Genomic DNA, 141,200 nt, shown 5'->3' on the forward strand with positions numbered 1-141,200 from the left:
TATCTTGGCTAAGCGGGAAAAACATAGAAGGACATAGACGGAAGTTCGGTTTAACAAGTGTAGCAACGAATGTGGAGAACGAACATTTTTTTCTTAATTCGGAACAAAATTTGTCTTTTGCTTGCATGTTTATGTTTCTTTTTCATTAATCTGACGACCAATTTATTTTCAGAACCATATAATTTTAAAAAAAAAATAAATTATATATGATTTCTTGCTACGAAGGTGTGAAATAAACATTTGTATTCTTACTATGTGGGTCGGATATTTTTATATACCCAACGTAATAATATCCTTTATACTTGATCAAAATTAAGTGTGATATACCTTGACTATTCTATATAAAGGAAGGACTCATTAAATTCATACTGAATATTAATCATCTCGGCCTAATCTTAAATCATACTAGTCCAGAATCTTTTATAAAACAAGAAATTTCTCGTAGATATTGTTTTCTAAGTTTTGCTATGAGGTTGGTCAGAATTTTTCATTAGCACTCCTCTCCCCTTTTCTTTCCCGATTCCCCTCCCTTGCATCCGCCGCGAAGCTCCGTTGGCCTTGCCGACGCGAGTTCCGGCCAACAGCCCTCCACCCCTTTTCCATCAAAACCCAACTCTAATTAACCAACCAACAACGAATCCAATTCTGATTAACCCATATCAGCTATTAATAAAAACCCAAATATGTATATAAACCCTTGCTTTTCATTTTATTAGAGAAAGACATGGTTTTGTTCGATATAAAAATTTTGAATTAACAGAATCTATCCATATAAAACATCACAAATCGTGGATCAAGTGGTGACGAAGGAAAATGGTTATATGCGAAGGCCGCTCAACGATTCAGCACTGGATGGCAACTAATGAAAACGGTGATGTTAATGTATCAAACGGTGGTCTCTAATCATTCGACTCATCTACTTGTTAAGAATTCGACATTCAAAATAGAGGTGTATTCTACCCCAATTCTTAATTATATGTTTATGTGATTATTTGTTTTATTAGTTTATACATTTTCATATGTTTTTAAAAGTGTTGTCGTTACAACTTAGATTTTCTTATTATTTTTATATTTGTGCATGATAATCAATTATTGGAGGTGGTGTTCTATGATTTAGTTTTGGCTTTTGATTTATCCAGAAGATGAGAAAGTTGATGAGTTTTATTCAAACTTTTTTTTGTGTATTATGTGCATGATATGTTGTATTTTAACAAAATTTTTCGAGTCACAAGTCTGTTTGCAATGGTGTTTTTAAGCTTGTAGGGGTTAGAATTTGTATATTGTTATTGTTAGTGACAATGACGAGATTTTGGTGATTCTATGTCGGTGATGATGAGATCGTATTATTATTTAGTGTGATTTTGAATGGAATATTATTGATTAATTTTCTTGCATGATTTTAGGTTTTGTTTTGTAAAACTAGTAAATTTCTTGTAACTTTAATTTTATTGAATTGGTTTTAATGGTAGTAAATGAAAATTTAAATTTTAGTTATATTATATGACTAGTTGACTTACTTAATTGTTGCTTATTTTTGAATTTTATTTTGTTTCTCAAGTTATTGCTTATAAATATATGCTCTAAATGTTTTAATCCTCATTGATTAGAGTTTAATGCAATTTATTATCTGTTGTATAATTACTTGCAATCTTGAATATGGATTTTATTTGTACCATTTATGGGAGACCATGATTGGTGGCGTACTTCTATACGGCAATTTGGTATCATTTTGTTGGCTCGTTTATCATATTTAATCTGTTTCTTAAAATTTTAGATATTATTTTGAAAATTAGAGTTTTATATTTTTAATACTTATGGTAGTAATTATCATCTTAGTATTTATTTAGCTTGTTATATATCTAGTCAAAGGGTCTCCCTTTGGTTAGATATATACTTTTGGTTTTCTTTCTATTTATCATCTTTTTTTGAGTAATTATTTTATTTATCTTTCACACACTATATCATCTTTTGACAAACTATTTTATTTTAATAATTAAATTTATTATTTTCCAGTTATTAATGAATCGTATTATTTTTGTGATGAGGTGGAAGTAGCATGAATTTGGAACTTGGGACGTTCTATTTCGGACATTAAGTTTTATTATCTAAACTTCCGGAGATATTTTCATGTCTTTCGGTTAGATAATAAGTTTTTTGAATGAAAGAAACTCCTCGGAGTATTGGCGTATTTTCGATACGAGCAAGTGCATTTCTGTCAAAAAAAAAAAGTTTTGCTACGAGGCGAAAGTGAAGTGAGGTGATTTTCGTTGTAAGACCCAAGTTCTAAACGTACCAACAGGAGTGGTCTTCGTACCGTGAGAAAAAGGAAAGACTCGAGACCGAACACTCGAGATCCAAGACCTGCAAAAATTTAGAAGTTTAAAGACTACACCTAAAGCAATTTTGAGAAAGTAACAGGAAGTTACGTTCCGAGATAAGTCTTATAGATTTATATTCATAACGAGACAATAATAAAAAGTTACGTTCCGAGATAAGTCTAGTTTATTGATTTACGTTCATAAGTAATTAAACTATTCAAACCCTCTCCTAACTTGATTGAAGAACTAACTCATCCGACAAAAAAAAAAATCGCCCTGGCCGCAGGTATTAGTAGTTCCATATTAAACCCGAGTTTCATATTAAACCCGACTGCAAATTGCAAAGTCGCGTCACATTCTTTATTTATTAGAAGTTAACTAAAAGTGAAAAATAATTTTTAATTTATTTATTTGGATGATTCTTTTTATGTTTATAATTTATTGAGCATAACAATTATTAATATGATAATAGTATATATATTTTAAAATGGTCTTATATATTTGTATAAAATCAATATACTTATATAAAGAAGAAGCGTGGGGCGTGTAGGTGGCGCCTCTCAGATAACTCCGTCCTATTTTTCTAATTTTCTAGAATTTTTGGTTGAAAAATATCAAAATTTGGAATTATCTTTTTTAGTTTTGGGTATATTAGAAGCAAGTTTCAGAATTTGATTTTGTTTCAGATTATTTATGGAATATAGTATATTGAAAATTTTAATCTGATTTTGTTTCAGATTATTTAATTATGGGAAAGAGTAGCACACAAGTCTCTCTACACATATAAATACCCCTATAGATTGTAGGATTTTGGATCATCTAAACACAACCTCCTTTCTCTCAATACCACAACCCCATCTCTCTCTGTTGATAGTTCTCTTGCTCGATTTCATATAAAGGAGAAGCGTGGGGCGTGTAGGTGGCGCCTCTCAGATAGCTCCGTTCTATTTTTCCAATTTTCCAGAATTGTTAGGTGAAAAATATCAAAATTTGGAACTACCTTTTTTAGTTTTGGGTATATTAGAAGCAAGTTTCAGAATCTGATTTTGTTTCAGATTATTTATGGAATATAGTAGATTGAAAATTTTAATCTGATTTTGTTTCAGATTATTTAATTATGGGAAAGAGTAGCACACAAATCTCTCTACACATATAAATACCCCTATAGATTGTAGGATTTTGGATCATCAAAACACAACCTCCTTTCTCTCAATACCACAACCCCATCTCTCTCTGGTGATAGTTCTCTTGCTCGATTTCTAACTCGGTGGTGTCGTTCTTCTGCAACGATAAGTGAAGGCCAGTTATAGACCACTATTTCACGGATTTAAGTTAGATGTTTTTGTGCAGCAGAATCAATCCAAAAGAATTGGAGGAAGGTGACGATGTAAGAACTCAATATACTTACATAAAAGAGAAGCGTGGGGCGTGTAGGTGTGGCGCCTCTAATATAGCTCCGTCTTATTTTTCTAATTTTCTAGAATTTTTGGGTGAAAAATATCAAAATTTGGAACTACCTTTTTTAGTTTTGGGTATATTAGAAGCAAGTTTCAGAATCTGATTTTGTTTCAGATTATTTATGGAATATAGTAGATTGAAAATTTTAATCTGATTTTATTTCAGATTATTTAATTATGGGAAAGAGTAGCACACAAGTCTCTCTACACATATAAATACCCCTATAGATAGTAGGATTTTGGATCTTCTAAACACAACCTCCTTTCTCTCAATACCACAACTCCATCTCTCTCTGGTGATAGTTCTCTTGCTCGATTTCATATAAGGGAAAAGCCTCTCAGATAGCTCCGTCCTATTTTTCTAATTTTCTAGAATTTTTGGGTGAAAAATATCAAAATTTGGAACTACTTAGTTTTGTGTATATTAGAAGCAAGTTTCAGAATCTGATTTTGTTTCAGATTATTTATGGAATATAGTAGATTGAAAATTTTAATCTGATTTTGTTTCAGATTATTTAATTATGGGAAAGAGTAGCACATAAGTCTCTCTACACATATAAATACCCCTATAGATTGTAGGATTTTGGATCATCTAAACACAACCTCCTTTCTCTCAATACCACAACCCCATCTCTCTCTGGTGATAGTTCTCTTGCTCGATTTCTCACTCGGTGGTGCCGTTCTTTAGCAACGATAAGTGAAGGCCAGTTATAGACCTCTATCTCACGGATTTAAGTTAGATGTTTTTGTGCAGCAGAATCAAACCAAAAGAATTGGAGGAAGGTGTCGATGTAAGAACATGATTACTTTTCAAAAAAAAAAAAAACACAAATAAAATTAAGATTCATCGTACTTTAAATTGTTAATTACGTGTATAAATTTATTTTCATTTTTTACCATGAATTATAGTCTTGTTTTGTAATTTTATATATTATTATTGGTATGACATCAAGATTTTAATAATATAAAATTTATTTTATCATACAAATATTAATTTTGAATCATTAATATACTTTTTTAAGATAGCCACAAAAATATTTTATTCTATAAAAATTAATATTAAATCATTAATATAATTTTTACAGGCCGCCGTAACGCGCGGCTTCTCAACTAGTTACATTCTAAAAATAAATATAAATCAGTAAAAAGTTGGGATCTTTAATTTTATTATATTGTGATCTATAAACTGGAAGTTGATCTATGAGTTCTTTATACAAACAATACGAATTTATTCAAATACGAATAAATTGTTTCTGATTTATAAGTCCAAAAATCACTTGAAAATGAACTTGACCAAACAAACGCAATATAAAGGCATAAGCAAGCTACTAATGCACCTCTTCAAGATCTCGCAGGCCATAGCAAACTCAGCTTCGTTTTTACTCCCATTCATTTCTTTAGCCGAGGAAACCATAACTATTAAGGTACTCTCTCCCTCTCCCTCTTTGTCCCTCCCTCCTTCCTGCCTCCCTCACCTCCTCTCCCCCTCTCTTGTATGTGTGCATATATGATACTATATCAATGTCTGTCTGGAATGAGGAATGCTTTTATAGACCTTAGTAAAATAAATGGAGAAAACGAGTTTAAAACGTGAGTTCGTTTTATAAAGTGACGAACTAGTATCCTTTGAAGGCTTAGAATAAATTTATTCGGGCTTTTAGTATGGTTGCGGGTTTTTACCGGAAAATATAGGTGAATATCACTTATGCTGCCTTTTCTTTTTAAAAATAAATACAGCTTGTTTAATCTTTTAAGACACAGATTTTTAAGGGCTGCATTATTAAGATAATTATTTTTAAATAAATAAATAAAAATATATTATAGATATTATAATCATAAAATTTAATAATTTTAACTAATCGATCAAAAACTAAAAATTTCATGCAAAAAAATCAAGTAACTTATATTTCAAAACGAAAAAATATAAATACTTTATTTACTAGTTTTAGGTAAACAGTTTTCATACTTTCATATAACACTAAGTCGTTAATTTTTTCCAAGAAACCGTTAAATAAGTTTTTGATACAAATTTTACTAAAATTAAAGAGATATAGATCTCTGAATTAATCTGTATATTACAAATATTATCAACAATTAATAAGTTTACCCCATCACTTTTTCATCTCTAGTTTTAAATGAATTTTAAACACGTACTAATGCCCCGAGGCATAATCTCCTGAGATTTGCGAGATGTCTTTATTTTTTATTTTATTAAGAAAAGGCAATTTATTTGGATTCCCAATCTCAAGAAGCGAGTGGTCAGAATTTAGTTGTTAATTGGCCAAGTTGCTCGTTGGGAATCACATGTAGTGGCAGAGTAGATTAGAAGATAACCCGGTGATCAAATGAAAATAAAAATGATAAATATAAATGGCAACTATCCGCTACCCTGTGTATGATATTTTTTTTAAATAAAAAAAAGGTCGATATGAGATTTTTTTTTAAAGATCATTTAATTTTAATAATTTTGACTTGTAAACATTCATAATATTAGATTAGATATTAAATTCCCTTCTATCGTTATAATAAATCTGAAATATTCTATAAGTAAAATAATTAAATTAAAGTAGTTCTTACAACTTATCACGTGAATTAGTCAATATATATATATATAAAGGAGGATGCGGGCGTCTCTAGAATCGCTCGATTCAGTCTTCTGATTTTTCTTAAATTTCGGATAGAAAATATAGTTATAATTCAAAAAATCATGTTTAAGAATTCTAAAGAAGATACAATTCTTTTCTTATCGAATTCTAAAGATGATACAATTCTTTTTTTTTATTTAATATTTTTTATTGAATTCTAAAGATGACATAATTCTTTTCTTATTTAGTAATCCTAAAAGAAATAAGATTATGTTTAAAAAATTAGGTTCAAAGATTCCAAAAATTAATACAGTTCTTTTCTTTTTGGATTCTAAAGATAATACAATTTTTTTCTTATTTAGAAATCCTAAGTTGGATTATATTTATTTAAACTAACAATCATATATAAAATACTATTTATATTTAAGATTTGTAGAGTAATACGTACAATTTTTATTTTCAATTTAGTCTCATAATTTTTTTTTTAAATTTCCTATAGAAATAAAGGACTGCAAAGATAATAATCATTAAAAAACACTAATAGCAAAAAAATTAGAACCATAAAAGAGTAATAATTTTCAGGTAATAAATAGAAATCATAAAATAAAAATAATTAACAAAAAAAATAGGATATAAAAAATAGGAAATATGTATTGATTTTATAATAATGTAATGATTTTTTATTAGTGTTGCGTTTGACGGGCACGGGAGGCGGCCCAAACCAATTTTTATTTAAATAATAATAAATTTTCTATTAGTATTATGTTTGACGGGTTTATCTATGTTATAATATTTGTTTTTTAAAACGGTACCACAATTCAAAATAATTTTTATCCAATTATAGTTATAATTTAAAAAATCAACTTGAAGGATTCCAAAAGTTAATATAATTCTTTTTTTTTTTCGGATTCTAGAGGTAATACAATTTTTTTATTATCTAGGAATGCCAAAAGAAATATGATTATATTTATTTAAACTAATAATCATAGATAAAATACAATTTATATTTAAGATTTGTAAGGTAATACGTACAATTTTTATTTCCGATTTAGTCTTATAATTTTCTTAAATTTCGAATAGAAAATAAAAGATTGTAAAGATAATAATCATTAAAAAACTAATACCAAAAATATTAGAACCATAAAAGAATAATAATTTTAAACTAATAAATAGGAGTCAAAAAATAAAAATAATTAACATATAAAATAATACATATAAAATAGGAATCATATATTGATTTTATTATAATGTTGATTAGTATTGTGTTTGACGAGCACGGGAGGCGGCCCAAACTAATTTTTATCTAAATAATAATAAATTTTCTATTAGTATTATGTTTGACAGGAAAGTGGCTAAAATAATTTTTTATCTATGTTATAGTATATATTTTTGTTAAAACGGGACCACAGTTCAAAATACTTTTTGTCCAATTATAATCATTAATTTTATCATAATTAGAATAATTTTTATTAGTATGTGTTTGGCAGTAAGGCGACTCAAACTAATATCTAAATTATAATGTTTTGTTATTGGTATTGTGTTTGATAAGAGAGCGGTTCAAACTAATTTTGATCTAAATTATAGTATTTAATTTTATCATAAAAATAATAATTATGGATTAATATTGTCTTTGACGGGAAGGAGGTTCAAACAAATTTTATTATTAGTACTGTGTTTGACAGGATGGCCACTTAAACAAATTTTTGTACCAATTATAATATTTTTCATTTGTGATATGTTTAACGTAAAGATGACTCAAAATAATTTCTATGTTATTATAATACTTATTCATATCAAAATTTATCACGCCGCCGCGAAGCGCGGCTTTTTTCACTAGTTTAAAATATGAGCCATTAGTATTATTTTAAAATGCTCCCGTAATTTTTATCGAAAAAAATAATAAATACTCCCGTAATACTCCATGCAAGCAACCTTGCACAAGATTTTCAACCCAGCTCTACTTAGATGAAGATTACCCATATTACTTGTGAAAACATTAATGCATTTGAAAGCTGTTAGTTCTCGTAAGATTTTATGTTGAGACTGGGATTCGAAAGAAATAAAAGTTACGTAGAGTTCACAATTTTAACTCTCACGTACATCCTAATTCTAAGATTTTGATATCATAATTTTATTATTTTATTCATTTATTTTCTAGATTCTTTTCACAAAATCGAAAGATAAAATAGGACTTCGCGTGCAATGAAAAAAATTATAATGCGTCACTTCAACGGTTAAGTTCGGGTTCCGTCATCGAATGAAATAGTTAGATGGAGTAATGTTTGAATGGGATTGAGTGCAGAGCTAGCGAAATGTTTGGGAGGGAATGTGCTCGAATTTTAAGAGCTAGATCCTGCAGCACTCGGTTGGTGTTTCCTTCCAATCAGTATTGTTGGGTGCTGGGAGACATAAGAGCAGCGGTAAGCTTTCATATCAGCCCTACAGTTCCACTCATTTGCTCCTTGTTACTCCCCATCTCACTGATTTACGGGGTGTTTGGCCGGGCTTAAAGTCCGGCTTTATGTTTTTAAACGTTAGAAATACTTAGTCGTGTCGTTTGTGTAAAAAAATAAAAAATTAGAATAAGTTGAAAATACTAGTTTTTGTTCTCATTCCCAAACACATTAATCACGTGTTTCTCACTTCTACTTCATTTCTTTATCTTAAGTAAGAGTACTAATTTTAAACTCACCCGAATTGTCCATATGTTTCCTTACAAGCTCTTTTAATATTTCACATGTATTTGAAAATATATATAAAATATAATTTTATAAATGTTTCTTTAAAAAAATTTATTAATATTTTTTCAGAATAAAAGGTTAATATGAAATTTTTAGTCAACTAGAAAAGTAAAAAAAATTATACCATACCAGAATATGAAATCTTCAAATACATCTTAAATTCTTTCGTATAGATGTAAAAACCGGCGTAGTAATTAACTTTAATTTTACATTATTTCTTTTTATTAATAAATTTTAAGAATACTGTAATAATAATAAAAATCACAGACAAGAATAGTTATGAAACTTTTTATTATATACAATATTTTAACTTACTGCAATTTAATTATTACTATATAATGGCCACGCTCTAGTATCACTAACCTTTGAGAATGGCTTCCAAGAAAGAGTTATACCGAACGCATTTGTGTATAGTAGTTCAAATGTATGTTTTGTATCAGCGTTCTGTTTTTTGTTCTGCAATGTATGCAGTTTCTAAATTTTGTGTTACACTGTCTCTAATTATTTTCTTGTGAATAGCAGTCCCCGATTTATAATGAAAATTCTATCAGTGCTTCACGTGCAATTCATAATGTTGGACTGGCTGTTAAATCTCAAATTCTACCTGAACTTGAGGTTAGCTTCTCTTTTTGACCTGCTTCTGGTTATAATTCATCAAATTAATTGGAGTGTTTGATTAAAGTAGGCAATGTGATGCTTTATTGATGAACCTAGGGTTGTTCGGCCATGATTAATGAGTCAGGTTAATGGAAATCATAATTTTCAACTCCAAATGTTTGTGTTTTGATTAGCAATTTTGTTGTATGGAATGAGCAACTCATTAATTCCAAGAGATATCCTTTATCATACCCCACATTTCTATTCCCATCTACCATCCGAGTATGTTTTTTGTCTTGGACTATATTACCCTTCACATTCTTGCCACTACGGTGTGATATTAGTTTTCCGGACTCAAAAATGAGTGAAGAGATATCTTTGAAAACTTGATTTTAGATAGGAGATACAGATATGCATAAAAAGCCAAACTCAGGCTGAAAAAGGCAGGAATTCATGATCATTGTTTTGCCAACAAATACAGAACCCCTGTAAGTCTTACATAATTTTTAATATTTGGATCCAGACTTCTTAAAAGTCCAAAATAACTCTCAATAACTAAAAATATACTACTAAGATTAGGAAGTTGTGGACAATTATACATCACAAATGATAAAACCAGAGAAGAAATACAAAATTAATAGGATTTTATTATATTGAAATAATCGAATATTCTGAATACATGTCTCAATATTTATATAGTAAATCATTATAAGTTAGATGGGTCATGCTCCACATAGAACCATTAGCCAACTATTAGCTTATTTCTAGTTTTAGTTAGGGTTCTGCAGCAGAATTACACATGAAAAAAATGTCTTATTTATGTATTATATTTTGAAATTACTTTTGAACACACAGAACGATGCAAAAAAAAAAACATGCATTTAGATTTAGATCCTGAAAATCTATGTAAAATATAGGATTCTGCAACAGAACCTTGGTGGTTCTATGGTTCTATTTTAAACATTGATTCTCTCTTGAGCGTCGCGCTCAAGAGAGAAAATGTAGAAATTTCTTTTCCATTCTTATGACTAGTAATTATGTTCTACATTTTCTCGGTAAACATAAAGAAAAAAATATTTACATAATTTCTTTGACTCCTTTTGAACTTGTCCTTTTAGCATGTGAATTATAATTTGACACAAGTTTGTTATATATGCATTGAAATATCACATATGTAATACATTTCTTCCTGAAGTATAATATATCACCTTGTTTTTGTATAAGGTGCCACTCAACCCATTTTCACTTGTTGCGGATGAATATGCGATTTTAGCTGATAGTTTACAAAAAATGATAGTTACTGAGGTATGACATTCTAACTAATTACTTAATTTTCTTATCGTATGTAGTATTCTTGTGAACCCGTGAGTTTTAGCTTTTATTTATTAGTGATTAAGTAAATGGTTTTTTTGTCCTCGATTGGTTTAGATTATTAGATTTTACATATTAAATTAATCTGCATTAGTAATAGTATATCACATTTGTAAGAGGTGAATGCCTCATTTTGTCACATCACCACTCGCATAATATAAATTATTGCTCAAATAATGTATTAGTGAAACACCATTTTAATTTTTACTTATGATAAACATATAATCTAGTACATGTATGGAACAATTATGTATTTTGATTATGAAACTTAACCTGCTATATTAAATTGTTACAGCTGCCAAAACTTGCCTCTGATGCTGATCTTTTCTTCAACATGATGATGACAGAAAGGAGGTTCCAACCATCGGTTTGATTAACATTACATAATATAATTTCATTATTTTATATTAGGTGGTGCACATATTCTCCATAACTGTCATGTTTATACTTTGTTTACATGTTGCTTTAAGATGTTTTTGTCTTTAAATTTAGCTTCGTCATGTAAAAGTACCTATATAATCATAATCAAAATACTCCAATCTGTAGACAACACAAACTTTTACGTTCAAATGACAATGATATATTTTGTTATCCATCCAATAATACAAATGGTCATTTAAAGAGATATCTCAGATTAAGAGTTGCCAATATTTTAGAATTGCAACATACGTGCTTCTGTATTTTGCTCAAATCAATAACAACATGAGTCTTATTGGGAAGGTTTAATCATTATAGCAATCAGACATTATGTAGTAATATAGGGTGCTTGCAAACTTATACTCTATTCATCCAGAATATTCGAGTGTCGTATTTTTTCATTCCTAACTATTTATATTTCATAATCAATGTTTATTACTTGATGCTCTTTCGGCTTTATTAATATTATGTCTGCTTAGTATAATTTGAGAGATATTGTTATGAGTTCTTTTTATGAATTTACTTAGAAGCTCATGCCTACTGCTAAGTTTCACCATTTTCTTGTGTTCATTCTGCTCAGTGTATGATGTTACATTTATCCTTCTATTATAGGTTCTATTATTGATGGAAAAAGCTATGAATGTCCCTACATCAACTCAAGATTCAGAGCAGTGCTTAGATTCATCACCTTTAGTGTTCTCTTTTGGACATCAAAGTATACATGCAATCGCAGAGATGTCAAATGTCAGGTTCTACTTTATCATACTGTATTCATCATGCATTCCATATCTATTCTAATATTAGTAGATTTTATTACAAGAAAATTTCCAAACCTAATGCTTTTAAAATCTTATATTATAATGGATAACATGTTCTTGTAGTTGGACGATTATTTTCCTTGTAAACTAACTCTTTTCTCGAATTTGGTCTTCTTTTGATTTGGTCAATATGCACTACACACACACACACACACACACACCCCTCTTGTAACCCTTATACAACTATCTACTATTGGATTTCAGATTTATTATCATGTCCGTCACAATATGCTTGATGATGGTGATACAAGATATCACCCTAGTTCTTTGAAGTTTGTTTTGGATATCAAGGTATGTAACTATTTATAAACCTATCTCTTTGTTATTTGTACCACACATTCTCTTATTTTCATCATTTTTTAATAATCAATAATATTTCTCTTGCAATTGAAGGTTCAATATTATATTGGAAAAACCTCGCTATGGTGATATTACACAATATTGTATTGCTAAATAATGATACTTTTCATATTAATGTGTTATCTCATTGGTAAAATTTACTTGCAAGGGTTGGTTGAATGGACAAAACAACAAGTGAAAGGGACTAAAGTCTATAATATATTCTGATAAAAGGAATCCCCAAAACTAGGAGACACTTACATTATATATGAGATCACTAATATCCGGTTGACAAAGGCACGACTACGTTATCTGTTACAGAAGAAAACAACTCTGATATATTATCATAACACTCTTTTTTAACTCAAAGTACTAAAATTATATTTCCTCAATGATGCACATCCCGTCGTTATTATTTTAGTTAGCACATCTCTCTTTAACGATCTTTTACATCATGATCCCCTTTTTTTAATTACCACGTTATGAATCAAATTTTTGTGCACCTCGGTCATCAATTTATCATAATGCTTATGTATGATATGCTTTTTTCATAAGTAAAGTGTTAAATCCAATTTTAAGATTAGGACTTCCAACTTTCTTATTCTTCTGTTGTCTTCAAACAATTTTTGTTAACTATCTCAAGTCCTTTATCCAGTTTCATATGCCATTATTCTGATGAAAATTGATGATGACATAACATCATGAATTATTAATAAAGTCCTTAAAGCCATTGATAATTTAATCTTCATGGGTCATTATTTGATTAGTGTTGGAATAATTAAGAGATTGTAACTCCCTCCTCTCTCAGTTTGAACCCACTTTCATAGTCCTAAAACTCATAAATGAGCTTTTAGTTTGACAACTAATACTTGATAATTTCCTACTTTAAATATTAATGAGAAAATGATTGATATTTTGTTAGATGTAACGTTTTTCTCTCAAGTCCCTTAATACCTCTTGGAATCTTTGAAACTCTGATATCATTTTTAGGATTTTTCTTGACAAAAAATAGTAAAAGTTATGTTAATACAACAATATTCTGCATATTGATGTTACATAAAATCTTATATATAAGCTAACAATGATGAGTGAAATATAATACATTTAAGAATCTAATTTATTATCCAATACTACGTCTATTGTTACTAACAAACTAAATATTTCATAATTATGAACGATTCACTATAAACTCAAACAACTTTCAAATATTATTATTTAACATAATGCATACCTTCTCAAATTCATTAGAGACTCTATCTTCTTTTAAAATATTTTTTATGGTATCACTTTATTTACGTGGGGGATTGTTGAATTCTTATTTAATTTAAAATTGTATATGAATTATCTTGGTGTTATTGCATGCTATTTAAGATTTTTGACTTGCACATTAATGATAAGATAGTTATTTGTCAATTATGACGAAGATTACAAGATTTATTTGCTATGTAGGGTACATATTTTACATATAATATATGTTTAATATATGTTAGTGTCTTCTATATTGTACCCTTTAAAACTCAAAGTAGGCGGGTGGGAGATATATGGAATATATATGGTAAAAACATTCAATCAACCTTCAAGCACCAAACACGAAGGGGAACCCAACTTAATTTTAAAGTGATTCAGTTTCTCATTGGTGTTTTGGTTTCTTGAATTTGTGTAATGCTTGATAATACACGCATTTGTGTAATATTTGATAATACACGCACGCGCATATATATAATTTAGTGTTTATATTTAGAGTTGGGCTCTGTAGAGACCACGTAATTTGGAGTCTTTGAAGACCCAATCTTTTACCATTAAATTAAAAAAACCAATGAATGGCAGATCAGATAAACACGTGTCCTGCTTTTATATTTAAAAAAGAACAGAGTAGTATATGCATACTAAACCGTATCAGGCGTGGATGTACACAATCCCGGATTGCAAGCCTGTTACTTGATTGTTACAACCAAGTGCCTTCATTAACTTCCCCCCCCCACCACCAAATCAAAATCCAATATTCTTTTGGATAACAACAGCACCGTGAATTGAGTGCGGAACAACACATACTAACAAATTAAACTGAAGAACACAAACACATACCAAACTTTTCTTCTAGAATAGTCATTTCGAAAACAAGAAGAAGAGAACTATCCGAGAAGGTAGTAGCAGATGGACAAATTGGAAAAAGAGAAAAACAATTTCAGTGAACAACAAAACAGGGTGACAGTTCGTGGAAATACACAATGCTAAACTCGGGCTCACTGGGCACATAGTAACAAATTAAACTGAAGAACAAGAGAACAAACACATACCAAACTATTTTCTAGAATAGTCATTTCGAAAACAAGAAGTGAACTGTCCGAGAAGGTAGTAGCAGATGGACAAATTGGAAAACGAGGAAAACAATTTCAGTGAACAACAGAATAGGGTGATCTTATACGGCGTATAAATCTTTTGAGATATAAATGTATAGTACTACAGGTTTTTAGAGTTATAAAAAGAAAAAACACCAACCGTAGGATTAAAGCAGATTGGAGGGTCAGGATGGAGGACTCCAATACTCCAAGAAAATAAGGTCTCCACAGAACTTAGGCCTATGTATTAATTGCATTATGTATTTGAATATTAAAGACAGAATAAGAAGAAACACACATACGCGCGCGTCTACTTATTATGCTATACTGTGTTGTAGCTCTCAGTATTGCTCGGAGATTTCATGCTTTCCAAAATATTTGTGATTCTTGCGTCTACAGAGAACTCCGAGGTATGCATTTGAAGTGAATAGAACAAATTATGTTTCTCTGCATTCATGCTCTATATTGATTAGTATGAATTTCTTTACACTACAATGTTATGAATACATACACTTTGCTACTACATTCAATATTTATCATATTTATTTATATATTTAAAATTAATATTGTGAAAGTTAAAATTCAATATGTTGTTGGGAATCGAACCTTAAAATTTGTATGAATTGTTTTAGTATCAGATATTACATCTTATGGTTCACATTAATTTGATTTCAAAATATTAACATATTCCATTAAAAGGTTAACAAAAAGTACAATACCAAACTACAAATTATGTGGCTTTGTTTAAACTTGTTGTGCTATTTATAAAAAATGCTGATCAAAAAAGTGATTTTGTAGAAATTTGGTATTTTTTATATTTGCATTTATAATATATAAATAATGTTTTTGGGAGGCTTGACAGTGGAATATGAATTTCCGTAAAAACTAAAGTGGCTTTTTGTCAAAAACAAAAGAACTGCTTTTCAAGTCTCTTTATGTAAAAGCAATTTTTTAAGTCAAAACTGATTTTCAAAAAAACTGCTTTTAGATTTATCGAACAGATTTTTAAATGCTCTTTAGCAAAAGATGCTAGTCATGTGCAACAACAATAGCTAACAGCCTATATCTATGTTTATTGTAATTTAATATATAATCATGCATCTGGTAGCAAATCACTCGTAAAAAAGTATAAATTCATGCATCTTATAGCAAATTACTTTATAGTAAATCACTCGTAAAAATTGTTCAGTCTTACGGAGTATATGTTTTGGCTAATGATCCAAAATAATCGATTATTACCAGCATATTTCCAGCGGAAGAAAATCACTCGACGGTAAAAACACTAGGAACTTTGATTTTTCTGCTGAAAGACACCCTGACCACTTGTTTTCATTCAAAATCTAGGGTTAGTCGTGTAGTGGAAAAAACCGCTAATTGTATGCTAAATCATAAGCATGTAAGGTACGTGGACCTTTAATGTCATTAAAAGTCTGTTTGCGAATACTGTTAAAATCTCCTCTACTGTTATAAAAATACTGGTAAAAAAAGGCGTTGTTGTAGAAATTAGATAAGTGTTTGGTAACTTTTTTGATATTTGCATATTTTGAGGTATAATCTAAAAATATAATATTTTTGGTGAGGTTTGATAGTAAAAAAATATATGACGAGTAGCGCTACATGCGCAAAATTGGGTACAAAATTTTACACAAAATGAGATTGACAACTGAGGTGGGATGTTTTCATTTATGCTATATATGTGAATAAAGAGGGTCATTCCTATTAAAACTTAACACATGTCATTTTGTGAAACAATTTGTATCGCATTTTGCGCATGAAACATTTTCAATCTATGACAGCTTTCAGTAAAAGTTGACAAACAACTTTTTTTTCAAAAACATGGGAACATGCTTTTCCTAAAAACAGTTTTTCTAGCTAGAAGATGCTACTGCTATTACTATCTGGCTAATGTTGTGCGCTCCAATTTCTTCTATGATGTTCCTCTGAACCTTGTTAAATCCATGTTGCTGAACAATGACTAATTTAGCACTGTTTTACCCATGCAGAAATTTATTTGGATCCCATCTTAATTGTTTTAATATGACCCTGTCGTCAGTTTGATCCTTGTGATCCATTACCGGAAGCTAGTGAAGAAATTATAACCACTATAGTTGTGTATAAATTTCTGCTGTTGCCTGTGCTATTCCAATTTTAAATCAGACTCATTCATGGAGTTAACCGTGTCCTCCCTTTTCCTAAAAAGAACGGTTCTTTCCCAGATAGAGATATTCATTGTGGAGGAGAGTGACCATTAGTTCAAAGTGGTCAAGCTTGATTCTACAAATCAGTTAGGATATGTTAACATGAAGGTTTTACTTCCCTGATACAGGATGTGCACTGTGGAGTATAATTCATCACTTGTCTAATTGCCAATGGGATCTTGCAGGTTCAGTCAATACTTTCAAGGGTCATAGAACATCTTGTTTTAGGCCAGGCAATGGAAATGACCTCTTCATCTCAACAACTTTGTAGGTAAATTACTGTAATGCTAATCAGCTAATGTTACTTATAACATTCACCATATTGTAGAAAATTCCTGTCTTTGAGCAAGGATCATTCCTGTAAGAACATAAAAGGAAAGTGGTCTTCGTAATATGTCACCCTGCATTATCATTTTACTAACAGATTTTGAATTTAATACTATAATAGTAATAGGGAACACAAGTTGGGATTATTGTTGAAGTTGTCATTCAATATAGAGTCCTCACATTTTAGGAATTAAATTATTCATTATATATTTAGGAAAACTCGTAGGACACTGATGGAGATACTCTAAAATAGAGACAGTTTATAAAGACACTGAGCGTACTTGGACACAAAGTCTTTTTACGCTTAGGTTTAAGTATCATATAGTTGGTAATATTAGCATTTATGAAATAACAAGTCACAAGTGTAGTAATTTTATGTAAATTACAACTTACAAAGTTGCAAGCTATAGTTGTACAAATGTAGCTGCAAACTTACTGTTCTACACATTATAATGGAAGGATTTCATTAAATGTTTCCAAGCACTTTTTCCGAATTAAATTGTTTTATAGCTCAAAGAATTGATTTTAGGTGGTAGTTCTTGTTTGTGGGGGCAACACCACAAGTCCAGAACTAATTATATTTCCTCTCTTACAAATGCAGCATTGCAAACTATTTGGAGATGGTGTATAACAAAAAGGCATCTTTACTGGCAAATAGCTGCAAAGCAATTGCCATTTTATCAGGGAAAGATGAAGAAGTTACAACAATGGCCTTTGACTATGGAAAATATCTGGTCTGCCACATCTCTCGAATACTCTTTTATATCTGAAACAAGCAATATTGAAACTGGAAAAAACATTGACAGCATGTAAATGAATGTCCAACCAAGAGGGTTATCTAGAGGCCAAATCAGGCAGGATCTCATAAGATATGAAAAATTCATGGAAGAAGTGACTTCTCAAACAACTTATGAAATTAAAGTACTTACATCAAGAATTTATTCCATTATACACTTTTATGTCAGATTCTAAACCGCATATATTGTGTAGAACATGCCTAAGTATATGATTAGGCCCCTAACTCGATAGAGAGAATAATTAGTGATACTGGCGTAAAAACATTTATAAGTTTCCTCTATATCAAATTCTCTGGTTCTACTTTTCAAATCATATTTCTCTTCTTTTCATCACCTCCGTCTCTGTATCCTTTTGCTACAATCACCATAACAGTAAGACTCGTGATTGTAAAGTTCATACACGGCTTTGAAAGATACTGGAATTTTCAGTGTTTCTTGCTTCTGAACAGCTCTTAATTTCATGCAGAAGTGACGCCAGGGAGCTAAAACATGAATCTGCTAAACGACCGTTGAAATAATGACAGAGATATTGTTGTAAATAATCTGTTTTATATGCTGTAGAGCGATACCAGTCTTATAGTTAACAATAGCCTGAAGAATGAAACAAAAAATAAATATGCCAAGTGTCTAAGAGACTTCTTTAAGTTGTTCTATCATATTTAGTTGTATATATGTGCCTTTTATGTCGATCACCTCTTTCTCCGAGCGCATCTGCATCTTATCACTACTATTATATTTACATGTATTTAATAAACTCAATTGTTTATGATATCAGGTTTATGCATATCAGCTAATGGATGATATTGCTGATATTACTGGCAGATCTGCTACCTCCGGGAACCTATCATCTAATTTTTCCAGGGTAATACATTTATATAATTAAATTTTCCCAGCAACTGCATTTTGATATTCTCTTAATCCTCTATGCATAGTTATCTGAAATTGATGGGAGTGGTTTGTTTTACAAAATTTTGTGTTCAAATCTTAGGATAGTGATGGATTTAATTGCAGTGTATTAAAATTGAATCTGGTCTTCTATTGTTGCATAACTAATAGTTTAAATTAATTTCAAAAAAAAAGAAAACTAATAGTTTAAATTACTACAGGTCTGACTAGCTTACATATATTTTTGGAAACTTGTTTTTAAAAACAGGACCAATCACCGCATCTGTTTTCTTAAAACTGTTTTTATATTATTAAAAACAGAAAACAGTTTTTTAGTTATGAAGCCAAGAACCACTAAACTTTCACTACCTTTACAGGGAATGCTTGGATCCCCAATGCTATATGCGATAGAAGAATTCCCTCAATTACGCACGTTCGTGGACCGTGGATTCAAGAACCCCTCAGAACTGGATTTGGTGAGTATATATGTCAGTTGTCACTACATGTATAACAAGTACACTCTCGAATTTCCAGTGATTTCTTAAACTCCATGTTATTGGATATGGCCCCTGCTATAACACTTGATTAACATGGAAAAACAATCTACGAGACTCTTTTCCTGGATTAGGATAAAAAGAATAACAACATACTGAACAAGCATAGCCGATGTGAATTAGAGAGTAGAATTTGTGCATCAAATAATTAAGGAATATGAATATACAAATAACTTGTGAGCACACTACTCTCTGTAATATTGAAATATAAGTGCAAAATGCAGGCTCTTGAGTACCTTAAAAAGAGTAGAGGAATGCAGAGAACAAGGGAACTGGCAACCAAGTATGCGGGACTTGCCTTGGAAGCCATTGAGAGTTTGCCCAGGAGCAACAATAAGGATACAGAGGTGTGGAGACGAGCTCTGGTAGATCTTGCTCAAAATATCATCCGAAGCTCACAAGTGTCCAAGGATATTTGTTGGGTATAAAGTTTATAATGTGTGTTCCATGCAGAACAAAGTTGATGTAAAATTAATTAATCTCTAAAACTCTTGCAGAAGTCATTGTAATGTCGATGCAACTTGGTGGATATACTAGTACAGTACACAGTAATTTAAGTAAAAAAGTGGAGTGTTTTGCAGGGATAGAAATGGAAGGGGTGGTGAGCCTCTTAATGAATTGTATGAGTTGGATAGGAGAATTGGTGAAGTAAAATGCTCCCTCTGTTCCTTTGTAATAGATGTTTTTGATCATTTTACATATATCAAGGATGATTTAATTTTGTTATGTAATTACAAAACTAGCCATATGATTTATTCATTAAACACGAATAGAAATGAAACTGAAGGGTTTTTTATGGAAAATTATGCATTAACTCCACCTTGAAACTAGAAAGCTACAAATAAAAATGAATACAAATAAAGGTTCATGTTGCTCTTAGAAACCTTAGCCTAAAAACTCTTACACTCCGTTTGGTTGGGATGAATGAAATTTGCAAGGAATGGAATGAAATTGAGAATGGAATGGTGGGAGAATGGAAACAAGTTTGAATGGAATGATCGATTCAAGGTTCTTGTTTGGTTCATTTTTTTATGGTTGGAATGGAATGAACAATTCCATTCATTTGAGTTGTTTGGTTACTCAAAGGAATGGAATGATAATTAAATTTTTTTTTTAGCAAATATTTCCATGTAAAACTTTAACTTTCAGAATTTATATATTACATACACAAATTAATTAATTTCATATCAATAGCATACTTCCCATTTCATTACACAAATTATTAGCATAAAATCAACTATAATAAATATTACAAATTTACAAATAAAATCCAAACTTTGGCCACTATCAATTCTCCTTCATAACTTACAAATAATATACAAAATTTGGGAAGTGAATATGAGAACACTGGAGAACCGCAACACGTGCAGGCATTATTCCATAATGTAGAGTTAAACAGACATCATCTTCCAGTGGTGGATCTTGGAGCAGGTCTAGTTATCTCTCTATCTGAGCATACACAAAATGGTAAGGGACAGGTTGAGGTTGAGGATATCCAGATAAAGAGCGACTTGATACATATACATAGTTACCTGGATATGATAGAAGATAGTGACTTGAATGGTGATTGCTCTCACAATGACAATACTAATAGCAGCAAGGGATGTGTTTTTTCCATCGAAATAAAGGTACCTGCACAATTTTATTAAGTAGAAGCAGCTTAGATTAGAATATACATCTACATGACTTTTCCTGAGAATATGCGACCATAGAATGAGTAACGACCAGAGATATTGTGGCATAAAACTAACTATAGAGCACAAAACTAGCATAATTCTCTCCCTTCGACAAGAATTTCATAAAACTAACTACATGAAATATATGATTAAGAAACATTATTGGAGTTCTCAAAAATGTAAACCAAGTGGTTTAGATTCCAATCTTAAATAACAAGCCAAACAATTTCTAATGTTAAATTAGTGAGCAACAAAACAAAGTGCACAGAAGAGACACTACTGACTCATAATGAAGTGCATGGACCACAGTAGCGCAGGCCTGGAATCATACTATTTAACTTAATTACTGGCAAGATTCTAACAAGAAAAAGCCAGAATTATAATTTTACGTCATAATTACAAGAGAAATACTGGCAAGTCTTAATTTTACATCATAATTACAAGAGAAACACAACAAGTCCTGTTTTAGAAGTCCTGTTAAGGCCTATGCTCTTAACCAAATATATCTTTTTAATTCTCAAAGATCCTTGCAATTAAACCCTGATCATATGTGACAGTAATGTTACAATTCATTTTAACCGAAAGAGACAGAGTCATAAATAGAATGATTGGTATTGTTATAGAACTACTGCTAACACCTTGATATTTTAGAAGACTTAAAAACATAACATAATAACAGAGTTCTTTCAATGTGTGGTTACTTACTTGAAAGAGCTTTACACTTTGATGAACCAGCTTCTAGGCTCTAGCTAAGCAGCTCTGCTTATTAAAGACAGACGACATATTGAAAGAGTGTTAGAATTTACAAGACAGAGACAGAAGAGATGAAGAAGAAGAACAGTAGTACACATACAATTTGGTAATTGTGTAAAGTAAGACTTGCATTATCAACAAATTGACGAGACGCAACCAACAAGACAAATATACACATGTGTGTTCGTGATCCAGCATCGCTTTCAGACTATAATTTGCAGGCACATCAGCAAAAAAAACAACATACTATGGCTTTTCAGACTGACCAAAAATTACACCAATAAGACTTAAAACAATATTAGCTAGCAATTGATTTACAAACGACGACTCGAAGAGACAATATCGTAATGGAATTAAGACTTAAAACAATATCGTGTTCAGAAAATCAGACCTAATAAACCATAGATCCCCATGTATATACACCAAAGAGACACAAACTTATGTTTCCAAAATAAACTACACCCCAGCCCAAACTTACAGCGTGAAATTGTTTTCGTTTTTGTTTTTAATTGTAAGAACCGACAATATTTCCAAAATAAACTACACCCCAGCCGACAGTCTCAAAGGAAGCAAGCACAGCATACAAATGTACAGCTAGGCATCCATTGGCCAACCTGTTAAAATGGAACAGCTAAGCAGCCAAGGCCAAGCTGTAATGGTGCTTATATTCTTTAACACAACTCCAATTTATTTGACCAACCGCATAGACGGATACACTCTACTTCCCTGTCTCTCTTCTCTGTCACTTTCTTTCACAGCTAACAAAATTCTACATCTCACCTCTCTCCCTCTCTTAGGCCTCAAATTTGGTTCATTCTTGTCTTCATTTTGCTCTGTTCTAGCACTTGCTCTGCAGAATTTTAAGAAACATCAACAAGGGAACTAATAACAATACAAGAATTATGAGCTCCATCTTGCGGAAGGCTGGAACTACTTTCCTGCCTTCATTCTAGCCACCCGAAAATTCTAAAACTTTGACTCCACATCTCCACTTCTTAAACAGGATGAAATCTAACAAACTTTGGTCTGAAAATTCTAAACCTTTGACTCCACATCTCCTCTATTGTAGACTTTTATTCATCGAAACATGTCACAAAACTTGTAACTCAATCAAATTTGTACTCATAAAACCCCAGACACAGCTCAAATCTAAATCTAACATTTCCCCTCACTGCCATGACAAACCAAAATCTCCGATACCTCGTTTCATTGTTTCTTGTACTCTCTTTAACAGCGTCGACTCATTCAACTTCTGTTACTACCTCTACTACAATTCTACAACAATTCAAACAAGCCCCGGAATTCTACAACTCTCCGGATTGCCCCTCCGTCCTAAAATTTTACGATACCCTGATCCATCATCAATTTCTACAAGCAGGTGCTACCACTCCTACTCGTTTACACGACAACACAACACAACTTTTTTAGAGACTTTTTATCGAACACCTAATACACATTACTCGAACACAAACATATGACACGAAATCAAGTGCGAAAACATACTTTCGAAAACGCAACTGCCCGATAAACAGATACATTAACACATAAATCAGCTAGATTAACAAATAATTCATCTAAATCAATCTACAGATTACACAATTTAGCAAGATTAATGAAACAAATTCAAATGGATCAAGTTCGAACCTGTATGCTTAGATTGATTTAGGTTTGAAAATCATTGCAAATGATAAAAGGAATCGTTGAGATGCGTGGTTTGAAGATTCTAGCTGCTTTCCAGATTAAGGATTAGCTGAGTGTAGAGAGGGGGAGAGGCAGAAAAGGAAGAGAGAGATGTGAGGAAGAGAGAGATGCGAGAAAGAGAGGCGAGAGAGAGAGGCGAGAGGCGGAGAGAGAGGCGAGGGAGAGCTGCGTGAGAGAGGTGGAGAGCTGCGTGAATGGAATGGGCTTAACCCGCGCTTTAAGAAATGATTGGAATGAATAAAAGAATCGGTTTTCTTTGGGCGAACCAAACAGAAAATTTTATTTTTGGAATGGAATGGCACATTCCATTCTGGGCTAAACTGATTCCATTCTTTGGGCGAACCAAACAGAAATTTTTATTTTTGGAATGGAATGGACCATTCCATTCTGGGCTAAACTGATTCCATTCATGCCAACCAAACAGAGTGTTAGAACCCTTACACTCCGTTTGGTTGGGATGAATGAAATTTGCTAGGAATGGAATGAAATTGAGAATGGAATGGTGGGAGAATGGAAACAAGTTTGAATGGAATGATCGATTCAAGGTTCTTGTTTGGTTCATTTTTTTATGGTTGGAATGGAATGAACAATTCCATTCATTTGAGTTGTTTGGTTACTCAAAGGAATGGAATGGTAATTAAATTTTTTTTTTAGCAAATATTTCCATGTAAAACTTTAACTTTCAGAATTTATATATTACATACACAAATTAATTAATTTCATATCAATAGCATACTTCCCATTTCATTACACAAATTATTAGTATAAAATCAACTATAATAAATATTACAAATTTACAAATAAAATCCAAACTTTGGCCACTATCAATTCTCCATCATAATTTACAAATAAAATACAAAATTTGGGAAGTGAATATGAGAACACCGGAGAACCGCAACACGTGCAGGCATTATTCCATAATGTAGAGTTAAACAGACATCATCTTCCAGTGGTGGATCTTGGAGCAGGTCTAGTTATCTCTCTATCTGAGCATACACAAAATGGTAAGGGACAGGTTGAGGTTGAGGATATCCAGATAAAGAGTGACTTGATACATATACATAGTTACCTGGATATGATAGAAGATAGTGACTTGAATGGTGATTGCTCTCACAATGACAATACTAATAGCAGCAAGGGATGTGTTTTTTCCATCGAAATAAAGGTACCTGCACAATTTTATTAAGTAGCAGCAGCTTAGATTAGAATATACATCTACGTGACTTTTCCTGAGAATATGCGACCATAGAATGAGTAACAACCAGAGATATTGTGGCATAAAACTAACTATAGAGCACAAAACTAGCATAATTCTCTCCCTTCGACAAGAATTTCATAAAACTAACTACATGAAGTATATGATTAAAAAACATTATTGGAGTTCGCAAAAATGCAAAAATGTAAACCAAGTGGTTTAGATTCCAATCTTAAATAACAAGCCAAACAATTTCTAATGTTAAATTAGTGAGCAACAAAACAAAGTGCACAGAAGAGACACTACTGACTCATAATGAAGTGCATGGACCACAGTAGCGCATGCCTGGAATCATACTATCATACTATTTAACTTAATTACTGGCAAGATTCTAACAAGAAAAAGCCAGAATTATAATTTTACATCATAATTACAAGAGAAATACTGGCAAGTCTTAATTTTACATCATAATTACAACAGAAACACAACAAGTCCTGTTTTAGAAGTCCTGTTAAGGCATATGCTCTTAACCAAACATATCTTTTTAATTCTCAAAGATCCTTGCAATTAAACCCTGATCATATGTGACAGTACCTCAACAACATAAAATCATATGAACTCAGGACACAATTAACCAAGATAAAAAGCCACCCAACAAAGCTATCTCCTGTGCAATTAATCACAATTTTCTTAATCAGTTCCGGTGTCTTACCTCTATTAACAGAACCACCTTCAGCAGCCTTTTCCTCAACAGGCTCAGGTTTCTCTGCCATAAGCACAAACCCGTCAAATTAGATCATGTAATAGAGTAAAATCCGTAAAATATATAAAAATACATTCAAAAACACTGTCAATCACCAAAAAATATATTTAATTATACAAAAAAATGTCAACCTGGTAAGATATGATTGTGAACTTAGCAAAGACAAAGTAAAAAAGGCCAAGTTTGACATGATACTCGGTCACAGTTTTTTACAGCTCACTATAAGACAGTTATTATCCAGTTAACTGCGAGGATTCTGTACCAGAGGGAAACCTTGATGGAACATAATAAGAAACTTCACTAGAGGGTGGAAAAAATAGGGGGGATGCATGAGCTTCTGACCATCACTTCCAGAACGACTTGTCGTTTTCCCAAGCAAATTCTTGAACTAAAAACTAGATGTGGTAATGACAGTCTATCTCTAACAACAATCCAATAATTCCAAAATATGGCTCAACATGGTCTTGACAAAGACTATTAAGGGTCCAGTACACAAGCACCTTCAATTTGCACTAGTTTTAGATCAATACTACATTTAACTACTAAACATAATTACTAGATACCTACTTGTCCACTAGCATAATCAGTACTTGCACACCTACTTGTGGAGCAAAAACAAATTGCTTGTCCTACATCCTAAGCAAAGTAGTTAAATGGAGGGAAGCTAACATAATATTGTTTAGCCAACAAAATAGTTATGTTGGCAAAATGGGGGCTAAAAAAAGGCTTCTATTTAGTTTAATTACTGTGAGCTAATCCGTGCTGCAAGTACAGACATATATTCTCTTGTAGACACAATCACACCAAGGTCAGGGGACTCAAACTCTTCTAGACATATAACATTGAAATTTCTTCGAATAGAATTTCTTTGAGTTAGCGGAAGTCTTGCCATTGGTGCAATTCAATCATATTGTTTTTAGAGTCTTTTTATCAAACACCTAATACACATTATTTAAACACAAACATACAATCAATTATAAACACACAAAGTCGAAAAACAACTGGAATGTATGCCATATACACGCAAATCAGTGATAAACAGATAAAATAACACATAAATCAGCTAGATTAAGAACTAATTCATCTAAAACAATCTACAAATGAAACAATTTAGCAATATTAGTGGAAAATTTTCAAATGGATCAAGTTGGAACCTGTATGCTTATATCGATTGAGGTTGAAAATAGTTGCAAATGGTAAAAGGAATCATTGATATGCATGGATCGAAGCTTGAGATCAGTTGAGCAGGAGAAATGAAACAGCGAGATTGCGAGAGTGTGAATTTAGTGAGGACGTGTTTTTTGTCTTGTGTTTGAGTCAGACAGAATGGAATGGGCTTATCCCACCTTTTTCAGAGAGAATAGATCGTAAAACAAAGCTTCTGAAAGGAATGACACAAAGAATGGTCCATTCCATTCCTTTGGCCCAACCAAACAACAATTATTTTTTTGAGACTGAATGGGCCATTCCATTCTCTCCAAAATCCATTCCATTCATCCCAACCAAACAGAGCCTTATGTTGTGTTTGGTTGGGGTGAATGATTCTGGATGGAATGGAATGGAAAATAAACTATCTTATGGATAATTTTTAAGAAATTTCATTCTTTCCTTCATTCCATTCCTTACATCATAAGCTAGATGTCACACCTTCAATTTGAGATGGAATGCTCCATTCTCTCCTATTTTCAATTTCTTCTCAAATCTCATCATAGCAATTTTGTACTCCCTCAATTTTTTTTTCAAACTCTCTTCCTATCTCTATTAGTTTCAAGTATTTTTATTCATTTCATTCCATTCCATTCCATTCTCCCCAACCAAACACAACATTAGTCTTGGAAACCAGTATTAATTAGGGTGCAGCAGAATTGCACATGCCAAAAATACCGTATTTATGTTTTAAAATTATTTTTAAATACACACAACGATCATGTATTTAGATTTAGATATTGAAAATCAATTTAAACTTCAAGATTCTGCTGCAGGACTTTAGTGGTTCTATAATTCTATTTTAAGAATAATTCCTATGTTAAGCGCGAGAAAACATCTGTTAATAAGGAAGGGAGGGAGTAAGGGTTTTAGAAGAGCATTAATATGAATAGGGTCCACAATTGTGAGAAACAGATGAATGGAAAGGTTGTTGGTAATGCTTGTGGTGTATGTTTGAGTTACGTGTCCGTACTAGTATAACGGCTAAGCTTAATGCAGAAGCCCATCCCTCTTCCAAATACATATACACTGCCACTCTGCTAGTGAGAAACATATTATTTGTTGATATGGAGAACAAACAAATCATTTTCAAGGGATACATTGACCGAGCTCCTCAGATCACAGATATGGAATTGAAAATCACCAATATTAGTACTAGTGAACTGGTGGAAACAATGGAAGATGGTGCAGTGATGGTTAAGAACCTGTATTTGTCTTGTGATCCATACATGCGTGGTCGTATGCGCGATTTCCATGCCTCTTACATTCCTCCTTTCCGGCCAGACTCGGTACCACCATTTCTTGAATTACGGTTACCTTTGTTTGTTCATTGCTACCTGCTCATATTATGCCGTTTAATCAGTTGCTACTTGATCCATTTACTGATTTCACTATAACTATAGGTAATGGAAGGATTTGGCGTGTCGAGAGTTTTGCATTCAAAAAACGAAGTTTTTAAGTGTGGTGATGTTGTTACTGGGATGACTGGTTGGGAAGAATATAGTGTGATTCACAACACTGCGCAGCTGAGAAAGATTGAGCAAGACCCTGATAGCGGAAATGATCCCATCCCTCTCTCGTATTACGTGGGTCTTCTTGGTACGTATCTCCCTCCTCTTATTTAGCTCTGTCCCCGAAGGCCCTTAATTGAGCACCCCTTTGTTGTCCAGGCATGCCAGGTTTTACAGCTTATGCTGGTTTTTACGAGGTTTGTTCGCCCAAAACAGGGGACTCCGTATACGTCTCTGCTGCTTCCGGGGCTGTTGGTCAGCTCGTTGGCCAGCTTGCTAAGCTCCATGGATGCTATGTCGTCGGTAGTGCAGGAACAAGCCACAAAGTAAGTCTACTACTTATAATCATCCACCATTCCACCTTGTGCCCATGACTAGTCAGTCTCAATCATCAAATCTTGTTTTCAACTTAGGTTGATCTTCTGAAAAACAAGCTTGGCTACGACGATGCTTTCAACTACAAAACAGAGCCCGATCTCAATGCAGCTTTAAGAAGGTTCTACGCTCATTTATTCATATATAAAACTTGGTGCTTGACGTGATGATCAAATGTCTGCTTGCTCTCAGACCTTCGGGCACAATTTGAGTATTTTTGTTTGTGTTGAGCAGGTACTTTCCGGGAGGCATAGACATCTACTTTGAGAATGTTGGGGGACCGATGCTTGATGCCGTACTGCTCAACATGGCGATTCACGGTCGGATCGCTGTGTGCGGAATGGTGTCTCAACACGGCATGTCCAGTTGGCAGGGGATTCACAATCTGCAAACTCTCATCGCCAAACGAGTACGAATGCAGGGGTTTCTCCAGAGCGACTACTTACATCTATTCCCACGCTTTCTGGAAGATGTCGCCGCTTACTACATGCAAGGAAAGATTGTTTATATCGAAAACATGAATGAAGGTTTAGAAAGTGCTCCCGCTGCTTTTGTTGCCCTGTTTTCCGGGGGAAACGTAGGCAAGCAGATTGTTTGTGTAGCTACTGAGTGAAAACTAGATACACTTTTTTGTAACGCTTTCAATTATCCGATGAACAATATATACAACCAAGTACAATGTCCCAAGAATGATCTGGACGCCAGGATGCCAAATTTATTAGCCGAAGCTGGTTAAGGAAGGCAAACACAATATATGGTACCAAATGTTCATAGATTAATTTAGAAGGTTAACATCGTGATCTTTTTAATCACGAGTGCACCTAATAACAGATATACTGGAAACATTGACAAGTTCCAATGAGGTTAGGACAGAAGTTGCAGGTCTAGACACTAAAACTTGAATGGATGAGAAACTAATAACTAGAATGGAAGAGAGTATCCCCGGAGATACTTAGAATTAACACCCGACTCCCGCACCAGTGCCACCCGCCCAGTCCTTGCCACCTTGAATATATAAAGTTAGTCAGAAAGCATATTTTAAGAAGATTTGTTGCAGACAACATCTGACTTAATGATGTTGCTAGAACATTATGAATCCTGCCGGGGAATAGGTGCTTATGTAATTTTTGCAATTGATAAGAAATTGAAGAGCTATTACAATCTACCTCACAGATGCCATAAGTTTCCAGTAATTTCTGCAATGCAAGCATCTTTTCAAAGTCTCCAGTGAGCTGTGAAAGAGTACCACAAATGAATTGGCAATTACAAAAGGAGAAGAGAATCAGCGGATATCATGCAAATGCCTTTACGATGAACAGAATCATCAGAAGTCAGATATAAATGCTGAACAGGGTTTGGTGCTGGGATATATAGAATAAAAATGGTTTAAACATGTGATGCTATCTATACAATGTGATGAGTACAACTCTATAGATCAGTAATTGAAGGTTAAAAGTACACATAAATGCATTAGTGCACCTTATGTCCTAGAAATTCACATGCGAGTAAATCAGAAACAATAAAAACATCGAGGCTTCAACTTTCAATATTCCAACGATTATCATAGAAAATTTAAGTCTTGGAAGTACACTAACAGACTACGAAGCAATGAAAGCATAGAAAACACAACACAACAAGATAGTATACTCAGAAAAAGCTAACCTCCCCTCCACATAAAGAAACATGATGATTCATCAAGTAAAATTATATAAATACAAACCGGATCTATCTCAAGAAAATCTAAAAAAGCTTTACAACAGAAAGGTGCACATTCCGGAGATAGTCTTACCTCTAAAGTTATAGTATGGTCAGATACATCTACAGGTTTGGCTCTGAAGATCCTTGCAATATCCAGGACATCCCTCCTAGCATCAGGATCAGCAGCGACTTTAATCAACATAAGCTCGCGCTCTGAAAATGGTGAATGAGTAATATCCTTGACCTGAAGAAAAAAACCAAAAGAAGTTAATTACATTGACTGCAAATAGTGAGGGAGTAATATTCTTAGCGGTATGGAGCTATAGACTAATGCCCAAAATAAATTAAAAAACATTTCAACCGATCCAGCAGTAAGCTACTCTATAAGATTTAGAATTGAGGGCCTACAGTATCCCAATGATAGAGTGCATGATGTAGTTTTAGACCGTTTCAAGTACGTAACAGTAGCATTACTTTCCTGTTCGAAGGGATCCATGTGTAGACTAATTAACTTAATCCTCCTAGCTCTGTAATCATTAGAAATTGAGGGAAAATTTGGAGTGTTCACTTCCACTTATCGCAAGGTATTAACACAGTGTACTTAATAAAATTCAGCAGCCACTATATATGAGACTAGCATTAAAGTACAAGAAAGGTTTAAAGTACAATGTTTTTTCTTGGAATCTTGTCTGCAGAATAAGTAACAATCACCTCGTGAATATCCACCAATTTGCGAAACTGATTAACTAACTTATTGATGGTGTCATCGGTACCAGGAACAACGGTTGTGATGCGAGAAAACCCTTCCATTTCCGCAGGACCCACAGCCAGACTCTTGAAAGAAAAGTTGCAAGTTGTAAAAATCAGCATGTTTTACTTATCAAAGTTTGGAGGAAATTTAAACTGACCTGAATGTTATAACCTCTTCTTGATATAACCCCGCTTACTATGTTGAGTACTCCAGGAGAATCATTAACGAGCATACATAAAGTGTGTGACTGATTCCCGCTTGACTGCAGATGTTTTAGAAGTATCAGCTATAGTACTGAGTATTCCTGAGTCATCTATGTAACAGCCATGATACTAGCAGTTGCGATTATATTGTAAAAGTAATCTGGATTATCATATAATTAATAGAACCAGTGACTAAGCCATCTCACAGCCGCAGAAATTTCATAACATGACTATTTGCAAAATCAGAATATTATTCAGAGTACTTAATAACGAGGACATGTTAATTAGACAACGTAATAATTCACATGCAAACTTATATAAATAATGATGCAGAAACACAGTTAACTTAATTAGCAATCACAAAGAGTATAGCTCCGTGTGCACATATAACTGTGAAATGTGAGGCAGAATGTGTCGCAAATCAGTCACTTTACGTTCGTCAACATATAAATGTCATTTATTTTTAACCAGCGAAATAATATATTTAAACTGGATGTAATGAAAACATGGATTCTTACATCTTCGTCATAGACAACCCCCCAATGAGGATCTAGAACTTTTTGAAATGCGAACTCATTGTTAGGCTCCACAGGATATACATCGCCCTACATTTTAATAATAACAAGTGATGATAAATTTATAATAAGGATGCAACAATCATTAAGAAATGATATTTAGATATCTGAAAAGCAATATGATTATAGCATTAAAATTATTACTGTCACGTTTAAAAATCAATATTTTTGAAATTTTTAATGATTAAATATATGGAGTTTGGTTTCTTGAAGCAAGCAATGTGCAGAAATGACACATGTTTGTGAAAAAAAATCAGAATGAAATTGTAAATCTCTGGGTCAAATTCGAAGTTGCATCCGAATATCAGGTCAAATTCCAACATTCTGCCCAAATTTGGAGTCATGAGCCAAAGAGTAGTCTTGTGAAGTTCAAATTTTTTATGCAATATGTTCTGATATTATTAGGATGGAATAGAAGTTACTAGTAGAGCTATATGCTGATAAAAAAGTATCCTACCTAACAAGGATGAAGAAAGTGAAAATGACCATAACAGTTATACCATGTGAACACCAGTTGGAAAGTTATCAAATTCCGATTAGTAATAACTACTGATCCAGCAAAAGACAAGTGCAATGCAGTTGTAGAGATTTTGGACTATAAGAAGGACCGGGTGCTACACCTCAACTGAGAGTAACCACCCTAAGTACTGAGAAACAATGTCTGTGCATGAAGAGAAATGATGTACAATTAATGCAGTAAATATTATCAGAGGGAGCCTGCTAAACAGATGATATACCGTAGAGGAGGTAGAGGTGTCATGAAGTGACTGATTAACATTTTCCACAGAAGAGAATGCATGTACTTTTTTCTCAAGATCTGGATAAGAAGCCGCAGAATAATTCCAAAAAGGAGCTGTCTCGCCAATCTTTTCTCGTCTCAAAGCAATCTATAAGTTGTACAATCTCAGGAGGCATAAGCATAGCACATCCAATACATTAAAATTAGATAGGACGGCTATAAGATACTACAATTATGAACATAGCTTTAGAAAGCAAAGAAGGATGGGGAATGGAGAAAGGAAACGAAGGTGCCGGACTCTTTCTTGTATACTTAATTGAAGTTAACATTTCAATTTAACACAAGTGACACAAACAATTAGATATGATATTCCTTGAACTTGCCTTCTTTACATATTATTGTTCCAAATTATATCCTCCTTCCGCCCCTCTCTTCCCAGACTAGGAAAAAACAAGACAACTGCAATCTTGCGAAGATACCTAACCCCACTATGTATTGTTATAATTTCAATTCACTGCCATGTTTTAGTAGAAATCTAACATGTTGCATTGTTGTGGCATTTTCAACTCTTCTTTCTCTTCTCGTACGTTACTGCAAGACTTAGTATTATTCAAGTGACAGATCTTCGATTTACACGCATACCGTTATTGGTGTCTTTCTAGGTTGCTTCTAGGTTCTACACTATAAACGAGGGTAAAGATAAATCTGAGTACAGGGTTGGCCTGTATTTCTCACTCTAAGCACATCTTGCAGCTGGTAATATAAAGTTCATGTCACCTTTCCAGTTCTGGCAAGTTCTTTGATACCAAACTTGCTTAAATTTCTTAGAACAGCGGCTATCTTACCAGGATCTCCAGTGACCTGTAACAACCAGAAACAGAGAAATTAGCTTCTAATTGCTTTGACGGCACAATACACGTCAAGGACAACTAATTCGAGGTGCTATACATATTAGCTGAAATGAGTAATGATTAAGTTATAATATCAAGCAAAAGAATATACATAATGAAAACTAGAAGAGCTCGGGGAGAGAATCTTGTTGGCCTTCATTTCCAACATACAGAAATTAAATCAAAATTATGTAAAAAAGGGAACAGGATTATATGCCTGCACGTGTGCTAAAAAGCCCTAGACGATATAGGCTGGTGTATAACTCTTATGATTAAGTCTAAGAAGGCAATAAGAGCTTAATGATAGAATATATGAGTTTACTACCTTGAGAAATAGATCCTATAAACGGGTAACCTATTGCTTAGAGAATTACTCATTTGCTTCCCAGTTAGAAGTACATATATTACTTAATGAGTAACTCATATGACAAATATGACGAATTTCATAATTTTTTAAATATCTACATTTCTTCTACCAGACTTTTAGACTAATGGAGCTGCAATTGTACAGCATATATTCCTTATTAGAAATGGCAATTCTGCTTCTTTAGCATGTACCAGAGTTACAACCGTAACATAAGATATTAGGTAACTACATATATCAGGAATTAGTTAATGAGCAAACATGACCCAATTATCTGCCTCTAGGCTCAAAACAACCGCAATGCTCCCTGAAGCTTAGCTAACCAAAGTAAATAAGGTATTGGACATGATAGTTTAATCATACCTCTACAGTCAATGCCTGATCTGATGTATCAACAATTTTCCCTCTAAAAATATCTACGAGCCACATGATCTGAAGGCAAATACAGAAAATTTGAAATTAGCAGCTGAATGTAAAAAGGAGAAACATGTTATTGGATATAAAAATACATATCAGACTTGATTTTCTACTAGTTGTCTTCATAGCATATAATGGTAATCAGATTCCATATATCACATATGATTATAAGATAGGATATACTATGCTGGAACAATATTAAATGAAAATAGAGTTACTAAAATTGAATAATAATATAGTCTGTGACTAACAGTCTACGCTTCAAAGATCCCTTTGACATTCGATTTTGATTGGAGAGTTTTTATTATCCAGCCACCTGTTCTGGAACTTCCCGTTACAATCAGTTCTCCTATGTTGGTATAAGAGAAATGTAATAGCTCTAAATACGGATATCTTTACAATATCAGCTTCATAGATATAGAGCTTGAGATTCCTTTCTGTGTAATAGACCCGTACTTATTCGGTTCATTGCAAGTAGGTTTCTTATACCCAATATTGTATCTGAATTTGTTCAATTGAATGAGATGGGAAATATCTCTTGGAAGAAAAACATAGTTCTCAAGTTCCTTGGATCTTCATCCAATAGTTTTACAGTAAAATTTTTATCAATCACACTATCCCTGATAATATTACTTGCGTACATATTCTGACACTCCTATAGTCATTCATGAACATAAGGATTATGGAAACCATGGTTACCTCAGGTAGTGTGCTTGGACTTGCGCCAAGTTTGACAAGAATGAGCTCACGTTCTACTTGGGGTTCCTTTGAGAGATCTTCCACCTAAGACGTGAAGTATTTGAGCAAAAAAGTAGTGACAGAATAATGTAACAAGACAGGTAATTAGGCAACAACTAAGCTAAAAAAAAAAGAAAAAAGGACACACAACCTTCAAGACATGCACAAGCTTGTTGAGCTGTTCGACAACTTGTTGCAAGACTTTGTTGGTGCCGGAGACAACAATAGTAAAAAGAGCCTTGTCCTTGTTTAAACCAACCGCAAGAGACTCGATATTGTAACCTCTCCTAGCAAAGACCCCCGCAATTCTATTAATGATACCACTCTCGTCCCCAACAAACACAGAAATGGTGTGCCGCTTTACGCTGTATATATATAATCAAATATAATTCGAGAAATTAGGATGACAAGTATAAAATTCGGCACAAGAGGAATATCAATATACATTATTACACATTACGGAATCGGGTAGTTGTTAAAATGAGAAACTTTCGTCCCCAACAAATACAGAAATGGTGTGGCGTTTCACGCTGTGTATAAATAATTAAATATAATTTGAGAAATTACGATGACAAGTATAAAATTCGGCACACGAGTAATATGAATATATACATTATCACACATTACGGAATTGGGTAGCTGTTAAAATAAGAAAAGATTGACATAAGTTGTGAATTACAAGTAACCCATGAATGAATTGAATTAAACAAGAAGAAAGCTTACCTGGAAGGAGCAAGTGAAACAGAGGAATGAGTGAGAGTTGAAGCAGCAGCAGCAACTCCATTATTTGTTGATTGAAAATGCTTAGAACATTGAGACCCGGACCCGGACCCGGACCCAAACCCGAGTGTTGCAGCACCTCTACTAATTCTTCTAGTGGCTGTGGTGGTGTCTTTCCAACTGCCACCGTCGATCCCCGCCGTCAAACTCCAGTGTGCAGCCGCCATGGACATCTCTCAGCAATGTATGTATAATGTATGTATAGATTATAGTACATAAGTAAGCAGGGGGAGCTCTGGTAGTATTTAAATAAACATAGGATATTTGGGTTTAGGACAGGAGAGTCAGAGAAGAGTGGCTTTTGTGGGTCCTACCAACTACAAGACCCGAGTCTTCTTCTTTAAATATTTTTCACAATACTACTTTCTGCTTTAAATATTAGTAACTATATAGTGTACTCCCTCCGTCTCTTAATACTTTTCCCATTTGTACTTTTCACGTTTGCCAACACACACTTTTAATCATTAATATTTTTAGTTTTGTATTAGTATTAAATATAAAAATTTCAATGTATTAAAGTACTTATAAATACGAATCTAACAAGATCACTCATGACTATATTTGATCATATGAATTATGCGTAAATTAGTAATTTGTCTCATGTCGTGAACAGTTCCAACATCCCAAATGGGAAAAGTAAAAAGAATCGGAGGGAGTACTACTTTAAGTTTCTAACAAACATGACTTAATATTAAAATCAAGGCACATGGAGTACTTAAAAATACATGTAATATTATAAATAGTATTGCGAAATGTAATGATCACAAAATTCTTAATTGAATAACTATATTTAATTATTCGATTATTTGATTCATTTAAATGATTATTCTCATGATTCAAAATATAGTGCTGATTTACAAGGTGACTAGAAAGAAATAAAACGTGTCATTATTAATTGCGAATAGAAGTCAGAAAAAGGTTGACTCAAAGTATGTATTTAAGTAGTTCGAGAAATAATGATATATGTGTGTGTATATATCAAGAAATAAACTAATAATGAGATTATCGATAAAGTTTATTAAAGATGTTATTTAAGGAAATTTATTTTGATTAGATAATACTAGATATTAAAAAGCTACGGGCTTTTTTTAGAAAAATAATAATAGTAGCGTTTTATTGGGACTAAAATAATAAAACGCTACACGATGTACCTTATGTCGGGATTAAAAAAAATAGCTATTTTATGTAGTTTTATGCTGTGATAAAAAAAAAAAATGTTACACGATGTAGCGTTTCTTTGAACGATAGAAACATTATATTATCGAAAATGATATTTGAAATTATTTTTTAATTATTTTGAACATTACGTGTGTACGACTGTTTTGCAACATGTGAGCCCTTTTTTCCTCTGAAGCACCTCTTCTCGCGAGACAGATTCAAAAGAAGAATACAATCACTTAATTTAATAATAATTAAATAAATATGTTGAATCTCACCTAAATTTAAATTTAATAACTATAATAAACATATCAACGGTGTTGGCTCCTATTATCACCATATCTATCATTAATATCTTAAATATAAGGAAATGGTCCCAAATATTATTTACTAACACTACATCGTGTGTAGCATTTCGAAAATTAATCAAAGACACTGTATCATCCAGCGTTCTGTTAGTGTTAAAAAACAAGATTAAAAAAACAATATAGTTTTGCCGGAGTTAAAATAACAAAACGCAACATGATTTATCATTTTCTTCCTAAATTTAAAATGCTAGATTATCAAACGTTAATAACTAATATTTGGGACCAAATTTGTTATTAAATCCAATTCTGTTATTATTCACAAAGAAAGCTTAATTTATTTAAAATTAGAATCTGTATGAAATTTTAGTTTAGATTTTATTCGAGTTTTTATTATTTTTTATATCAAAATATTCTTTTTTAAGCAATGACCTCCATATAATATGTTGTAAGAATAAAAGCAAAGCCACAAATAAATATTAAATATTAATGTTAAAACTCTTGCAACCTGCAAAGAATCCCTGTATCAGCAAAATATGGTTAGGAAGTTGAAAGACTACTTTTCCTCCAGCAACAAGACTTTGGTATTACTATCAGCATACTATGATTACAAACTAGGAAGAACCTGACATTTGAGTGTTCATGTGTTAGTATCATTGACAGAAAATTATTGGAAATGTATACTAACCCATCTTGACATATTACAGGTTAAACTAGATCGACTCTGTACATACAAAACTATATTACAACTTTTATCTTGCAGCCCTCTAGAATCCAGTATACAACCAGTTATTCCGTGAAATACACGAGACTTGCTGTTGGCTGCAGTATTGCTCAGGCCTGAGGCTTCCACAAGACTTCGCGGGAAGATGCAAGACATTTTCACATTTAGTTTTGATGACAAAATTTTCCAAGTACTCCATCAGATAGCAGTATATAATCTCTGTGACCAGATGTGATCCCCTTCCTGGTAAAACTCGCAGCCGCGAATATATGTCCTCTGTATGGTAATAGTGGAAAGTCCTTGGAGCATCACAGATACTAGACTTTGTTGCAGCCAACATGATAATGAGAGGAACACGGTTAAAACAATTCAGGGAATGACCACATTATGAACCTTGCAAAACTATCAGTTTCCAGGAATTCTATATGAGCAGCTCTTCCAATAAAGGTATTCAAGTTCCTCCCTTGCAACGAAATATCGAAGTTAACATCACATCGCATGAATACTCGCTGCTCCGAGGATGGGGCTCGAATCTGATCCAAACAATTATTAAGCATCTCTAGAAATACTTTTCCCTTTTTTGAATAGTCTCCAGAAGATGCCTGACACATTTCCATTCTAGCAGAGTGATATGGAACGTAACCATCCTATGAACATGTAACCACATCAATGACAACAGAACTTGTAGATAAAGATGCTTAAAATAAAGAGACATGTCACAAGTAGATTTAAATCAGTACTATGACCACAGAGCGTTCCAATGGCTTGATCGTTTTCAGAAATATATTAGTTTTACTATAGGATATACTTTTCCTATTGTTCATGCGTTATATATAGTTAATGACCCACGAAAAGCCATGCGCTTATAATCGTAAATACTCCACACCAAAAACATCTGTTTATCGGCGTGTTACCTAATGAATCTAGGTGCATGTATATGTATAGATCCAAGTTTCTCTTGCAAATATGTTCTTTTTATACTCCTGGATAAAGCTCGAAATTAAATATTGGACAAATTTTAATAGAAATACTTGAGTTGAAATGCATTGGAGTAAGCATCTACAAGAACATAATTTATGACATCCAAATGAGAATAAACTATGTTTTACTCTCCAAACATCACACTCAAAACACTAATTTACTGTTATATTTTAATTTTAACTACTGCCTTGGTTAGTCTGGCGTAGACGATTACGGTGTGAAAACACAATCGACACATTCGAAGGACTTGGTACAACATAGCATTTAGGCGTGTGTTTCTTACCACAACAGCTTGAGCAGTTAAATCATGACAGATATATATATATATATATATATAGAGAGAGAGAGAGAGAGAGGAATATATATCGGAATCCTACACGACTGAGTCAATTATGCTGCAAGAATAAATAAATGTACATACAGTGGCACGTTAGGAAATACCTGTGGTGATGACATCAGTATTATGTTCTTGAAATTATCCAAGGTCTTTTGCTGAGAAACAAAAAAGGTGTATTAAAATATATAGAAAGGATATTTCCACTAGTATATCAATTTGCAGTGGTCGAATCTAATACAACAGTAACCTTTGATAGTTTGTAAAAGAAGGTATTACGCAGATCCACATCATCACTAAATGTGAGCTGATGAATGACCTGAGTTCCTTTCAGTTTCTTCAGAAGCCAAAGCCCAGAATTAAACAAAGAGTTCGAACTATATAGATAACCTAGATGCGGACCAGATATAGAAACATATGTGTACAAGTATCTTAAATATGGCTCCATGATATCTTCTGCAAAATCGAAGCACAATATAAGCACTGGGTCACATTTGAAATAATGCTGAAGCTATAAAAACATACCTGCCAGAGCGGTTCTTAAAATGACATTTCCAATAGAATGCCCAACAAAGCTGAGCTTTATACTATTTAACACTCCAGATCGAGAGGCTTTATCCATTTTCTTTTTCACAAATGAAACTACTTCTTGAGCCAGTCTTCGTCCCATTTCTCTAAAGTCTCCTGATGTTTTCTCTTCATTTGCTTCTGACATAAGAAACTCTATTTTTGGATCCATTAAAAGCCACTGATTTCGGACAAGCCTTAGGTCCAGATGATGTCCCTACTTAAGAGTCATTATATTATTCTTCAGCCATTAGATATCATAACCATGGTGCATATAGAAAATGCAAAGTATAGACCTGAATAAAATCGTGATAACTAAACACAACACTAATGCAGAACCACCGTGGTAATCCATTATTCACTTCATATTTTGCTTATATCTACCAACCAGGGATCTGTTCCTGTAGGCCATAGGTGACCAATATCACATTATATAAGAGACAACTTCCCTCGGTCTATATAAATCATAAACCGTTGAAGATCTTTATAGCCCTTTTGAAAGCTTTCGGATGGAACTTGAGTGAACAATTACTTTCAATATTGATCATATTTAATCATGTAAGTAGTTGTAATAGTTACCAACAATAAGTGTTTACTTTAAATATGTTTTTCATTAAAAACTTAACAAGCGCAGTTCATATACAAATATATGAATTCCTCAATTTATGTACGCACAAACATTTAAAATAATTTTGAATAGTTGCACAGATACGAAAGATATATTTAATCAGGATTTGATCAAGCAAATGCGGCGGCTAAAACTACAGTAATTAGTTTCAACTTTCAAGAATGTGGGATACTTAAGAATATATTTTAATCAATAAATATAGCATAATCAAAAACAATATTTGTAGGAATCCTTCGGATGTCATTCATATTGAAGAATCATCATCCACACAACTAAGGAGACAAGATATCTCTAGAATAATTGCTACAAAATATTCGATTTGGTATTCAAAGGTTTGAGAGTTCACTTCAAGAGATAGTATGCATCAGCAGTGACAATCTTCAGGCATCTTACAGAAGCCATCCATATATATGATTGAAGAACTTAGTATCTTTTATACAATTAATTGTTGGGTTAAACCTAATATGATATGGGCCTTGGAGGATTTAAAAAAGTATGGTCTGAAACAATTCTGTGTATCAAGATTCTTATTTGGATGGCACGCCTTGCTCACACAGTGGAATAATTAGGGAGCAGAAATGGCAAGACTTGTATAACAAGTATGGTACTTGGTAGTTAAGTTTGGGATGACTATAGATAGATAGTCATAATATGTTTGAAAGGTATGCTTAAGCATCCTTGATTGGTTGATTGTATTATTCATAATAATAGCTTTGATTAATAATAAGTGTGGATGTCGTTTTCAAGTTATATAATTTTGTTCATGCTTGAATTAGTTGGTTATTATCGCGTATATTATTCCTAACATCTATAGCATATATTGTTTGAATCAAACAGCTCATTTCTTCTTCAGTACAAATTATAGTGCTCGACCAAATTTATCAGGTAAAATTTCACAAAGCCACAATCTTTGGGGCCTAGCAAGAAAGTAGCAGATCCTAATTTTTAAAGAGGAAGGAGACATGCATAACTTTAAGATGAAACTAAGCATCAAGCTGTGTTATATTCAAATAGATGTGTCTTAACTTTCATATGAAACTAAGCATCACTGCAGAGATCCAATCAGTAAAGAAGAAATCAACAGATCAAATATGCAACTATCTATTAGAAATATGGTGTTGGAGAGAGGATCAAACCTGAAAACCATGGACAAAGATAGCAATCTTCAAATTGCGGCTACTCTTGTGGGCTGTACCAGATAACTTCTTAACAGACTTGGAACCAGTTTCAGACTGCATGCCAAATGTATGCTTCTGATCAAGGTAGCTGAAGTACGAATCTCCACTCGCAGTACGCCTTGGTGCATTTGCAACTCGTTCTACAATTATAATTGGAACTCTTGATGGATCTCCAAATATATGCATGTCTTGAATGGACCGGTTATTGATCTGTAATAGCAATTAATTTATTTGGCATATTATAATATTATAATATAATAGAATGTTGATAACGAGTTAGATAGTATCTCCCTCATCCCGCTTAACGGAGGTCAAGGGTTCGAATCTTGTTAAAGACAAGATGGGTGTGTGAGTGTCTTTAATCATCCAAAAAAAATAAAAATTCAAAATAACGAGACCTGTAATGGCATAAGCTTACCCTCATCTGAGCAATACTACGCCGATGAAGCTCTGCACGGGTAGCTGCAGCCTGGGCTGGCTGCATATTTAGAGGGAATTGTTTAAAATTATGAGATCAAGAAAAACATGCTGCACACTTAAACAGGCAGACTATAAACATGCTATTGACTACATACTGAGAATAGTGCACCATAGTCAAATATCTAGAGAGTAAGCAATTACATCTTCATTTAGCTTTCGTAGAGCAAGCGCTTTCCTTCGAAGAGCTTGTTGTGAAGCGCCATCAATGTCACTGCTTATATACTGGTTAGGCATCTCTACTTTAGAGTATACCATCCATATTGACCATTCAGCTTTTCTATCACTAGCCCATGTGTCACGGAGAATTTCCAGAATTTTTATTTTGTTAGCCCTGTAATGTACAAGGATATTTAGTTAAAGTATTGGTGAAGGAGATCAAAATTATATGAAATGGGCTTGCTGACCCTGAGGTCACACTCAGGCAATTACCTAACGTTAAACGATAATAGGAAGAAATTGTAGGGCTATTTTTGTGAATACAGGGGATTGGGTTTGATTAGTACAAAACGGCCATTCATATTTTGTACTGAAATGCTTATACCCTCACGCTACCTACCTGAGGTCAACCTCAGGCCCATTTTTCTCAAATTATAAAGATTATAATGATATACTCCCGGTGGCTTAATGGATGAGTGCCTTGAAAATTATGAATAATATAAATTAATAGCGTCTATGGGATAGAGGAATTCAACCCACTAAATTGGAAATCTGTGAAAATAGGTTGAAACACCTCATTCCTATCATAGCTCACAAAGTCTGTTGGAGACAACAGGATGTATGTTGAATTGTTAATATTCATGTGATGTTAGTAGTTAGAGCTGTAAGTCTTCCCGAGGAAGATATGCAGTAATTTTGTCAGTGCAAGTCAGGAACAAGGTCCTAAGAATGTGTTTCTGTATACTTTTGGTATTTTTAAGTATTTGAGGGGAATAAACAGTAAGATAAGAAGAGAAACAGCAAGAACGAGCAGATATATAGAGAGATTCTGAGAGAATCAGAGAGAAACAGAGTTTAGAGAGAGAGAGTGGGTTTAGGAACCCTAGAGAGAGAAAGACAGAATTAGTTATAGGACAGAAAGATAACTGATGGAAATTATTCCATTTCATATATTTAACATAATGAGAAATACAACCGCTAGATCTTTTTATATAGTATCACAGAATAGTAGCTGCTTCTAGTAAAGGACACAAATGCCCATGCCCTGTAAAACTTACTACTACTGCTTATTAACAACTACACTACTATTAGTAAGTATTACTACTGGGGTAGACCGTTCCTGAGAGTGTAGCTTTCTCTTTCTTTGATACTAACGAGATTGAAGCCTTTGCCGTCATGTTTTCCTATATATAGTTTTTCTAAGCATTCTGGAAATTCTATTTGAATTACTCTCTAAATCTCAATATACATTATAGGTGAACCTCTAAATGCATTAGTCAGAAAGAAAGATTTTGTAATATCAATGAAGTAAAAGGAAAGGAGACAAGCATACGGAGGAAGAAAAAGTAATGAAAGATATGTGTGAACACTGAACAGGAGATCTTCCAGCGTAGTTCGTGTGGTTGCAAGGATTCCTGCTACAATAAACATTCGACATTTGGTTGAAGTTGACTTGACCCAACTCTAAACCCTAGGTCAATATGTAATTGTATTACTGCTTGCTGCAGACATACTAAGAATATGGAATCTTGATAACTACTCTTGCATAAACCCACAGATTACAAGATTATAGACCTTTCGTACTTAAAACTCAAAACGACATTCAAGCAATACTATGTATTCAGATTATTTCTAACATTGTAAATTATTGGTTGACAAAATTTTTTATATAATACAGAATTAAGCTTAGCCCCCTTTTAATTTTTAAAATTTTGTTGCTTTAGCTCTAGGTGCTTGTGTAATTATCATCTATTCAGTATTTTTGTCTAGCTTGATGCTTGCCTACATTATTAGAAAATTCACACAATACTGGTAGAATTAAGCCAATACTTAAACAACAAAACTTTACAAAATCATTTCGGAAAGTCAACCACTGAAACATGCATACACTATCAAAAACAAACCTGTGGAATTGTAGAAACACGTTCCATAGATACAACAACTGGTCCCCGAGAGAATGGAAAGCAGCGAATAGTTCATCCCTGGATAATGACTGAATAAAGTCACTCCGGAAATCAATATTGCCATTGTCTTTCTGTTAGTGGAAAAAGATAAGCACGGTGTAAAAAAACAGTACTAGACATCTTTAAAACTTAACAAGAAAATATCATTTCTCAGGCCTCAGACTTGGTCAGACCTCAACAAGGTTTAGTGATATACTTGACGCTAGTTTGCGGACTTCAGCATCTGAAGTTCCCAAGCCCACCTTTGGAGGCAAATTTTTCTCATTAAATTTGGATGTCAGGTTGGTAAAATTAATTGTTTTACTTATTCCCTTGCTGAGTTTATGCAGATCTTCGAGAAACAGATCACGAGCACCAAATAAAGCTTTAACAAGCACAACCTACATTTATTAACCATTGTCAGTATACTAATTTTATACACGCGCGCGCACAGATGGATGAAAGAACTAGTCCTACGTTAATGGACAAAACTAAATATACACAGGACCACTTGATGCAGGAAAAGATTCGAAAACAAGGAATCCATGAAACAAAACAATGTAGGGGAAGGTGTTGGCTACAGAAATTATAACCCTATGACCAGGAGTGAGTAGATAAACTGAACCCAAACATTAAACAAACATGACCATTGAAACAAACCGGGTGTAACCAAACTGATGAAATAAACAAACCAGATAGCCGAAATAAACAGTTTGGTTTTAGTTTGAAGTAAAAACCACACCGAAATTCACCAAACTGCTATATATAATTTAAATATATATTATCCTAATTTCATATATATTCTTGGTTAGAACAAATATTATCTATATTATCAATTTTAAATTAGGACAGAAAAGAATCTGCATTGTAGGTACCTTTTTAATATTTTTTTTAATCTGTTTAGCTTTATTGTACTAGTACACTGGCACGGATAAAAGATGATACAATTTTAAACTCCCAGTTCACTCTATAGGTATTTCATACAAGTCCGTGTTAGCATTGAGATTTGAATATATGTCACAATCTAACTTATGGAAAAAGGGTACTTCTGCATGATTTTCCAGGCACCTTTTTAAAATTTAAAAGTGTAAAAGAATTATAAATTTATAAAATAATAATCATATAATCAGGAATAATATTAGAAAATAGTATAAGAACCGAAATTGATAATTCGTTTTAAATAGTTCGACAACAGTTAACACTAATTTACCGAACTAAAACTAACGGGTTAGTTACGGTTAATATTGGGAACCGAACCATGCACACCCCTCTATGGGTCTTAATTGGTGCATGAGACGATTTGAAAAAATGATACAGGATAAGGGAAAAGGGGTGTACTCACATATCCCGCTCCTCTGAGCAGGGTGTGAGGAGGGCTAGGCTGTTTCAAGAAACTAACCCCTGACATGTTGGAGATGAGAGTTGAACACCTAAACCACAGGGCCCATGCGACAATTGTATGAATTTGAAACACTGATATATGTGATCAAAGATAACATTAAAATATGAACTTGAGTGGGTTGACCGAAAAAATCCAATACCCATGGGTTTCCCAAAGGGATAAAAATGTGAAAGGGATAGTAACTGTAAATTGTAACCCAAGGAGACTCAACAGTGCAATATTATTCAAATAATTAAGTCTATGATATCATAATATGTGGGGATTAAACTTTACATGGGGGATAAAACCCTGATAAAGTAACCTAAAGGACCAAGGCCCAAAACAGTTGGGCTTATTATAAATTTATAACTAACTTACTTATTTAATGAAATCTTAGCCCCGCATGTAAAACATATAGACAAATACTTTAGTTCTTCTTTACACAAAATACATTTGAACTAATTAATAAGATGCTAAAGTACTCCCTCATGTTCGCTTCCATTCCTCATCATTGAACAAAAAATAGTAGAAGTGAATCGCTTAAATATTGATATCAAATTATCATAACAAAAGCCATGACATACTTAAGATATTAAAAAAGACTAATTTACTAAAACATCCCAAGTCGATATAACATAAAATCCCTTGCAACACCTAAAACATACCAATTTAAGATTGTGGAAGCTTTGCGACATCAAATATTTTTTATAGATTGTTTCTTTTGATCTTCTCTTTTGTTCATCACCCTACTCTAATTTTAATGAAACTCGACCTCAAATACTGTACTGCTTGAAGACCAGAACCATATTTTAGTGCCCCTGCCCCGAGGCGCAATGCAACATAAAGTCATACAATGGCATGGAGCCATGGACAACTTGTAAACTTAGGAAGTCATAGTCAACAACTGCGAGTAATGACCATGTAACCAATCGAAGTAGCAATTAATTTCCACACGACAGTAAGTTATATGGTTTCACATGATAACCGACACAACTTGAAAGTACATAGACTAAAAAACATCTATAACATGTAAACCATACGGTGAGATAGAGGTACTAACAAAGGAACTACAGGAAAATACTCTAGATTCCACAACGAATATCTAAAGCTCGTGGAATGGTAAAAGTGGAACATATTACAATTCAAATTTCCAAATTTATTAAGACTGTATTATCAGATACATGTCTGTCACCTGAAGGCTCAGAACATTCTTACACATGCAAAAGACCTTTTTCGCTACACTAATACACTTGTAACCGGCATTTTAATAATCACTATGCATATCTAGGCTGGGTAAGCTACCTTTAGCTAAAGGTAAATTACTTAATCAGAGATTTATGAGATGTACATCAATATTATTATATAATTAGAGATATAAAAAAAAATGGCCTATGTACATCATCATAGTATTTTAAGAACTTGAGGCTAGCTAGGGTTTTAAGATTTAAAACTTCACAAAAGCTTGTGCTTTGAATATCAATTATATACAAATTCCGTCTGTAATAAGATCAAATAGATATAAGATTTAGAGCAGAAACCCGTTATTAAGTTTAATCATAATTGGCAACCAAAGAATTTAGGTATATCACTAGAAAGCAAAGAAATACAAAGGACTACAGTGAGCAGAAGTTGAGGTCAAGTAGCATGAAGATAGGTAGATACATACTTGCTTTAATCTATCATAATTGCCACCTGCACCACCATTATCAGCCCAAAAAACACTGCAAATGATTAATTTGTTGGAGATTAGTACTAAAAAGGAATCCTTTCCTTTAAACTCATGGATATCACAGCTCTTAGAGGTTAGAGCATTATAAGTACATTTCTCCTCCCCAAAAAGAACCATGCACCATAAAGATGTGGAAGGAGTTACTAGTTTTGCACAAACCAAAATATGACAATAAAATTCAAAATTTAGCTAAGAATAGGTCTGTCTTAATATCACAAGGAACATAATAGGTCTGTCTTAATATCACAAGGAACATAATAGGTGACAAACCTTGGTGGCTTTGTAGAGGAGTTATGAACACCACCCTTCAATAAGGTAATGTGCAGACTTATGTCAACAAGCACAGAATGGAAGGAATCAAAATGAACAGGGCAATACGAATGCAGTCCCAGAAGAGCTTTAGGTGGGATACGAAATTCATGAACTGCAGCAGGTACATCCAGAGAAGCCTGCAAAGTAGAACTGCAAATGGTGCATTACAATGAAAGCAATCATATAAATATTGTAACAGGACATATAGGTCGAACAGCAGCTACATCCTTAGACCTGTTAAACAGCAAATGCAAATATTATGCAAAGGATGCCTATATATATTAAACTAACCGGTTTCCCAGAACAGCTGCGTACATCAGCTCAAATTTCAGTATGACCGCAGTTGTGGATACACCCTGATTACGAATCTGCCATCAGTTGTCAAAATACGATCATATAATGTGAGAGAGATTCAGGCATGTCATTCTTTTGAAAGCTGGTCATGCAAAGACTTATGAAACATTACTATCTGAAAGATGAAATTTAGACATACAAGCATCTTACTTAAAGTACAGTTGGGCAATATACTGGAAATTTTAAACAACAGTTTTTTGTGTGAATTAATCTTAGCACATCTATCTCTATCACCCCTTGTTCATAATCTAATATTTATGAACGCTTAACTCTAAAACTGCAGCTATCTTCTGCAGAAATATTCAAAGAACTAGCAGTATATCCATAAGAACTCAGACTAGTCTGATATGTTTTAACACTTATTGATCCGCAAATCTGAGCAAATTGGTAATAGGCTTTTCAGATTTATTGAGGAGTCTTAATTTATAGTAGTTTGGTCCACAAAATCAGTAAACAGACAAATCCCATATATCATTAAGGTCTAGTGATCTGATATCTCACGAAAAGATCTAAGGGGTTGGGGATATATTGAAGGGACTTTAGGAGAATATTGTATCACACAGTCCTTGTACAGTAACATTATTCCACGTATGTTATTTATTTAGCAATGACATGAATATTGTGACAGGAGAATATGAAGTACATCTCAAGATGAAAGAACTTAAACATTAAGTTCTGCAGTTCTATAGGCATGATTTGTTTGGGGGCTTCCATGACTGGCTGCAGATATATATTGCTGCAGAAAATCAGTATGCATTCCTTATTTATAACGTAAATATAAAATGACGGCTTTTGATTAATGAAACATTAAATCACACATGAAGACCAAGAGTGGAAATTATAGTGCTAACTACTCCGAGCTGGAGTTGTAAAAATCTTTTTCTTAGCCAATAACCAAGTGTGCATAACCCATAGACATTCACTTTCAAAAATCGCAAGAGAAATTGGGTGAAAGATACCTTAGAGATATCATGGGGTAAGTTAAAAGAGACCATGAGTGAAAGAAGAACGTCCTGCCTGGCATATCTAATTCGAAAAGGCTGAGATGAAAAACTGTGATCTGTATCATCTATCTTCCATACTCCATATACATCATCAGATCCCAAGTCCGGAGCTGCAAGGTAGAATAATCTATTTAGTATACATGAATTTTTATCTTGTGGAAAGAAAATTACTATTCTATTAACAAAAACAAGCTATGGGATAAAAGCAAAGAGAGCATAACAGCAAACTCGCCCATCCTTCCAAAAATAAAAAACCTTGTAATATTAATTAAATACAATACCAATCAGTCATATAATATTTTTGAAACTCGAGCATAACAAACAACCAGCGCTTTTATTGCATAGCATCCGCTAAGAATTCCCAACCAGAAAGAGTTTTAGATATGCGTCTATATGTAGAAGAGCAAAATCCAAATTGTCAACAGAACTGTTCCACCCCTTTCCAATGAAGGTTCACTTGAAAAAGATAGGAGTGTAAAAACGAAACTTGAAAAGTAAACATGTATATTTAACGACGGCCCTAGATGTAACTCCACCATCATTTTCTTCAACTTCTCTAACAACTGCCTCTTTTCCTCATCCATCTTCATACCGCACCCCCCGCACCCCCCAAAATAAAAAATGAAAATAAAAAATATATGCCATTTGTCTCGCCCATCATCTGGTGCTGCATTAGGACCCCCTTCGATATCACTGTTGGAGTTTTCTGTTTTGCTTTGTAACGGCATCTTTCAGGCTCGTGTTCTGGCTATTGTATATCCCTTTTGTACCTTAGACCAAGTCCTGCACCCTCCTGCTCCAAGGGGATTTATATTACGATGTTGGCCCCATCCTAATTTCAGAGTACCATAGGAGAGGGGACCCCAATCTAGTCTTACTTGGTAACTTGTTCCTGGGTGGCTGATTGTACGTGTTCTTTTATTTGTGTTCTTACGGTAAGGTCACTCACAGGAGTATTAAATACAACAAGAAATTACTAAGGTTCGAACCGCAGAGCTTTTAACTAAGGTTAAGGAATATCCACTATGCTAAGTCTTGTTGATCGATTTCTATTCTTTGTGAATGGAAATTTTTTTGGCTAAGAATGGTCAGGAAAGGTAATTGCTGGACTTTAGAATGTTAAGCGCACTGCAGCCTTTCTGTATCGTAGGCCTTAGTCCATTAAATTCATTGACCCTAAATGATGAGACTTATTAACTGTGTCTGGAAGCTTGAGGTGGGTAGAGTTGCATTACTTGAGCAACTAATTCTAAGGATACAGTAATAGTGATGCTTGTTGAGCAAGAGTGATTCACCCGATTACACTGAAGTGTTTACTGAACCTGAAATTAGGAAGGGGATGTGTGGTCTCTCCACAAAGGGGTGATCCTTAAGGACACTTCTAAACCACTTGATTGTGGGCAATATTCTACAGAAATGACTGGTACATGTTTGCTCCAGTACTGTACTTACACCATTCTTATAGTAGCAGCGGGACTTGCCCTTGGAGCATGTGCTCAACAGCCACCTTGAAACTTGTAACCATTTGACTAAACTTTACTTATACTATATTACTGCCACCCGTATATATTATATTTTTAATATTTTCCACCACTACTATTAATATATTATTACTCCCTCCGTCCCACCCATTTCTTTACACTTTCCTTTTTGGGATGTCCCACCCAATTCTTTACATTTCAAAACTTACCAAAAATAGTCAATGGGTCCCACCACTTCTCCACTTTTCTTTCCTTTTCACACTACTTTTACTCCACTATCTTCTTTTTATACATTAAAAATCAATGGGTCCCACCACTTTACCCACTTTTTTTCCTCTTTTCCATTACTTTATAGATATTTCTTAACCTCCGTGCCCAACCCATTCGATAAGAAATGGGCGGGACGGAGGGAGTACTAGTTTCTACTACTATAGCCACGACCAATATCTGGGTTGAAGGAAAACAAATTAACTAATATGATGAACTTGCTGTTTATGCACTAGCTTATATAAGTAACTGATACAAGGGATGCAATATAGATAAAATCTGTGAAGCTGAAATTTAAATCATGCACACCCTTATAACAAAACTGACATTCTTACGCATTCAGAAATTATGGTATTGGACTGATAAACCGAATGCAATAAAGTAGAGATTACATTAAAACTTAAATACCTTCATACTGAACAACCCTTGATGGAAATCCTACAGAAGAGGAGTTGCCATCCTCCCATCTCATAGTAATCTTTAGCTGATACCATCTAAAACACAACCATTTTAACACGAATAAGGAACTATCACAATGAAATGAATATTCAAGGACGGTAGTCAATTTAAGAATGCTCAAATCTGTTTTAGTGGTGCAAGATGTATAGCCAAATATGACATTGTGGTCATAGCTTCATCGATGTTTGAGGGGTATGTTGTGGTAATCGGACTCGTGAGTACAATAAAGGATAATGCCAGCCTAAAAATGTTAACTTTATGCCGTTGTCATCAAGTTTTAAGCAATAATATCTGAGTGAGCAGTAATATACTTTCTGGGATGCTTATCAGTAAATTAATCAGTAAACAAATCATCATTTACCAAGTTAAAAGCTTTGATCTTTACACTTAATAATAATAATAAAAATGTTTAATTTCTTAAGCGAAACAAAATCTATAAACAGCAACAAGTAGTATAGTGAAACAACAACATATAAGAAAGAAAAAAAAGATGGAATAAGAAGATACCCTTGTTGAAAGAGATCAAGATTATGAAATCTATGAATGTAAATGGCGATCTCGTGCACGGCTTCAAACATTAGCCTTGAAAACCTTAATGGGTTTTGATGAATTCTTGTTGTTGTTGGGGTTTTGAGGTTGAGATTTGATTCTTGTTGTTACATATACAGAACATATGATGTATCGACACGAACTGGAAATTCAACATCGGACTAATTTGGAAACATGTGTATGTAATGTGTGTGTCACTCACTATTTCACTCTCTAAAATTGTTTATTGCAATCTCATTACAAAAACAATCAGCTGGGTTGGGTTGGGTTAATTTGTCTCGTTAACCCCGCGTAGGTTTCGGCCCTGGAGACTCACATTTGACTCGCTTTATTATCATTTCTGCCCAACTACATTAAATGTATGTTATAAATATGCTTAACATGATGTGAGATGTGACCTATATGGGATGGTAATTTCGGGTTTCGGGTCGGGTTCGGGTCGGGTCAAAAAATTTACTTAATCCGAACCCGAACCCGACCCGAAATTTTAATGGGTCTGAATACTCAACCCGAACCCGACCCGCACTATCCGTGAGTAACCCGAACCCGACCCGAAAATTAATATTTATTAATAAAAATATTATTTAAATAATAAATAAATAATATTTTAATCCATATATATTAATATTTATTAAATTAAATAATTTTATATTAAATTTAACTAATAAATTTTATAAAATAATATAAATATATATAATATTTATATTATATATTAATTTTTGAGTAATTTCGGGTCAATTTCGGGTAACCCGAATTCAACCCGAAAATAACCCGTTTTTTCTGGGTTGATTTTGGGTCAACCCGAATTCGACCCGAACCCGAAAAACTCCAACCTGAATTCGTATTTTGCGGGTCGAATTCGTGTCGGGTTGTCGGATCAGGTCCAATATTGCCACCCCTATACCTATATATATTTTATTAGGAAAAATAAATTCAAACATCTTGAAATATCGTCACATTTTTTTCGAAATCCTTGAACTATAAATGAAATTGGATAATTGATTGAACTTTCAAATTTTTTTTATCACAGTCCTTCCGTTAAATTTTAATAAACGCCCGTTAATTTTTGCTGATGTGACAAGTTAAAAAATAAATCAAAAATGTTTCTGTAACCAGCTTACCCAGACGACACATGTGAAATAGTAAATAGGGTTTCTCAGTAAACTAGGGTTCTTGATATAAGATTGGGGCTTTTATAATTGCGGTGTCAGATTGTTTAATTAGATCGGAAGTTGTTGTTAAATGGGTCAGGGAAAATATTGGAATTTGGAGGCTTTAATTAAGCCAAGGGGCTGCTCGAGTGCCGCCAAACGATGCTCGTGGCCGACCACTTACGGTGGCAATCGGAGAGGATTAAGAGCGGCTGGAGCGAATTGGTTTGTAGATAGGTTGTCGACTTGTCGTATTTTGGGTATGATAGTATGTATATGTATGTAGTCGGGTGAGTACGAAGGGAGGTGGCGTCGTTACCGCCACCGGTTGTGTCACGAAGGCAGACGACGAGGGAGGGACGAGAATAATAGGGGTTGGAGAGTGCTTGCATACATGAGCCTCTTATTTGAGTGTTGTGGGTGTTTTATGACAGACAGGGCAGAGAGAGAGAGAGAGAGAGAGAGAGAGAGAGAGAGAGAGAGAGAGAGAGAGAGAGAGAGAGAGAGAGAGAGAGAGAGAGAGAGAGAGAGAGAGAGAGAGAGAGAGAGAGAGAGAGAGAGAGAGAGAGAGAGAGAGAGAGAGAGAGAGAGAGAGAGAGAGAGAGAGAGAGAGAGAGAGAGAGAGAGAGAGAGAGAGAGAGAGAGAGAGAGAGAGAGAGAGAGAGAGAGAGAGAGAGAGAGAGAGAGAGAGAGAGAGAGAGAGAGAGAGAGAGAGAGAGAGAGAGAGAGAGAGAGAGAGAGAGAGAGAGAGAGAGAGAGAGAGAGAGAGAGGAGACTGGCAGAGCAGGTGGACAGCGGTGAAGAACCGCCCGAATTTTTCCACATCAGCAACATATAACGGACGTTAACAAAAATTTAACGGAAGGACTATGATAGGAAAAATTCAAAACTTCAAGTGCTTATCCATTTTTATTTATAGTTGAGGGACCTATAAAAAAAAGCGTCAATAGTTCAGGAACGTTGGAATTAATTTTTCCATTTTATTAATATGTTTCTTGTTACATTACCTATTTATCTGTCGAAACTCCCTCTGTTTTTTAATATATGATGTTTGACTTTTTGACACACACTTTTAAGTGCTTTGACCAGGTAGTTAAAAGTATTATTTCTGAAATTTTCTTTTTCTGAATAAAAATATATAATCAAAAATTTATTTCACAAAAAAAAATCAATTGAAAATAATAATTTTTACTATTCGATCAACCCACCTAAAGGTACGTGCCCAAGTCAAAAGCGTCATTTAAAAAAACAAAGGGAGTAGGTTACGTGGATAAAATCGGACTCATGCCCAATTACTTTTTTCATTACTTTTTGGCACCACATGTTCAATCAATTCATTTAACTACTCTACAATCACTCGACAGTGTCGAAAAAGCTTTTTGGTCTTGAATCTAGCACATGATAGTTTCGACACTCGACAGTGTGATGGGAATGGTATTTCGGGACTTGAACTATTTTGATAATATATCCTGATTCTATGTACATTAATGACATGTTATAATTCCTTTCAGCAACGTGTTTTTCGTCGTCACATCATCTACAAGATGTGAAAAATATCAATCCTGGTGTATCACAAGACTTATCGGTGTAATTTCAATTTCTGATTATGAATAATCAGAATAACGACACTAGAATCCACAAGCACTTAATACTGAATCAGTAGACAACCTCTGATCCCTGAAACAACTTGTACTTTATTCTTCACTGAGGCATGAACTGAATAATGAACTTCTATCAGTGATTCTGTGATTGCTTTAGTTTACCTAGATCGTCTAATTTGTATGTGCTCATTTGTCAATCTATCGATTTATGTATCATACTTAGTTATTGTTTCATGTCTTGTTATCATATTGAGTTATCATTATTACAATCTACGTTATATTATGATGTACAATAAAACTTAAACTATTATGAAAAATAACAACACAACCAAGATCCTGATTATCGTAGATGATTGTATTTTTTTTAGTGAAAATTCTGTAGCTCGCTTTGCAATGACAGAGGATGTTACGTTAAATAAAAATATACTTCAAACATGTTTCTGACTGCTAGTATGTCAAATCAAGATCATGAACTTGCTAGGATTTCCGTGTCAGATTCAAGGCGCATAATCATGATTTCAGAATATACGCTGAACACTACTCTACAATCATGAGGTAAGATTCACGTGCTAGATTCAAGACCGTATAATCAGGATTTCAAACAGACGTTGGACACTGCTCCACAACTCTTGATGGAGAATTTCGAGGATGCTCTTGATTAGGTTAAAATTTATAACTTTTAATGCAATTCTATACACTAAGGATGTCTTAGAACAACTATGGAAGACGTTTTACATCAGGCACTTAAATAATATAACATTTTGAACTCGATCTTTCATGTCTTCGCTCCTAAGATTAGAGAATTCTCATGTCTTCTTATCATCTTGTTTTTTAGAATAAAATCTATGAGCAAATAATATATATCGGTCATAAGAAACTGGAATCAAGAAGAATTTACCACAAAGAAGATGTTCAAACTATTTGCTTCAAAAATCAACTCCAAGATCACCCAATGTTGCTATCAAAGCAACTGGGAAGATTGTGCAATAATAATAATGAGCAGATAAGATTGTTATTTAATTGTATTGTGGTGTATTCCAAGTTCGGTATTGACTGCATTGAATTAGCTTGGTTCGTGTATAGTATTTTTTCAAAATCAAACTGTCCAAACAACGATTTAACGGCCATGAATCAATTTATTATAAAAATCGTGCCCAACAAACAGGTGTCAAAGACTGGGATTTAAGTTTTAACATATGATAGTGATTTGTGATGTACAAATAAGTTATTTGGATACTTGAAAACGGTGATGAAAAATGGGTAGACGGTGTGATCTGTTTTAATTTAATCTATTTTTTTTAACAAAATAACATTTTTAGACTTGAGGTGGATATATGATAAATGGAATGGTAAGCATTACTCATCTTAAAGTGTCCAAAAGAGCTTTTTTTTCTCGTAATGCGAGCTTTTTGTTTTTTGTTTCACCCTAGACTTACTTTTTGAACTCTTCCCATGTGAGCCATTTGTATGTCGATTAGACGAGGTTGGGAGGTTGCGTGAGCTAATCCGGCAGCGCTTTTGTGAGTTGTTTCGTGGGGAACCGCCACAAACCAAAAGGATACTACCAGACTATACTCGCAAAAGAAGGCGCGTGCAGGAGGCGCTCGAGAATCTTTCCATGAACACTTACGGCACAAACAGAGATCCCGAAGCCTACCGGGAGATGCTCGATCAGATCTCTAATGAGGATTCTGATAGGCTCATATACTGTAATCTGTTCTATTGGCTGAGCAAAAGAAAGCCCGTCTTTTAGCTTTTGCCTGTGAAGATTTGAAATCTGCTCTGTGGCAAGTTACTGGCAGTAGATTTTTCAATATAGTAGCAACAGATCGGTTATAAGAAAATATGATTGAGGATTTTATTTTGTGTTTTTAAAATTTTTATTTTGTATGTAATATATTAATATAATATTATATAATATAAAATATAAAATATAGTTAAGTATGGACCGGATCGGATCGTTAACAAATCGAATTCGAACATATCCAATTATTCATTCTTTATCGGACCACATTATTATTAGTCTATTAGATTTTTTTAATAAAGAACTCTATCTATTTATTTAAATATGGATCTGATCCATATACATGCCTACTGGATATCTGATCGGATATTGTTTGTATACTTAAATCGAAAAGCGAAATTAGCGTTGGGCAAAAAGCGTTGAGCACGCCGGCAATCAGCAATTCAGCATGGCTGTTAATTCTATTAATTGATAAGAGTAGTATTTTCCATCTATATCTATACATGATCCAAAACACAGTAGACTTGGAGTTAATATTTTTAAAAAAAAAGGGAAAAAGAGAGGAAACAAAAGAGCCAAGTACTAAAATGGTTGTAACAGTTGTGAGCAGAAGTCCCAGTACATTGATTTGTTCTAGGTTTCGTGGTCTTCACTTGCCAAGATCAATGTCCGCTTCTTGTTCGTCGTCTGTTAATTTCAATAACAAGAGCACTAAACTAAATGAGAAGAAGAAGAAGAAGCTTCCCATATTATTGTTCGATGTAATGGACACTATTGTTCGCGACCCCTTTTACCATCATGTCCCTTCCTTTTTCAGGTTCAGCTTCTTCCACTCCTCTGTTCATCATCATCATCATCATCATCTTTTATTACAATTATTAATATTCATATTATTAATGATATGTTGTTGTCCAGGATGTCTTTTGAGGAACTCATAAACACAAAACATCCAACTGCCTGGATTCAGTTTGAGAAGGGTCTAATTGATGAGGTCTTTTATACTTTCATGCTAATTCACGCAACTCGATTCTTCTCATATGTTGTTGTTGTTGTTGTTGTTGTTGTATATCTGTTGCTTTTCTGCTAAACAATAAACCTGTTTGCTTATTTTCTAACACACTATCATTTCTGCTTGCGTTTCTCCCTTGGTCTTGTTTATTATTTATGGGGTTTTTTCCCTTTCTTTTCAGATGGAACTTGCTAGAAATTTTTTTAGAGATGGCAGGCCTTTTGATCTTCAAGGTAAGGAAAAATGTTGTGAAAGCGTTATATTTATGATTAAGAAAATGGAAGAATATGTTGTTATAGCTTACCGATTTTGTTGCCAGGATACTTGTACTTTCGACTAGAATTTAATTCGGTCCATGTTAGATCATGAATATAATAATTTCAAACTAATTTAATTCACTACTTGGTTTGCTATTACATTATCATTAAAGAAGGTCACACATTGGTAATCTCAACTTTGTTGGTGTTTTGATTTACCAACGCAAACAATTTATATTTTCAAGCACAAAACAATCAGAAAGTTACAAGGCATGATTCACATGAATGATACACGCCATTTGGTCAAATTGAACTACGTTGAACCAATGAGGATACTATTCTAGGAAAATCCATGCAATATAGGGATTTCACCTGGAAAAAATTACACAGTCAATGCATTAAAAAAAAAAAGCTAAGAGGGAAAGAAAAGCTCGCACTTACAAAAGGTGGCGACATGTTGATAGGCTCAAACTTTGACGGGCCATAGACCCAAAACATGAAAACAACATAAATTGAAACATATATGATATGAGTACTTGAATTTTTAATCTGCCTTTTTTTTGTTACTGTTAATTGACACATGAAAAACTCTGCCATATTTTATCTTCATCTGACCTAGGTATTGCTAAAGCGATTAGCCGATCAGTCTTCTGACTAACTCAATCTATTCTGATCCTAATAAGTAAAATAGTCTGCTGTGTCTTGTATTAATAATGTTTTTATGTCAGACTTAGTAATTGACATAAGTAAACATTTAGGAACGAATACTCTAATGTTCTGGATATATGTATATTGATAAGCTGAATTGCTGAAATCTAGCATATATAGTGAGCTCTAGGTCTCTGTTCAATTGGTTACTCTAGTCAGTAGGCCTTTTATTGCTTGAGGTTCACTTTACAACATAATATCATTTAGCAAAAAGAAAGACATAATATCACTCAAAATACTCCTAAATGTGTTTCATTAGCTATGTAATGAGGGTTTTATGTGCACTATAAGAAAATAAGTCTGGGAAACACAAAGACGAAACCTAGCACATCACATTGAATTTTTTTGATCCGCTTCTCTGTAGCTACTAGAAGATAAATAAGTAAGTTTGACCCTCAGAGTGATAAGCAACAATGTTCTTAAGATATTAACTGCATGTCAGTGTCTATGTACTGCATGTCAGTGTCTATGTAATGCCTAATTAAGTGTATATGTCGTAGGAAGATAGACTCAGTATACTGGTTCTAATAAAATTAGTGTCGCAGTGACATCTCTCTCCCTGTTTTAATTGTTGGACCTCATTTTAAATAGCCCCTGTTCTGACATCATAGTTTGTAGGATAAGATTCATGATTATTTTTTAAAATGTTTATTTAACTTCATGGCATCTGCAATGACCTAAAGGGAATTTCCGCTGTGAGGTGTTTCTTCAGCTGGTTATGACTTCTACTTGTTCTTTCCGTCAATTGTTTCTTCAATATATCAATTAAAAACAGTATAAAGTGGGATCTTCAGGGGTCAAGTCATTTTGGATTTGGCCACCTTGTTTTTTGAAGTTCACTATGTGTGTTTATCATGCATAGTCTTTTATCCATGCTCGTATATTTTGATTTCCATGAGCAGAAACCAAACATTTCTGCTTATTGTTATGTATAGTTTATCCACTGCTACTTTGTACTTTATGGTAAACTTTTCTCTAATAAATCAAGAGTAAATGACAAAGTGGTGGCTGTAGTTTTCCAAATTTTACAAGATGGTGGCTGGACTTTAAAAATTACATAATGGTGGCCGGAGTTTACTTCCGCATTTTAATAAGGTGGCGGCCGTGAACCTCCGTTAGTTTTCCTCCGTTAACTCCGAAAAATAAAAGAGTAAACGACAAAGTGGTGGCTGCAGTTTTCTAAATTTTACAAAATGTTGGCTGGATTTCCACCATTTTGTCGTTTATTCTTTTATTTTTTGGAGTTAACGGAGCAAAATTAACAAAATTTCACGGCCGCCACCTTATTAAAAGGCGGAAGTAAACTTCGGCCACCATTATGTAATTTTTAAAGTCCAGCCACCATCTTGTAAAGTTTGGAAAACTATAACCACCACTTTGTCGTTCACTCATAAATCAATACAGAAAGTTAAAAGTTGGATCTTCAATGGATAAGTCATCTTATATGTAGGGACTTTCTTTCTTTGGTTACTTTAAGTGCAGTACCTGTGTGCATCATGCATGGTCTTCTACCGATGCTTGTACAGTTCGACTTCTTTGACTGTGAGCCGTTGCCTTTATTTGGTACACTTTGTAGTGGGCCATTGAAGGTTCTTGAAGATAGATATATAAAATAATACAGGATTAGTCTGAATTATTGATCTCTCTAGGAGGCTAACTTTTGTAATATGCATGCAACATTTCCCTTAGGCCTTAGCTGGTTTCCAAATCTTAGATATGAGAATCAATTAGATGTTTTCCACATGCTTTATATAGTGATGTGTCATTTCCCACCCCCTGTCATTTTGCTAAATCGTTTTGCCTCCTAAGACGTTGTCGCTATCCACCTGTTGTCATCATTGGAACTATTATCCTTGCAGGACTCAAAGATTGTATGCAAAAAGGGTATTCATACTTGGATGGCATCGAAGACTTACTAGGTTCCCTAAAGCAAAATGGCTACGAAATGCATGCTGCTACTAATTATCCAATCTGGTATGGTCTATCACTGTTAATCTCTTTCATTCATTTAAAATTCACCTTAATTCTAATTTTTTATATATTATGTTAAGGTACAAATTGATTGAGGACAAGTTGAAATTATCCGCGTACTTATCATGGACATTTTGTTCATGTTCAACTGGTATAGTTTTCAGTTTCAAATTTTATTTTTCTGGTTGCAATTTTTGTTTACACTTTATTCTTCTGTATGTAGGCATATATATAGATGAATGTAGGTGTCTGCAGGTGGTTATGCTAATGTGGATTTAGGGATGACAGTTTTACCCGACCCGATGGATACCCGATCCATTCCGACCCGATTGGGTCTACCCGAACCCGATTTTTTTGGATTTGGATCCGGATCTGGATCTTATTTTTGGACCCGAAAAAGTTTGGATCTGGATCTGGATCTCAGGTATTCCGAACCGAGACCCGACCCGAAACCCGATTTAAACCGGATCCAAACCCGAAACCCGATAAAAACCCGATACAAAGTATTATATATATATATATATATATATACATATATGTTAAATGTAAAGTATATATATTGAAATATTATGAATTATTAAGTATGAATATTAACATTTTACTTAATTTTATATTGCAATATAGAATTTATATTTATAACATCAATATTTTATTTTTCTCAATTATTGTGCATTAAAAAAATCTAAATACAATAAAAATAATAAAATATAAATGATAAGTTGAATGATTGTATACAATTGAGTTAACATGTTTCACGTGTTTATTGTAATAAATGAAGCCTGTAATTCCCTTTTTTATATTTCTAAAGTTAAAAAAAATAATCCATAATCACATTTTTTATAGATATATAATTTTAAATTTGTATTTAATTTTATTTTTTTAAATACCCGAATTGGACCCGAACCCGAACCGAAACCCGAAAAAACCCGACGGATCGGATCTGGATCTTCATTTTTTGGACCCGGACCCGACCCCGACCCGACCCGAAATATAATGGATCGGGTATGGATCTCAAGAAACCCGACCCGATCCGACCCGTTGCCATCCCTATGTGGATTCGATTAGTCATTGAATATATATCTCAACTTATCCCTATATTCTACGTAGAGAGATCCTTCTGTTCAAATATTTGCTCCACTAAACCTAGTTGTCTTAAGATTCGTATAAAATGGTATAATATCCTGATTTTGAAATATTAGATAAATTTTTCCTTCATCAAGCCGCTTCTCTTCAACTATCAACTCATTTCGTATGATTATCCGCAAAAAGTTAACTTTACTTGATGTTAATATGGATGGAGTTATTCTTTATAGGGTGTTGGTCCAGAACAATCGATTATTAGTAACATGTCCAGCGGGAAAAAAGCGCTGGGCGAGAAAAAGACCTAAAATGAGTTAGTTTTCTGCTGGATGACACTGTTGCACCCTGTATATTCATCAAAAACTTAAGGTTAAGCCATCTAGCAGAAGGAACCCGCTTATAGTATTCCCTGACATACGATTGTCAGGGACCCGGATCCTTCTTTATAATATTTCCTAGTTTCATAGTGTTATATAATATTTTTGTAAAGCATTATTTGGGTATTCCAATACACAATGGTTTCTATTCACTTGGATTTGAACTCTGTATTGGAAGAGCAATAAAGGAAAACGATACTTGTACTGTATCATAAGTAGTGTTTAATATATATCTTATAATCACAGATGTCAAAAGAGACAATTAGCTGCTCTTATTATGCATCCATATGCGGCATGCCGAGCTTGTGTCAGTGCTTGAAATGACCCTCTATGTGTGAATTCATTTTGGTAGTTTATTCATCATATCGGACAAGTAATTGGATTTAATGATAGAGCTTCACACATACCATGTCTCACATGGTTGAGTTCAGCATATGCAAGGTTTTAAAGTTCTTACAAACAAGTTGCTTCATGCCATCTTAATCTTAACAAGAATTATCAATCTTAGATCACAAGGATGCATATTAATATTCAAGTAGCTTCTTCATATTTGTTGGTGCAATTGTATGAGTGCTGTTTGGCAAAAATCATTGCAGGAAAAAGAAAACCAGATGTTGAATTTTATCTAGAAATTTTAAGTCACCTTGATATTGATGGAGAAAGCTGCATCTTCATCGATGACAGGTATTGTTATTTCAACCATTACAAGCTACCCATAGCTGCTATATCTGCTATATGTAACGGGGTAATCCCCTTCCACCACTTATTTCTTATGGTGGACTGTCGAATTTACACTGGTTTCTAGCTTCTTTCTCTATTCCCCTTTCCTCTCCTGAAATTTTATTTTCCTGTGAACTTTTATATGGTTGTATGCCCAAATAGCAGAGATGTGTACACTATTATGGTGTTTCTGTTATAGAATGAAAAATGTTTAAATCAAATGTATCTGGAATAAACTAGTGTATGTTTCAAAATCATTACCAGCAAACCACAAACGTATCCTTGTCGAATAGCTATGGGTAATGTGATTATTTTGAGAATCTAGATCGGTAATTCTCTGTTTCTCTTACTTCCATTGTCGAATGCATGCAAAAGTAGATCTATGTTTTTGATTCTTTAATCTACTTCGTTCCCTCAAGTAATGACCAATATTGCTATAGTGGGGCCTGACACCTGACTTGTGCACATGCAGAGAGAGAATTTATCATAATTGTTTAAAGTGTATATTCTTCAATCAGTCTCCTAAACTTTCATATTTTCAATTTTACACTGAGATGTTCTTATTATTATATGCTGACAGATATTATGGTGAACTCTGACAGGATTCAAAACGTTGATGCTGCAACAAAGGCTGGCTTAGTTGGTCTGCACTTTAAAAATGCAAATCTATTGCGTCAGGATCTTTCTATTCTAGGCATCTCAGTAAATGAAAATTCCAAGCAGAAAGACCTTGGGGAGCTTCGACAATAACACTTCCTTGATTTCTGTAATCTTCTATCACAATTTTATCATGTTTTAATATATGATTTTCGTTATAAGATGACGCTATCAGTAAATTTGAGTTGTATTTGTAACCACCCAAAAACCGAGTCGTAGTATCTCGCACATGATTCTTTTTTTTTTGGGGGGGGTTGGGTTGCCAGGGATCATCATACATGTGTTCAGGACTGTCCTTTTACTGCTAATGGAGTTTTAGATGCTTGCATGAAAGTTACAATTAACTTGATAATTGGCAAATATATAGGCAAAAGTAGTAAATGCAATTCTATTGTAATGGGTGGGTGAACTTCACATTTAAGGTATTACTAAAACTTGTTTCTCATTCTAGGTATGATATGCGCAACACTAAATTTCTCGCGTGGTCTGATTGGTAAAGCTTAATATTGGGGAGTATACTATAGTAAGTCGTGTCTTGTTTTTTGAATATGTTTGGATTCTTGGTTTATATGAAGCACAAGCAAGTGAGTTTCAGTTTTCATAAATTTCTGTACATCAGGAGTTTAGGTATTAAGTTTTTTCTGGTTTTTGTAAGACTAGGATCATCAATATCTGTAAAGTCTTTATATATACTAGAGATAATTATCAAATTTATGGAATCTTGAGTTTTTACTCATAGAGTATATCCAATTCCTCGTGAGAGAGTATATATCACTGTGCAGAGCTGAAAGCCGTTTCTTCTATTGTGTCAGTGTCAGCCTTCTTTTGTACCCCAGCTGCTCCCTTGTGGTGCATCAAAATACCATCTTGAGGGCGAGAAGAGTAAATTATAGTTGTCACTTAATTAACTTATATGATGTTAATCTTTTATGTACTGATCACAGGTGTATTAGTGCAATCTGACTGACAGACTGTGATCCCAAGGTGATTTTGAAGGTTGGGATTGTGGTACCGTTGAACGCACGAGTGAGCTTCCAGTACAGATATCTAAAGTTGGTTCATGTTTATCATCATTACACAAAGATGCTCTATTAGTCTATACATTTATTACAATAATTCTTCCACCATTGAAGTAAAGAAAATGAATTGTTGGGTCAGGTGTTTTAATCTGTAATATTCCAGAAAAGAAAAATCTACTGTTATAATATCAAGTCCCAAATGTTTATATAATAAAATTATTATTTCTTTCATTAGATTGCTACCAGGCTTTTCAATCATTTTTGGATCCGTGCTAAGTGAATTATTGATCGTATTAGAAATGTTCAATCAGAAAAATTCAATCAATAAGATGCATGCGGATATGTGTTTTTTTTCATCTGGTTCAGTTATATTGACAAAAACAAGATGTATACACTCACGAAATGCGGAGAATATGTATATTACTTTTGCAGAGAAAGAAAGCCTCATAGTTTGTTATATACAATGAGTAACTAACCAAATTTCTGTTACACTATCATTGTGGTGTAAAGCCGTCAATGATCAAATTCAACTATATTCATAAAAGACTAACAACCCTTTATCCTTCACCACACACTTTCAAATTGGGCCAGAGAAAAAACAGCTCCAAGCTTGGACAAGAGATAATAGGACTGTTGATGAGGCTGGCAGCTGCGCCAGACTTAAGTTTGTACTCCCTCCATCCCCCTGAGTTGTATACATTGGGGGAAGAGATAGGACTGTTGATGAGGCTGGCAGCTGCGCCAGACTTAAGTTTGTACTCCCTCCATCCCCCTGAGTTGTATACATTGGGGGACGGGGACGCGGCACGGACTTTAATGCTCCTATAAAATGTAGTTGTGTCATTTATTTTTAAAATTTTCTTTTTTTGAATTAAAGTTTGGATGTTATATTTTTATTTAGAAAAAGAAAATCTCAAAAATAAGTTACAGAACTATGTTTTATACGAGCATTGAAATGCGTGTCGAGCAGTTGAAAAGAAATGTATACAATTAAATGGGACAGAGGGAGTATGTAATATCTAGTTCCCCCTCTTTTTTCATTTTTTAAACCAACTAGAGTCAATTTTAATGTTTTTTCATTTTCTAAACGAACTAGAGTCGATCCTAATTGATCTTAAGATTTGTTACAGAATGAATGCATTTATTTTCTAAATGATTCATATAATCATGTTCTGCCACAAAACGGATGCGTTTATTTTTTAAATGATTCTTATTGTCAAGTATGCTCATTCCAAATTTCATTCCAATCAAATAATTCGCGGTTGCCAATATATCTCTGATTAATATTTCGTCGTCAACCAATTTTTTCTGATTCACATTTTTGTTAATTCCGTTTTTAACATCTTTGCGTAGTTAGATAGTAAAGTTAAAATTAGTAAATTTTAATTTTTTATAACCCAAATTTTAGTTGAAAAGCACTATTTGAAAATAATAGTCTTTATGTCAAAAAGAAGAAGAAAATAATAATCTTAATTATGTAGTCAAAACAACCAATAATGTGCAGATAAAATCAAAATTGACATGTAAAAAAAGAAGAGAAAAGCATATTTTTTGATAAATTTTACTTTTAAAAAATTAGTATTTGTTAATAAATATGATATTTATCTATACTATAATCTATACTATAATAAGTCAAAATGGGTATAATTTGTATTCTAAAATTTTAGTTATAATTTTTGGTTTGGTAATCTCCCTCTGCACCTACAAGTCTACAACTCGTACATTGTTAAATAGTTTTAAATACTAAAAACACTCATAATAATACATTATCATATAATATTTCATAAAAGGAACTATAACAGGCCTAACATGAGTATAGTTTATAGTCCAAAATTTAGTTATAATTTTTGGTTTGGTACTCTCCTTCTGCACCTACACGTCTACAACTCTTACATTGTTAAATAGTTTCAAATACTAAAAACACTCATGATAATACATTATCATATAATATTTCATAAAAAGAAATTATAATAATGTCAAAAATATAATTTTGAATATCTTTTTTGAACAAGAACTTTCATATAACTCATTTTAACTGTATCACGTTCTATTTTAATACAAACACTAATCATTATGTAATCTTTTTTCACACATATGAAGATATACGAAATATGAAAATAATAAATTACGAACTATATAACCGTCTGTGCTTCGCACGGTTTAAAGGCTAGTATTTTTAATAGTTCAATATGTACATTCAAATTGCGGTAAAGTAAGGAAGCACTCTCCTCATTCCAACCTCGGACCGGGCAAGCATCCTTCTACCATGTTTTCATCCATACAGCTGGATATATACAAGGATATTGCTCTTTTGCAGGCTAGACATTCACCCTTGGTACTAGTAAAACAATTTTTGGTCCAGCGCTGCTGGGTGCTGACCGTCACATCAGGAACATTATTTAGAGAGGTTACAAGGATAAAGTATCGTTTAACTACCTGACCTCCAGAGGTTGCGTTTCAACAACCTAAGAACCGAGATCACGTTTATGTGTAGATCGAGAACGGTAACCAAAACACTGTTTCACTGAGAATTTGCTGGACTTTTTACGCAAAAGAATAGGCGGTTGAGCGACCAACTTATTAGCAGGATAATGTTTATGAAAAGCATTAACTGCCCCAGTGACTCCATCTTCCTTCTCCATATCCTTGGCTAGTTCAAGTGCACGATTTTTAACCTATGTACAGATTATAAGAATTATTTTTCAGAAGTGTTAGGACTCCTGGAGGCTATAAAATATTACAAATTACAAGGCTTTGAAATTTCACAATTAAGGACCTTCATCATAAGAACTTGGAATATTTGTTAATCCAGTGTACTTTGAGGAGTGGACAAGGACACTCATTAATTTGGTGTGCAGGAAAATCTTATGTTCCTCTTGTTTTTAGGTACTAAATTCAACTTGCTAAATTGAATTAAAATTTGCCAAACAATGACTCCCTAATCTCAAGTCATCATGGACTTTTCAACACTAAATATCCTAGTTAGCAACAAGTCTTTAGTTTAGCAGAAGAACATTTTTCCTAATACATCACAAATCTACACAAACGAAGAAGAATAGAAGAGGATGATTTCGTTTTGTTTCCTTCTCTATTTTTTGTATTGCAATAAAATTTCTATAAATTAATAATGTTGGGACTCCAAATTTATATTAATTTAGGAAGGTACTAATTAGTCAATAATTAATAACTATTATTAATTTAAGGAGTGAATCTTAAGTAGCTACATTGAGATTAATAATTCGAAGTTATTTGAAGGGCTTTTTTTATTCATAACCAAGTTTTCAATCTTATTTTCAAAAATACTATCTTCTCCAATCTTATTTTCAAAAATACTACCTTCTCTAAAATATTTTCCAAAAATACGGTGGTTGGATATGCAACCCATATATGCAACTGCAATTCCTGATTTCAAGTTCCAGTTTTCAAATGTCATTTTCGACCTCATCTTTGAAAGATTTTAGAGAAGGTAGTATTTTTAAAAATAAGATTGGAGAAGGTAGTATTTTTGAAAATAAGATTGAAAAAACAGTATACAAGGTAATTTCCTTTATTTGAATTGTTTTTATATTATTTAAATTGTTTGGCATGGTCCAAGTTCTATGGAGTCCACAAAATATTGGAGTATTTGGAGTCCAAAATTGGATAAAATATAATCTAGTCATTTTCATTTTAATTTTTTTGTTCTACAATATTTGTAAAGATCTGACAACCTGTAGATTATTATCTACAAATAATCATTGTAATTAAAATGTAAAACAATTATTTAAATAAATCGTAGGACATTATCTTCTACAATATAAATTATAATCAAAACAATGATCTTAATGATTGTTAAAGTTGAAAGTGTTAATGATTAATTGATAATTATGTTTAAGACTACTTATAAATGATGAATTATATATAAATTTGGATAATCAAATTTATTATTTATGATTAAACAAAAAAATTATGATTGGTACTCCAATACTCCGGCTTAAATGTGAACTCCATAAAACCTAACTCTATTAGTTATTGGATAAACAAAGTTAGTTGCACATTAGAATGAATAAGTTAGTAGTGATAAATATTTAGAAATCCTATCTTTTATCTTTTAGGATGTTTATCCTTATGTGTTGGCCTATAAGATACTAGTTAATGTATTCAAAGTATATATGAGATAATAAACATCATTCTCCTTAGCATAACATTGTCTTCTTTTCTTTCTATAAAAAAACAACAAATGGCATCAAAGCTGAGTTCGATTGAATCGTAAGAACCGGGCGTTACCAATAACCTGCTCATGAGTAAACAAACAAAAAGAGAAGGTGCCATCAAATATTTTGATGCTGAAGATTCTGACAGTGATGATAAAGCTTTTCGGGGGAGGACACTAAGAGGTTCAAGAGGAGGAAAGGGAAAACATACGTTCACATATGAAAGGAAAAATATAAGCACATGACGGATGTGTGAAGAAATCATGGCACATGTGGTCATGGAAATAATAGAATGGAATTGTTTGTGAGAAGTGCACCATATGGATAAATGAGCTATTTAAAAGAAAAGAACCCTAAACGTTGTAAGTTGATGAGAAGTGCATCAACATCTGAAATTGGTCAGAAGTGCACTTAGAAAAAGTTTGTGGAGAGAAGTCCACCAAGCAAATGATGATGGGAGTTACATCATCTTTGGTCAAATATTTAGTACTTTAAATTAAGGAGCGTTGAGATTATTAATTCAAAGTCTTTTGAATATGGATTATAATTAGTTGTAGATTAGAATAAATAAGTTAGTAGTAATAAGAATTTAGAAATCTTATCTTTTAGGGATGTTTAACAAGTTAATGTATTCAAAATATACATGAGATCATAAAAATCATTCTCCTTGGCATAACATTCTCCTATTTTCTCTCAATAAAAATCAATAGATTACAAAAGTATTTATGTATTAAATTTTAAGCATGAAATTCGTTGAATTAGTACAATTCTTGTACTATGTACACTAATAAAAATTATTGCGAATACTATACAATTAATAACTATTGTTCATTATTTGTCATTGTTAAATGCACTAAATCTTATATAAATTTATAATCTTAGAGTTACAAAATTTTATCAATTTGAAGAGGTATCAACTAATCATTAAACTAATAATTACCCTATTCGTTCTTGAATATCTGCCTCTTAACTTTTCGGCACACACTTAGCTTTGACCACATAGTAAAAATCGATATTTTCTAAATTCTTTTTATGACTAAAAATATTAAATCAATATTTTTTAAAAAAAATTAAAATTAATTTTTTTAGCTATGTGGTCAATGCACATTGAAATGTGTGCCAAAAAGTCAAAAGTCATATATAGAATAGAGGGAGTATAAGTTTAAAGAGTGAATCTTAGTTGATAAAAAATATATTTATGTATTCAATTTTAAGCATTTAAATTCATTGAATTAGTACCATTCATATACTATAATTAATAATAAACTTCATTGCACATACTCTTGGTACAATTTATAATAATTGTTTGTTAATTATTTACAATTGATTACTATTGTACATTGTATTTTAATCTAAGTATTCAATGGTGTGTGAAATTTACACTATAGAAGCCAGGAGCATGAAAAAACTCTCTAAAACCTGCTGTTGACATTGGTATTGCAACAAAATTGATGTCATTGAAAGCAGGGCCGAAGTGTTTCATGTTCAGAGTGGCATAAATTTAATAAACTGTGGTCACTGTTTTTGATTAAAATAAAAGATGATACAATGGCTTTGGAGTTACTTAAGCGTAAGTAATATGGCAATTTAAGCATGAATAATTCTTTATGTAGTGATATAGTTCATAAACGATAAACAAAACAGTTGAGGTATTGGATGCTATGATTGCTATCAAAAAGATTAGGAATAAGATCTAACAAAATCCAAGTTTGAAGAAAAATATAACAACTCAATAATAATGTATTTCTAAACTATCTTAAATTGATATGTAAGTGTAAAGGATTGCTAATTTATATTTTAAAGGAATAAATCCAATAAAAGATTATAATCTTCTTAGTTTATTGACTTGTTAAACTTTACATTGGTCCAAGTTGGGACCGTACCTTTGAGAGATTAATACCATAACTTAAAGAGGTTAATAATTTATAAAACACTGCTAGACTACATGATTATTAATGAATATGGTAAATGGTACTACTGCATATTTTAAGTAAGGCGTCTAAGACTAATGTATACTTCAATTACCTGATAGTAACCTCTAAATCAGTAAGTACATGCATAAATAGAGTATCAGTGAAGAAAGAATTCAAGATTTTTAAAGTTCATAAATACCTCGGGCTCAAGCATAAATTTAATGGCAGCTACCAACTTCTCAAGTGAAAATTCATCAACTGGAATTGGTGCTGGCCCTACTCCCCTTTCATGGACCCGCTCTCCCCAAAAGGGCTGGTCTCCGAAAAAGGGTACTACAGTTGTTGGACACTAATTCACATTGAAGTTGAGCATAATCAATTATATAAAATATATATGGTATTGGTAGCTGAATAAGAAAACAACAATAGTTACCGCAGCCTTGAGGCCAGCAGCAGTCGTTCCAGCACCTCCATGATGTACCTTGTATGAGAAAGCCATTAATTTCAAAATTTTAAAATCCAGGTAACAACATTTCAATTACCTTACTACAAACTCAAAATACTAACTTCAAATTGTTCCTACTTAATATGTGTAGTTCATTTTCTCGCTAAATTCTCCAGGAAAATTTTGAATATTTTTTATTCCCACATTAGAAATTTCTAGTTCTACAACCAATTACTTGTGTGCCTCTACTCCTATATTATTCTATAATTATGTTACATATGGCCAGGTAATGTTCTATCAATTAACAGGAGCAGTTGTATTAGCCTGCTTTCTCAGCGTTTTGGTATTTGACCAGGATTTATATGTTTCTATCACAAAGGAACTTTTCGTTAACTGTTTTCTAACTACAAAATTTTAATTATCATGTATAGTATACCCATAGAAGAGCTCCAGTTTATCAACTAAATCTTTTGTTTCATCACTACAGATTCTTTCGTGCATTTTTATCATGATGTGAGACTGAATACGTAGTTCCTTCAAATCCCTCTAGTGTACTACTGTTAAAATAAAAACGTAAACAAGGAATACTATTTCAGCACCCATTGCAGTGAACTTGAGTTAAAATGAACCTTACCACAGCAGCACATTTCAAGAATAACCAATCATGAGGGCAGTTATCCAATAGATACACAAAGTCCATTGGTTCAACCACTGTGAGACGAAATAACGACATCAAGTTCTTTGTAAGCTAACATTTGCAGAGTAACAATGTTTGATACGCCATAAACTACATAAGCAAAACTTACAGTTTCCAAGGCCACCCCAGCCTTTATTAATAATACCCCTTTGTCCCGTCATTTTCAGGGCTTGAACAATTATTTCAGTCATTCCTTCTGGGTCTTGAATAGGCTGATCAACAATATTTATGAATATAAGAAACTTGAAAACCAATTGAATACACATAAAATAAATGACATAAATATTTGTTATGACATAAATCTGCATATAATTTAAGTTATACATTTTTTCATTTGTTGAATCGTGCAAGATAAACATGCATGTACAAAGAGGGAAGGACAAAGAGGTAGAGAAAGAGGGAGAGATGAATCAGCTATTTGAATCATAAACATTTAGTATGTTGTGCTATAAAACCAGATTTGATGTCAGAAACTGTCATTAAGTTCAGATATAACATCTACAACAAGGACCTTTGTCTTCTAAAAATAATTACAAGTTCGTCATAGTTACACAAATTATATCCGTGCCTGAATTCAGTCATAAGCACCCACCTTAATGGACTTGAGGGACTAAATTTAAGTCCGTCAATAGAGTTTCCTAAGAATCATCTATAGAGATGCAGACAGTGAGTGATGAGAAAAAGTCAGAGATCCTTTAAAACTAAAAAATATGAAAGGCACATATATGTGTCTTCTCCTTTTGAAGGCTCCGTCTATATTTCAGTTTTGCCGATCCCTTTCTCTGCTCTCTACACTATTGACCCCCACATTATTTTTATGTTTTCCCATCTGAGAATAACTACAAATAGCTTAGCCTAAAGTAAAAATCCATTTACCGCAGATCGAACAAAGTTGAGAAAATTAAAACTTACAAGGCTACCAAATCCAATGTAGATAGGCATGCTCCCAGCTTCAAGCCATTTCACGAGTGAATCTTGAGGTATATAAGTAGATGCAAGGTCTAGGAAGCAAAAACCTACCACATCAATCTTAGGCCCCCAATCTGCGGATCACTACATATCAATCACATAAGAATCATATATATACACAAATGGTTTAGCAAAAACAGTAGCTGCCCACTGCTGGATAGTGATACAAAAACTGTAATGATTTGACTAACTATAGACATGAGCCACAGAAAAGTCTAGCCTTGTACATATGGTGTAAATGTTAGGTAAAAATTAGTGAAACTATACTTCTATTCATCGTGCATCGAAACTACTAGCACATTAGTTGTTCCTTGTATGTCATACATGTATACTATTTCATCCTTTCATTGGTCTAGGAGCAAGGATCATAGGGGATTATTGTATAGAACATGATTGGACACATTTCACACATCAACATATTTTTTTCCTTCTGTTCTTTTCAAAGTGAAGTATAAAGTTTTCTGCAAACCAATCCAGAATATATATAACCAGCAATAGGTGCTTGAATAAGATTATTAATTTTAGTAGATGATAGATACATTACGTACCCTGGAGAGGGAGAGTTGAAACCCACGTCACAATCACATTTCACATACCAGCTAGGATCACTATACTGTAAAGATGTTGAATTATTAACATTTTGCTTTCAGCATACAAAAGAAGAATAACCTGATGCCAATATATAATTACCTATATTATTCATATCATTTACGTTTTTGTCAATACAAATATAATCTCCATCAGATTGGTACATGTTGCAGATATCTTGGTAGTAAAGATAGACATGTCAGTTATGCTTTTTAAAAGAATTCTATGCACAAATTACGGGTACATGGAATTTCTTGATTATTATACTGGTCAGTCATTCCTAGCACACAACCTATCAATCAGAAAGTAATGGATCCAAGTAGTTCAAGTTCTGACCCCTAGGCTTAGGAACAAGATGAGGACTCCAAATATATCCATGAGGAACACCTTGAGGATCATTGTAACCACCTAAATAAGACACAGGCCTTAGCTTCAACTTTTTCTTTCTAAAATCATTTATCATATCGCGCATCCCCAATTCAATTAGTGAATCAACAACTTGATATGATATCTGCAATAGTAATCAAAGTTAATCAGTCTTTAGTATGCCACCATAACTAAGTTCGATACAAAGCCAAACTCACTAGATAATAAACTATACGAGCTATAGCTTACACGATATCCAACTGGTTGTCTAACACGAGAAAGTGGATGCGGAAATTCACTTGTAGGGCTGCACATATATTAAAACATTAGAAACAACAGAATAATGGTCATAATTTACTCATAGTAAATTGGTTTTCATGAAAGTTATAACTTTCACCAAAGAGAACATAAAATGTCTCCCCTCAAGAAATTAAATGTACCAGAGGCCATAAAAATAAGTACAGTACCAGAATTATTTCAGTATAGTATATAGGTGAAAATCTTATGCGTGTTATCATTTGAACTACACAATAAGCAGTGATACTAGATAATATACACATGTGGTTGCCATGGGGTACTCAAGTTGATGTTTGGTAGTTATATTTAAAAAATTACCCTAGCCAACATATGCATGGCCCTGCCCGATCAAAAATAGAGGTTGTATATCGGTTTTTAAGGTACCAAATGGTTACTCCCTGAACTGATTTAATGTTTACACAACATTGTAATTCTCAGCTTTTAAAACCTGATAGCTGAATAGACGCTGAAAGGGTCAGATGTATAGGCAGTGCGCTTTAACTTAACATGAGCACTTATATTACCAAGAAACATGTTGGTGGTGTCAACCCAAGTAACACATCGATCGATAGACAACTCTTTTGTATATAAGCAGCCAAGCCAATAAACTCTATTAGTACAAGGCCTTCTGGGATGTTTCCAAAACCAAATTCATGTGGACTCTACTGGAAGCAACATGGCCCAGAGTAGACTCTACTCAAAAAGGACAATGTCATACTATTGTAGAATTATGACATGTCCAACAAGTAGTATAAAGAGTCAAAAGGTCCATAGTTGGACCTTGGGAATAATTGCAACAGTCAAAAGGTTTGGGAATTGGACCTTTCAATAATTGGCTATAGTTGTATGATGTGGAGGCCCTTCACAATCAACACACAATTAGGGATTTGTTGGGGTGATTTGTGATGGGAAGTCCTCCGACGGTGGTGTTCATGGCCGCCAGTGAAATTGTTGGCTGCCAGTGAAGATTGTTGGGTGATGTCATTCCAAGTACCACATCGAGGAGATAAAAGACAATTCTCTTGTATATATAATAAGCAGCCAATAAGCCAATAAACTTCAACAGTATAAGGCCTTTTGGATGTGTCAAAAAACAAGAAGGTGCGGGCTTGCCCAAAAGTTGACAATATTATACTATTGTTGGTTATGGCTTCCTTGCGTCCCAACAAAAATTAGTATTGTTTTTGATTTAGTAGTGAGGTTGATACAAAAGGCTTTATGGTCCACTTGTGTGTGCGGTCTTGTGGATCCTTTAGGGGTCAACTCAAGTCCCACATTAAAAAAAAACATTTCACAATCTTTCTTATCATTAATTCCATTAGAATGAGATTTTCACGGAGAAGTGCAAAACAAATTCATGATAACTTGCTAGTTGGCCTTAAGCACGGATTAGTATATATATTTCAGTATTAAGGCCACTTGTTTGGCCGCAAGCCATAACTTCTAATAATATGATACTGTCCACTTTAGATCAAACGATTTGTTTTTGGCACATCCTGAAGGCCATAGTAATGATGTTTATTGGTCTACTCAATGTGGTGCTTCAGTTGACACTATCTAACAATCCTCCTTTCAAAGCAAGAACAAGAAATTATAATGCCTTGTCTTGTACGATAAATTTGTTCACATCTTGTATTGCTACCGCATAAACTGAAGAGCCTCCTACATCGTACAACTATCACATGTAATCCCCAAAATTTAGCTTCCGAAATTTTGGCAATTTGGCTCTAATATCACTTCTTGAGATGCAAGCAAGCCATAACTCCACATCAGTCTACAATTTATACGCTTTGGGCCGAGCCCACACGAATACTTTTGCGTACATCCCAAAAGCTTCATAACTTTTCTTTATTTAATTATGAACGACAATAACTTTTTTTATCTAGAAGAAGAATATCTAATATAATGTTTCCTCAACCACAAATGTAGGAATAAGCTAGAGTCAGTTGAATTAATTGTTTCCTCATAATTATTGCAATATAGAATTTCAAACTTGTTAATGGTTGGGAAGTTGCCTTGTTACATATAAACTACAATATCTACTCAACTACTTACGCCTTTTGAAAATAATATTAGCTATTAGTTTTTTTGAGAATTTGTTTGCCCTTAATTTCACCACTTTTTAAATAGTAAGTTAAAGCACGGCAAATGACATGTCCAAATTGCTCATAAAAGAAAAACCTTAGTAAGAAACCATTATTACAAGCCTCAACTCTTGAAAATGCTTAAACTTCTAAAATTTTCTTTATTAGATTATTTACTAATAAATTAATTTATAAACTAATACCTAGAAGAAAGAAACCATTATTACAAGCCTCAACTCTCTTAAGAGATTGTAAAAAGAGTACAAGAGAACTTACGTCCATGGCATTGTGAAATATATATGGATTGGTACCCTGAGTGCTTCTGCGACATGTACATGTCCTGAAATGTTAATTTCCCGATAAGTATTGCGTTGCAAATATGCATGTATAAGAACTACAAGAAAAATTCAAATGTACAAACACAGATCAATTACTTTCAAGACAAGAAACATCTAAAGTCTCATACACAAGGCCGCACATTGCATAATTAGTAGGAGCTGCAAGCATATACATGCATGACCTTCTTAAACTCATACGATTTATTATACATTACAATAAGGTATATCTATGCTGCTCCCTTAAAGGGATTGATGTTTCATAGAACCACTATTTTCCCGGTGTGGACAGTTATATCTTATATGACTTATATGCTCCATCTAGAATATTAAACATATTTCAGAAAATCATTAAACTAGTTAGTTTTGAAAACTCGAAAAAAACTGGTTGTTTTTGAAAAATGGTTGAACATACTGGTTATAAATGAAAGGGAGCCTTATACTGAGGGATACTTTATGGCTTGGGTTAATGTACTTGAGTAATTTTGGATCATACGGAGCATAACAAATTTAGAACTCAGACCACTTAAATGATGTTTTAAGTTGATAACAAAGCTTAGAACGTGCGTCAATCACACCAATGCATTGTGTTCTAATAACAAAGCATCTGCCGACATTGCACAATGGAACCAAACATATGCAGGCACTATCAACAAAAGACCAATAATGTTATTATTAATAGCCACGATTCAGATCAGAAGATCAAGTACTACATTCATTAGTTAATTAGGCAGTCAACTTATTGACAACTTGGGCATGGGTTGCATATTATGCATCTAAGAGGAGATCATATGCATGATTTTATATGGTAGAAATTATCCTCATTAGCTAATCATCAGTTCACGTTCATGTCAAACAGGACTAAGGTAATCTTCTCTCTACGTAAGAGGCATCAGCCTCACCCTCTTCTTTTGTTATGCAGAAGATATATAACCATATACATAAGTTCGCTCGATAAATATCTCTCTCCGTTCCTACATATCTAGAATAGAGAAAAAATAAATTAAACATTTGACTATGCATATCTCTTTTGCTTCATTTGCATATTTCATTTAATTATCAACATTTAAGTCGGGCTCTAATGCAACCACTTAAACTTGAATATTTCTTCTATTGATTAAATCCCTCTATCCTATCCTCTGGAGAATGGTAAAAGCCTGCACTAAGTGTTCCTCAATTAAAAAAAAAATTATAATAAAGAACTAACACCATCATAAATATCACTCCCATACTTTATGCTTCAATACATCAACTAATATTGAACTGAACAGTAAGATAATTAAATGTTTATTTTTGTTCTTGATCGACATAAAAAATACATGACAAAATGATTATTTTTTATTAACGTTCAGAATTGCTTTAGAGTGGAATTTTTTTTTGGGGTGCTATAATAGCATTGCTTTAGAGTTGAATTTTTCTTCAGTTCTATAATACAGAGACAGGAAAATTAATTTGCTAATCCTTTAACTATAGCTATAGGCCGTTGTTGGTCTAGTTCCTTGCACTAAAGAAGAAAAATTTTAACACTAAAACTTATAAATTTTTTGATTCACGTCCCTTCAGCCACTAACGTCCATTACTCTTCGCCGACATGGGAAAAACAAAGAAGAATGTAATTTGTATCTGCGTGGCAACTTATGAGACACATGAAACACACAACATCCTCACATCTATCTCTCTTGTTTCCCTATTTCACTGGAAATCATACATATATACATACCAGTACATACCCTATCACACATCTCAACCCTAATTTACTTAATAATTAGGATGTTAGGAGACCTCAAGAGAATGCTGGCCACATACCTGCGACATTAGGTGCCATGTAATTATACATTACATTTCTCTTCTTTTTCCAAGTTTCCAACTGAGCAAAGACTAACGGATGTTAGTCAAAATAGACAGAGGGACGCGAATACGAAATTTTAAAGTAAGAGTTTTGAAAAGATTTCTTTTTTAGTGCAAGAACCTAGACCAAAAATGGCCTATAGTTGCAGGACAAATGAATTAATTTTCCCTGCATTTGCATCCCTATTAGAACCACCATGGACATGCTCTTAAAGTGGCAAAATGGCAGCTACTGATGAGTCGTACATATAAAAGGCCTGCCCCATACCTTGTTGAGATTCAAATGCCATGTAAAGGTCCCACTTAAAATAATGGAACCAGATAGAAGTATTTGGCCAGCCTAGTGTACTTCGACAGTTAACTTGTGAGGAACATTTAAGTTTCTTATAAAAAGGAATTTTTTAAGCTAGATGATTTTATAACAAAACTTTTGGGATGCACCTTTGATAAAATAACTCATAGAACACTTTTGATAGCACTGTAGGTTTTTCCTAAAGCACAATATCGTAGTATCTCAAACTCTAAGCAGAATTGACTGAATTGACTTCTGAAACAGCATTTCAGAATTGAAACTTGTTAAAGTAGCCTAATCAACATAAATTATGACATAGTAAGAAATCACCAGATATATTAGCACAAACAACATACACACGTGACCAAGAGAAGATAATATCACCCTAAGGAGAAGCTCAATCAAATAAAAATATGATGAGCTAAGATTAATATCTGGCCCAAACATTGCTATGTTTGCAATCTTCCCCTTTTTTTATGTATGTCTCTTTGATAACAATCAATATCCTAGTCACATTGCAACCCTTATGTTCTTTGCAATTATAAACACTCAACAAATGAGTCTGTAGTTTTAGTAGAGAGAAAAGCCATGCTCCATTACCCGGTCTATTCAGTTTGCCTCGGGTAACCGTGGCGGAAACTTGAAACTCAACATGGGTATGGGTATGGACACTCGGCACTCATTTTAGGTTTAAAAGAAAAGGATGCAGAACTTTCAAAATATAGCCGAATACGACAGTAGGACAGGACATATATCCTTGTTCGACAATTTCTGCCGAGTACTTGTAACAAACAAATTAAGTGTAGGGAATAAATATATGAATAGATAAGCAAATGATAAAGCTAATAGATTAATTTACCGTAAGCAGGAGGGTTGGCAATTATAGCATCCACATTGAATGGAACTTGAGACTCTGGATCAGGCTCTGTGCATGCAGGAAGTAAAGAGAATATTATAGCCTTTATTTGATTGCGCTGGATATTTACTTCTGAAGGTCCTGAAGGTAAGAACCCTTTATTTTTCACCATATCTGCATGAAATCATAAAATAAAATTCAAAATGCAACACAAACAATTATGGCTGATTCTTTAAAGCTCAGATAATAACTTGGATCAGGAGTTCATTGTTCAAATAAAAAATATGCACAGTCTCTAGCTATTTTACAAATTATCATCCCTTTTGTTTACAAGTTAATTTATATATATAACTGACCTTTAATGCTAAGCAGATTTTTGATTTATTATAACTAACTGTTATGGCCAAAATTGGCATGGCGTCAACAGACCCACATTTGAATATGGATCACCAAGGTGGGCTAATCTAGTTCATTTGATGAAGACTACAAGCGCCAAGGCCTCACAACAATATTAAGCTAAGTGCATTGGGCTCATAATTATGCTAGGCCACTCCATAGTTAAGGCTTTAGCTCCAACAATGATGATCTAGACCCTCCCGGAGGAGGGGTCGCTACAGGAAAGGAAGTGACCCCGGGGTCACTAGTCATGGGGCCGCTCCCCTTGGGCTTGTTTTCCAGCAGGGCTCATGACCTCGTTTCTCCACTTCAAGATGGTCCCACTGAGGGTTCACCAACTTTATACGCTAAGTCCCTTGTAAGCTTTCTCCGGGACTATTCCCTCTATTTTTCCCTCAAGAGGATGAACAAGGCATGAAGGCACATGGTCAGTCCGACTTAGACTGCATGAGTATAAATCTTGAGATCTCTACCTCCGTTCTCTACATCCTTTTGTTGGGTCGGTATTTTATATTTTATTTTTCTACTTTAGTTGCAACTCAGGCTCATTTCATTTCCAGCTGACCAATTCAGATACAATTGTATACAATTCTTCATATACCTGTCCATTTGGATAAACCAAGTATATCACTCACTCAAATTAAATTACTTCAATTATTTTGTCGATTTTCTTTTTCTAAATATGTTTTTAATGCTATATTATTATTTTAAAATGAATGTTTTTTCAGTAATTTTGTTTTTTCCGCTACTGCAATTACACTAGCTTATATCCCTTGTTTGCAAGGCTATTTGTAACCATTTATCATTTTTTTAGTCATCAAAATATATAGATGGGGCTAAGTTAAAGTTTTGGGGAAAATAGCATTAAAATTCTCACAAAGAAGAATATAAAACGCGATCTCTATATTTCAAAAACCAAAATCTACTATTACAAGATAGCTTGTCGTTATACAACAAAAAAATATAGAATGCTCTTTTAACTGAACCATGATAATAGATATCCTTCCCTATATTACCTACAGATTTTAAATATTACATATATTCTAGAAGTTTTTACGTACTAGGCCTCCAAAGTCTATAGTATTGCGCCCATATTGTTGTTTCTCAACTATCACTCACCCATCACCCATCATGTTGACATTTTTTTGCATTTTCCATTATACTTACCCTCTTCCTGCGTTTGGTCTTTTGGGTGAATTTTTTATAACATGTCTCGTGGCAGTTAAAACACTTTTGTCATGGTAGTGTAAACACTTTTGATCCTTATCATACAATTTTTTTTGTTCTATTGTATAAATTGTGTTAAAAGGTAAAAATTGACTTTCATCACTAACACTAACAAAACCAGCTCGATATTCAATTACCAAACTTTCTTCTATTTCAATTTTACAAAACCAACTTCATTTGATTTTTACAAAACCTACCTCAATTTTGTTTAGAACATAAAAAGAATAAGGAATGTATTGTATAAAGGGACGTATTTTATTTACAAAACCTACTTCTATTTGATATAGAACATTGATAAATAATTTTTTATTCTATAATTAAATATTATACATAAATATCTTTTATTATCATGTAATTTCAACCATTTATCAAATAATAAGATCTAACAGTTCAAATTTGTTCTACAATACTATACTAAACAACCAACCAAATAACCAAATTATCCTCCTTACACTTGTTATATACAAGGATATAATGGCCCTGTTTGGGGATTAGCGGTTAGCTGTTAACGGATTGAATTAGATGTTTTGAGTAGCTGATTGAATTAGATGTTTTGACTAGCAGATTGGATTAGCTGTTTCTCGTAAAACTGTTTGGTCAATAGCTGATTGATTAGCTTTTTCTGACACAAATCAAAACTTCTAATCCAAAAAACTCCTCAAAGTAGCTTTTTCAAAATTAGCTTTTTGGACCCAAACCTCTATTTCAATCCGCTAACTCCCAAACACTAAAATTAGCGGATTCTAATGGTCGAACCTCTAAACCACCTCAAATATTTGCCCAAACCTCTAACTTCCAAACAGGGCCAATATTAAAAAGTTAGTCCCTTCCTATAAAAAGTCTATAGGTCCATCATTGGTGGTGGTTAACAATGGTGGGATTGATCAAAAAACAATGTACCTTCCTTAGCTAGCTAGGTATGAGTCGGTCCCTATACAATGTGTGTGTACTTACCCCAATTTATATGGGATCTAGTCATACAAGTTCTTGAGGAACAATAAACCTAAGTGAGTTATGATTTTTGCCCTAAAAGAACATTAGGCTAGTAATTACCTCAATAAACCCTAGAAAACATAGGTATATAGCTATTTTCTCAAAATGACGTCATCTGTGGCTAAGTTTACCCCCGAGGGAGCCCCATCCCCTAGTAGGACCTCTGGTCTCTAGAATGGAATGCCGCCATTCATCTCCATAACTTTTATCCCTCAACTCTCTGAGTACGTTCACCTGCCTGGATAATAAAGTAAGAGAGTGAATTATTAATCCTAATCAATTTCCAGGAACCTCTCAGCAAGCAACTCTAAAAAGAGGTCTTCAAGTTATCTCGTGTCCTAATTATGAGGTTTGCCTAAGCAACCCAAGTGAGACACTGGCCATATACTTGGCTAATTATGTAAATGTGATGATATATGTTCACTTCAATGTTGATGTAGTCTCCATGTTATACAAGATATAGTAGGATGTGGACCTGGCCCAACATTTCCATTCATTCAACGATGGAAATCCAAACAACATTCTCTGCCCAAGTTGATCCACATGAGGGTGCATGCATGCCGTCAAACCTAGTGTTCATCACCCTTCAAATAGGCCCAATTCAAAAACCCCATTGCAGTATGCCAAATATAGCTTTGTAGATTTTTGCGCATAAAAATTATGCCAAATATAGCTTTGTAGATTTTTGCGCATAAAAATTTGGATCTCATCTGGAATTTCTCCTGTATGCAAGTCTATCATATGATGGAAAGATTTTGCACTATAAATTTCTACTTTTCTATGTGTAATTTTTTGTTTTTTTTGGTAATGAGTATTTTATCGGATGTCCATGTTGTTGGTACGTAATGTCGTTCATCATTGATTAAACTGTAAGCATATGAAAAGTGAAATAAAGCATGCTACAAATATAAAGCTCGAGGAGGGTATATAGAAAACATATATGCCACTCACATCCGGCAAGGACTTTTGGATCTCCTCCAAGAGGGAAAAATTCCAACCCAGACGATAAAACAAAATCTTTAAAATTAGCATGAGTAGCTAGTCTCACCCGATGACCATAATCCTGCAAACATAAGGTCCATCGTATTTAGTTTTCAAATGTATGCTTGTGTAGCATCTAATTACGCATGAAACTATATATCAAAATAAGGCACAAACATGTCTCCACTTAGCTCCCAATGTGAACCTAGCTAGTGATATGAACATGTTTTAATGCTACGATTTTAGATAATGATCAAAGTGTGAGTTCTTCATGTAGCAAGTATAGATACCACGTATAGGACATGTATGCAAATATAGTTTTAAACAATACTTCATAATGCTCTTAAATTTCTAAAATATAGTAAACAAGACACACATTATATATACAGGGATATTTTTGCTCAAGCGTGCCTATTTTAGCACACACTTATAAGACATTCTATAGAATTGCTTTCATACTTGGCACAATTCCTTTACTCAAACGACATACATGATTAATAGAAACTTTGATTAACAGTTTCTCTTGAAGGGTTCATGTTCTCGGACCTCTACTAGATCTTTTCTAATTACCAAGACATTTGTGTATACCAGTAGTTCTATTCATCTATATTACAGATTTCCTGGACATGATATTGAAAATAATATAACTGATAGTATAAAGCCTGTAAATATCTTGGTAAGGTTATATAGGTGCACAAAAAAAATAAAATAAATCAATTAAATAAATTAACATTTATAGTAGATAAATATTCTCATTACATTTAGTTCTCTAAATTACAGAATCAGTAATAATATTCATACCTGTTCTGGAATTATAATAGCCCAAAATTATATCGCTTAAATGTACACATCTTAATTATAAAAATAAAATAGGAGAGAAATTTCTAAAAGAAACCCGATTTCTACAAGATTGTAGTTTATTTCTCTTTTTAAAGTAAGGGGAAGTTTAATCCTCCAAGCCTGTCCTTTTTCATTTTAAAAAAAAATATTTTCTAATATCTAACATGAAACAAGATAAAATTGAGAACATTCATATATCATATATAGGTCGACATATATCGGCATTCACCTGCAAGCGTTTTCCAATGGCAACAAAAGGCTGGACATCTCCCCTTGTCCCAACTATAAGAACCACTATTTGCAACGGAGGTATATCTTGGTTCTCTGATGCATCAACACTAACTTCATTAGTTGCTTCACTGCGAACAACTCCAGTAACAAAAGCAAGGGTCTGGGATTTGATATTTTCATCTTGAACTTTAAGTTCAACTGTTCCATCATCTTGTACTTCGGCAAATTCTCTCAACCATTTAATCTGGTAGAAAGTTGTAATATTATAATTAATATAGAAGGTTGTAACTTTATATTGATATTTTAGTAAAAAGAACAAGACAGAGGGAAGCTCTAAAATTTAAAAAGGGTGGGACAAAGTAATCAATGTCCATAGCAAAAAACATAAAAAAATTATGACCAAACAGTACTTCAATATATAAAGAAATTTATGTCAATTGTTAAACCCTTGTTGACACTTTGTTGGACATGTATTTGAGGAAAATTTTAAGAATTGCCAGGATAAACCTCTGGGATTTTAGAATGCTAACGAGACAACCTCAGTTATTTTAAATGAAGTACATGAGCAATATGATTAATTGAATGAGTCTATGATAAAACAATCTAGAGCTTGTAATGTAACTGTTGTAATGTCAAAGGAATGCAGGATCTTTTATGATCAGAAATTGATGGAATGAAGTCTTCTTATTCTATCAATAGGTAGAAAGTTCATGGTAGTAGAACTTCGTGTTTCCCACCAGAAACATATGAATATAGAGAGTTTTGAGTGGCTGCGTCTGAGAAGAATGATATATTTCTTTCTTAAGAGAGTTTAAGGTTGGCAGTTTAAACATCACTATGTTCCACATTGCTGAGAAATAGGGAGTAAGGGGGAAAAAAGAACACTAATGTTTGTATCGGTTATTCTTAGGCATTTTGGCTGGCACTATGGGGTTTTAATTTTTTGTCTGGGCTCCTGTCTAAGGAAGAACAAGAGTACTTTAGCGGCTCTTAGAAAGAAGTCCTCAAAATTGCTGGATCTACTAATCCTACCAGCCTGATTTGAATCTCTGATATAGTCTGGTTGGTTTGTGTTTCGCTGTTGGTTGGGTCGGGTTTCAGAAGTCTTGAAACCTGTAGTTTTCATTTGGTTTGGTGCGTATTGCTTAAAACCCAACTGAACTGACCCATAATTGTAACTTAAAACAGAGAGCTAAAGCCTTTAAGCACACCAAAGTCCACAAATGACAATCATCTCTCACTCACCCAATCAGCATAAGTAACTACATTTAAGCCCCATTATTAAAAGATTTTAAAAAACAATCTGTAAGTGCCTAAAATTAATAAACAGAACTATATAATATAACTACAAGCCCTGCAACAAACCTTCTCTTTATCTTTCTCCGCTTGAATAATATGACTACTGTCTGACCCAGGTGTTTGCAACACTGAATCCTCCGAAGACATGATGTTTTGTTGGATAAAGTTATTGTCAGAAAACCCTGGGTAGAGAAAAATATATATAAGTAAATATGGATATATATCTGTCACAATCTGGATAAATGTATATCGACTTATGTACAGTGGAGTCTAACAAAATTACATAATACTATCGAGAAAACCAGTACTATTGAGCCTATAACATCAACAAAGGCTTGGGTATTGGAATAAAATCAATGACATCCATTCTCACCTTTAGCATAAATTCCATAACTGAGAACATTAATAAGTTGGCTTTAACAGAAATTGCAGAATGCCTTGAAATTAAAACAATGCAATTGTTATAACTATTCTAATAATATTAATTTTGATTAAGTAGATTATTTTATAATATTTCAATTATCTTAAATGTTTATCGTTCTAATGTTAATTTATGATTTATACTTTCTTGATTATAAGTAATAGCTATTTTTTTTCGTATTCATAAGTAAAGGAACATTGATCTTCTCTATTGAAATGATAAATATTTTTACTAGTATCAAACCTTGATCTTTATTGAAATGCCTAATACCACGGACCACACTCTATCACATTAATTAGTTATATAATTCTGAATAGTCGGGAACTGCAGCATGCTAACATTTTAATATGGGTAATGCTACGTATCCCAAAATATTTTTCAGAATTTTTTTACCAAATGATGTGGTAGACAAATGTGGAATATTGTGACTGGGGATTCATTATTATTGGAGTGAATGCAGTCAATCACATATCATTTGGGAATTTTTGGATAATTTTTTGGGTACCTAGCATTTTCCTATATTGATGATGTAAATTGTAGATATTCAGAAACAAACATGCATGTTAAGAGATATCGAAATCATATAATTATACGAATCGAGTAAAAATTACAGATAGATATAACAGTGCCAAAAGTACCTGATGATGAAGAAGGAGAAGAAGATGAAGGAGCGGCAGTTTCCATATAAATTGACGAGACTTCGGACTTTTCACTATCATCGTCATGATCATGAATTCTCTGGTGTTGCTCGGACGCCATTTTCCTCTGAAAATTTAATGTGTAAATTTTCATCTATGCGCTTCTTCAGATTTGCGTGACACAAATCATGAAAACAAAGTCCAAGGTAAGACACGTTTTGCGAAGAGATAGGCATGGTAAAAGAAGACTATGGACACGTTGCATTTCAACGTGCAAAACCCCTCATTCCCTTTTCTTTTGATTCAAAAATATTACTACCCATTGAAACAACTCTATAAACTCTAGTGGTATGAAAAAAGCTATTTTGTGAGTCTGACTCCAGAGTTCCGGTTGACGTTTCTCAGCCTTCCAGATTTTCATCTCCACTGTTGTTGCCTTCGCTCTCCCATCTTCTGTTCAATTTATCAGTTTTCGAATAGGATCTAAATCCAATTTTTTGAGGTCAAATCGAATAGTATTTTGAGTGCATATATTTTTGGGATGTAAATGTGTTATGTTTTAATATTCTTATGTTTCTTGATACGTGTTTTAATTATAATTCTAAGAAAAATTTATATGATATTTTGGAGCATCCATAAGACTCGTATCGATTTGGACAAATATTGCGGAGCTCATCTTTCACAACAAAAAATTATTCATATTTTGGGATATTTGTTGCTCCAAAATCAGTTAATATTACTTATAGTTCTGAATATTGAGCGTGGATAGTTCTTATGTGAAAGTAATTTGTTATGCTACTAATTTCATGCTTGATGTTGGTTGGATTGTCCGGAATGTTATCATAATCACTTTCCAACTTTGTTTTTTCTTTGTTCTCTTTCTTTGTTTTTCTTTCTCAACTAGTCACTCTCTCTTCCTCCACTGGTCCTTTCAAGGCGCGGAGAGGGAAATGATCTGTTTTTGGGTTGATGGATTATTGTCCGGAGATGGAGATGCAAGTGTATGTATTACGTATAAGATATAATAATGTTTCCAATTCCAAATCTCCAAATGTTGTTGACATGTTAGAAATTCAAACTCCATGTCCACATATATTTATCTTCTTTTTTCTTTTCAAATGATACTGCTCGTCGATATGCTCCGTTATGACTCGGTCGAGTCCGCTCAGTCCGAGCTTCTTGTGCTCCTCAATCTCACCGTCAAAGATGAAACGTATGCGTCTTTCATTCGTTTATTTTCCAGTTGAACGAATTTCTTTTTGTTTGGTTAAATTATGATTAATTGCTGTTGATTATAGTGAATTGTTTGATTTTAATTAAATTTTTTGTTTGATTTGTGCCTGCTGAGTAATCGATTCATAATATGAGGTTATGATTTTGCAGTCGTGTGCGAGATAGATAGCGTAGCAGTTAATTGTGCCTTAATTGAAGGCGTTATTTGTGCCTCATAATTGAGAGCGTTATTTGAGTCTCATAATTGAGGGCGTAAACCGTGCCTCATAATTGAGGATGTTAATTGTGCCTTATTTAAAGGGCATTAATGTGTCTTAATGAAGGGCGTTAATATTTTATTAATTGTGCCTTAATTAAGAGTTTAATTGTCTCAATTATGAGTTATCATAATTGTGTAAATATTTTGATCAGCACATGCATATACACGTGATATAATTAATAATTAATTATTGGATAAATTTTTATTTTTATAATTTATGTAATTTAATATATATCGTCTTATATTTTTCTTGTTTCTTTTGTTTTATTTTCAGGATTCTTGGAAGAAGACCGGTTTTTCTTTTCGGACATTAAAGTTTTATTGTCTAAATTTCTCCGGTCATCTTGCATGTCCGACGGTTAGATAATAAGCTTTCTTGAATGAAAGAATTATCACAGTGAATTGCCGATTCATATTTGTGAGATTTATTCTCATTTTCAAAAAAAAAAAACAATCATTGATTTAGCTCGTTCTTTATTTCACAATCACATCGTAATTAATATCACATCGTAATTGATAGTTCGAGAATTCGTACGGCTTGATTTCAATACTTATTCTATTGAACATTTTATCTTAATAAAATCATCTCGTTATCAAAAACAAAAATAATATTGCTACCTCTTAAAAGAAAATACTCTCATATCCCCTACGTTGTTTACACGATTATAAATTTAACTATGTTAAGTGGTGATGATTAATTAATATTATATATTTTCAATAATTCATGAATTTCAACTTTATTTATAATACAATTTTTTTTTATTCGTTTCTTAGACCAGACCAAACCAAATTATTTCGATTCAGCCCATAATAAAATTTCAATCCAGTTCAATTTGAAATAAAATTTTATTTCGGTCTATTCAATCAGTCTATTCGGTTTGGTCAGATCCAATGCTTACCCCAAGTGACGTCCGTCTTCGACCCTGCTCCACTTCCAAACACAACACAAGAGTTTCGAGAGCACCAATCCAATATAAAATTACATTGATGTTACATATTACACAATATATATTCTTAACGCTAATGCCTAGTGTTATGATCATCAGATATTGTTTCTTCAGAAGATGCATCGCTGTCGATAACAATCAGGTCATCTTTCTGTCCGTTGGCATGACACTGGTCAGTTCCACTTGACGCAGATACTCCATTTCGACTACCTAATGTGCCAATAGTACAAGCTTCTGTTAAGTTACCAACTGCAGAATAAGCGGGATAAGTTTGATTGACAAACTGCATTCCTGGCGGATGTATGGATGGAGGAACATTAACTGCTTCTCTGAGCCAATGAGGTAAATTACCCTTCGTAGTCAAACCACTTGTCGCGCCATCAGCTGAAGAAATTTCAGTACCTGAAATTGACGTGCTTCCATATTTTCCTCTGCAGTACTTATCATAGTGTTTGGTGTGAAGTGTATTCATGCTTGTATATGGCCCACGGATCTGTTCAATCCCGTTGATTTGACAATTGTTGACTGGGACATTATTGTCTAGATGACAGGCATTTGAATCTCCTAGTGAAAATTGGACTTCATCAGCCAGACCCTCCATCGGGAATCCAGCTCTGGAGTGGAAGTAGTTCCTCTTGTGGATGTCAGTTGGTCTAAAATGCTTCCCATGAAATGGTGATATGCCACTAAAATGTTTGGATTGCTCCTCATCCCAACGCTGAGCCAGCTCCTGAGGCGACCTCCACAACAAAAAGTGCAGCCTGGGATCCATTAGCATCGTATTCCAATTTCCTCTTCCATGTCTTCTAACACCAATCCAAAGAAAGTCCAGTTCTTCTTCTGACCAGGTGGTTGGCCTCTGGAAATTATCAAAGAAACAGCTTCTCTTTCCGTTTACTGCTCCTGCTCTTGTTACGACGTTATCAAGCATCAGTTCATGTCTGACAAGAGATGATCTCTGAACTGAAGAAAGCTGAGAATGTGCTTCTTGAACAAATTCGCTAGTTCTTCCAACAAAGTTACACGCATTGGGGGCATAAACACATCTGGGTTCTGGAAGAAGGGATAAACCAAGAAAATCTGCAGATCGTGCAGCAAATCTGGGCTGGCTCCTACCTTGTTCCAATGAAAATAGTCTGCTTTCTTCAGAAGCCCTGTAAGCTATTGCTTCGTGCTGTGTATTTGACAAGGAAATACTATATTACTTTTATCAGAAAGAAACTTTATACACATCTAGGGAAGTAAACAAGTTATGTTTTGCTGGATCACAAAGATCATGATGCAATGCGAAATTACCTACCTGCTGATAATTGTTCTCTGATGCAGCTCCCATGTACTCTGAAATGAACTCTCCACTGCCATCTTTAACCAATGTGGAACTACCTTTAACATCAGCATGGTGCACAAATGACAATTCTCCTACTTTAGGATTTAGAAGATCCAAAAGCTGGCCCCGGGGAGCCAACTGTTGCAGGATAGGAGCATTACTGCTAGTGGAATCTTTAGAATCACGATGAGCTTCTGAAATTGTAGGAATTCGATTTTCATTGGAGCGCAAATCCAATGATACGTTGCAATTCAATACTCCACATGAACCTGCCATAACCTGACACCAAAATAAGCGAAGTGTACTGCAAATAACGTAGCATTCTACTTTCACTCTAAATTGAAGATATTTAGATTTATTTAAGTTTAAAGCAAGAATAGATGGAATGCCAATGTAAACAATATTGATGGAATGCCAATGTAAACAATCAGTACCAGGAGGAATGGCAGCTAGCTCTGTATATCCGGGGGAGCCTTCAGATCGCGTGCGATCAAAAATTTTGCCCTCCACATTATCACTTGAAACGAATTGAGACTTGTTATTAACAAAATCATTCTTGATAGATGACGTCTGTTGCTCAGTTTCAGCCGCAGCTGCACAAAACAGATCTTCATTGCCAATATTTGACGAGATTCTGGCACAAGTAGCAGAAGGATCTGCTTGGTCAGTGGCAAGAGGTGTGATGTCTTTACTTATGTCCTTCTCCATGCAAGGTGTTTCTTCCACGTGATTAGCACTACTATTTATATATACAAAAGTTCATAAATACTATAGAAATTCATAATAGCTTACGAGGGTATTATGTAAATACATCATAAACATACGTCAGAATTCCAGCAATAGAATCAGCCTGGGCATATGGTGAACAAATATCTTGTCTGGCGACCTGTGAAAATCAAAGTTACTAGCTGAAGTAATTAATGCTTGAGCAGAGGTTACTTGAGTGTATATATATAGAAGAATGTGACATAGGTATGGTCTCTCATGCAATATGAACTGTGCGGAAAAGGATAAACTGATTTATCTCCTCATTCATAGGACAAAATATTGGCTTGGTTCACCAATTGAACAAAGCGAAAATGAATGCATGTAAAATAACTTACCTTAAGATGTGGTCAAGTTGATAATATTTCCTAACTCCCAATCCCAGAATGCAAAGTTTCCAGTATATAAAATATTTATACTAGCAGCTTTATTGCAATCAGTGCTACCAATATCCTTAGTACCAAGTCAAATCAGTTATGATATTCTTTCATTGTAACAAAGAACAGATACGGCCTTACTGGTATAGTTTTCTGATGCAACAACTTCAAAATTCCAAATTAGGTCATCAATTAGTTTATAAGTGATCATATAACTATATAAGTGTTTGATGCACTGGCTACAAATATTAGATATAGGATTACATATATTATGGTTTATTAAGATTAATAAAACTAATAATAAATAAGTAGAATAACAGATAACAGTACCCAAAAATATAGAGATTTCTGATGCAAAGGAATTAACCTCAAGGCTTACTTCTGGCTGATTCAGATCTCTTAAGGGGTCAACCAAGCAGTCTTCACCAGTTACTGCTTCACATATAGAGGTTTTATATTGTGAAGAACTTACACCCTTGTCTAGTGATGCACCCTTATCCTCCTCAAGCAGTGACTTCTTTTCTTCATCTATCACATTCGCAATCTTTTCTATTTTGGACCTTCGCCTGAAAATAAAAAGCGGAGAAAACCTTGTTCTTTTGAGTATGTTGCCACAGATGTTGGCTGTTATACCTTTAGCAAGTAGAGCTCTTTCTTTCACATCAAGTTCATTGAGTTCAGATCCATCCACACACTTGGAGGCACAATTTTTTTCATTTAAAGATTTTATGCTCAGAATATCAGAGTTCTTTCCAATATATGTATTCATTGATTGAGAAGCTGAACTTTCATGGTTAAGTCCATCAGCACATGACCGAACAGAGTTCATGCACAATTCCATCATACTTGGATGATCGTTGGATGATAATTCTGTTGAAATGTTCTTCTCAGAGATCCTTTCACAAGAAATTCCCAACTTATCATGACTTGAGGATGTGTCTCTGAAAGCAGATTCTTCAACATGTTTCTTTAGATTTCTTGTGCTTGATTTACAAACTTCAAGTGACTCTGGTGTATCTTGTGCCTCAATGACAGTGCTCAGCCAGTTCCGAGTTTTCAGGTGCTTCAATGAAGACAATAATGTAAAAGGGTTTACTAAATTGCCAGACTTGATTTACTTTAACAATGTGTCCAACAGAAACTAGTTGAGTTGTAAGAATTATAATTATGATCTATTCAATAGAAAAGGGGAAATAGATCACGAAATTCAAATATGTGATAAGTTCACATGGTGGTAAGTTGGAAGGATTACCAGGGCAACAAACCCACTGTTGACCAATGCAACTAAAAACCTTGGAGATTGCAGCAGTAGAACATTTGAAATATCTAATAATCTAAATGGTAACACAAGTTTTTAGAGTAAGGAAAAAACATTACTTTCAATTATGCTTTATTGGTATTAGGTTATTTAAATCAGAAGTCTTGCTTTAAAAAATCTGTCCAAGTGGGCCTCGGCATTATGCAAGATAGTGCATCGATGATGGTGAAGTACCAGGTACATCCCTTTTTGGCACAATTTAAAGTTAAAATGCTCAAATTAGCACAGTTCAGAAGAAAAATGCCCTTTTGGCTTTTTAGCAGTTGGAAACGCATTTAATAATTGCATGTTGTATGGCTGTGCTGTTTTGGCATCTTAACCCAAAATGTGCCCAAAAGGGGAATTTCTCTTCAACCATGCTAAAATAAGGATGTAGATTTCGTGCAAAATCATATTAAGAAGTCAAGATTGTGCAAAAAAATTCTATAAGAAATGTGGATACTGTATGCCAATACTTCAATCAAAATCAATTATGTAATGCATTTGACAAGTTTCGGGCACAGGTAGACTGGTAACTGAGCAAGGTAGCCTAGATTACGGTTGACAAGTATGTATAGGCCATCAACACATAAAGATTGCAGACGACAGAAAGGACAAGCTAAACAAAGGGGTCAGAAACTAAAGCATGTTTATGCTTGTAGATTCAAGAGGAACCAGAAGGCAATTAGGCATAGTTATCCAAATTTAAAATTTGTAGTACTGAGGTATCTAAATTCTAAACTATTAAGGAGTCATCCACATTTAACAGTACAAATGGCCAGACAACTATCATTAGTACTCGAAAGTGTCTATATCGTACCAAGAAAACAACCTGTCGATCTTTAAAAGAATATATATAATACAGCATTGACGAATTCCTGGTCTTCCTCCATATGCAGTTCAATTCGTTGATTCACCAACACGTTTGTGCAAATAAAGTTTGAGAAAGGCATGTTATGTTCCAAACAAATTATAACAATTTTAAACCAAGAATTTGATATTACATCTAGCAGAACAGAAAGTCGATGTGTATATGTTTCGATCAAATAGTATCTTACCTCTGAATCATTACTCTGATCTTGAAGCTCACACACTCGATTTTCATATGACTCTATGGAAATTTGATCACTGGAGTATGACCTAGGGCATCCATCTTCACGGACAGGGCTGGTCCTTACTGATGATCTCTTTCGTTTATACGTCAAAACTACTTTACCGCCAATCATTAGGAAGTTTGAAACTAGTTCCTGAGCTTGCAATCGCTCTACAACTGACGCTACAGCCACAGAAAGCAGCACCACTTAATCCATATAGATTAATCTCAAATCCACAGAATACAAGACAAAGTGCCGTCGAATACACAGCAAGCGAACATCAAACAAGAAACTTTCTAAAATATCGCCGGACAATCCTAATGCATAAATATCAGATATAAGTATAGTCCATACGAGATTGAAGTGATAGAGGCTTATTTAGCTTTTCACCTTCTGAGCTACAAATTTAATGAGATTTTAATAATAAATTACATGCCAGTTTATATCAACATTCTAATTTGTCAATTTCAATTCATAAATCTTAATTGAAAATTTGGTGAATTTATCAACAGCATAACACATGAGAGCACTTATAAAGTTATAATTGAACAATTAGGAGTGTAAGCACATGAGTTAGATAAGTGAAGTGAAACTAGGGTTAAAATAAGATACAAGCATACATGTATGAAAAGTAATGAGCAAATAGCGGAAAGTTTTATTAAGTGAAGAAGAAATTTGAGTTACCTGGAAAATGAAGAGCAGGTTGTTTGAGAGAGTGAAACAAAGAGGGAGAGAAGAAGACAAGGAAGATAGATAGAGATAATTATTACAGCGAGAGTAACAAGACTAATATGAGTCTGACAAGAACGTGTATCACCATTTATTACTGCTTTTATCTCTCTCCCAGTGTGGGCCCCACCGCTTTTACTTTGCTATTCTTTCTGCTTTTTCTTTCATCCACTTCTCAGTGCTGTCTATTATACACGCAACCATATACTATGGGGCCGTTTGGGTGAGATTAAAATAAGTGCTTCTTGCTTAAAATAAATAAGTGGAGTAGAAGTTAGAAGTAAGATAAGACTTATAAGTGATTAAAGTGTTTGGGAAATAAGTAGAAGCCCTGAAACAAAAACTAGCATTCCTAGCTTTTTATAAGTGATTCTTGACTTATTACACAAACGGTACGAATAAGTGCTCCTAACTTATAATCCAGAAGCTGGACTTATAAGTGCCAGCCAAACACCCACTATACTCGTAGCTTTTTTTCTGTTAAACCATGCCTCGTACATAATTGTGGGTGTTTGGCGGGAAGTCCCCCCACTTTTGCCACACCTCTTTGCTACCCGCGTAACAAACTACAAAGAGGGCTTAAATGATATAGAATGAATATCCGACCGTCCGATCTGAACCCGATTCAAACTCGAAACCCGAAAGAAAACCCGATCCAATTCCGTATTCTTTGTTCTCTATATATGTATATATAGAGTATACTAATGTACTTTTTTTAATTTTAAATCGGTTTGGCTAGTGTGTGCCCATGGGCACATGCTAAGCACTAACATTAATAAAAATGGAGGGTTTTGATTGGTGTGGTTGTTGTAACTGCAGGGGGGTCCACCATTATTAAAGAAGGTAAGCCAATAGAAACCTTCCAATTTCATAAATTTTGGTGCTTAATGTGTGCCCATGGGCACACCATAGAAAAACCGATTTTAAATATACTAAATATTTGTTTATAATATATATATATATATATATATATATAGGGTCCTACTCTGGTACAAACCATCTTAGCGTACAAACTACAAACTAAAATTAAAAAAGTCTCTAAATTAAATCGAAATATAGCACATATGGTATGGAAATTGATCGTTGCGATATGAACAAAAATACATTGAAATCGGATTTCAAAAAAAGTTCACCGATTAACGGGAAAATTCAAATTAAAAACGGAGGGGATTCTGCGGATCATGTGTGACAAGGTGTATATTAACTGGCGTGTGGTTGCCCCTGCGGGGCCATTGAATTAGATTCATCCAAGGGCTTATATTGAGTTTGTAGTTTGTACACTAACTTTAGTTTGTATTTGAGCACTTATATATATATAGGCTCTTGCTCAAATGAGAACCCCAACTAATGTGAGATCTGAGATTTAATCTCAGCCACAAATTTTTATCCCCCAAATTAAATCACAACCACACATTTGAACTTTTATTTTATAATTCATATCTTTATTTAACTCCCACCACCCAACACCAACCAACACCACAACCCACCACCATCACTTACAGCCACCTTCCCCGCCACTGTTGCTCTCTCTCTCTCTCTCCCTCCACCCCCCCTCCCACTACATCGCGAGCTCCGTTGCAACAGCGAAAGCGCCACCGCCGCCTCGGCTCAATCGCCACCGCCGGCAACCACACGCACATCATCACTTAGTCCCTTGCATTTCCCCCTCCCTTGGCTTCACCATATCCTTCATCTAGAGAGAGAAACTCTATATCTTCGTAGCTGTTTTCGGAGCTTGGCAGATCGATCCGCTGTAATTCCTCGATTTTTCGTGTTTTATTTTGTTCGGTTTTGTTGATTTGGATTAAAAATTTCGACCGTGTTTGTGTGATTAGTTTGATGATTGCATTGTGTGATTTTAATTATTTGTGGTTGGATGTGGTGATTTTCATTTTATGGGGTTGTTTTTGATTTCCTGGTGGTGATTTTATTTTGTAGTTGGTGATTTTCGGATTTAGGAGGTTGTGGTGGTGGTTTGTAGATGGTGGTGATTTGATGATTTTAATTTTCTGGTGTTGTTTTTTGGTTTTCTGGCGGTGATTTTAAGATTTCCGGTGGTGATTTTTAGTTTTACAGTGGTGATTTTATGTTTGCCGGTGGTGATTTTCTGGTGGTCGCCGGAGTTGGTGGTGGTCATTGAAGTTGATGGTGGTGGTTGGTGGTGAATGGTGATAGGTTGTTGAATTAGAAGATGGTTAAATAATAAAATATAAAATGAATGGTGAGAGATGAATATAATGTACTTAAATGAGTGGCTGAGATTAGATCTCATATCTCACCATAAGAATGGTTCTCATTTGAGCAAGACCCTATATATATATATATATATATATATAGTGTGAATGTGTAGAATCTTATAATGTTTTTTTGGTTTAGCTAATGAATTAGTTTAAAATTTCATACTCTATATAGTGAAGATTTGTGTTTGGAAATTATTAAATGCGGTTCGAGATTAAATTAATGTAATATTTTATAATTAGTGTAATTTAATTTTAAATATAATGAAATTCAAATGCGAAAAAATCAAAAATAAAAATTTTAAAGTACTACTTACATTTTGGAATTCGGGTTTGAATAAACCCGAACCCGATCCGAAACCCTTGGATTTGATATATCAAGCCCGAATGGATTTTAGTAGAGCATGAGAGTTTAAATAATTAAATAGGCTGACGGTTAAGGTTTAGGGCATAAACCCTAATTAATTCGAGACTTTAGGGTCGTGAGGCCCTAAAGCCGAGGAACAAGTTTAATAAAGTAAATTAACAGTCGTTAACATTTAGGGTTTATATTTGGGTTTTAAAATGACTAATTTATACTTGAAATTAAATTGGCTAACGGTTAGGGTTTAGGATTGAGGGTTTAAGGCCCTAAATCCTAATTAATTTGAGGCTTTAGGGCAGGCCCTAAGACGAGGAACCAGTTTAATAAAGTAAATTGACATTCGTTAACATTTAGAGATTATATACGGGTTTTTACAATAATTAATTTATACTTGAAATTAAATTGGCTGACGGTTAGGGATTAGGATAGGCCTAAAACCCTCGAAGCTAAACCCTAATTAATCCGAGGCTTTAGAGCCGTGAGGCCCTAAAACCGAGGAACTAGTTTAACAAAGTAATTTTATAGTCATTAACATTTACGTTTTATATTTGTATTTTACAGTGATTAATTTTCAAGTATACGTGAAATCTTTTACTATATTTTATTTGATTAAATGTTTTTGTAAAATACATTTAAATTAATTTAAAATTCAGTTTATATAAATATTTATTAACTGTAAACACCATTTTAACAAACGTTTTGCATGTAAAACATTTAATAGAGTTGCGTTTTAGTTGTAAAACGAAAATTAAACTGTGGTTTAAGATTTAAACGAAAGCCGAAACAACGTTATTAATTGATATTAGTAGAGTAAACCGCTAAGTGAAGCAGCGTTTAAGTTAAAATTAAATAAAAAAGAGTAATACACTAGTAGAGATAGCGTTTTACTTGATATTAAAAGAGTTAAAATGCTAAGCGAAGTAGCGTTTTGGTTGAAATTAAGTAAAAAAGAGTAAATCGCTAGTAGAGGTGGCGTTTTAATTGAGATTAAAACTAGTTGAGAAGTCGCGCGTTGCGGCGGCCTACAAAAATTATATTAATGGATCAAAATTAGTATTTGTAAGATAAAATAAATGTGTGACAGTCTATAAAAATTATATTAATGATTCAAAATTAACATTTGTAGAATAAAATAAATTTTATATCATAAACATCTCGATACAATACCAATATTAATATATAAAATTACAAAATCGGACTATAATTCATGAGTGAAAAAATAAAAATAAATTTCTACATATAATTAACGATTTAAATCATGACGAATCTTAATTTCAATTGTGTTTTTTTAAAAGTAATCATGTTTTTCACTAACATTGTTATTAATTTTCTAACACTACTTCTTAGACATATACACCATTCCCTACATGTAAAAAGCATACGGCTATTTAACAGAACTGATTGATGATATCTAGCCATATACATTGATTGACCAATAAAACATTAAGCCTGCAAGAACGTAAGTGCGTAAAAGTAAAAAAGATATTGATATGCAACTCTGAAACCATCCCTGGTTTTAATAGGGATAAACATTATGTTCTAGTTATACGAACATTAATCATGTCGAGACGTATGAAATCCGATCCATGCAGGTGTATATTAGTGACTCCTTCCCCCAATTTCTTTAGATTGGTTGTCTGCAAAAACAACAATTTAAATTCATGAGATAATAGTCTACTCCCACATCCGACAAACTCTTAGTCTTGTCAATCAATCATCTCTATCGCCATTCAAAATATCTATCATAGTGTAACTCATTATTGTATTAGATGGAGAAGATAAAGAGGCAAAAAAATTGTTTATAAAGCGTATTCGCCCCCTCACTGTATGTGTAGAACGATAGCTTCCCAAGATAAAACGGGTTACGATATTGTTGCATAAGAACGGCACCACCAGTGAGTAGGGTTGTGATATTGAGAAAGAAGGTTGTGTTTTGTTTAGATGATCCAAAATCTTACGATCTATAGGGGTATTTATAGGTGCAGAGAGACTTGTGTGCTACTCTTTACCATAACTAAATAATTTGAAACAGAATCAAATTAAAAAACCTGCAAGTTACTATATTCGATATATAATCTGAAACATAATCAAATTAATTTGCAAGACCGCAAGCTACTATATTCCATAGATAATCTGAAACAAAATCAGATTAATTTATGCCAAGATATATACCATATCAATTAATCTGAAACCAAAATAAGTAGTTTTTATTTTTGATATTTTTCATCCAAAAATTCCAGAAAATAAGAAAAATAGAATGGAGCTGTCTGAGAGGCACCTCGCTTCTTCTTTATATAAGTATATTGATTGATCGATGATTGTTAGTTAAAACGTTAAGCGAAGTAGCGTTTTGGTTGAAATTAAATAAAAAAAATATTTACGCTAAATGTTATTGCGTCTAGCGTTTTGGCTGGAAATTTTGTATAACAGTGTGTATCGCCCACTGCCCAGTAGCAACACTCCTTTAACCCACTATGCCCAGCATAAAAAATAGCCCTAACCCTAAATCAGCAAAACAAAATCGTTAACAATTCAATAGTAAACGATTCGATAGATACAATCATGGGTTCGGGTTCAAAAGCTGGAAATACAATGCTTGGATGGATATATTTTGACAGTAATATAATCCGATCCCAATTCGAAGGTTTCGTTTATGATAAACCTGTTTCGAAGCATGTTAGGCTAGATTCGACTATGAATTATGTAATTTTGTGTGCTTTATTGTATTTGAAGTTGAAAATTGATTGTAGTGGGTTCGGATTGAAGTTATTTTATAGGTGTAAAAATCCCGATGATTTGAAATTCGAGATTTTACCGATTAAAGATGATGATGATATTGAGTTGATGTTTGGGGTTGTGGTATCAAAGGGGATGCCATATTTTGTTGAAATTTATGTGGAAAAATTGTCGAATGATGGGAATTTGTTGCGTAGTTCGAGTTTGGGGGAAGGATTAGTAGACGTGATTCGGGTGGTAGTCGATTTAGGCATGATTACGAGGTGGTTGATAGTTTGATGTCGGTCGATACATCCATTTGTATGACCTCATTTGATGATGTCGAGGTTGCAAATAACGAGGTACCTTTGGAGTTGAAGGAGGGGAGGTTATTTGGAATGAAAGAGGAGTTGATACATGTGGTGAAGCAATACCACATTCGGAATCATTTAGAGACTGTAGTGACCCGATCAGATCCGATGAATTGGTATGTAGTGTGCAAGTATAGAAATGATGGTTGCATTTGAAAGTTAAAAGCCAGGAAGAGAAGTTCACATGGGAAATTTCAGATCATGGAGAGTGTGAGACCACATAGTTGTTTGAGCACTATCGTCATACGAGACCATCCTAACTTGACATCTTCAGATATTGTTGGGTTGATTAAATCTCAAATTGTTGCGGATCCGACAATCACGAACCCCGATTTCTTTAAAAATCAGGACGCCGAATTTGTGAAAATAAAATTCATAGTCTCTGTGGAACGAATCTTTACATATTAAAACGGCAATCGTGCACTTGCGATAATTAATAAAATATTTTTGCACATCATCGACCCTCTTAAATTTTGTATTTAATTTTACATAATTACATAATGTCGTGAAACGGTAAAAACTTACATAATCTGAATATTAAATTTTTGTTTTCTATGTTATCAGCTTGGTATGCACCATTCTAATCAAGGTGGACTTAAATCATTTATGTTGTAAAATGATAAAGAATGACATAATATGAATATTAAAAAATATGTGTTTATTCCAATTGATTGCCGTTACAAAATATTATATAGGATGTCCCTTACTTTCAGACTTAGATCCACCACTGTTGATATACATAGCTTATATATATGTGTGGGTGGGTGGGTGGGTGCGCGCACTTATTATTGATCAACATCCTTTTTATATTTTTTTCTCAGTTTGTAGGTCAAGGTCAAGGTGAAGCAGCTTTAAGGCAAGGTTATTGTTCTTCATTTTGTGTTATTGGATGCTGATGAACCTCGGAGGTCTATGAATACTACACAGTTGAAAGATGTATACGTTGAGCTTGTGTGATTGTCCTTTCATGCACCACCTCATCCTCTTGATATTGTTTTTGTTGTAGTTAGCAACTATCCTCATCCATTACATAAAAGTATCTTCCAAAATATATTTCTTTCCTTGTCGTGGCCTGCTATCCCTTTCTCAGATTCAAACACCAGGAAAAATCTTGCAGAATGTTTTGTCTCCTCCGACTATAGAGGAGCTTATTTGCCTCACTCGATTGCGATTAGCGAGAGGGGTGTGGTTCTCCAAAACAATGCCCTCCCACTTTTTCGAGGATATGGAGCTGAGGGTTATCCTTTTTCTGATCAAAAGATAACACACTTTGCATCCCAAGATGATGAAATCAGAAAACATCCATCCCTGAAACTGTTGTTGGTCTCCCCTCAATGAGACTATGTCATCAACAACAAAGAGGAAAAGGTATTTACATTTCTTATAGCATCATACAATCGGATCATGACAACCTTTTACATATATAGCTAATTTACGGCCTTTTTCATATGTATATATGGTGCAGCAATATGTTATCTCTTTCAGTTGATATAAAACATTATCAATGATGTATGTTAGCTGTTCTACTTCTAATGTCTACATGTTTTCGTAGGTAAATGTTTCCGATCTCGAAGATAAGGTTGTAGACTTATTTCTTTATGAAGAGGGATGGACCAATGAACTGATATAGAGTCTCGAGAAGGCATACGAACAATGTGTGCTGGATAAAAATAACTTTGAGGTCATGCTCATCTACATTTCTGACACGTATAACACTCGCGGCCATACAAATGAAGATTCGTTCTATAAATCATTCTAGACAATGTCATGGATAACCCTCTCATCTAAAGACACAAACTGTAAGAAGGTAATACGTGTCTTTAGATACCCTTTTGAGTTGGGAGGACTTCAGCCGGATCCTTCGCTTGTAATAATCGGACATCATGTTGAAATCTTTGAGCTATTTGGTGGTGCTAGAGTATTGATGAAATTTGGCATTGATGCATACCCCTTAACCCGCAATGAAGCTTACAAGTTATAGTTTGAAAAAGTAAGGAACCTAAAGTTTGAGGCTTTATTTGGTCCCCCAGCAGTCTTTGTTCACGCTTCTGGGTCCGATGTGAGTTTTTCTAATGTTGTGGTACATGTTTTCATTATTGAATAGTTTATGTTAATAAATTTAGAACTAGAAAACAGAAAAAATAAAACAAGTAGATAGACAACTAGGTACATATTTTCTTTATTGTAATTTGAAGTCTAACAGTTAAACAACTGTATGTATGTTGCGATGGTTTGTTGTACATACATGTTATTATATTGTTACAAACTTTTTTTTAATACTCTGCTTGTCTAGTCGGCTCTTGGGGAGGTTCTATTCTCCAGCATTGTAGGCAAAACAATCTTAGTTTTTTCTGAGTATCATTTTGACATGAATTATAAGGAGTTCAAGATGAAGCTCCAAGAATGATACCTGGAAAGCAAGGGTACGATTAATGAGTTTGAGGTAATCCACTTGAGAGCAATGGGTTCTATGATGTGGTTGACGCTGCGTGATGATGTGGAGAATGTTGTTGACAATGCTGAAGAAACATTCCATGATATTTTTCGTGATAGTGGTTGTTATTCAGACAATTCAAACAATAAGTTAGATTGTAGAATGGGGGTTGAATACAATCTACAAAAATTTCAATATCTTTTTGCACAGCAGATCATATTCAAAATACAAGAGAATATAAAAGCTAAAACAGAAATTTAAAGAACAAGGATCTTAAAAATTTCAGGTGGATTGTTTGATCCACCTGAGAGATTTTTATATCAAGAACCTTCCAAGTAATAATACTTGGCTGCTTACAAAAGAATGAAGAGCAGAAGCTTACAATTTCTTGCTACCTTTTTCTAATGCTTTGCTCTTCAGTTCTTGGTGTTTGATACTTTGAAATGTGAAATTACAAAGTGAATATATACTACTACAAACAAAACTAGTCTGTAAAAGTATTTTCATACACACTTTCTAGCTAGTACAAATATAGAATTTCTTGGACTTGATACTGCATTTGGCAGCTTGAAATTCTTGTTGCTTTTCCAGAAATGGTAGGCTTCGAGGTTCTCAATATTTGACTAAACTCCTTTTGGTTTAGCTTCCAAAGCTGGTGCATCATCTGTCACATCAACCCATGTGGACTTTGTCTTTTCCCTGACTTGCAGTTGTCAATTGCTGATAATCAATTGCTAATATCATCAATTGATGATACACTGAAATAACAGTTGGATAGTCTTCTTTGAGTTATGGAATAATGATGATGTTGATGTAGCGGTTGATAATCTTATTTCCAAATAGCCATTGATACTTTAAATTACCGATCGATCTTCACTTCACTTGAATATATTACATGACTTCTCATATTTATAATTATGTCACCCTATCTAAACATCCATTGATAGATCAACTGCTAATCTAAAAGTACACATTATTTTACATCAACTGCTAAAATGCTCCAGCTTTGTTACAATACCTCATCAGCCGTTGATGGGTCAATCTGATCAATTGATACTGTCTTAGCATGCTACCAATTGATCAGCTACATGCAATTTTATTCTAAGTAAGAATAAAATACCTTGTATCATCAAGCATCACATATTCCTAACAATCTCCCCCTATTTATATCTGTAGGAATTTCAGATATAAATTTGAGGTGCTTGATGATTACAAAACACATAATAAGGAAAACAGATATCTTTGCATTGAAAGAAAATTTAAATTGCTGAAAGATAAGAGTTTTACAAGGATTGGATTTTTGCTCCTCTAGACTGAGCAGATATTCATTGTTTCATTTTCTTCTGTTTGGACAATTTCTTGTTGATCTCCCTCTCTAGATCTTCAATGAACTTGGCCTCTTCTGTGATCTTAGAGTTGAGTTTGTTCTGCATTGCCCTCAAGATGTCTATATCAGCATTTCTAGCATGATCTTTTAATCTGAAAAATCTTTTAATGCCTTGATCATCTCTAAAAGTCATCAGTCTTGAGGGATGATTGTGAATGCAGCTACCAGTATTAGGAAGGGACAATCTTAAGGGGAGATCAGAAGGTTCATTCCATTTCTTCCTTATATCTTCAATTCTTTTGAGAATTTCACTTCTGATTCCCTGTGAGTATGAAGTTTTGTTGTCCAGCTTCATGTATACTGTCTTCAAATCATTGTAATCCTAATCCAAGATCCTTTCTAGTGGCCACACAATTTTTGTTTGAGGTGAGTAGTGGAACTCCAACCTTTCTGGAAGCTTCTTTGTCCTTGTTAAGGCCTTCACACTTTGCAATTCATTCAGATACAGATTGATTGGAGGCTGTTCACTGATATGAAATGCATAAGCAAAAGAAGATTTAGGAACCTTGACAATTTCTGGCACAGGAGGGATCACCACTTCTCTTGAGGGAGACTTAACTTGAATAGGTCCAACTGGATCATGCCTTTTAGGATTTCCTCCTTTCTTTTTGATGTTACTAGGCATGCGTTTGACTTTACCTCCAGTTTGGTTTTTCTTTGGCCTTAGAGAGTCTGCCAGCTCATCCTCTTTAGTTACAAAGATTTTTGGAAAATTCATGGATGAGATGTCAAACTCTAAAGGTTCTTCTTTTAGCTCTTCTGGATTTATGAGAGGTTCTGATTGAGCAGTAGAAGCAGGAGGTGGATCTTGTCTTGGAGACTTAACTTTTTCTTCTTCATGTACCACAGTCAAGTTTGGTACATTTTTATTCACACCAACCCTGACCTTCTTTTTAGCCTTCTTTTCCATATTTTTCTTGGCTTCATCCAGAATTTGTTGCTGAATAGCAATGTTAGACTCATCAGCCAAATCACCAGCTTCTTCTCCAAGTTCTTGCAGCAACTCTGCAGCAAATCTTTCAATGTCTGCATCTTTATTTGCAGAGTGCCCTTGAGTTCTTTCCTGTTCTTCTTTGGCCTTAGCATACAAGGGGTGTCCAGGAGGCACACATATAACTTGATTGTTCCTTGTAATGTAGGCAAATTCAGATCTCCACACAGAGTCTTGATCTAATTTTCCAACAACTAGCTTTGGCTTAACAGGCTTCCCTTCTGCAAGATCTTTGGCTTCTTGCTCAGCCATCTCCTTTTCAGCATTCTCTCTCTCTTTCTTTTCTTCCTCAGTCTCATCCCACTTCTTGCCAAATTTTCCCATGTGAATGGCAAGACCAAATAGCTTAGACTTATCTGATTTTGGCATTGGGAAATCTGTAGCTAGCTTGTTCTTACCATGTGGCTTTGTTGGGGATGGAGGATCAATCAGGCAAGGCTTGAACTCATTCACAGAAGATGCCTCACCTTGACATTTTATGCTCTTGACTGTGACAGTCTTAGTTTTCTTTGGTGACTTCTTCTTCCTTTCAACTGGAGGGGCTTTGGATTTTGACACAGGGGCAAGTTGCTCCCCCTTAGATAGTGGCTCCCCCTCAGATGTAGGCAATTGTTCTTTGGAGGGTAGAGGCAGATTTTCAGAGATGGTGGTTGATGGTGGTGTAGCAGAAACATCAGAGACAGGAACAGTGAGAGAGGTAGAAGTAGAAGTAACAGCTCTTGAAGACTTCTCCCCCTTTTTGGAATCAACAAGCACATCACTGGGAATTGGGATGTTCTGAGCTTGGAGGAGAGTAAGAAGTAACTTCTGTTGAGTGTTTTGATTGATAAGAACTTGATTGAGTTGACACTCAACATCTGATACTCTTTTGTCCAGAGCATCAATAGAGGCAGCAAGTGGAGAGTCTTGATGCAACTTGGATCTTATGTTGGCCATTGTGTCATAAGACATTCTAGCATCCAGATTTTTCTCATTATCTTTCTTAACATCAGAGACTGCAGTATGAAGATCTCCAATTTCTTGTCTAAGTTGAGTAAGATGAGATTTTTGAAGTCTCAAGTTATCCTTCACAAACATAGAGAGAGTTTTCTTCATTGGATCTTCATCTTCAGCCCACTCCATTGCTCTCTTATATTGCCTTAGAATTTCCATTTTAGTGTCACCAAAATTGAAGTTTTGGCTGAACACCCAATCTGGCATTTCTGAAGGCCCAGCTACTTCTTCATCTTCATCATCATCTTCATCAGCCAGGGAGTCATCATATTTAGAATCACCCTGTGTAGAGAGCATGCCTTTAGGAACAGCAGCATGTGCAATTTTTGCTCTCTCCAGTGCTTCAGATGTGTGAAGCAACCCCAAAGTTTCTTCTGCTAGGACATTGGATTGGCCAGCCATAATTTGATAGGCTGACACTGGATGGGTGAATGTAGAGGCATCCAAGGGGTCCACAGCAGAATCCATCCTTGTTTCTTCTGTACCTGCATTTCTCTCATAATCTCTATATTCTTGCATCAGGGTCTCACCCTGGCTCACCACACACTCACCTTCACCATCTAAGGTGGTACCCACAATCTCTCCTTTTGCCTGGGAGGAAGAAGTTCCCAGCCTCTCACTCTCAGCCTCTCCTTTTGCCTGTCTGCAAGACAGCCTCTCCACTAACTCACTTTCTCTCAGACCTAAAAGTGCAGTAACAATGATAAGTTCTTCACTGACAGCTCTTGTGACAGCAAGATGATCTAATTGAGTTGCATCTGCCAGTGGGACTTCTTCTATCAATGGCTGAGGAATAGCCATTGATGCTACATTGTCATTCATCAACGGCTGATTGCTGTCAAGCACAGCCGTTGACAGAACTGCACTTACCGATTGGTGAGAAATACCGATCGATGATGTGAAAGAATTAGCAATTGACGCATTAGCAGTTGATGCATCAATAGTGACAACTAGTGAATCTGTGAAGAGTGATGGATTTGGTAATTCCACAACTTCACTAGTAGTCACAGAAGAAATTGATTGATGACCCAACAAATCCTGTGAAGGATGATCACCAATTTCAGAGATTGACTTCTCCAAGAACAGAGTTGGAGAATTTGGGTGGGGGATGTTGTATAGTAGATCAACATCCTCCATATGGAAATCTGAGATTGGAGAGAGTGTTTCAACAGGAGGGGACTGTGACTCCACATTTATTGGAGCCACATCAATCTGAATTTGAGAAGTGGTCTGTATTGTCACAAAATCTGTGATTTTGGACTGTACAGTGGAGTGTGTGTCAAGTGCCCTTTTCTTGTTTCTCCTAGAGAAGGTTTTGGGAGGTGTTTGGTCAGTGTCCCTTCCCCTTTTGTTCTGTGCTCTTGGAGGAGAGCTCTTTTCAATAGTGGCACCTTGTTGAGAAGATGTCACTAGTAATGTGTTTGATTCCATGTTAATCACCACATCTTTTTGGGAAGATGTGGGATGGCTTGGCTGGACATCACTCACCTCTCCTTCCTTATTCTGGGGGCTTCTTTGATGATCACAGCCCTAACAGTCTCACCATCAATATTGTAGCTAGTACCATTGATAGAAACAGATTAAGTTTTGGAGGTTGAGTCATACCTTCCAGACGTCCACATTTGCTCAACAATCTCACAGAAGATAGTTGGAGCATGAAGCATGGCATATGAAAACTTACACTCCTTGATGAAATCCATCATGGTATTAAAAGCAGCAGAATGTTTCCCATCTTTGTCCACGTAGGCTACATGATTGTTCTGCTCATAGACGAACCCAGTTTGACTTGTGACTTTGACAATAGGCGCCATGAGAATGCTTAAGAAAAGATTAGGGCTTGTAGGAGTTGAGAGAGAAGGAGAGTTAAGAGTTTGCAAATGCAGGTGAAAAGAGAAATGAAATTAAAGGCAAACTATTTATACTCTCAGTAAAAGTAAATAAAGTAACCGTTCAAAAAGTAGCCAAGCGTCACCGATCGATATATACATATACGTATGTATATACCGATCGATAATTAAATTGGGAACAGACGATTACTATTTTAACATATCAATGGCTAAATAAAAGAGCCATCGATATGTCAAAATTGTATTTACTTATCCAGTGATATGTGACACACTATCAATGGCTAAAATAGCGATCGATAGTGGATAAATGGAGAAAGATAGTTCAATATCCTATTTGTCACTTATCACAGGCTGCATAAAATAGGTAAAATATTAACTAGAGAAATTTAACATACCAAGTTCACTTACTAATCTTGAGAATGTAGATTCATCAAGTGGCTTGGTGAAAATATCTGCTAGCTGCTTTTCACTGGGAACAAAATGAAGTTCAATAGTTCCATTCATTACATGTTCCCTAATGAAGTGATACCTTATGTCAATGTGCTTTGTTCTTGAGTGCTGCACTGGATTTTCTGTTATGGCAATGGCACTTGTGTTGTCACAGAAAATAGGAATCTTGGAAATAGTCAATCCATAATCAACCAATTGATTTTTCATCCACAGAATCTGTGCACAACAACTGCCAGCTGCAATATATTCAGCTTCTGCAGTTGATGTAGAAACTGAGTTTTGCTTTTTGCTAAACCAAGAGACTAGTTTATTTCCTAGAAATTGACAAGTGCTAGTGGTGCTTTTTCTGTCAATTCTACACCCTGCATAATCAGCATCTGAAAAACCAATTAAATCAAAGCCAGAATCTCTAGGGTACCAAATGACAAGATTTGGAGTACCCTTGAGATATCTGAAAATCCTTTTAATTGCTATTAAATGAGATTCCCTAGGATCAGCTTGGAATCTAGCACAAAGACATGTGGCAAACATTATATCAGGTCTACTGGCTGTTAAATATAAAAGAGAACCAACCATGCCTCTATAACTTGAAATGTCCACTTTCTTTTCCTTAGTATTCAATTCAAGTTTAGTGGCAGTGGCCATGGGAGTTTTAGCAGTTGAGCAATTTATAAGATCAAACTTTTTCAATAAGTCATAGACATATTTAGTTTGACTTATAAATATGCCATCACTCACTTGTTTGACTTGCAAACCAAGAAAATAAGTCAATTCTCCCATCATGCTCATTTCATATTTACTTTGCATTAGCTTGGCAAACTTTTTACAAAGTTTCTCATCTGTAGAACCAAATATAATGTCATCCACATAATTCTGAACAAGTATACTAGAACCATTAAGATTTCTGTAAAATAATGTCTTATCAACAGTACCTCTTGTGAAGTGATTCTCAAGAAGAAACTGTGATAAGGTGTCATACCAGGCTCTAGGTGCTTGCTTCAGTCCATAGAGAGCTTTCAGGAGAAGATATACAAATTCTGGAAAATTTGGATCTTCAAAACCAGGTGGCTGACTTACATAAACTTCCTCTTCAAGCTCACCATTTAGAAAAGCACTCTTGACATCCATTTGATAGACTTTGAAATTAGCATGAGCAGCATAAGCAAGAAAGATTCTTATGGCTTCAAGTCTGGCTACAGGAGCAAATGTCTCATCATAATCTATTCCTTCTTCTTGACAGTATCCCTTAGCAACCAGTCTTGCTTTGTTCCTTGTCACCACACCATTTTCATCCATCTTATTTCTGAATACCCATCTTGTACCAACAATTTCTCTATCTTTGGGTTTGGGTACCAGCTTCCACACTTTGTTCCTTTCAAACTGATTCAGCTCCTCTTGCATAGCTAAAATCCAGTCAGGATCAAGAAGGGTTTCTTCAACCTTTTTAGGTTCTTCCTGAGAGAGGAAGCTGCTGTAGAGACATTCATCCACGGTAGCTCTTCTTGTTTTGACACCAGCAGCAGCATCTCCAATAATAAGCTCAAAGGGATGATCTCTTGTCCATTTCCTTTGTGGAGGAAGATTTGATCTGGATGAACTGGCTTCATTTGTAAAGTCAGTTTCATTTTGAGAGGCTCCCCCTAAGTGTATGGACCTGGAATTACCAGCCATTGATGAACTAGTATTGGATAAATCATTAGCCATTGATGTAGATTGAGTTACATCAACTGCTGTTCTGGTATTGGGTAAATTATTACCAGTTGATTGAGGAACTACACCAGAATTTACCCTTTCAACACAGTCATCATCATCACTTTCCAGTTCAATTATTCCTTCAGATTCATTTTCAAATTGAAGAACATCATGAAATCCTTCATCATCTAAGCCTTGTATTTTCTTGTCATCAAACATCACATGGATGGATTCCATAACAATGTTTAATCTTAAATTATAAACTCTATAGGCTTTTCCAGCAGCATATCCAACAAATATTCCTTCATCTGCCTTTGCTTCAAATTTACCAAGATTTTCACCTTGATTTCTTAACACAAAACACTTGCATCCAAAGACATGCAGAAAGTTTAATGTTGGCTTCTTCCCTTTGAACAATTGATAGGGAGTCAATCCTTGTGCTTGATTGATCAAAGAGATATTTTGAGTATAACATGCTCTGTTAACAGCTTCAGCCCAAAAGTAAGTAGGCAACTTTGATTCTTCAAGCATTGTTCTAGCAGCTTCAATAAGACTTCTGTTCTTTCTTTTAACTACACCATTTTGTTGAGGAGTTCTTGCAGTAGAGAACTCATGGTGAATTCCTTTATCTTCACAGAAACTCTTCATTACAGAGTTTTTGAACTCAGTCCCATTATCACTTCTGATCCTTGAAACTTTTCTTCCTGGATCAATGTTGTCAACTATCTTGATATGATTGATGATGATTTCACTTGCTTCATCCTTGGAGTGAAGAAAATAAGTCCAAGTAAATCTTGTAAAATCATCCACAATCACCAGACAGTACTTCTTCTTTGAAATGGACATTATGTTGACTGGTCCAAACAAGTCCATATGTAGAAGCTGTAGAGGTCTATCAATTGATGATTTTAGTTTGCTTTTGAAAGAGGACTTTCTTTGCTTTCCAATTTGGCAAGCATCACACAGACCATCCTTGGAAAATTCCAATTTTGGCAGTCCTCTAACAAGATCTTTTCTCACAAGATCATTCATAGCTTTGAAGTTTAAATGAGATAATTTCTTATGCCACAGCCAACTCTCATCCAAACTTGCTTTGCTGAATAAGCAAGTAAGAGAATCTGCACTTGTTGAGTTGAAATCAGCTATGTAGACATTGCCTTTTCTATTTCCAGTTAAAACCACTTTGTTATCTTTCTTATCAGAGATAACACAGGCTTCTGTTGAGAACCAAACTTGATGTCCTCTGTCACATAGTTGACTGATGCTAAGCAGATTGTGCTTAAGCCCTTTCACTAGTGCAACATTGTCAATGATGACATTCCCTTTTGAAATTATGCCATATCCCAAGGTGAATCCTTTGCTGTCATCTCCAAAGGTTATACTTGGGCCAGCTCTCTCCTCAAAATTGCTGAGCAGGGTAGAATCTCCAGTCATGTGTCTTGAGCAGCCACTATCAAGATACCACAGATTCTTTCTACCTCCCTGCACAGATTCAAGACAATTTAAGTTGATTTTGGTACCCAAGCAGTCTTGGGTCCAGTTTTGTTAGACACAACCTTAGGTTTAGAAGAGTTATTCTCTTTGGATTTAGAAGGTTTAGAAACAACTTCATCCTCAGAGTTAATCTTCTTAACTTTAGACATCACAGCAGAGTTAGAGGAACCATGTTAGGCCAAATAAACTCACTATATAAGATAATATAGTGAACACAATCAAAGACAAAACACCAGTGTGAGAGAATAATTCAACTAAACTCTTATTCACAAATCACAGTAGCTTACAAATAATCTCTTAGTGATTTATATCTTATCACTAAGAGCTGCTAGGTTACACGAATGATATTCAATTGATAACTCATCTAGAGTAAACCCTAAGCTGTGTTTATATACACAGTTACATGATATCTACTGATTGATTTATAATTATCTGCTTCCTAAAATAATCTAATCAGTAGCTATCCTTCTGCTGTCCTGATCTGCACAATCTCTCCTGATCTTTATCTTCCTTACTTAGTCAGATATGCTCCTGAAAATCAGCCGCCTGCAAACTCTGATCATCGTTTAAACTCTGATCCAGCTGTCAGACGTTAAACTCTGATTTCCAGCTAAACTCTGATATTTGCTTCTGCACACTAAACAAGTTAGATACCTGTGACATCATCAAATATGTAATAATCTCCCCCAACTTGTGCATTAGACAGAATGAACAAGTTCTATATATTTACTGATGATGTCAAAAACAATCAAGGACAAATGCATGAAGTAACTAATCTGCATAAATTAACACTTACAGAGTAGGCAGAACTAATTACAACTTACAGATCATAGCAGAACTAATTATTCAATCAGTTTATATCCATAGCTCTCCTTAACAAACTTAGTAATCAGATCTTCTTCAATTTGTTTCAGAGTTTGTATCATTTGAGCTTTGACAGTCTTTAATTCTTCATCTTCATCTCCTGTCTGGTATATAGCTGATCTCAAGGCATTAGCCTTGCTTCTCTTCATGGCTTCTCCAAGCTGAATGACTCTAGGCCTGTCTGCTTCATTGTTATAACCCAAGATTCTGGTGTTTGCAATAGTCTCCATTACAGAGCTATTCTTTTCCATGCTAATTTCAGTACCATCATCTTGAGCTATTTGTGGAATGTATTCCTCATCAGACTTTATTCCATAAAATCTTCTCTTTTCACTGATAGTCCTCTTCATCAGATCAGACCATCTCTGAGTAGCTTCATTCTTGATCTCCAACATGTAGTGAAAATGTTCCAGCTCTCTCAGAGATTTCAGCAAAAGATCAGCTTCTGAGATTCTGTAAACTCTGCCAGACTCCAGAAATATAGCAATTTTCTCCTTGTCTCCTGTGCCATCATGAGTATCCATAAGGATCTGCACTGACTCAACCTTGTCTAGATCCTTCTGTGTGACAACATCTCCCAACTTTTCAGTCAGAGGATAAGGATCTCTGAAAGTAGTTGCTGAGCCTGTTTGGATTTTCTCTTTCCTGTGACCTAGACCAGTTGTATCATAGGCTTCCTTTCCTCTGGTTCCATGAGTTCTTACTCTGGTTAGCATTGAGCTTTCCTTGTACAGACTTGTACCAAGGCTTCCATAGAGACTCCTTTTCTTCTGATCTTGGATCTTCTCAGAGTTTATTTTCAGCCAGGAGGCTTTAGCATTGTCAATCTTTTCTTTTGTCACTGAAGCTTTAACTTGAGCATTGTCAGAGGTTAAAGTCATGTCAGAGATTGATCTGTCATCACCCTTTCTTCTTCTGATTAAACCAGCTTCATTTTCTTCTACTTGATCAGATACATCAGTAATTATATTTGCATTTCTGCTCAGCTTTAACATCCTCTGAGAAGGATTCTCTGATGCTATCTTAATCACTGATCTCTTTATCACAGGAGGAACTGAAGGAACTCCATCAACAGGTTTCTTCCCTTTGTCTACTGCATCAGACTCAGATTTAGTTTGAGACCTGGTTCTTGGTCTGTTGATGTCAGTGTAGTTCACCTCACTGATTACTATTCCCTTTTGCTTTGGAATCTTCTGTTTTTGTGAGGGATCAGTAATCTGTTTTTGCTCATCAGACTTTGTCTTGCTGATCTTCTTCTTCTCAGCAGCCAGTCTTTCTTCCTCAAGTCTGATAGCTTCTATATCAACTCCTGGATTCTCCTTTTCAAATATTTTCCTTGCCATGGCTTCATCAATTGCTTGCAAGGAAGGAGATTTGTAGAAAAGAGTGGTTTCTCTGCCTCTAAACTTCAGAGTTTGACAGAACTTCTGAGACTCAGGGTCTCCAGCTTTAATCAGCTTATCAGTTCCAGAAATTTGAACTTCTTTCTGTTTTTCAACCTCAGAATTTACAAGAGCTATTTCTTTGGATATGACATCTGAATCTCTGACTGCTTTACTTATGCTCTGAGCTTGAGACATAACAGTCAGTTCCATAGACTTGTTCTTCTGTTTTGATTCTCTGGGTCTCTCAGAGTTTGCATCCTTATTGCTCCTGATCTGTACCAACTGCTTAATGGATTTGTCTTCATTTACATCTTCCTTAGCAGCTTCCTTCTTTTCCTCTTCATCATCATCATCTGACTTTTTGTTTATTAATAACTGGTCATTTTTGCATTTGTCTTTAAGCACTTTCTCCCCCCTTTTGACATTATCAGAGGTAAGAGCTTGAACCAGCTGAGCTACAGAGGAGCTCAAATCAGTCAGAGTATGCTGCATAGACATTTGAGTGGCCTCAATGGAAGTGAGTCTGTCCTCAATAGAAGGAGGTGTAGCTCTGCACATCCTTTGATAATAAGTTAAATTGCAGACTTTTCTTCTGCCAGGCACAGAGAATGGAAGCGGAGAGCTTGGAGCTGTGGGAGCTCTGAGAGGAGAAGATTCTCTGACAGGTGATAGTACTTTAATTGGAGAATCAGCCCTTTCAGTTGTAATGTCTCTGACTGGCTCAGAGAGTGCAAGGTGAAGACCAGGTGTCTGGATGGGAGTGGATGTGACTTCTGTTGCACCATCATCATCAATATCATCAGCAAAGAGGCTCAGAGTTTGAGATTCCAGAGCTTCAGTAGCTGCATCAGAGTTTGCAGTTTTAGGAATCTCCTGAGCAGGAGCTGCAATAATAACTTCAGGTTGAAGCAGAGAATCCTGAATCATTTTCAAGACCATCTCTATCTGTGAATCTTCTGATTTATTGGGGACATCAGGAGCTATTTCTGACACAAAAGTATCAGCTGCAATTGTCATTGTTGGTTGATCATTGTTCTCAGAGAATGATTCTGACATTTGTGTGTCAGCTGCCAGAGTGTCAAGTGGAATTGCAGTGATAGGTTCAATCATAACAGGCTCTGCACCAGAGGGTTGGTCAGAGAATGGGATCAAAACCTGTGTTGGATTCTCTGACTGAAGTGGCTCAACAGTCAGATCAGTGATTGTGGTTGGCTTGATTTTCTTTCTCTGTTTCTTTGCTGGTGGAGGAGGTGGAGGTACTTCATCAGAGTCAGAGTCTGATATTTTCTGCAGAAATCTTCTTTTGTGGGAGGAGGGGAGGGTTTGGTTGGGGATTTAGTGGACCTGAGAATCCTCTTGGGTGAAGATTTTTCAACTGGCCCTTGTTGGGAAGAGCCAGAGGGTAGTGGTTGAGTAGATTTTACAACTGGCCCCTTTTGGAAAGGACCAGAGGTTGGGACTTGATCTGGATCAACAGTAGAAGGTGAAGGCTGTGGTATATTCTCATCAGAGAATAGAGCTGAATACTTATCAGGTAAAGCTACTCTTAATTTATCCTGTACAGTCACAGGAATGGCAAATACAGGCACATGTGGTTTTTTGCTATCCTTCTTAATAAGATCAGTAAAAGCACGTTTGGTGATCTTAAAGGGTAATTCATTACCAGTTTCAGGAATGGGCACATCAGGAAAGCAATAAGAGAATATAAGCTGACAGAATCTAGCATAATAGACTATATTCATATTCTCTTGTCTCCTATCACCAATGAATCTCAAGATAGATGTAGCAATATCAAATTTGAGATTATGAATCAGAGAGTACCCAATCTGTTGACTGAAGATGGGGATGGCATCAAAGTTGCTACATTTGTTGCCGAAAGCCCTGGTGATGCAATCATAAAAGAAGCTCCACTCCTTGCAGAGATGTGGACGCTTAAGTTCTCCCATCTTGTCAGTACTTGCTGTGTACCCAAGAAAAATCATCATGTCCCTCAGAGTTTGAGTAGGGACTGAGGAATCAAACTTCTTCTCTTCAGGAAGATGAAGAGCCTTCCTGATAGTCGCTAGTGAAACAACATACTCTTGACCCTCATAATCGCAGGTCAGAGATGGAGAACCTTTTTCCCCTCCGTCATCGTAATTTGCTGTCCTCCAGAAAGTGAGAACCTGAGAAGGAGAGATGGACTCCGGCTGAGTCAGAGCATACATTAGCTCACTGTGAGCCAGGAAGTCCTGAATAAGATGAAACTCTTTGGGAGCTTCATTGTTATCAAGTATGGCTGAGTAGTTGTTGGTGACGAACTTTGCTCCATTGAACTCGAAAGCAGTTGTCGACATGATTTCTGAAAAGAAAATGAGAGTTCGAGGTTATGCAGGTCAGTTGTTTGACAAAAGGTTTGAGAGAAAATGAGAAGAGGGTTTGAGAGAGAGAGTAAAAATCGTGTGTGAAAAGTGAAGAGTTAAAAATTCAAAATCGATATATATATGAGTGTATACACGACAATCTGATTTCTGCGTTAGTGGGGCACGTGGCAGGTTCTGAACGGTAAAAAAACTTGGTAGTGGAGAAGTAATAATGAGTGGCGTGTGAATCTGAACAACTGTGCACCATATACCAATAAAACACAATAATTTACCGTGTTTTTCTCCACTCAGGAATACAAATGGTTTTTCTACCGTTTGATAATAAAAACTAATATTATCTGACCAGAATATTTATTTTAACTCGGACTTCGATCAGAAGTTGACCATTGACCAGAGTTTAAATAAATGACTTATAATATGACAAATCAACGAGTGATCATAGAATCTTGTAATGATGAGAGATAAATATTCAAGGTCTAAATGACACTTGCTCCTCAGAGTTTGTAAATATTTATTCTCTAAGTCAAAAATTACTCGAAGTCAAAAAAAATGTTAATCACAGAAGTGGAGTGAGGTGTGTGTTAACATGAATTCTCTAATGTCACAGAGATTGTCAAATTTCTTAAATAATATTAGAAGGAATCAGATAATCAGAAAATGTTTTGAACACCTCATAAGCCGAGTTTCTCATAAGATGAATCAGAGTATATCATTTCTTCTCTTTTGAATCGTACTTGACTTTTGGAAGGAAACTCCTCATGGTAAGTGAGTCATAACCTTTGTCAGACTTTTGTTTTCTCAGAGTATTTCTCCAGTAATCAGAGAATGTGAAAAGTCCCCAAAAATTTTTTTTAATTTTTGATGCATGTGCTTAATACCAGCAGTGCACTTGGATCTTTCCTTTCACAATTTTTCTAAGATCTCAAAGGAGTACCTGAGATTGATTTCTTTTGGTCTCTTTTTCTGAGAAGAGATATCTTGAGGATCCATAACTGAAACTAATTAACTCTTAGCTCATAAGGGAAATAAAACAGGTTCTTTACTGAGTACATGTCTAATATTTAAGAAGTAAGACAGTCTAAGTAACAAATTAAACCATGTGTTGTGTGTCAAAAGTTTCCACAGCTGTAATATCACAAAAATCAGACTTTAGAGATGTTTATGACTTAATTCAGGTATTTGCAACATATTCTTCATAGGAGTATCTTTCATCATGAAAAATTCAAGTCATCAGAGTTTGTCGGGTCAGAGTTTAAATATCAGAGTTTATCAAATCAGAGTATAATCATCAGAGTTTAGATCAGAGAATAACAGATGCAGTTGTAGATCAGATTTATAACAACAAATACTAACAGATATAGTATCATGCAATGTATCAGAGTTTAGAGAGGACCAGAAATCATCCCTAATTCGTTTACAAGCCTTGTAAATGTTGCTTCAGCCAGAGGTTTGGTGAAGATATCTGCCAACTGCTGATCTGTTGGAACAAAGTGAAGCTCTACTGTTCCTTCCATCACATGTTCTCTGATAAAATGATACCTTATGCTGATATGCTTGGTCATGGAATGCTGTACTGGATTTCCTGTCATAGCAATAGCACTTTGGTTATCACAATAAATAGGAATTTGAGTCAGAGTTAACCCATAATCCAGTAGTTGATTCTTCATCCATAAGATCTGAGCACAGCAGCTTCCTGCAGCAATATACTCTGCTTCTGCAGTGGATGTGGAGATAGATTTTTGTTTCTTACTGAACCAAGAAACTAATCTTCCTCCTAGAAATTGACAGCTCCCACTTGTACTTTTTCTGTCTATTTTGCATCCTGCAAAATCTGCATCAGAGTAACCAATCAGTGTAAAGTCTGATTCTTTGGGATACCAGAGTCCCATCTCAACTGTTCCTTTGAGATATTTGAAAATCCTTTTGACTGCTACAAGGTGTGGTTCTCTTGGATCTGCTTGAAATCTTGCACAGAGACAGGTTGCAAACATGATATCAGGTCTACTAGCAGTCAGATATAAAAGTGAGCCTATCATACCTCTGTAGTTAGTAATTTCTACTGGTGAACCAGTATCTTTATCTAACTTAGTGGCAGTTGCCATTGGAGTGGTAGCAGCTGAGCTATCCTGCATGCCAAATTTCTTTAGCAGGTTCCTGGTATATTTAGACTGATTAATAAAAATACCCTCATCAGTCTGTTTGACTTGAAGTCCCAAAAAATAGCTCATTTCTCCCATCATGCTCATCTGATATTTGGACTGCATAAGCTTTGAGAATCTCTCACAGAGTTTAGAATTAGTTGACCCAAAAATGATATCATCTACATAGACTTGAACTAATAGCAGATCATTACCATGGTTGAGATAAAATAGAGTTTTATCAATTGTACCTCTGTTGAAACCGCTGTCCAAAAGAAATTGAGCCAGAGTTTCATACCATGCTCTTGGTGCTTGCTTTAGTCCATACAGTGCTTTATCCAATCTGTAGACATGATCTGGAAATTTTGTGTCCACAAATCCTGGAGGTTGTTCAACATATACCTCTTCCTCCAGCTCCCCATTGAGAAAAGCACTCTTTACATCCATCTGAAACACTTTGAATTTCTTATGTGCTGCATAAGCCAAGAAAATTCTGATTGCTTCCAATCTGGCAACTGGGGCAAAGGTCTCATCATAGTCAATTCCTTCTTGTTGAGAATATCCCTTAGCTACCAGTCTGGCTTTATTTCTTGTAATTACACCATCACTGTCTGTTTTGTTCCTAAAAACCCACTTAGTACCAACAATTGATCTGTTCTTTGGTCTTGGTACAAGTGTCCAGACTTTATTTCTCTCAAATTCATTTAACTCCTCCTGCATTGCTGTTACCCAGTCTGCATCCTTTAAAGCTTCTTCCACTTTCTTTGGTTCTGTCTGAGATAAAAATGAATGGAATAAACACTCATTTGCTGTTGCAGTTCTGGTTTGTACTCCAGCATCTGGATCCCCAATAATCAGATCTGGTGTATGAGACTTTGTCCATTTTCTTTCATGTGGCAGTTGATTCCTGGAACTAGATCCTCCCCCATAATCCATGCCAGTATCATTTCGGTTCTCTGATGCCTCTCCCCCATTATTCATGCTATCTCCATGAGCATTCTGAGTTTCTGATGCTCCCCCTGAAGATGTGTTCTCCTGATTCTCTGATGCAGAGTGATCAGAGTTTGAGGAGTCAGAATCAGAGTTTGTGTTTTCTGCCGAGTTTGCAACATTTTCATCCAGATTTTCATCTTGAAAGTGCTCCCCCTCAACATGTGCTTGAGGTTGGTGAGTAGAAGTGACATGCTCTGATATTGTCTCAGAGTCAGAGTTTATGGAATCAGAGAATGCATCTTCATCTTCAAATCTCAGTTGCTCATGATCTTCAAAATCTTCCATTCCAGTAATTTTCTTATCATCAAAGGACACATGAATGGATTCCATGATTACCCTTGTTCTCAGATTGTAAACTCTGAAGGCTTTTGTTGATAAAGGATAACCAACAAAAATTCCTTCATCAGCTTTTAAATCAAATTTGGTTAGCTGTTCAGGATGATTTTTCAGAACAAAACATTTACATCCAAAAATATGGAAGTATTTGAGATTTGGTTTTCTGCCTTTAACCATTTCAAATGGAGTTTTCCCATGTTTGTTAATCAGAGTTGCATTCTGTGTGAAGCAGGCAGACTGCACAGCCTCAGCCCAGAAGTAGGTTGGTAACTTTGCTTCCTCCAACATGGTTCTAGCAGCTTCAATCAGAGTTCTGTTCTTCCTTTCTACAACACCATTTTGTTGAGGTGTTCCAGGTGCTGAAAATTCCTGTTTAATGCCATTTTCTTTACAGAACTCCTCCATTTTAAAATTCTTGAACTCAGTGCCATTATCACTTCTGATGATCTTTACTGCATCTTTAGAGATTTTATTCAGCTGTCTGACATGCTCAATCAATAAAGATGGTGTCTCATCCTTGCTGTATAGAAAATATACCCATGTATATCTGGTAAATTCATCAACAATGACCAGAGTATATCTCTTCTTTGCAATGGACATTATGTTTACTGGTCCAAAAAGATCAACATGAAGCAGATGATATGGCTCAAGAATTGAGGACTCAGTTTTACTTTTAAATGAAGACTTCCTCTGTTTTGCTTTCTGACAGGAATCACAGAGTCCATCTGGAGTGAAAACTGATTTTGGAAGTCCTTTCACAAGATTTTTCTTCACAAGCTCATTTATATTATTGAAGTTCAGGTGAGATAATTTCTTGTGCCAGTTCCAGCTTTCTTCAATACTGGCTCTGCCAAGTAGACAGATTGCAGAGCTTTCAGAGTTTAAAGATAGCTTGGCTTCATAGATGTTCCCATGTCTATATCCTTTTAGAACAACTTTTCCAGTGGTTTTACTGATAACCTCACAGTGTTCCTCTAGGAAATCAACATGATATCCTCTGTCACAGATTTGACTTATGCTCAGCAGATTGTGCTTAAGTCCTGAGACCAGAGCTACAGATTGTATGATGACATTTCCAAGATTGATATTGCCATATCCCAAGGTTTTCCCTATGTTGCCATCTCCATAAGAAACATTTGGGCCAGCCTTCTCCACAAAGTCTGATAGCAGGGCTTTATTTCCTGTCATATGTCCTGAGCATCCACTGTCCAGAACTAGGATGTTCTTCCTGTTGCCCTGCAATCACATACACAACTAATGATTAGTTTTAAGGACCCAGACTTGCTTGGATCCTTTGTTCTTGTTGAGTTTGTTAACACTAGCAGCGGAAGATTTATCAGAGTTTAAATCAGAGTTTGTGCTAACAGACTTTTTAACGGATGCTGAACTAGGAGAATCAATCTTTTTCTTCAAAGAAGGTTTTAATTCAGAATAATCATAATATAAACTATGGTATTCCTTACAAGTGTAAATGGAATGCCATAAACTACCACAATGAAAACAAGGATTCTCTGGTCTAAATCTAGTATTCCTAGTCTTAACTTCTGATTTTGGAGACATAGCATTTATGTCCTTATTTTTCCTGCAAAAAGAAGCAAGATGATTAGGATTACCACAATTATGACAAGTTTTCCTAGGAGCATTTGGAATAGGCATATAACTGTTGCTTTTGTTTATTCCAACCTTTCCATTCCTATTTTTCCTAGGTTCCTTAATCCTGTTTTCTTTCTTAACCTCCTTGAGCTTATGCTTAAGTTGTTTCTGAGTCATCAAACCAATGTTAACCTGTTTAGGTATATCAGTCTTTGATTCTACAACAAATCTTACTGGAACTACCCTAGGTTTTTCAATTTTAATGGTTTCCTGTTTATATGACTCAGCTTCATTTTTATCAGAGTAACCTAACCCTTTCTTCCAGTTCCCACTTTCTAAGATATTCTGAGTAGTCTTCCCTGAGTTAGTCCAAGTTCTGATTATCTCTCTTTCCTTAGCAAGTTCTGATTCAAGAGAAGCATTTTTCTTTAAGAGTTCATTTTTAACAAAGATAGAATCATCTCTTTCCTTCTGAACTTCTAGCATCTGAACTAGTTCCTTTTCAAGATAATCATTTCTTTTCTTAACATCCAAGATCTCAGATTTTAGTCTGTCATTTTCTAAGGTCTGATCTCTATAACTAACATGCAGAGTTTTAAGAAACAATCTTAACTCAGTTATATCCTCAGTATCAAAAGCAAGAGTGGAATGAGGTACCTTAGTTTCAACAGTCTCAGTGCTGTTGTCCATGTTTGCCATCAAGGCATAGTTGACTTCTTCCTCTGATTCTGATGAGTCTGCCCAACTCCCCTTCTTTGTGATAAAGGCCTGTTCCTTTTCTTTCTTAGCTTTCTTGCACTCAGTTGCAAAATGTCCTTTCTCTCCACAATTGAAGCAGGTGTATTTAGACTTATCAGATTTTCCAGATTTTTCTTCTTTGCCTTCATTCCTTTTGAAGACCTTCTTATCAGAGTTTCTGTCTTTCCTTGAGAACTTCTTCCCTTTGTTGAAGTTCTTGTAAGCCATCTTCTTGAAGCTTTTCACCATCAGTGCTGCCAGCTGCATCATCTCAGTATCACTGTCATCAGAGTCTGACAGTATATCAGAGTTTGAGTCATCATCAGAGTTTGATGACTCAGTATCAGACTTTTTGACATGAGCTTTTCCTTTGCTTTTCACAACTGTTTGTTCTTGAACTTTTAGAGCAACTGGTTTGGGTTTGCCACCATGTCGTCTGCTTCTTTGCTCCATTTCAAGTTCATGAGTTTTCAACCTTCCAAAGATGTCATCCAGAGACATCTCTTCAAGGTCATGGTTGTCTCTTATAGTGGTTACCTTCAAATCCCACTTTTCAGGAAGAGCAAGTAAAAATTTGAGATTTGAATCTTCTAAATCATACTCTTTATCCACTAGAGACAGATCATTCAGCAGCTTGACAAATCTGTCATAAAGATCAGTCAGTGATTCACCAGACTTTGCATCAAAGTGTTCATACTCTTGAGTAAGTATGGTTCTTCTGTTTTTCTTGATGGCTTTGGTTCCCTGACATCTGACTTCCAAAGCATCCCATATTTCTTTTGCAGTTTTACAGCCAATCACTCTATTTGACATAGCATTATCAAGAGCACTGTGCAACAAGTGCTTCACTTTTGCATCTTTACTGATTGATAAGATGTCCTCAGGAGTATAGTCTTTCTTCTCTTTGGGAATCATCTTCTGAGGTTCATCTCCAACTGCAACAGAGAGCTTTGTTGGCATGTGTGGACCATCATAAATCCTGTCCAGGTATTCTGGATCTGTAGACTCCAAAAACATAGTCATTCTGACCTTCCAGATAGGATACTCAGATGCCTTAAGGATCGGAACCCTAAGTGACTCATATCTACAGGTTTGTGATTTCTCAGACATGATTGTGTGATTAAGATCTCACTGTAGGTATGTTAACAGAGCTCGCTCTGATACCACTTGTTAGGCCAAATAAACTCACTATATAAGATAATATAGTGAACACAATCAAAGACAAAACACCAGTGTGAGAGAATAATTCAACTAAACTCTTATTCACAAATCACAGTAGCTTACAAATAATCTCTTAGTGATTTATATCTTATCACTAAGAGCTGCTAGGTTACACGAATGATATTCAATTGATAACTCATCTAGAGTAAACCCTAAGCTGTGTTTATATACACAGTTACATGATATCTACTGATTGATTTATAATTATCTGCTTCCTAAAATAATCTAATCAGTAGCTATCCTTCTGCTGTCCTGATCTGCACAATCTCTCCTGATCTTTATCTTCCTTACTTAGTCAGATATGCTCCTGAAAATCAGCCGCCTGCAAACTCTGATCATCGTTTAAACTCTGATCATCGTTTAAACTCTGATCCAGCTGTCAGACGTTAAACTCTGATTTCCAGCTAAACTCTGATATTTGCTTCTGCACACTAAACAAGTTAGATACCTGTGACATCATCAAATATGTAACAAACCAACATTGGTAGAGTTCACAGAAAATTGATTTGTATAAGCATGATTCATGCTATCATGATAATTGGGCATGGCAGACATGTTAAAAGCATTAAAGAATGGATTAGGCATGAAAGGCATATTAGCATATTGAATGGGGGTAGGAGGAAACATAGGCATGTATGACATGTGAGAGTTCATCATAGAATTAGACATGCAATGATCAGATAGAGCATTTTTGCAATTAACAAGAAGATGATTAACACTACCATATTTGGAACAGGTTTTTCTGACAGCATGTTTGTCAGGAGTGTAATCATTCTTTTTGTTGATCCCAACTTTGCCATTCCTAGAACTCTTCTTCTTCCCTTTTCCAGCTTCCATTCTTTCTTCACCATGACCAATTCCTTCTTTTTCAATCTTCTTGGAACTACCAGATTCCTTCACAAAGTTCTTATTGATGGGCCCATATTTTTTATCCAACTTTTTGAGTTTGTTTTCATCAACTGCTGTTTGATTCTTTGATGGATAGCTTTCATCCATTGATTGAGAATCTATCAATGGATGATCACTATCCACTAAGAGATCAGATTCACCTAACACTTTTTGGTTCTTTCTCCAGGCACTTTTACAAGTTTCCTCAAGAACTTGTGTGGAGCACATGTTCTCAAGAACATTCCTAGAATCCTTCCATTTAGCAATAATCTCTTGTTCCCTTTCCAATTGCTTTTTGAGAATCTCTTCTCTTTTTAGAACAGCCAACAACTCATCCTTGGCAAGCTCAGAAGCCTTTTTGAATTTATCCATTTGGATTAATTCAGTTTCAAGCTTTCCGTTTTTTTCAGCAAGCAAATCATTAGTCCCTTTAATTCTAACATTTTCTTTTCTTAGAGATTCAAGAGAGACTCTAAGGTTATAGATTTCATTGGACATGTCATCAATGATTTGTTTACATTCAGATTTAGTGAGATCAGCTGTGTTGGTTGTTTTTACCTGTCCATTGCTGGTGATGGAAGAATCAGCATCATCTCCAATTGCCATCAAGGCAAGATTGACATGCTCCTCAATGTCAGAATCACCTTCATCAGCAGCCCAGTCACCATCCTCAGTTATGAATGCCTTTTCCTTGCTTTGCTTGAGTAGGTCAAAATATTTTCTTCTGTAATCTACATTCTCTGAGGAGGATCCTTTCTTTTCAGCAGAAGGTCTTCTACACTCATTAGAGAAATGTCCAGGTAAACCACAGTTGAAGCATTTGAATTTTGATCTATCAACCATACCAGATGGTTTAGATTGATTTCCTCTGTTGAATGGTCTAGAGCTGACAGCATTTCTTTTGAATTTGAGTTTGGAGAATTTTCTGGCAAGAAATGCTAGATGTTCATCAAGATCATCTAGCTCATCTTGAGCTGAGGGTTCTTCATCTTCCTCAATGACTTTTCCTTTCTTCTTTCCATCATCCTTCTTTCCTTCACAAGCAGAGCTGCTTGAGGTCTTTCCAGCAATCACAGACTTTAATGCCTTCTCCTCTTCCTCTTCCGTTTCTGCCACAAGAGCCACAGTTTTCTCCCTCTTGGAGTTCTTTTCCAGTTCTTCATCTTGCTGTATTTCAAGCTCATATGTTTTAAGAATACCATATAATTTGTCAAGAGAGTATTCATTAAAATTCTGAGCCTGTCTTAGAGCAACAGTCATGGGTTTCCAATCTCTAGGTAAAGCTCTCAAGAATTTGAGATTTGAATCCTTGACCATGTAGATTCTGCCATACAACTTTAATCCATTTAACAGTTTTTGAAATCTGTTAAACAAATCATTTAGAGATTCACCAGATTTAGAGTGAAAGCTCTCATACTGTTGAACAAACAGCTGCATTTTGTTTTCCCTAACTTGATCAGTGCCTTCACATAAGGTTTGAATGGTATCCCATACTTCCTTTGCAGTTGGACAGTTGATAACACTATCAAACATGTCATCATCAATACCATTGAACAGAATGTTCATAGCCTTGTTATCCTTGTGCACTTCTTTCTCATCTTCCTCAGTGAACTCAGAAGGATTTTTAGGCACTTCAACATCTTCAGCTTCACTTCCATCAAGTCTCAGGGCAGTGTTGATTTTAACTGGAACATGTGGTCCTTTCTCTATACAGTTGATGTAGCTAGGATCCAAGGAGAGAAGATGCATCCTCATTTTCACTTTCCAATGAAAGTAGTGTTCTTTGACCAGCATTGGAATCTTGACTCCTTCATCTCTTCTTCCCATTGTTGATTGTCTTTAGGATCTGAAAACTTCTTGTATGTTAGAAGCCCAGCTCTGATACCAATTGTTATTCAGACAATTCAAACAATAAGTTAGATTGTAGAAGGGGGGGGGTTGAATACAATCTACAAAAATTTCAATATCTTTTTGCACAGCAGATCATATTCAAAATACAAGAGAATATAAAAGCTAAAACAGAAATTTAAAGAACGAGGATCTTAAAAATTTCAGGTGGATTGTTTGATCCACCTGAGAGATTTTTATATCAAGAACCTTCCAAGTAAAAATACTTGGCTGCTTACAAAAGAATGAAGAGCAGAAGCTTACAATTTCTTACTACCTTTTTCTAATGCTTTGCTCTTCAGTTCTTGGTGTTTGATACTTTGAAATGTGAAATTACAAAGTGAATATATACTACTACAAACAAAACTAGTATGTAAAAGTATTTTCCTACACACTTTCTAGCTAGTACAAATATAGAATTTCTTGGACTTGATACTGCATTTGGCAGCTTGAAATTCTTGTTGCTTTGCCAGAAATGGTAGGCTTCGAGGTTCTCAATATTTGACTAAACTCCTTTTGGTTTAGCTTCCAAAGCTGGTGCAGCATCTATCACATCAACCCATGTGGACTTTGTCTTTTCCCTGACTTGCAGCTGTCAATTGCTGATAATCAATTGCTAATATCATCAATTGATGATACACTGAAATAGCAGTTGATAGTCTTCTTTGAGTTATGGGATAATGATGATGTTGATGTAGCGGTTGATAATCTTCTTTCCAAATAGCCATTGATACTTTAAATTACCGATCGATCTTCACTTCACTTGAATAGATTACATGACTTCTCATATTTACAATTATGTCACCCTATCTAAACATCCATTGATAGATCAACTACTAATCAAAAAGTACACATTATTTTACATCAACTGCTAAAATGCTCCAGCTTTGTTACAATACCTCATCAGCCGTTGATGGGTCAATCTGATCAATTGATACTGTCTTAGCATGCTACCAATTGATCAGCTACATGCAATTTTATTCTAAGTAAGAATAAAATACCTTGTATCATCAAGCATCACATATTCCTAACAGTGGTTATGGGATTCTCGTCGTTGATTGTGCTCAAAAGGTTGTGAGGCAAGAAAAAATCCCAGAGGATTTAAATTGAAGGGTTCCAATTTTCTTTTTTCTGCTACCCCTATCTACGAGGAGGTGGTCAATGACCTGAAATATCTGTTCCACTTGGACTTTTAGGAAAGAAACTCCTTCATGTACATAATAATGTGGCAATTGATGTGGTGTGTTTTAATTGAAGTTGTTGATGTAAATACAAGGGGCCCATTCCAATTAAAACATACCACATGTCATTATGTACTCCCTCCGTCCCAAAATAGTTGTCACATTTGGTTTTGTGCCGGTCAAATTGACTAAAGTTTGACTGAGATTTATTAATATTTTATCAATTGACAAAATAAAAAAAATATGCCACTGGAAATAATTTTTAATCTAGTTTAAGATGTAATTTTCAGTTTTTTAAGATAATGAGTGATTGACTTATAATTTTTGGTCAAAACTTAGTCAATTTGACCAAAAAAATAGAAATGTGACAACTATTTTGGGACGGAGGAGTGCACCAAGCATTTTTCTAAAAATATGTATAAAGTCGTGGAAAAGAGAAAAAAAATAGGTGAAGTGGTGGGACCCATTGATGTTTAATATATAAAACAGAGATAGTGGAGTAAAAGTAGTGTGAAAAAAAAAAGAAAAAATGGGAAAGTGGCGGGACCTATTAACTATTTTAGTAAAGTTTTGTAATGTAAAAAAATGAGTGGAACGTCCAAAAAAGGAAACCGTAAAGAATCCGGTGGGAAGGAGGGAGTACGTGGTAATGTAAAATCCAAAACATTACTATCATCTTTTATCAGTATATGCTAAAATATTCTTAAATGGGAGAAGTCGCTCTATTCCAAGAACATAACACCAGGATTGCTGTGTTGTAGATGGGCAGGTCATTTCAGAATAGACACCAGTCGCAGTTCCATAAGCTTGATTTTCGGAAACAGACCGATTGAGGTGACACTGGGTGGTGTGACAAATTTAAAGTTAGACCTGAATAGGGAAGGAAAGAGAAGGATGCATGTTGCAAACCAGGAAGATAACTTTTTCAGGTTGAGCATTGCAATAATGTCAACACGATAATAGACAAATTCATTTATCCTCTCAAATAAAAAGGATATACACCAAAAAGAAACATGAAAGCAAATGGAAGACATTTCTTCATCGCTATGGGGCATACATGTTCAAGTTGTAGTGACCAATTCAGCAGCAGAGAAGCTAGCAGTTGACGGTTGCAACAGCCTGATTTGAAGGGGCCTGCAAATACGAATATCTTTCATATAACAAAAGACAAGCCTGAAAAACGACGCAAACTTATAAGAAATTTGATTATCAAAAAAATGAAAAAAAGTAAGAATTTTTCTTGAAATTAGAACTTTGTCTAGTTTTTTTTTCTCTCTTCTCTCTAGCCGCCTCTCTCTTATCTTATCATCCTGACAGGGCTTCCATCGGTTTACCGGTGGAAAGCCCCAAATCTTTTCATTTAATTGCTTGTTCTTGCTTGTTTAATTGATTTTCTTATCTCCCTTTTTTGGGAAAGTTTTCTTAGATCTGTATTACCGAAACTTTCGATTTTCATTCTTATTCGCTTCCAGAGAGCTTTCTGGATTTGTGAGTGGATCGATTATCTTCTAGTGTAGGGTCGTGGTATAGATTTAATTGTTTTAGTTTGTAGTTGGATTTTCTCTCGTTTTGTTTTGATTTCTCTCCTTGGTGAGAGTGTGTGATTTTTTTCTTCTTCTTTTGTGAGAGTTGGTTTGGATTTATTAATAAAAGCCTTCCGCGAATTGCATTTGTGATTGATAGCTCAAACATAGTTATTGGAAATGATGGTGAACACAGAACAAGGATATATACATATACCATCGTCAATTTGAACATCGTTTATTTGTCTCATCTTGGGTATGAAGACAGACATGTTAATCTATTCTATGTTTGTTTGACTCGATCATTCTTGTAGATGCCGTATGGCTATATTTATTGAATTATCTCCTTCTCGAACTTTGCTTAAAATGAGATATGCCACCACACATTATTTCACCTGGTGCATGATCTCATTCACATATTATTTTACATGATTTATTTTTCATATATATCTTGTAAAAATCATAACAAATTGCAAAAATAGATTTTAATATAATTCTCTTTCCGCAAAATCTTATAAAGAAATTACTGAGAAAAATAAGAATAATTTTGAAATCGCATTTTCTGAAAATGAAAAATATTTTCAAGGAAACTTTTTAGTAAAGCAAGGAATTCTTTCTAAAATCAGAAAAACAAAATTTGATTAAAAAAAAGAAAATATATTTAACATCCCTATGTTTAATTTTTTAAATAAAAGAAACTCTACCTTTTATTTTGTCAAAACCAAAGAGATGCATGAAGACATAAAAGATACAAAAGGTTCTGTCTTCTTACCTCTTATCACTAGAGACGAGATTAATGAGAACCTACAAAAAATTGACTCTAAAACTAGATCAACGACTAAAATGGTTTCATCTAGGATTTATAAATTTTTTGTTGAAATCTGAGTTCAAAGAAGGTATAGATTTCCTATTAAGATGGCCTTCATAGACAACAGAATCAATGATCGAAGAGACTGTATTTTAGGTGTTTTTAGAGGAAACCTAGCTTACCAAAAATTTATGTTCTATCATAAATTTCCTTTTAGTATAGACACTAAATATTTAGATCAAGTATCATCTTTTGTGCATCAGTTCGAAAGAGAAAATTTGATGAATCATGGAGACAAGGTCTTTAGCATAACATATCTTATAGCCAATTTTCTAAAAATCTCCAATTTAACCGATTAATCCCCTGCAAGGTTGGCCACCGATTCGATTTTTAAAATCTGATTAATCCTTATATATATTTCTTAATCGAAGTATATATGATAAATTACTAAAATTAAAATGCTATATTACTTTAAATATGAATAATTATAGAGTTTATGAATATAGTAAATATATTAGTTTATGAATATGGTAAATATAAATAATATTTTAATATTAAAAATAAATCTGCTTTTCACTCCGATTAATCCCCAATTTCCGATTAATCCCTGAATCGGTAACTCAACCGATTAGGTCCGATATTAGGTCCGATTTCCGATGTATATAACACTGCTTATAGTTTATGCATTAACCAATAGTCATCATAGCATTGACTATAGGAAAAAAAAACATAGAATTAGAGGATGTTTTCTCAAAAATAGGATCAATAGAAGAGAAACAATTCTCTGAAATTAGTCCTTTAGATAATTCGTGAGCTATTGACATTGCTAAGAATAAGCCATTTTTGGGACAACCACCTAGAATGAGTTTCAGAAGAAACAATCTAGAAATTGGAGAAACGTCTGATAGCAACCTGCTAAATAGTGTCTCTAGAAAAGTTAATAATCTATGTCAAAGATTAGAACTTTTATAATGACTACACCTTTTATGATGCAGCCATACATTTATAAGAAAGGAAAAATCCTTAATATCAAGAAATTGAATGAAGGATTTGATAGTCAGCAAAGAAAGTATATCTTTAGCGGATATACTGGAAATCAGAGTCTTACAACCCTCATTTTTTCTACTAGTAATCTTAAGCATATTACAGGTAATGTTATAAATTATTAAGTTATTTTGGACTCAGTAAAGATCCTAGTGAAAAATTGCTTAAAACATTAAGTGTTTATGACAAGTTTTCCACCCTCTTTTAGAGAGAGAGCACACGAAATTAGAAGATCTCAAAATAGAAGATGACCCCGTCCAGCGGTTGAAAAGCGCTCGGCAGACCTCATCCAGCCATAACGCTAAAAAGTGCTGGACGTAGGTTATAATCCTAACCAGAAAATTGGCTGCCAGCTATGGGGTCCTGACATATATGTCAAGGACTTGGACCCGATAGATATTTTGAGACGACGATGACTCCCGTTTTTCCAGTAACGTATGTGCTATCATCATCAAACTGATTAACACAAAACAAAATTCACTGACTGATGACTGCCACTTCATCCTCATCAAATTAATCAACAATTCAACATTTTAAATTCAATGACAAAGTTGGTGTAACTTGAATTATGTTCTCAAATTATTTTTCAAAACAACGTCGTAGATAGATAACTGATTTTAATTGGACAATTTATATATATACGGGAAGTCTCATTATTATTAATAAGAGTGGACCAATCACACATCGTCAACTAAATTTAGAAAAAAGTATTAAGAAACAAAACTTATCTAGCATTTTCCAAATTTTAAATTTATTGACAAAGTGCACATATAAGCCATCGTAGTCTAATAATTTAACAGCACAAAATTATAAATTCAGAGTTCTATGATAATTTCTGTTTACAGGGATGTTCTCCCTTGTACTGCCCATATCCATATCCATATCCATGTACATGTACACAAAGAAACACAGAAGGAATACCGTATTAGTGACCTTCATTAGATGACCAACAAGAACCCCAAATTATTTTGGATCGGTCCTTTACAAGAAAATGCCCAGAACTCGGCCACTACTCTATAACCATAGGTAAATGTTCCCCACTATATTTAAAACTGAAACACCAAAATAGTCTAAATCATCGACATCACTACAAGGGAGATGGAGTGAGCAGGGGTTCTTTGCTAGACCCGCTGCTTCGAGCCCTTTCTTTCCAGATATTCTCTACTTCCTCAAAGCTCAAACCCTTTGTTTCAGGAACATAGACCATCACAAACACAAATGCGACCACTGCAATTCCAGCAAGTATAAGAAAAGTTGGCCCAGTTCCAACAGCATCAGCAGTGGACAAAAAGCTTTGTGCAACTATCAAGTTTGATATCCAATTTACTGTAGCTGACATTCCTCCGCAAATTCCTCTGTAAGATTGGGAGTATATCTCAGTGTTCACTGTCCACGGCACAGGTCCCATTCCAGGTGCAAAGAAAGCAATGTAAAGGGCTAAACCGAAAACTGCAACCCACCCATAGTCTCCGTTGGGTGATTGCATAATAAAAGCCACAGACAAGAGAATTAGGGACACAATTACACCAGACAGGCTACTTAATGCTAGTTTCCGACGGCCATAATTGTCAATTAGGTATATACCTAGTACTGTACCGATGGCATTCATCAGTGCAACTATAAGAGAGAGTAGAAGTGCCAAACGATTAGAACTGAAACCAGCCATCTGAACGATTGTTGGGCTGTAATACATAACTGTGTTGATCCCGATAAATTGCTGAAATGCCTGCACGTTTATGTTTGCTCTACACTCAATTTACTGAATAAAAATAGAAGCAACGACACAGAAGACTTGTAAAATTAAGCATATAATGTTTTAAGGGAACACTAACCACTCTATGAGGATAAGAAAGCATTGATGGTATACTTTGTGGTGTAGAATAACCATATTAGAGGCAGCATTGAGGATCAGAGAAAAGAAGTTATAAAACTGACGCTTTAAGGTATAGTTATATAGTTACATTATTACAATACCAACATAATGTTCAAATTGAAGAATTCGGCAGGACTTCTTTACCAACTAAGCAATATTTGTCTGCTGGAAAAGTTGCAGGTGATATAATTAGGATTAACAGGAGTACTTGTTTTCTCTTAATACAACGATGCATCTAAAGAGGAAGCACCTCGGCCCACACCTGTGACTGATGATGTTTAATTTTTTATCATATACTTTAATTACAAAAATGAAAGCAACCGACTAATACATGTAGCAATCAGGATTCGCAAACAGCATGCATGAAACACAGATAATTATTATAGATGATCCGCTACTTGGGCTATTCAAAGAGTTGAAATTTCAAAATCATTTCTATGTTGACACACTAAGTACGTTAACCACAATACAAACTATTTAATCTGGATCAGACAAACAGATATTACATACTACTTGCTACAAAAATCAAAACGAAAAAAATAAAGAAGCTGAAGTAAAGGTATTAAAACCTTGACATTGCATCCCCTGACATTGATGGTAGAAGGCACTTCAGTTTAAGCAAACCAGTATGAACAGTACTCAATACAGAGAAACCGCTCATAAAAATAGAAGTTTAGAAACGGTTTCTGTCTTCGATATAATGAGGGAATCAAAAACATGCACCCTTGTGTTATATTAAAATAAAACACTTAAACAATTTGGTAACTGGAAATTATGCTACTACCTGAAGTCCAGCTCCTGCTAGAAACGCAAGTCTAACTTCTTTTATCCTGAAAACGTCCCAGTAGCTAACAGCATTCTTTCTTAACAGTTCTTCTTCTTCCAGTGCAGAATCAAGATAGCCAATTTCCTCCTCTAGTCGAAAGGGGTCGTAAATTTTAGAAAGCACAACTATTGCTTCACTTTTGTCTTTCTGTACATTAATGGAATATGATGTTAAGAATCAGAAGTCATCCAGAACCTACTCTAGCAAAAAATAATGGTGTTACTACCTTTATGTAAAGCCACCGTGGGGATTCTGGTAAGAATAGCATGAGTACAAACTGAATGACAGCTGGCACAGCAGCAACCCCAAGCATCCATCGCCATGTGCCACGAACCTGATCAGGAATTACACCGAAACAATTATGACAGGAACTTGAAAATTGTAAAGATATGGTAATTGACTATACTTGATTTTGTGAGTTGTAACTTCGTATCACGGTAGTTGAAATATCTTTAAGTTACTACAATCAATGAAACAAACATTGCCAGAGGAACACACTGAAATAAGACAAATGAGCTGTGTTCAATAATACTATAGCCTATAGGCAATTATTAATCAAAAGACAAACATGGAATTTAAAGATAAAAACGAAGTTGATCGACAATATATTTTTGACACCGGTATAATTAACCGGACTACATTATCAATAGATGCATATTTTTCAACCAAGATCAGAATATGCAAGCATGCATCTCAAAGGGGGCCTAGAGTTTTTAAGTGAAAGCAAGTGCAACTAGCACTACCCGTTAGGTGGCCTATCTCAAAGAGCCCCATCTCGACCTGTGGGCAATTTAGCTGCCTTTAACACGCTAAAAACGGGCCCCTGAAGCCAGACACTAAGCTACATTTTCGATAAATATCAAACGGACAAGCCCATGGGTGCCAGAGATACTACAAAAACTAATCTTTATCTAAAAGATGAGAACAAGCCAAATTATATGCAAACACACTGATTATGTAATAGATCCCCAAATGGTTCTAAAGAAAATATTACTAATTTTCTAAAGAAAAAGCCTAAATTCATATGAAGTATGACTAAGCACCTACTGTACTATCAACAACAAATGAGGATTGAGGGACATATCCAGAAAAACGATAAAAAGGAAAGAACACCGCTTAAATGGATGGAGAACTTAAAAATAATTTTCTAAGCCAAGCGCATCAGGTTTGAACCTTAATGCCGCCCATATTTATACTGAAGCCTCCACCTGACGAAATTTACTAGTACCAACTCATAAATCCCTACTATGTAAAAATAAGATACACAAAGTTGAACTCTATGACATTCATTGACAACTAATAAACAACTTTATGATACATACGTACTCGAATCAAAAGCATTACAGTAATCTTACAAGCCACCAATATCATAATTAAACGCAGACTTGTTCATGCAAAACATGAGATAAATCTAACCTTTGTAAATGCAAGATTGACTAGGTATGACAGAAATTGTCCACCAGTTATCATAAGCACATTAGTGCTCACAAGACCACCCCTAATTTCAGATGGCGATGCTTCTGCTATATACATTGGAGCAGTGACAGACGCGGTACCTACACCGAGACCAACCAAGAATCGTCCAAATATAAGAACATATGGGTCTGGCGCAGCGGCCATTCCAAAGGATCCTAATATAAATACCACATCCGCAATAAGCGTGGCCCTTTTACGCCCATAGGCATCATTTATCCACCCACCCACAGCAGCCCCAATTATGGCCCCAACCAAAGCCATGCTGACAATAGTTTCCTAGCGCCCAAAAACTTGCACATAAGATTGAAAAGAAACAAACAAAAAGTCTAAAAATAAAGCAAAATAAAAACAGTATATTAACGAGTAAACATCAAATTTGAAGTCCAATCGATGAACAGAAAAAGTAAAAAGCTTAAATTAATTGCACCTGTAGGAAACTACTTTGATTGACTGCTGGAAAGTCATCGCGGATATAAAGAAGAGCACCGGAAATAACTCCTGTAAACAACAATACATGTGATATAACTTATAAGTAACTTGATTGGGGAGAAAAAAGTAAGATGCGATGAGATGTGGTAAAAAGCATGAGCAGTGAGCACACCAGTGTCGTAGCCAAAAAGCAGACCCCCAAAGCCAGCGACCAAAGCCAAGGCCAAAACAAATGAATTGCTAAAATATGTTATTTTTCTGCCATTTGCCCCGACGCCACTGCCCCCAGCCCCACTCTCCGTCGTCATTTCACCGCTTTCTTACTGTGTTGTTTTTATTAGGAGCCAAGCCGCACCAGGGGAATGGAAATCAGCGGCCGATAATTAGGGGATTAATAATCACTCGTTTCACGCATATATATATACGTGTACGACATGTACAAGCAAAACGAAGTTTCCAGAATACGAGTATTTGGGCCTGTCTTTTGTATATTCACTGTTTCTCTTTTATCCCCTCTCCTTACCGGATGCGGTTAATTATCAAGTTGGTTATTGAAATGTACTTAATGAATCTAAATTAATTAATGAACTCAAAACGGTATCAAGATGGTCAATAAAATCATTATAAATATCAAACAAGTATTTTGAAATATGAGTTCAAGTAATAAAAATATTATTTTTAAAATTTTACACATTATTTTTAAATATTATCACAACCAACTATAAAGTTATGACTTCTAGTATTTAAAATAGTATATTTATATTTTATCAAGTTTATTTATTATTTATATTTTATTATATAGTTATTTTCTTTGTTTTAATTAAAAATAAATAATAAATAAACTTGATAAAATCTAAATATATTATCATAAATATTAGAAATCATAACCTTTTACTTGGTTTTGGTAACATTCAAAAACAATGTGTAAAACTTTATAAATAATATTTGTACTGCTTGAATTCATATTTCAAGGTACTTGTTTGATATTTATGGTCACTTCAGTGACCATCTTGATACCGTTTTGAGTTCAGTGACCAACTTGATATATTATGCCCACTTTAGTGACCAACTAGATAATTAACCCCAAAATTAAATGTACTAGTACTCCCTCCGTTCTTAAATATCTGTTTTTCTAAAAATTAGCACACAGATCAATATCACGATGAGTAGTGCTACGTACTCTAAATTCTGTTCTCAAATTACGTGATAACTATATTACTAATTTTAATTGGGTGGTTAATGTGTATACAAGGGATTCCATTATAATTAGGTTGTGTTCACTTTGCGAGAATGGAATCGGAAAGGAAAGGAATTATCATTCTATTCCCTTGTTCGCTTGTCCAATTATTTAGCGGAGTAAAATGAAACTGGCAAACTTTCTTCTTAAGATTCATTTATTGATATCAATTTTAATACATCAACCATTAAACTTTTTCCTCCAAGCAAATAGGGAGTAGTTAACTCAGCTTAAAATAAGGGTCAGTCTCCCAAACCCTCTTTTTCTCTCTGCCCCTCCTCTTTCTTTTTCTTTTGCTTAGCAGCCGTCGGGGCTTGCACCGGATCTCTACCGGTGGTAAGCCCCAAACCTTTTATTTCCTTTGTGTTTTCTTGCTTCTTTCAATAAAATTTATTTTAAAGTTTTAATTTTCCTAAAAATCTTCCTTGTTATGTAAGATTAGTCTGTTTTTTTCCTTAAGTTTTGGCATTAGCTTGTTTTTTCGAATCTAAGGAATTAAAGTCTTTTTCGATTTGGCCTTCTTTTTCTTAGATCTCAATTCCACGGAGCTACGGATTTGTCATTCTTCCCGGTGATTTTGTTCTCGAAAGTGGACCGAGTTATCTTGTTTTTGTGGGTTTGTTCCCCAAATCTTACGATTGCCTTGGTTTAGCTAGATTTTATTTACGCATTTGCAAATATAAGGTTGCTAGTTTGTCACGTGTGGTTTTGGTTTTTTTGTTGTCTCACCATTTGCGTGAGTTTTGTTATTTTCTCACCGTTTGTGTGAGTATGGTGCTTGATTTAGTAATAAAAGTTGCTGGGGGATTGCATTCTCAGTTGATAGCTCAAACTAGTTATGGCGGGAGCGAAAATGGCGAAGCATGTGTATATATCATCTTCAACAGACCATGTGATTTTATCTCCAAGAAGAATGGATTAGTCAGTGATTGTTTCCGTGTTTTGTTTGTTCGACACGACTGTTTATGTAAATGTTGTATGGTTTTTAATTATTGAATTAACTCATAAAAAAAGTTCTTTTATAGGATACTCATCAATTTTTAATTTAATTGTATGTAATAAATTAATGGACTTTTTTCATAAACATCCAAACTTAAAAAGAATTTTTGCAAAAATATTATCACTTTTTAAAACTAATTACAAAATACTATATTTCAAAAAATATTTGCAAAAATACAGAGGTTACATCTGCAACTAGTAGCAACCATATATACAACCATGAATGCAACTTTGAAAAAATCTGTTGAAACTCACATTTAATTGCATAATAAGTTGCAAGTGGTTGAAAATGGCAAAAATGAGTACCTTTACGGGACCAATACTTATACCACAAAAGGAACCATGAAATCGACTAAAAAAACCAATTAAAAGCAGTTACAAAGAGTTACATGTGTATTCTTAAGGCACAATTGGCGAATGAGCTGCATAATGCGGGTAGTTATAGTGGTTTTTTGAATTGTGGTAACGTTTGCGTAAGGGTGGAGTGAGGCTCTGTGCTTAAGGACGATGCGATCGAGCTCGGGGACGTATAATTGGTTAGCGGAGGAGTGAGTGGGGACGGAGAAGGTAAAGCCATTGCCAGCGAGAATTGATTAGCGAAAGAAAGGGTGAGGGTTTCAATATGGGACTGGACGGAGGAGAGAGGGAGGTCGAAGACTTCGCGGCAGGTGGAGGAGAGAGTGATGGGATTGGCGGCGGAGGAGGCGGTAGCTAGAGTTTTGAGGGAAGAGAGGATGGTTTAGTTAGGTTTTAGGTTCTTTTTGAAGGGAAGGTTTTCGGAATCGGAATCGGAATCGGGGTCGACTTGCCGGCGCTTTTCTTTCCGTTTGCCATTTTGTGTGTGTGAGAGAGAAATGGAAGTATAAAAGCAGGCAATCAGCAACGTAGTCTTGGAAAAGAACAAAACAGAAACCGTATATTTGTAAAATGTTTGAGGAAAACGTATTTTCGAGAACAATCTTTAAAAACACGTATATGGAGTAAATTCCCTAAATTAATTGATTTTCAGTCATATTTAATTTAATCATTGTAAAATCTGATTATCATTAATAATATATATTCATTAATAATATATATTATCATTAATAATATATCTACAATTCTCAATCTTGTATAATGCCGTATTGTCCTCGTGTGGGGGCTCGAGGTGATCACAATTCTTATTGAAGGCTTTATGATCTGCCGGTTTTTGCTCGTGTGGGGGATTGAGGTGATCACGATTCTTATTGAAGGCCCTCCGAGGTATCTAGATCATGTATTCTGGTGGGTAAGCCTCATCGGGGGATTGAGATGATCGTATGTCCTGATTATTTATGGGGAGACCTTGCCATGCACTCTGGTGGGTTATCATCATCGAGGGTAAGGACTCGTACGTCCACCCTAAAGATGGTCACGGCTATATTAGACGTCTCCTTACATTATACGAAAAGTAGTGGTTAGTGTTACCTCCGATAGTTAGGGGTAATGCTGAATACGTGATGTACTTGGATTAAGAGTCAGGTATTGTGCCTCAGGGCTAATCCTTAGTCGGGTGGACTCTCCTTCCGAGCATATCGGAACTGTCTGAGTAGAAGACTCCTAAGATTCCGAGAATACTAGTCTATACGTCACCACATTGGCTATGGACTCATCTAGAGGAGGCCTACCTCTAGTCGAATTAGGCATCCTGATCTCCTCGAACTACGCATGGCTTGATCACTATAAATAAAGGGTATGTAGGCGTATTAAAGGAATATCGAGAGTTGAGAGCAACCAGAAATCTCTTTGATCTTAGCTGCCCATTAACACTTAACCACCACACCCTGACGAATTTCCGTCAAACCACCATCGCGATAACCTTTATTCCGATAATGAACCTCTCTTTGTTGATTACTAAATCCTTCATCAAAAAATTGGTGCTAGAAGTAGGGGATATAAGGCCTGAATCTTGGGGGGAAAAGATGGCGAATTGTGATGATAGTTTGTATAAAGATGGAAGCTACCATGTGGAAGATGAGTTCGTGGAGAAGTATGTCCTAGAACACGCCCAGGATCCACGCACCATGTTTGGTAGTCAACCCCCAATTATGATAAGTAATAATAAAATTTTGGATACCTTGCATTGTATTGATCAAAAGTTGCAGGAATACCTGATTAAAATGGACATTATGGAGTCCAGGATGGATAGGTTGTGGTATCCTAGGAACACTATTCTTTCAAGAAATCGTGGTAGAGGGAAGATGGATGTTTCAAGCAAGTTACCCCTGAAGGCTAGAGTATGAGAACGGGAACCCCGTTATAAAAACACTTGCGATCACTGGTGTGACGCGGAGAGCACCCCCCATGGAGCAGGACACCTCGTCTAGACAGAAGAGGCAGGTCAGAGAGCCACTAATCGGGAGAATGCGAAAAATCGACCTCTAGTAGAAAGGTTGGGGATCACCTAAGATGACTTAGCTTTGATTGTGTAGATGGTTGAGAAAGAAAGGAAGGTTCCCTTATAAGGAAGGCCTATTTCAGGCGGAGCAGGTAAGAGAGGTAATGGTGATTGAAATAAAACTAGTAGGGAGTCAGAGGAAGAGGTACTATAGGTGGAGGCATTGCATCATTGATACTTGGAAGGCATAGAGAAATACCCTAGTTTGAGTTCCTCCCATCCTGCAATGCTGTGCATAGACCAAACTCTACACCAGCTAGGACTCAAGGCCAAAATAACCGACCCTTTTAAAATAATCAGTCACAAGGATGTGCAACGACGTAGAATCAGAATCTAAATGAGAATCAGAATCAGGTGCTAGCAACTCTTCCTGTAGCACTAGTCGTTCCTCTTGTTAATCCTACTTCGAATCTCTATACATATTTATTTCATTTAACCTTTGGCTTCGCTAGCTAATTTGAGTTTGTTTTAACACGATTGACTATAGGAAAGTCCTGGTCAGATTTTAGAATCATTATCTTGCTGACTTTATTAATTCTCGTATAATAAATATAATGAACAACTTCGCATGTGTTAATGTTTAACGCACTAGTCTGGTTCACAAATGACTAACATTGAAATCAGACTTCGTAATTGTCTTTAATAGTGACACCGATCAGTCCATTCTGGATTTAAAATGCTTCATGTTTTGATTATGAATAATCAGATTGGTGATATTGAAATCCACTAGCACTTGATACTTAGTTTGTTGACAAATTCTGATCTTTGAAACAATTTAAACATTATTTCTCATTAAGGCCTGAACATATTGATGAATTTCTTCCAATAATCTTATGATTACTTCAGTTTACTTGTTTGTCTAATTTCGTATGTATATGTTCTTTCATCTGTTGATTCATGTATTAGACTTAGTTATTGTTTCATGTCTTCGTTACAGTGTTAAGTTATCATAATTAAAATCTACATTACATTATGCGTTATTGGTAACTTTACAATCATTTTACTAGGCCTTTTTGCTCCGTGCTATCTGAGGTTCAAATCCACACGGTAACTCCATAATTTTATTAGCTCTTTTCACCTTTTGTTGACTTCTAATATAAAAATATAGATATTTAAATAATTTGTATACAAATAATTATTCATAAAATTTTGTCATAATTATTATATTAAAACATAAAAAATTGTAAATTAAACTATTAGTTCATTTACACAGTGCAGAATTCTCATATTGAAAACTCATGTAAAATGCATAATATTATGATAATAAATGCATTATACAAAATTTAAATTGATATATTAGTCATTATCTAAGACATAAAAAAAAAATTGAATGACGAATCTTGTCTTAAATTTTATACATTTATACCGTATTAGAGCATCTCTAATGATATGGTGGCTAAAATGATAATAAGACACGTAAAATTTCAAGAAACTGCTAGATATTATGTTCACGATTGACTGTATTATAAAAACAATGTTTAATTATTATTATATAAAATCTGTTTTAGAAATTGAATAAATATTAGAGGTCGATTAAAATTGTATCCAACAATAATACCCTGTTATTCCTAAAAAAACAATAAAATCATGTTCAAATTAAATTTTTATTAAACAATCTGTATAGTTATAATTTTATGGGTCTTTCGAGTGTGTGTCCATGAACAACAACTACTTTTTGTTGAGATGGAGGACTTTTACTAATCATGAT

General features: G+C 34.5%; 8 protein-coding genes and 1 long non-coding RNA gene across 19 annotated transcripts; 3 read left to right on the forward strand and 6 right to left on the reverse strand.

Moving 5' to 3' along the window:
- The first annotated feature begins 4,986 nt into the window (after positions 1-4,986).
- LOC108206999 (solanesyl-diphosphate synthase 1, mitochondrial) lies at positions 4,987-20,471 on the forward strand. Its single transcript, XM_017377455.2, has 13 exons — positions 4,987-5,199; positions 8,663-8,780; positions 9,624-9,716; positions 10,923-11,003; positions 11,365-11,436; positions 12,099-12,230; positions 12,509-12,595; positions 15,321-15,392; positions 17,366-17,451; positions 18,109-18,241; positions 19,080-19,166; positions 19,567-19,665; positions 19,968-20,471. Exons 2-13 carry the CDS (start codon positions 8,673-8,675, stop codon positions 20,169-20,171), a joined length of 1,254 nt encoding a protein of 417 aa, XP_017232944.1. The 5' UTR covers positions 4,987-5,199; positions 8,663-8,672; the 3' UTR covers positions 20,172-20,471.
- A 436-nt stretch (positions 20,472-20,907) lies between these two features.
- Positions 20,908-27,298, reverse strand: LOC108206768 (uncharacterized). Of its 4 annotated transcripts, none has more exons than XR_010288751.1 (8): positions 26,986-27,298; positions 25,781-25,834; positions 24,943-25,042; positions 23,817-24,859; positions 22,787-23,022; positions 22,125-22,178; positions 21,276-21,375; positions 20,908-21,192 (listed from the first exon to the last, which is right to left on the reverse strand). It is a non-coding gene; the product is annotated as an uncharacterized LOC108206768 (long non-coding RNA). The 4 variants fall into 4 exon arrangements; XR_010288753.1 differs by having other exon boundaries at positions 22,125-22,181; XR_010288752.1 differs by lacking the exon at positions 22,787-23,022 and having other exon boundaries at positions 22,125-22,181; positions 26,986-27,289.
- Positions 27,299-27,969: 671 nt separating this feature from the next.
- On the forward strand, positions 27,970-29,545 carry LOC108210037 (2-alkenal reductase (NADP(+)-dependent)). Its single transcript, XM_017381284.2, has 5 exons — positions 27,970-28,326; positions 28,441-28,636; positions 28,708-28,874; positions 28,962-29,044; positions 29,158-29,545. Exons 1-5 carry the CDS (start codon positions 27,988-27,990, stop codon positions 29,534-29,536), a joined length of 1,164 nt encoding a protein of 387 aa, XP_017236773.1. The 5' UTR covers positions 27,970-27,987; the 3' UTR covers positions 29,537-29,545.
- A 110-nt stretch (positions 29,546-29,655) lies between these two features.
- LOC108210036 (acetolactate synthase small subunit 2, chloroplastic) lies at positions 29,656-36,434 on the reverse strand. Its single transcript, XM_017381283.2, has 12 exons — positions 36,022-36,434; positions 35,450-35,663; positions 35,260-35,343; positions 34,507-34,575; positions 33,667-33,750; positions 32,888-33,037; positions 32,094-32,180; positions 31,530-31,634; positions 31,333-31,455; positions 30,713-30,865; positions 30,090-30,155; positions 29,656-29,928 (listed from the first exon to the last, which is right to left on the reverse strand). Exons 1-12 carry the CDS (start codon positions 36,249-36,251, stop codon positions 29,845-29,847), a joined length of 1,449 nt encoding a protein of 482 aa, XP_017236772.1. The 5' UTR covers positions 36,252-36,434; the 3' UTR covers positions 29,656-29,844.
- A 1,568-nt stretch (positions 36,435-38,002) lies between these two features.
- LOC108209796 (uncharacterized) lies at positions 38,003-52,404 on the reverse strand. Of its 2 annotated transcripts, none has more exons than XM_017380912.2 (15): positions 52,027-52,404; positions 51,469-51,554; positions 49,268-49,422; positions 48,246-48,322; positions 47,913-48,104; positions 47,580-47,634; positions 44,727-44,933; positions 44,494-44,624; positions 42,575-42,764; positions 42,372-42,431; positions 41,912-42,163; positions 40,106-40,364; positions 39,831-40,036; positions 39,688-39,738; positions 38,003-38,912 (listed from the first exon to the last, which is right to left on the reverse strand). In XM_017380912.2, the coding sequence occupies exons 1-15, from the start codon at positions 52,095-52,097 to the stop codon at positions 38,625-38,627; spliced, it is 2,280 nt and encodes a 759-aa protein (XP_017236401.1). In that variant the 5' UTR covers positions 52,098-52,404; the 3' UTR covers positions 38,003-38,624. The 2 variants fall into 2 exon arrangements, with proteins under 2 accessions (XP_017236401.1, XP_017236402.1); XM_017380913.2 differs by having other exon boundaries at positions 38,475-38,912; positions 48,246-48,310; positions 52,027-52,235.
- Positions 52,405-56,936: 4,532 nt separating this feature from the next.
- On the forward strand, positions 56,937-64,593 carry LOC108206337 (flavin mononucleotide hydrolase 1, chloroplatic). The gene is given in 8 exon segments (XM_017376601.2): positions 56,937-57,381; positions 57,480-57,555; positions 57,755-57,806; positions 60,398-60,514; positions 60,517-60,660; positions 62,563-62,650; positions 63,289-63,452; positions 64,288-64,593. Coding segments are annotated over 7 exon segments (939 nt in total). The 5' UTR covers positions 56,937-57,067; the 3' UTR covers positions 63,437-63,452; positions 64,288-64,593.
- A 1,876-nt stretch (positions 64,594-66,469) lies between these two features.
- LOC108208143 (sterol 3-beta-glucosyltransferase UGT80A2) lies at positions 66,470-86,693 on the reverse strand. Its single transcript, XM_017378635.2, has 14 exons — positions 86,272-86,693; positions 85,279-85,394; positions 83,912-84,157; positions 82,813-82,924; positions 79,249-79,419; positions 76,191-76,254; positions 73,783-73,840; positions 73,504-73,678; positions 72,523-72,653; positions 71,720-71,822; positions 71,548-71,624; positions 70,902-70,949; positions 70,668-70,817; positions 66,470-67,037 (listed from the first exon to the last, which is right to left on the reverse strand). The coding sequence occupies exons 1-14, from the start codon at positions 86,423-86,425 to the stop codon at positions 66,828-66,830; spliced, it is 1,815 nt and encodes a 604-aa protein (XP_017234124.2). The 5' UTR covers positions 86,426-86,693; the 3' UTR covers positions 66,470-66,827.
- Positions 86,694-88,715: 2,022 nt separating this feature from the next.
- LOC108209459 (uncharacterized) lies at positions 88,716-94,396 on the reverse strand. 6 transcript variants are annotated; one of them, XM_017380375.2, is made up of 7 exons: positions 94,255-94,396; positions 93,535-93,752; positions 91,559-92,242; positions 90,862-90,923; positions 90,472-90,773; positions 90,011-90,306; positions 88,716-89,884 (listed from the first exon to the last, which is right to left on the reverse strand). In XM_017380375.2, exons 2-7 carry the CDS (start codon positions 93,700-93,702, stop codon positions 88,784-88,786), a joined length of 2,613 nt encoding a protein of 870 aa, XP_017235864.1. In that variant the 5' UTR covers positions 93,703-93,752; positions 94,255-94,396; the 3' UTR covers positions 88,716-88,783. The 6 variants fall into 6 exon arrangements, with proteins under 6 accessions (XP_017235864.1, XP_017235863.1, XP_017235862.1 ...); XM_017380374.2 differs by having other exon boundaries at positions 90,472-90,776; XM_017380373.2 differs by having other exon boundaries at positions 91,547-92,242.
- A 36,647-nt stretch (positions 94,397-131,043) lies between these two features.
- Positions 131,044-135,311, reverse strand: LOC108205655 (inositol transporter 1). Of its 2 annotated transcripts, XM_017375652.2 has the most exons (6): positions 135,013-135,311; positions 134,839-134,909; positions 134,352-134,687; positions 133,162-133,269; positions 132,894-133,082; positions 131,044-131,962 (listed from the first exon to the last, which is right to left on the reverse strand). In XM_017375652.2, exons 1-6 carry the CDS (start codon positions 135,146-135,148, stop codon positions 131,324-131,326), a joined length of 1,479 nt encoding a protein of 492 aa, XP_017231141.1. In that variant the 5' UTR covers positions 135,149-135,311; the 3' UTR covers positions 131,044-131,323. The 2 variants fall into 2 exon arrangements, with proteins under 2 accessions (XP_017231141.1, XP_017231142.1); XM_017375653.2 differs by lacking the exon at positions 135,013-135,311 and having other exon boundaries at positions 134,352-134,701.
- Between the last annotated feature and the right edge of the window lie 5,889 nt (positions 135,312-141,200).

Source organism: Daucus carota, chromosome 2 (assembly GCF_001625215.2).
Source record: "Daucus carota subsp. sativus chromosome 2, DH1 v3.0, whole genome shotgun sequence".
NCBI classification, from domain to species: Eukaryota; Viridiplantae; Streptophyta; class Magnoliopsida; order Apiales; family Apiaceae; genus Daucus; species Daucus carota.

Excerpts from the sequence above, each read along its gene's own strand:
- LOC108206999 (XM_017377455.2), top strand. The coding sequence starts at position 8,673 with ATGTTTGGGAGGGAATGTGCTCGAATTTTAAGAGCTAGATCCTGCAGC. Across the intron at positions 8,781-9,623 it reads TGGGAGACATAAGAGCAGCG|TCCCCGATTTATAATGAAAA; the intron begins GTAAGCTTTCAT and ends TGTGAATAGCAG. Across the intron at positions 15,393-17,365 it reads CGTCTACAGAGAACTCCGAG|GTTCAGTCAATACTTTCAAG; the intron begins GTATGCATTTGA and ends GGGATCTTGCAG.
- LOC108210037 (XM_017381284.2), top strand. The coding sequence starts at position 27,988 with ATGTTTGAGTTACGTGTCCGTACTAGTATAACGGCTAAGCTTAATGCA. Across the intron at positions 28,875-28,961 it reads GTGCAGGAACAAGCCACAAA|GTTGATCTTCTGAAAAACAA; the intron begins GTAAGTCTACTA and ends TTTTCAACTTAG. Across the intron at positions 29,045-29,157 it reads CTCAATGCAGCTTTAAGAAG|GTACTTTCCGGGAGGCATAG; the intron begins GTTCTACGCTCA and ends TGTGTTGAGCAG.
- LOC108210036 (XM_017381283.2), bottom strand. The coding sequence starts at position 36,251 with ATGTCCATGGCGGCTGCACACTGGAGTTTGACGGCGGGGATCGACGGT. Across the intron at positions 35,344-35,449 it reads AGCTTGTGCATGTCTTGAAG|GTGGAAGATCTCTCAAAGGA; the intron begins GTTGTGTGTCCT and ends TTCACGTCTTAG. Across the intron at positions 31,635-32,093 it reads GGGTTGTCTATGACGAAGAT|TCAAGCGGGAATCAGTCACA; the intron begins GTAAGAATCCAT and ends AAACATCTGCAG.
- LOC108209796 (XM_017380912.2), bottom strand. The coding sequence starts at position 52,097 with ATGTTTGAAGCCGTGCACGAGATCGCCATTTACATTCATAGATTTCAT. Across the intron at positions 48,105-48,245 it reads GCAGCTGTTCTGGGAAACCG|TTCTACTTTGCAGGCTTCTC; the intron begins GTTAGTTTAATA and ends CACCATTTGCAG. Across the intron at positions 44,934-47,579 it reads ATTATGATAGATTAAAGCAA|GTTGTGCTTGTTAAAGCTTT; the intron begins GTATGTATCTAC and ends TAATAAATGTAG.
- LOC108208143 (XM_017378635.2), bottom strand. The coding sequence starts at position 86,425 with ATGAAAATTTACACATTAAATTTTCAGAGGAAAATGGCGTCCGAGCAA. Across the intron at positions 85,395-86,271 it reads TTCTCCTTCTTCATCATCAG|GGTTTTCTGACAATAACTTT; the intron begins GTACTTTTGGCA and ends TTCTCTACCCAG. Across the intron at positions 70,818-70,901 it reads CTGCTGGCCTCAAGGCTGCG|TGTCCAACAACTGTAGTACC; the intron begins GTAACTATTGTT and ends AATGTGAATTAG.
- LOC108209459 (XM_017380372.2), bottom strand. The coding sequence starts at position 93,702 with ATGATTGGCGGTAAAGTAGTTTTGACGTATAAACGAAAGAGATCATCA. Across the intron at positions 92,243-93,534 it reads ATCAGAGTAATGATTCAGAG|CACCTGAAAACTCGGAACTG; the intron begins GTAAGATACTAT and ends TCTTCATTGAAG. Across the intron at positions 90,777-90,861 it reads TCTATTGCTGGAATTCTGAC|TAGTGCTAATCACGTGGAAG; the intron begins GTATGTTTATGA and ends ATATATAAATAG.
- LOC108205655 (XM_017375652.2), bottom strand. The coding sequence starts at position 135,148 with ATGACGACGGAGAGTGGGGCTGGGGGCAGTGGCGTCGGGGCAAATGGC. Across the intron at positions 134,910-135,012 it reads GCTTTTTGGCTACGACACTG|GAGTTATTTCCGGTGCTCTT; the intron begins GTGTGCTCACTG and ends TGTTGTTTACAG. Across the intron at positions 133,270-134,351 it reads TCAATCTTGCATTTACAAAG|GTTCGTGGCACATGGCGATG; the intron begins GTTAGATTTATC and ends ATTCCTGATCAG.